Source organism: Lissotriton vulgaris, chromosome 2_1, assembly GCF_964263255.1.
Source record: "Lissotriton vulgaris chromosome 2_1, aLisVul1.2, whole genome shotgun sequence".
NCBI classification, from domain to species: domain Eukaryota; kingdom Metazoa; phylum Chordata; class Amphibia; order Caudata; family Salamandridae; genus Lissotriton; species Lissotriton vulgaris.
The window spans coordinates 86,104,935-86,249,113 of NC_141687.1; the positions used below are offsets into that span (position 1 = coordinate 86,104,935).

General features: G+C 45.8%; 1 long non-coding RNA gene across 1 annotated transcript; it reads right to left on the reverse strand.

Moving 5' to 3' along the window:
* Window positions 1–38,259: 38,259 nt before the first annotated feature.
* LOC147729615 (uncharacterized) lies at window positions 38,260–103,502 on the reverse strand. Its single transcript, XR_015308337.1, has 4 exons — window positions 103,369–103,502; window positions 97,624–97,746; window positions 40,251–43,346; window positions 38,260–39,242 (listed from the first exon to the last, which is right to left on the reverse strand). It is a non-coding gene; the product is annotated as an uncharacterized LOC147729615 (long non-coding RNA).
* Window positions 103,503–144,179: the final 40,677 nt, after the last annotated feature.

Sequence of the window (144,179 nt, forward strand, 5' to 3'; positions counted from 1 at the left end):
GCTTCGGGTGCTAGGGAGAGCTCCTGCCACCGATTCCAATCCAACTCTGACCTTGCCAAAGCCAGGGCTGCCTTATACTCCCGCCTAAGTTCAGCAACCTGACCCCTGTTTGCGCCTGCTTTAATTGAGGCAATTAGCTCTATCTTGGCTTTTTTGCATGAGGAATTATACCAGGTTGAGGTTCTGATCTTTTTACGTCGTGGAACTACCACAGGGTAAAAAACCTCACCTAGTGCTCCCACTAGGTTAGCATGAATTTGACCTAGTTGCTCATTAAAATCCGTTAGTCTGGGCAGATTGATTAGATCACCCATGTCTGTGAACTTGGGAAGTGCTACTTCATAGATTTTACTTATATTTACTTCTGCACTGATTATTTTCCCCCATTTTACCCTTCGTCTGTTGGAGGTAAGAACCAAATTCCCAGGATCATCACAAGGGTTGGTAGATGGTAACTCACCAACAGGAGCAGGGTGTTTCATTTCTAATAAAAGTGCATTATGGTCGCTATCTGTTCTGACCACTATCCTAAAATCCTGGACCTTGGACCACAGGGAAATGTCAACAAAAATGTAGTCCAGCCTCGATTCATGGTCCTTCCTATTAAAGGTACACAATGAAGGGCTTTCTGAAGGAGTACGACCGTTACAGGCCCTCATCGCATAGTTTAAAGTAAAGGACATGATTTGGACTGCAAGTGGGGACCAGGATTTGGGGTGAGGGGATAGACATGGTGGGACGCCCCATTAATCATCTTCAGTAGTAAGGGCGCCCTCCTTTAGGCCTTCCAGAGGTTCAAAATGACAATTAAAATCACCGCCCATCACTATTTTACAATCACTCGGCAGTTGGCCCAGAAAGGAGGAAAGGTCTTCAAGAGTAGGTGATTCCATGGCCACGCTGACAGGGCGGGTATATATACATTAATAATTGCCAAGTTTATAGCATTTGGCCATTTGAGAAGCACACACTGGATGTCCTGGGAGAATGTAGGTACACTCTCCGCAGAACACCCAATGTGACTAGCTACCCAAACCGCCAGGCCCCCTGAGGGCCTCCCCCTGCCACTCCACCTAGCCTGAATTTCAAAGACTGCATAGCCCGTTCTACTCAGGTGTTCCCTCGCCCACGTCTCCTGGAAGAGACAGATATCACTCCTTCCTACTAGGAGATCCCAGTCCACTGTGTGAATTTTATTTTCAATACCCGCCACATTCCAGGACAGGAACTTCAAAACTTCAATGGAAGTTTTTGGTGCCTGCCCTCCAGTTGTTTCCAATGTAATTTCCGCCACAGCGTCCGCCGATGGAAATGCGGGGCGATGTACAGGAATTTCCAAGATGGGCTGCGAAATAGATGTGATATTAGGAACACACAGGGCTGGAAATGTTAGAGTACTGCCGGTTTGGCTCTGGGGTGAAGTGACTACAACCCCCCTAGCAGTAGGGGAACTTTGGTATACTCCCATGGAGAGGATCCAAGTCTCTAGTGGGAATCTCCATCACACCATTTCCTGTCCCCTGTCCTACAGATTCACTTTCGATGTTTCCGTTAGATTGTGAGGGAACCCCCCTACAAAGTCAATCCACTTCATCAAGGCAAGTGAATCTGTTGGGATGTGCATAATTAACTTGGGCAGGGGAAATGTTGTGCCTAGGCCTGTATCTTGACCCATCCACAGCGAAGCCCACTGTGTCCAGCCGTCATCCTTCCTCATAGTTTGGTTTCGAACATTAGGATAGAAGTATGAAACTATGAAAGAGGGACCAGCTCAATGGATGTGTTACCTGTATTACCAAGCCAGTTACAGATATATGTGACAACCTGGGGCTGCTAAAGCTGACAATTACACAGTCCCCCACACTTTTCTTAGCAGTATACCCAATCCATGGGACCCTTCTAACCATAAGAACCTCTCCTCTTAGGTGCGTTGGTAGGGGCCTATGAATATTTAACCAACGAATTACCTTGTTGCGTAAGGACTCATAAGACTCCATTACGCCGCTTGTGAGCTCAGGTGCCCCCATCAAAATCACAGTGTAGCCCACCGCCTCAGGGGGTAAATTAACTGCCTTGCGCTTGGTTTTAGAGCCATCCAGCCGGTTAGGGCCATTATCTATCTCGTTGGATGGTCTCTCCTGGCTAGGTAGACTGGCCGGAGCTGATTGCTTCGACCTCCTGGGAATTCGTATCGGGGGCACTAACCTGGGGGGTGGTACAGGTGCAGTTTGAGGCACCGGTACTGCACTGATATTAGTATTTCCCCCAGGAGGAACTATAGGTATAGTTGGAGCCATGACTCCTGCGCTACAGCCCTGTACTACACGTGTGCTAACTCCCTTCCCAGACTGAACACCATTACCCGCACTTGATCTCTCAAGAGCTATCAGTCTAGATTCAATTGAGTCCAGTTTGAGGGCAAGGGGATTTAGAAGGCTCTTGAAGATATCAGTAAGCGAGGGGATAAGGAGTTCTGTATTGTTGGAAGTAACCCCACCGAAGATGAATGGCTTGGGGGGCACAGGTATAGAGGGGATAGGTGGAGTACTCAACAATTCCGTTTCATAACCTATAGCTAATGACACAGAGGCACTCACATTATCGTCCCGCGTGGGCAGTATGGGATCGGTTTTGGCCCTTTTAGCACTTTTGGGCTTTCTAGATCTTTTCCTTTTCAATTTCAATACAGGATCCACTCTACACCCCGTATGCTCTAATGGATTAGGACCCTTCCCCTGAGCCCCGGACTGTACCAGCTCCACGACAGGGGAGAGCTCCACGTCACTGATGATCCGTGATGTGTCCCTATCCCTCTGCGTGGATGATGGTGTCCTGAGCTGTTGAAGAACGGACTCTATGGTTTGGTCAATACTATCCATTAGAGACAGGTGGGTAGCATCAAGCAGTAGCGGTGTGCTAGTGTTAGTTGCTAAACTAGAAGAAGAACACAAACCATTGTTCTCTACACCCTCCTCTGTAGTTTTTTCAAGCACCAGAGGACCAATGTTGGCCTCAAAGTTAACTTTAGAGAGGAATTTGTCCAAAGTACCTGAGACTGCAGAGGCAGCCTTGCTTCTTGGTTCCCTACTGGCCATGATGTATCGTCCTGCTTTAGGGCAACCAACTAGTGAACGAATGGGAACGGAGAGACGGGGCGTTAGGGGGGTGGCCCGGTCCGGTCTCTTCCGTCCTCTAATGGCCTAAAACGGCCCGCCCTTTGCCCGGGCTTAGCCCGGCGCCCGCCCGCGCGCGTCCCGCGTGGCGCGTAACCCTCTGTGTTCTTATAGCCAGTGGTTTCGCAGGATACCCGGGAGGAGGAGGCGGGGTCAGGGGAGAAGAGTCAAACAGGTGCAGCAGACAACGCTGGCGTTCCTGGGACTCGCAGTCCCGCTCTTCCTTCCGCCGTCCAAACAAATTACTTGGGCTCCCAGGGACAAAGGGTAATCAGCACTCCAACCAGCAAAGTCCGACCGCGCAGCTACGAGCGGCTCCCGCGAAGCGGGGGCCGCGAGGCGTGGGTTTAAGCACCCGGGAGGAGGAGGCGGGGTCAGGGGGGAAGAGTCACACTGGTGCGGCAGACAACCAAGCCGCTGGCGTTCCTGGGACTCACAGTCCCGCTCTTCCTTCCGCCGTCCACACAAATTACTTGGGCTCCCAAGGACAAAGGGTAATCAGCACTCCAACCAGCAAAGTCAGCCCACGCAGCTACGAGCGGCTCCCGCGAAGCGGGGGCCGCGAGGCGTGGGTTTAAGCACCCGGGAGGAGGAGGCAGGGTCCGGGGGGAAGAGTCACACAGGTGCGGCAGACAACCAAGCCACTGGCGTTCCTGGGACTCGCAGTCCCGCTCTTCCTTCCGCCGTCCACACAAATTACTTGGGCTCCCAGGGACAAAGGGTAATCAGCACTCCAACCAGCACAGTCCACCCACGCAGCTACGAGCGGCTCCCGCGAAGCGGGGGCCGTGAGGTGTGGGTTTAGGCACCCGGGAGGAGGAGGCGGGGTCAGGGGGGAAGAGTCACACAGGTGCGGCAGACAACCAAGCCGCTGGCGTTCCTGGGACTCGCAGTCCCGCTCTTCCTTCCGCCGTCCACACAAATTACTTGGGCTCCCAGGGACAAAGGGTAATCAGCACTCCAACCAGCAAAGTCCGCCCACGCAGCTACGAGCGGCCCCCGCAAAGCGGGGGCCGCGAGGCGTGGGTTTAAGTACCCGGGAGGAGGAGGCGGGGTCAGGGGGGAAGAGTCACACAGGTGCGGCAGACAACCTAGCCGCTGGCGTTCCTGGGACTCGCAGTCCCGCTCTTCCTTCCGCCATCCACACAAATTACTTGGGCTTCCAGGGACAAAGGGTAATCAGCACTCCAACCAGCAAAGTCCGCCCACGCAGCTACGAGCGGCACCCTACATAATTGTCATGTAAAAGATAATTACATTTATAAAAAATCCTTCTTAGATTTATTATGAGAATACATAAGTGCCACTCTATTAGGCTGCAAAGAGATAAGACTATGTGATCACAGTTATACAAAACATGTTATCAAAGAATTCACAATTGGACCCCAGACCCACCTCTCTGACACCCATCCAGCCCATCCAGTTTATGGCTACATCAGCTGCAAAAAATATTAACCCATAAGGTTAAAAAACCAGTACAGCAGTGAAAGCAAGTGGGCAAAGTCAGTAGACATGCTGTAATGTGAAAGCGAATTAATGTTAGGGAGAGAGAGAAGTGAGAAGTGTACACAAAGGAAAGGAAGGATACAACCCATCTACCCAGACACTTAGTGAAGCAAAAATGCTGCAGGAGGTGGGGCAAACAAAAGAACCGCTAATCAGCTATCCGTGGCATAGCGAGGGGGGTGGGGTGTAGTCCGCCCATGGTGACATGAATTTTGGGGGTGGTGGCCTCCCCCTACCCCGCTCTTACCTGCGGATGCTGCTGGGCGACAAATGTTCTAGCTACACCACTGAAAGCTATTTAGTAATCAGCAAAGAACTGAGAGAGACAAGAAGAGCATCCAATCATGATCAAGGAGCAAAGAGGGCAGGGGAAGGGGTGGAGAATATTAAAATCAAAATATTAAAATCAAAATCAGAACTGAATTGTTAGGGGTGGGGCCAAACAATGGATGTGTGGGGGATGGGTGGAGAAGATGAGAATCAACAGGAACAGTGGGGATCAGGATGTGAAGGAAGACACTACACAAGGGAGAAAGAAAGAAAACACACGCAGTACCATGGACTTTTGAGTAGTTCTCTGAATTTAGGTAACATCTTTGGAAGGATATAAGCCAACTACTCATAAAAATTGTAAACCGGAAATGCTCCTGGGCCTGATCAAACACAATAGTAGCAAGGAAAACCTTTCAAGAAAGAGCTGGAAACTGCAAAAGACAAAAAAGACATTCAACCTTGAACAAGAGTATGACATCAAGCCAACTCTACATATTATATTGTAGACTACCTTCCCCCTACCCCTCCTCGCACCACTCCTCTCCACTTTCCTGCTATTGACCTCTGCCTTCACCTGTCCTGGCCCTAGTCCCCACCCTGTTTATCTCCTCGCTGTACTCCTCTCCTCTTTCCTGCTGCTGACCTCTGCCTTCACCTGTCCTGGCCCTTAGTCCCCACCCTATGTATCTGCAAATTTTGCCACGTCATTTGAGATCTAGCTATTTTGTCTGATGCCCGATGGAGCTACCTGGCTTAGCTATAGGGGAGATGGGCCGTGGACTCCCTCCTTGGTCGTCACCTACCCAGTCGGCCTTTAGACAGACTTCATTTCGTCTCTCCCTGTTGTCTCTTCCCCTATCCCCCTTTTCTCTCCTACCATGCCCCCCTCCCTTTACGCTCCATCTATTTTGCCCTCCATGTTTCTCTAATTGTTTTTCCCATTGAGACCGAGCTATTTGGTCAATGCCCGGTGGAGCTACCTGATAGCTATAGAGGAGATGGGTTTTGGGACTTCCCCTCAACCGTCACCTACCCAGCCGGACTTTGGACAGATTTTCCTTTCTTCTCTCTGCCGTATCTCCCTCCTATCCCTCTACCCTTGCCCCCTTCCCCTCTACACTTCAATGATCTCGCCTTCTCTACTCTTGCAATTGTCTGTCTAGCAACTGATGTAAATTGGAGCTGATGTAATCTTGTAATGTAATTTTTGTGGAACCTCATGTAAAGCGCTCTGATACCTCCGGGTCTAGCCAGCGCTATATAAAACTCTTGAATAATAAATAAATAAATAAAGTGCAGTGCGATATAAGTTAAAAAAATATATAGCATCCTGAGGTCCATCAATAATTCTTTTTGCATTTCTCCCCCCTCATTCCTCATTCCTCATTCCTCTAGATGTGGATCCCATGCTCGCCATGCTACTGGATTCAAGTTATCCTGGCTGCTGAGGGGTGAGTCCCCCTAGCCAATCCCAGAATGTGATTTTCTGGTCCAGGGAGGACCTGACCTGGCAGTTTGGACTGGACTGTTCCTATTGGGGAGCTAGGTCAAGACTGTTTTGCTTGTGACTGGGTCCAAACTGGTTTGGCAGGGCGAGCAAAATAAAGATGGATTTAGGCCCAGATCTCTGACTGGGGGTGAGTGTTTGACATAGCACAGCATCTGTCCATCAGTTGTTCTTTTTGCATTTTGCATAGAGGTTAGCGAGCCAGTACATTAAAAGGGAGAGTTGAGCCGAGCCAGGGCTTTTTTTTTTAACGTTTTTTTTAAAACGAAAACTCATTGTATGACATAACTCTTTTCCCTTCTATAATAACTAAAAATGTATACAGATATGAGTGTTTGCCTTTTAGTACTTCTTGTCTTGGATTGATAATATTACTAACACATAGGTAAGAGAACAGTTTAGTGAAATTAGAAATTTAGGATTCTGGGATAAAATCAACCTCTGAAAGGTTATATAATCTAGGCAAAACCCAATAAAATGCCTTTTCCCAATTTTATACTATTTTGTCTAATGTTAACTAATGTCTTACTAATGCTATCCTGATAGATTTACTGCTGTTATAAATAATGCTGACAATTCCCATAAGGTTTAGATATTGGGATTATGTTATACCATTATTTGGTATATGCATTTGCTTCCACATTGGTTGTGTCTGAGGTTCCTCACATAATAACCTTGGGTCTTCAACAGGATTAAAATGCCCTGTTCAAATATATATGTTTTTAGGTTGCATTATGACAAGAAACATCTGGGATGTTACTTTTCTCATCACTAGAGTGATTGTGGTAAGTCATTATGATTGGCATTCACTTGTATGCGATAGATAACATAGCTGTGGTGTACCTTTTCCTCTATTGAGTTATTTGTTGTGAAAGGTCACAACACTCTATAATTTTCTGTACACGTTTTCAGATGCCACCATTTCTACAGCACCAAAGTGAACATCTGCTGCTACCTTCCTCAAATGATCTCTGTGATTCTAACGTAGCTCCTCTTCCTCGCTCATTTAGATATCACGCTTATTGTAAAAAATATTTACATCTCAGAGTTTCATACTAGACAGTCATCTACATCTTGACAAACACATGAAAAGTTTGTGATATGTAATATTTAGAAAATGTAAAGATTTCTTCACAATGTCTGATCTAAAACCAGTCATTCAAACTCTGTTCCTCAACAGATTGACTATGGTGAGGCACTTTTAAAGGGTGTACTCAAATTTAGGTTGGAGCCAGTCAAGTAAGTCCTTCATGCATCTGCTAGGTTGGTAACCAGAGTAGGCCTACAAGCAGATATCTCATACATCTAAAATGGCTCCTTCTAGACTGTAGAGGTCTAATGAAACTTACATGTATAACCTACAAACTAGTTTACCTAATCACTCCCCATTACATTTAAAACCTCTCATGGCACCCTAGACTCATGGAACAAGAGCTTTCGGTGCCTAGAGACCCTAATACCCTAAAGAAAAGGACCCTCAAACAAACCTTCTCAGGAGCAGCCCTCAAACTGATGGAGCAAGGATTCGCACGTTAAGTGACTTGCTTGTATTCATGAACATCGAATAACCCTAACTACGTAACCAACCTGTTTTGTCTTACTAATCTGCCCCTTGTACAACTTTGGGTGTCAGAGAGACGCTTGCATATGTGTTTATTAACCTTAATACACTTGCATATTAAAATTGCTGCTGCTACGCGGGAATTTAGACGGCGCATGCGTTAGTCATAACCATGTGACGTGACGTCTTCAATGTCTTGGTGGGAAAACAGTTGCACATGCGCAATGAAACTAAGATGGCTGCTCTGTGTTCTCACATGCTTAAAGCTTCCATTGCCGCTTTCGCAAAGCTGTCCGTTCTGCATAATCAATAATGCTATAGTTATTATGAAGTAATGGGTGAAGTATAGAAATTCATGGTATACAGTGTAATCATTTATTACTGTGTTCTAAATGGTTTTCTCTTGCTTTTCATGTATCGTATCCTTTGGGCCTGGGAGGTGCTTACTACTCCATTTTGAAAGTCCTTACTGCACAAGTCACGTTGTGGAGGGAAAAGAACTCTGCAGCAGTGGAACCCAGCCAGCTGGCAGCCGCAGCCAAGATGCTCCTGGGAACCTGACCTGCGACCTAGCTGAACGAAGTTGAACTGTACTAAAGTTGCAACAAATGTATACGAATATTGTATTCACCATTGTTAGCTGAACGTCATGAGAACCTGGAATTTAAGGGGTGGGTACAGAAATTGAATATTTAGCCTGAGAAAGTATAAAATGTAGGTGGTGTGATGACCTAACCTCCTCCTTTGTCCAATCAAAATTGGGGATCCTTACACTTGCAACATTGGGGGGGTGGTACACTGACCCGAAAAACAGTATAACTAGCGTAGGTTTAGCTAGAGAAATTGTCCGACTTGTCCGAATAGCTGACCTGTCACTGACCCAAAGCACTCAATAGGTGACTGAAAGCAGAGAGCTGCAAAGCACTTTGCTGGGAGGTTCGAGAAAAACCCAATCAGGGTTTTTGGAAAGTGAAAGTGCTGAAAAGCACTTTATCTGGGAGGTTCGAGAACCCAATCGGTGTTTTTGACAGATTCCTTGCAGAGAGGGAGTAGCGCAGGCGTTGCAACCGAAGCTGCGGGTGTTGGTCATACCCTTTGGTGAACCCGGTCCTGATTCAAATTCTAGGGTTATCCTGTCCTGATTGTCCATGAGCTGTACCTGCTCGCCTACTGTCACCTAAGTTCTTGAGGGTTCTTCCCGTCTTTTCCAACTGACCCATGGCCAGGGTTGGTCTTCACTCTAGCCTAGGTAAATATAAAGTCTGTGTGGGTGATTGCCTTTCTGAAATTGCATTTCTAAATTTCTCAAATACTGCAAAGCTTAATTGCATATGTTCCTTTTCTTTCCCCGTCCATTTGAATGAGTTTTCAATGTATTATTGACCATAGTATGTTCCATTTTTCTACCCACCTTTAGTAAATGCTAAATCGTTTTCTATATAGTTAGTGTACCTTTTTCACCCTCCCCATTTAGGAGATAACTTGACTTCTATAGTATGTTCCAAATCTTACCTTCCATATAGTTTTGGGCTAAAAACTCAAAATTTCGTATTTTGCAATAAGTTCTTCTTTAAAACTGCCACTTTTAATTGCGAAAGTCTTTGGGTTTAGCATGTTCCCTTTCTTTACCCTCCTTTAATGAAAGTTGAGAAAGATTGTTATCTAAAATAGCATGTTCATTGTTCTTACCTTCCCTTTCAGTTTAAGTTCTTAAATGCTTAGCATACTCTATCTCTTGCATAGTTATACGTTGCTTATGATTTTGATTATAGATAGTTTAATTTGCTTCAACTTGATGCTCATGACATATGATGATGAATATGATTAGATAAAACTTTGAACCTACCCAGAGTCTGTGGTCATTTCATTTTACAAATGTTATAAATGTGCTTGAGTACCTAATTTATAACTCAACTCCCTGATCCTAGGTGTTTTAGGTTCCTAGTATCTACATTGCTAGGTTATAGATATAGGAATCAGAAGTATAGAAATCTCAAGTTATACTGATAGTAGAGCGTGAGTTACCTAAGTAATATTAAGGTGGTTTGTTATGAAATTATGGGCCCAGGTGAGTATTAGTAAAAATGTCCTAGCTGGGTGACCTGCGCGCTCTATCAGTATACTTTTCTGGTAAGCAGAGGTATGGTTAGGGATTAGTGAAAGTTAAGAAGGTAGTTAGTTAATAGGTTAAAATTCATATTTTATTGATGGATCAAGTGTGTTATTATTGAAATGCTTATTTTGATGCTGCTATATTGAAGTTCATGTACTAACTATAATTGTGCGTACCTGTTATATGTTTGTCTGGAATCCCCGGGGGCAGAATAGCGGGTGGTAATAGAAGCCACATTGCAGTGAGGTCACTTACTAGAGGAAAATTAGTGCATGGTTAGGCAAAACTGGAAGCACAAATTAGGGTTTTTCTGTCTGAATGATTGAATTAATGATAGCAACGAGTTCGCTAGCAAAACTTCTATTGTGATATAACCTACTAAGGGTCACACGGAAGGAGTAGTAAGCATGAGCGAATTTTGCGGATCTCGCGTTCGCGAATTTTGCGGATTTGCGGATTCGCAATCCGCAAAATCCGCGAATTCCCGCGAATTTTTTTTTTTTTGTGTTCGCCCGTGTTTCTGCCAGTTCGCGAGGGTTTTGTACACTTTCGCAAATTGCGAACTTACCTGTCGGGTCGCAAGTTTCGCGAACTTGTTGTTTCTACGTGTCCAGCCTGTTTGGGACACTCTTCTTCATCACTGCCACTCTCTGTCACCACTGCCACTCTCTGACTACTCATGCCACCCTCTGGCCCACCCATGCCACCCTCTGTTTCATCACCACACCCTCTGGTTGTCCAGTGTACATTATTTTCGGCAAAGCAAAGCACACCTTCCCTGCCTCAAGTGACCTGAATTAATTTGGGGCTGATTAATGTGTCACAGAATATTTTTTTAGCTGGCACCTGCTTCCTTAGTGCGCCCTGATTAGTGATCTTTTGCACTTGCTAAGTGCTTTCATTGTTGCAAAATTAGTTACAACACCTGCCCTGCCCCAACTGACAATAATGAATTAGGGGCTGATTAATGGATTTTAACTTCCAGCCTGGCTCCTGCTTGTCTCCCTTAGCTGTAATTCAGGACCTTTGTGGCATATGTGTAACTATTCTGAGGTTCAGAGCAGGGTCACATAATAGTTTCAACTGGCAACTGAACTCTGGAGGGGCCCCTCAGGAAGCACTACAGGAAATGGCTACTAATGATGAGCCTGAACTTTTGAACCTGGTAAGTAGTTACTTTCAGTTTTGCTAAGATCGTATTTCTGCAATTTTGCACTTATTCGCGGGGCGCGAACTCACGCGAACAGTGCGAGCAGTGCGAGCAAAATCCGCTGCTCGCGGATTTGCGGATTTTGCGGGAGATTCGCAAATCTCGCGGATTGCGGATTTCCCGAAAATCCGCAAAATCCGCGAGCGGAACGGATTTTCCGCCCATGCCTAAGGAGTAGCAGGTTTGTCGGCGCTTGATTGATAGGAAAAGGGTTCGCTGGTGAAACTTTAGTCTTAGTATATATCCCTGAGTGGATGAGTCGAGCGAGTAGCAGCTTCTCTAATGTTTGAGTGAAGGATAGGCAGAAGGGATCTATCCGAAGTATTTGAAAAGTAGACAGAAGAGGTTTACTTGCAGTGAAACAAATCTTTCCTTTCTAGACACTCAAGTACAGTGGCGAATGTTTTACGTTGTGAACGAGGGAGTCAGTTGCGGAGCTGCGCTGACGTCACTCAGCGCCGCGCTGGTATTGGTCAAAACAGCGGGCGTGTAGCTGAGATAGTATTGCAAAGGAGGGGTGAGCGCAGGAGCATGAGAACTTGACTCGCGCATCCATTGGTTGAGATTATTTGTAACCACAGTGTTGATTGGTTGTTGAGAAAAATAAAACGCGCTAGTATTGGAAGTGATTTTGTAAACAAAGAAAACTTGTAGAATGTATATGTGGTATCCAACTTATCCAGAGATGAGACCTGATCCTAGATACCAGGGGTTTGCTTTTGAACAGTCGATACGAGGTAGACCTCGCAGAATGTACGGAAGCAAGAGAAAAATGACTTTCGTAGACAAAGTTACAAATTATTTTAAAAAAGACAAGCAGATTAAAACTAGAGAAGGAGTTATTATCAAGGCAAGGCAAGGATCCCCTTGCCTGCCGCCGCCAGAGCGCCTCACGCTGAGCGTTCCCTCCCCCTCTGACGGGCAGGTCACGAGGGCGGGGACGGGCGTGGCTACCACCTTGAGCTGCTCTCTGGTTGGCGGGGCAGCTCCTCTGTCCCTCCACCCCCTGCCACGCCCCTGCTACGACCGGTCCCCTACTTATGGCACTTCTATCCCGGCCGCGCAGCGGACGAGCGCAGCGGGCGCGACGAAGGCGCGACGAAGTTGCGCCTAAGTTAAGCCCGTCTGCGCCCGTCCGCGACGGGCCGGGACCAGGGGCCACACCCCCTGCCTCATCATTGGCATACACACCTGCACAACTCCTCGCCTGCACTGTTGATGTGCCTCTTCCCCATTCCCTCATGCAGCACCTTGTTGCATTAGATATCTATGTCCCCCACTCAGACTGTGTCATGTCTCCACGCTCCACACTTCCCTTGCCCTCTCAGGACACCGGACTTCCTCCCATTACATCCTCATCACCACCTCACACTGCTTCTGCCTATCTCCTCAACACTCGCTCGGCAGGCAAGCACCAACTTGAACTGTTCAACCTTCTAACCACAGACTCCCCGGATATTCTGTTCCTAACGGAAACTTGGTTTTCTGAGGCTTCTCTCCCCGACATTCTAGCCATCCTCCCCGACTCTTATTATGCCCTCCGGGCTGACCGCCCCGAAGGCAAGACCGGGGGGGGGTGTTGCCATGATTGCTCGATCCACTCTTCAATTCCAGCTTCTCTCCCAACCATCTATAGCTGGGGTGGACTTTCTGGTCGCCCGCTCCTCTAATCTTTCCGCGCCTCTCACTGTCGTCCTTGTCTATCGCCCTCCCCTGAGTATGCCTCTGTTTGTGGCCTCCCTGCAGGAACTCCTCGCTACGCTTGTAGTTAACAACTCTTCTGTTCTCCTGCTAGGTGACTTCAATTACTGGCCTGGCGACCCCAGGGAGGACTTAGCGTCCAAGGACTTCACGGCCACTCTCTTATGTCTCAACCTTAAGTCCCATGTACTGATCCCTACTCACAATCTTGGACAAATTCTGGACCAAGTCTGGTCATCCCAGGACATAGTTTCCCCCCCCAGTATCCTCCCTTGTACCTGGTCCGACCATTCTCTCATTTCCTTCACTATCAACATTGGTTCCCCTCACAAACCCCCTCGTCCCAAGAATGTTTTTTCTCGTAGCTGGAACCGCGCTGACTTGCTTTCCCTCTCTCATTCCCTTGCTTCTTCTCCTCCCGATCTTAATGGCATTTCCCATGACTCACAGGCCGCTGCAGTTGGCAACTGGCTATCTTCCACTTGCGATTTAGTAGCCCCTCTCAAGTTAGTTAAGTCCATTCGTCCTCATGAGGCTCTCCGTTGGTTTAACTCTGAGCTTAAGCTCCTCAAATTGGAACTTAGACGCTCTGAGCGCCTTTGGCGCCGTAGCTACTGCCCCGACCTCAAGGCCAAACACAAATCTCTTCTTAAAGAGTACAAGAAGGCCATTCTGGCGACAAAGACCAAGTATTTCTCCGAACAAGTAATCCTTTCGGCCAACAAATCTAAAGAGATCTTCTCCTTGGTCAACAATTTGGCCACCTCTGATCGTGCTTGTCCTCACTTTATTCCTTCCCAGGCCCTCTGCTCTTCTTTAAACGACCTCTTTATCGAGAAGATCGTTAAAATTAAATCCAACATTTCTGTCACTCCTTTTACTCCACTTTATTCTGTCCCCTCTGTGTCTAAATCTTTCTTTTCCTCTTTCCCGCCCCTCTCCCTGGATTCCTTCTTAGCTCTGCTCACAAAAATCAAGTCTGGTTCTCCCACTGATTGTGCCCCTGCTCGTATTCTTAAAACTCTCTTCTCTTCCTGCCCTGCTACCCCCCTTTCCCTCCTCAATGCTTCTCTTTCTACCGGACTGGTTCCTTCTTCATTTAAATCTGCTATTGTTTCCCCCCTTCTTAAAAAACCTGGTCTTGATTCTTCTCTCCCTTCTAACTTCAGGCCCATCTCTCTTCTTCCCTATCTTGCCAAAATTCTGGAATCCTACGTCACCTCCCGTCTCTCTACTTATGTCGAACAGAACCAACTCCTTGCTTCTCACCAAGCAGGTTTCATCGGGTCATTCGACCGAAACTGTGGTGCTAGCCGTTCTCGACGAGCTCAAAGCCAAGGCTGACACCAACTCTCCCCAAGCTTTGGTTCTCCTCGACCTGTCCGCTGCGTTTGACACGGTCGACCATAACATTCTTTTGGACTGTGTCAGCACAGCGGGCATACGAGGCCCCGCCCTTTCCTGGATCACGTCCTTTTTGACAGGACGTTCACAAGCTGTCCACCTCCCCGGTTTCTCCGCTCTCCCCCTCCCGGTGCCCTGTGGGGTTCCCCAAGGTTCCTCCCTTTCTCCTCTTCTTTTCAATCTTTACATTCATCCACTTATTTCTTCTCTCCTTGAGCTGGGGGTCTCTGTGTATAACTACGCAGATGACCTCCAGCTCGTCTTTGATCTTTCTTCTTCTTCTCACTCCCTATCTTTCTTTCGCTCCACCATGGTCTTTATTTCTGGGTGGATGAGCGCCAATCACCTCAAGCTCAATCCAGATAAGACTGAGCTTGTCCTGACTGGCGGCTCATCCAGCCCTTGGTCCCCTGCCGTCTGGCCCCCTATTCTTGGCCCCCCTCCCACCCCGGTTCCCTCCGTTAAAACATTGGGCATTAAGGTCAGCCAGGACCTGTCCATGCATGGCCAGGTCAGTGCCGTGGTGTCCTCCTGTTTCCTCTCCCTTCGGATGATCCGGAAAATCTCTCGCTTCTTTTCTCTTGACTCCCTTAAAATCATCATTTCTGCCCTCATCACTTCCCGCCTTGATTATGGTAATTGAGAAGGGACAAGGGGAACCCATTGGATCGCTCGGGACCATGGGTAGCAAGTATTCATCAAAACAACATGTGGTCCTGAGCATACGAAGATAGGGAAAACCGTAGATATATATAGATCACAATGGGGTTCTATATAGTTCAAAATTCCTTGACCAGCCGGCCAAAGAATATTTATTGGTTCAATAAATTTATAATCTCACAGATACAACAAATAACCCGTGAGTTACGGGTTACATTGGGGCACAGTCCTGTGCCATGCAAGGAGGGGAAAAGTGAAAAAGTAGAGGTAAGTGAAGAAAATTTATCAGGCAAACAGTGTGAGCTTGCAGGTCACTGGTATAAGTTATACATTTAACAGTGTATCCTGGATTCATTCATACAACCAATAGTATCAGGGAAGTACATGTATGAACTACTCTAAGGTCGACGTTTCGATCCCCAGCTCGGATATTACGGGATCATCATCAGGACAAGTAAAATAATATTGCCTGAACAAAGTTATATAACACACCTGTTTTAGGAAAAATCAGAGAAGGAGAAAACAAAAAGATATATGTACAGTCAATACTTATGCAGTCAAGGCTCACATTATTGCTACAGACTTTGCATTCGGAACCGCGGTGGTAGGTGTTGCCGTAAGGCGTGACTATTCCGTGCCCGAACTTTGATAGTCATGCAATTTAAACAGATTTTAAAAAATTTTTTAAAAAAAGGTCATCCATTCTGGTGTGGGGGGTACTGATTGGACTTGTGAGTTGAGGTGCTTTTGGAATCTTTCAGTGAGTCGTGCAATTGGTGATACTCGTGACAGTGAGAATTAAGGTGTGTTGGTAGGGGCCGCGGGTTGGGGGGGCTCTTGAGGCTTGTCAGAGTGAACCTACCAAAGTGGTGGCTTGAAAGCGGACCTGTCTTCAGATAGGGGGAGTACTTGATCGGTCAGCCGAGTTGTTCTGTTGGCAAATAAATGGGGTTAGGGGCCGTCACCAACCAGGATCGGAGGAATTATACCATTCAGGTCATTATTTACCTTAAGGGGTATAAATTTCCATAGGTTGTTATGGATTCTGCTTTGGGGCTAGGATTGATGAAGCCCAATCTAAATTACCAACTTCTCCTTGGTGTTGGTCACTCGATCGGTGCTGGGTTTAAGGAACCCGATCTAAAATAAAAGTAGCTATTACTGGTAGTACTCTTTTTAACATGCTATTGATGGTTTCAAGGTGGGGAGCTGCCACCAGTTACCTGGAAGGTATGCGTGGTGGGCACAAACCGCAATAGCTGGTCTTATGAATGAATGATCTGGGACATCTGGTCCTCTGACTTTCTTTTCTTTTTATTATACTGTGGGGTAAAAAAGGGGGCTGAATTCAATATAGTGTCATAGTTAATTCAGGGAGTGTACGGTGTCGTACAATTGGAGTTACCGTGGTATATTGCCGATTGTAACGAGTTTGTAAGAGGTCCGTTTCTGAGGGTAAAACTCCAAGCTGGTGTGCTTGATGGAACCTCGGTAGAGAAAAGGACACGAGTTAGTTAGTTGTCTCGGGGTGGGGTGAAGTAAGATGAAAGGGACTCACTGCCATTTCACGCTTTGGTACCGGTTACCTTTTGTGCCGGATCGGCGTCCTGCAGCGTCTTGGATTAGCGCTGAATCTGGACACGCGGCCAGACGAATAACTGGTCCGCTGTGAATAAAAAAGGAAACGCCTGTAGTTTAGGCATTTCTAGGAGGGAGTGGTATGCAGTAGTGAACCCGGGGGGATTTTACGGAGCTTACCGGTCAGGGAGAAGTTCCCCAAGGCGTCGGTCTCACGAGCTGAACACACTGGAACGCTGCAGTGACTCGGAATTACTTCCTGGTTATTGGAGTTGTCAGAGGTCACGTGAGTCGGGGAAGGAATTCCCGCGCGCTCTGATTGGATTGCAAAGCGGCATGTGACGGGGGAAAAAAGGGAACCCATGATCGCTTCCAAGTTGAAACAGGGCGGACATGTTGGGCTGGGATACGGCTCATGGGGAGCTGAGAGTTAGTTTTAGAGGATGAGTTTCGGCCGATTGGGTGGAGATGGTGACAGTGTGGGGTGTGAAATTAATTACAATAACGTGACATATAAAAGTGCTCAAACAGTGAACATTTTGGGTCAGCATTTTTCACGAAAAATTAGTGACATACAATTTCAGTATTACAGCCAAAAAAGTAGTACTTTGCCCAATATATGCCCAAAGATTGTCTTTTCCGAATAACATTAGTTCGGGGCCAAAGTCAATTGTTTTTCAGAATGAGTGTCAAGTGCTTGAGGGCAGTTCACAGCAAAGTTGTCCAGTCCTCACTTCTATTTAGCCCTGAGTGGATAGTATCAAATTGAATGATTGTTTTGAGCTCCTCGCGGTTGAGGAGTTGGGCCAGGTTTCCGCCCCTTTGTGGGAGTTTCACTGTCTTCAGTACTGTCCATTTGATGTCATCCACTGTGTGTTGCAATTCGGAGTAATGTTCAACTAGCGGTGCGTTTGGAGGTTCTTCAGACAAGTACGTCTGAAAGCCTTTTTCCAATTACACCCTCCACCCGCCACCAATACCAACACCCCATTCCGTCCACCCTCCAGATTTCTCCCATCAGCCAGCATGATCCCGGCGGAGGTTAGGACTTTTGAAAAATTGGTACACAAAGACCTGTGTGCCATTGAAAACAAAAAATTGTATGTACCTTACAACATATCAAGGGCAGAAAAAGACGCAATTAAATCACTTAAAGACAATCCCCTTCTTGTAATCAAAAGTGCCGACAAGGGTGGAGGAATTGTCCTCCAAGATGTCGATACTTATAAACTGGAGATTTTACGGCAGCTTGGTAATGCAGATCATTATCAGAGGCTACCCGGTAACCCTACCAAAAATATACAAGAAGCAATACTAAAGATTACAACGGACGCAATGTCCCAGGGTTTCTTGAGCAAGAAAGAACACCTATTTCTTAATGTCAAAAGCCCCCGCCAGCCAGTTATTTACACTCTCCCCAAAGTTCATAAAAATATCAACAGTCCCCCAGGCAGACCCATAGTATCGGCCTGCGGATCAATTCTGGAGCCCCTGGGCTCATATGTTGACTTTTTTATAAAAGAATTTGTACCGTCCACTGTCTGCTACGTAAGGGACAGTATGCAGATGATCAACCTAGTGGAACATCACCCCTTTGATCCTACCATCCATACCCTTTGCACAATGGACGTGGAATCGCTTTACACAAACATACCACAAACAGCGGCTCTACTGGTCATTCAAAAAATCTTAGACTCACGCCCACGTCCCCACAGGGTACCCTCGATCTTCATCTTACAGCTTCTAGAACTTTGTCTCACTAGAAATTATTTTATGTTTGACAATACTTACTACCAACAAGTAAAGGGGACCTCTATGGGGGCTATTTTTGCCCCCAACCTGGCAATCCTATTCATGGACGCCTTGGACACTGGCAACATCCTGACAGAAAGCAACCCATTTTATACAGGGATTTGCTTATGGCGTCGTTATATAGACGACATCTTCCTCATATGGAACCATGACATACCCTCGTTGCATTCCTTTAATCACTGGCTAAACAACAACTGTGCCGGTTTAAATTTCACTTTGACTCATGATAAAGATCAGATAGCTTTCCTAGATCTCACCATCTTCCACCATGATAATGAACTATTGACACGTCTTTTCCGTAAACCCACGGAACGTAACACACTTTTGAGTTACCAAAGCAATCACCCCAGGGCATTAAAAGACTCCCTACCGTATTCCCAGTTTCTGCGAATCAGAAGAAATTGCTCAGTTAAAGAAGACTATTTCAGGGAAGCCGAAGCGCTGTCGAGCAAACTCAGAGCACACGGCTACCCCAAGAGACTGATCAAAACAGCCATCAACGGGCTTGGTACTGCCCCCGGGAAGTCCTCTTGATACCGAAAGTAAGGGACAAAACTGACAGGATAGCGTGTGTTACTACATTCTCCCCTGTGTCCAATAAAATCCGGCAATCAATCCTCAAGCATTGGCCCACCCTAAATGCGGGCCCAATTCATTTAGAGAGGCCACTATTTGCTTTTAAGAAAAGCAAAAATCTAAGAGATCATTTGATAAGAGCATCATTACCAGCCTCTACCCCGCCCACCACAATTGAAGCCAACTGGGGCCTTCCCCCTATTCTTGGGCACGTTAAGTGTGGCTGTTGCACGATGTGTGAATTCACTATTGAGGCAAGGAACTTCAGCCATAACAATGTGACATGGACAATGAAAAGCTTTACCAATTGCAACAGTCAAAATGTAATTTATGCCATCCTGTGTCCGTGCCCAAAAATGTACGTTGGCCAGACAACTCAGAAAATAAAAACTCGCATTGGCCAGCACAGAAGCCGGATACGCTATGGGACTCCAAACGCACCGCTAGTTGAACATTACTCCGAATTGCAACACACAGTGGATGACATCAAATGGACAGTACTGAAGACAGTGCAACTCCCACAAAGGGGCGGAAACCTGGCCCAACTCCTCAACCGCGAGGAGCTCAAAACAATCATTCAATTTGATACTATCCACTCAGGGCTAAATAGAAGGGAGGACTGGACAACTTTGCTGTGAACTGCCCTCAAGCATTTGACACTCATTCTGAAAAACAATTGACTTTGGCCCCGAACTAATGTTATTCGGAAAAGACAATCTTTGGGCATATATTGGGCAAAGTACTACTTTTTTGGCTGTAATACTGAAATTGTATGTCACTAATTTTTCGTGAAAAATGCTGACCCAAAATGTACACTGTTTGAGCACTTTTATATGTCACATTATTGTAATTAATTTCACACCCCACACTGTCACCATCTCCACCCAATCGGCCGAAACTCATCCTCTAAAACTAACTCTCAGTTCCCCATGAGCCGTATCCCAGCCCAACATGTCCGCCCTGTTTCAACTTGGAAGCGATCATGGGTTCCCTTTTTTCCCCCGTCACATGCCGCTTTGCAATCCAATCAGAGCGCGCGGGAATTCCTTCCCCGACTCACGTGACCTCTGACAACTCCAATAACCAGGAAGTAATTCCGAGTCACTGCAGCGTTCCAGTGTGTTCAGCTCGTGAGACCGACGCCTTGGGGAACTTCTCCCTGACCGGTAAGCTCCGTAAAATCCCCCCGGGTTCACTACTGCATACCACTCCCTCCTAGAAATGCCTAAACTACAGGCGTTTCCTTTTTTATTCACAGCGGACCAGTTATTCGTCTGGCCGCGTGTCCAGATTCAGCGCTAATCCAAGACGCTGCAGGACGCCGATCCGGCACAAAAGGTAACCAGTACCAAAGCGTGAAATGGCAGTAAGTCCCTTTCATCTTACTTCACCCCACCCCGAGACAACTAACTAACTCGTGTCCTTTTCTCTACCGAGGTTCCATCAAGCACACCAGCTTGGAGTTTTACCCCCAGAAACGGACCTCTTACAAACTCGTTACAATCGGCAATATACCACGGTAACTCCAATTGTACGACACCGTACACTCCCTGAATTAACTATGACACTATATTGAATTCAGCCCCCTTTTTTACCCCACAGTATAATAAAAAGAAAAGAAAGTCAGAGGACCAGATGTCCCAGATCATTCATTCATAAGACCAGCTATTGCGGTTTGTGCCCACCACGCATACCTTCCAGGTAACTGGTTGCAGCTCCCCACCTTGAAACCATCAATAGCATGTTAAAAAGAGTACTACCAGTAATAGCTACTTTTATTTTAGATCGGGTTTCTTAAACCCAGCACCGATCGAGTGACCAACACCAAGGAGAAGTTGGTAATTTAGATTGGGCTTCATCAATCCCAGCCCCAACGCAGAATCCATAACAACCTATGGAAATTTATACCCCTTAAGGTAAATAATGACCTGAATGGTATAATTCCTCCGATCCTGGTTGGTGACGGCCCCTAACCCCATTTATTTGCCAACAGAACAACTCGGCTGACCGATCAAGTACTCCCCCTATCTGAAGACAGGTCCGCTTTCAAGCCACCACTTTGGTAGGTTCACTCTGACAAGCCTCAAGAGCCCCCCCAACCCGCGGCCCCTACCAACACACCTTAATTCTCACTGTCACGAGTATCACCAATTGCACGACTCACTGAAAGATTCCAAAAGCACCTTCACTCACAAGTCCAATCAGTACCCCCCACACCAGAATGGATGACCTTTTTTAAAAAAAAAATTAAAAATCTGTTTAAATTGCATGACTATCAAAGTTCGGGCACAGAATAGTCACGCCTTACGGCAACACCTACCACCGCGGTTCCGAATGCAAAGTCTGTAGCAATAATGTGAGCCTTGACTGCATAAGTATTGACTGTACATATATCTTTTTGTTTTCTCCTTCTCTGATTTTTCCTAAAACAGGTGTGTTATATAACTTTGTTCAGGCAATATTATTTTACTTGTCCTGATGATGATCCCGTAATATCCGAGCTGGGGATCGAAACGTCAACCTTAGAGTAGTTCATACATGTACTTCCCTGATACTATTGGTTGTATGAATGAATCCAGGATACACTGTTAAATGTATAACTTATACCAGTGACCTGCAAGCTCACACTGTTTGCCTGATAAATTTTCTTCACTTACCTCTACTTTTTCACTTTTCCCCTCCTTGCATGGCACAGGACTGTGCCCCAATGTAACCCGTAACTCACGGGTTATTTGTTGTTTCTGTGAGATTATAAATTTATTGAACCAATAAATATTCTTTGGCCGGCTGGTCAAGGAATTTTGAACTATATAGAACCCCATTGTGATCTATATATATCTACGGTTTTCCCTATCTTCGTATGCTCAGGACCACATGTTGTTTTGTTGATTATGGTAATAGCTTGTTCGCAGGCATCCCTGCCTACGAAACCCGCCTCCTTCAAGCAATCCAAAATCAAGCTGCCCGCCTCATCTTTCACTTGCCCAAAACCCATCACATCACTCCTGTCCTCAAATCCCTCCACTGGTTACCCATCCTGCAGAGATCCTTGTTCAAACTAGGTTGCCTTGTTTATCGGGCCCTTGATCACTCTGCACCGGCTTTTATCAATTCTCTGATTTCTCTCCACACCCCTGCCCGCACTCTCCGTTCATCTTCCTCTGCCCTCCTCACTGTTCCCCGTTTCCACAAAACTAGCACTGGTGGAACTAGATTCTCTGTTCTTGCACCCCGGTTTTGGAATTCCCTTCCTCTCTCCATGCGCTCTATCCCTATCTTTTCACACTTCCGTAAAGCGCTCAAAACTTTTCTGTTTGCCCTGGCCTACCCCCGCTAAACCTCCTGGCCCTGTCTGTTCTGTTCCTTAGAGCTCTCAGCGCCAGGAAGCCGTTTGGCCATCGTGCGCTCTACAAATAATTTCATTCATTCATTATTCCACCACCAAACACTCCCGCATCCTTTATAATGTTTGACAGAGGTTACCATTCTTGTGTGTGGTTAGAAAATTTGGTTGAATATACCAAATATGACGGAATTTTAGCATTCCCTTTAAACAGTACCTTTAATGGATGAATTTTGTTTAACTCGAGAACCCGAATGAATGATTTACATCCCAGACTTAGATTGACACAATATGAGGCGTTAGAGGAATGGGAAATAGAAGCTTTTGAGCGGGACAGACCAAGAATTGACAAAGGGTTGAGTAAGTGTTACCCAAAGGTTAAAAAAGATACCAAAGAAAAAAGAATGAAAGAATGGAGACAGAATATGCTAGTGGAAGGACTATACCCAGTACTGACAGTAGAGGAGCCTGTGGGAGGTAAAAGACTGAGAAAACTAGACATTTAATGACTAGTGGTGATTCTGATGATGATTACCTGGAGGATTTATTAATGAAAAATCCACCACCGTATAGTGAAGAAACAAGAATAATAAACCCAAAAAATCTGTTCTTTAGGCCTTCCTGTAATGAGTGGTCAAGCACCTCAAATCCGACTGCTCCTTTCTTTAGGCCTCCCTGTAATGAGGGGTCAAGCACCTCAAATCCGACTTCTCCGTTCTTTAATCCACCTTTAATTCCGCAAGTAATTCATGAGACCTCCATCGAGAGGGTATTACAAGAAAGAGAAAAGGAAGCTTTATATAAACAGAGAAGTGAATTAATTCAGAAAATATCCCAGTTAAATACAAGTCCTGAGGCTTTGACAATTCCAGTAACTATTGGCCCAGTTGTTCCATTGTACGGAGATGAACAGGCAAGTCCAAAAACTCCAGTTATAACTACATCAGTAGTACAGCCAAGAAAAGAAACCCTGGTAGTAGATGATCAGGCAAGTGAATGTGAATCAGTAATTTCCTTAATGGATTTACCAATATGAGAGCCTGAAAGTGGTTCCATGAGAAAAACCACTCCTGTACCCGCAAGGGAAGTACAGATAGAGACTTCATCAGGAACGAGAAGTGCCACTGTAGTAACTCCAGAAGAAATAGAGAGATGGACCCAAGAAATAGAGAGACCAAAAATGCAGCCCAAACCATTAGACATATATAAATTAAGAATTGAAGTAGAAGAATTAATGTCAGGAAATGTGGGACTGGAAAGATTAAATACCCTTAGTGAAGACGAATTGCTGTTTGTCTGTAAAAGCATCACTAGAAATACAAAGGTGTTTCATGAAAAATTAATGGATATGGCAGCTAGCATGGGAATTGACATTGGCAAATCTAAAGTGTTGCAGAAACCCTATAGAGTAGAATTTTCTGACAAAGATTTAGAAAACATGAATGTGTCAGGGAAAAAGGTCTAGAACAGAGAGCTGATGAATGTAATGCAAAAATGGGGTGATCTAGAGAAATGGAGAGCAAGGTGGTCAAAGAAAAGGAAGAGGTATGGTCAAGACAATTAGCTTCAGAATTTGTCCTAAAAGAAGCAGACAAGGTAGAAAAATGATGTCCCATGCGAGAAGTACCAGGTGGAGGATATGTACATGTGCCATGGTCCAGACAAGATATTGTATCATTTACCAATGACTTCCCAAAATTGCGAGAAAAACCTGTAGAGTGGTATAGACAGGTTGAGAGATTTGTGAACGTTTCGAAATGCCTCCTGAAAGATCTAGATGGTTTCTTTGACAGTGTAGTTCCTGTAGATTTGTGGACAGAACGTAAAATTGCTGTTGATTGGCCAAATGAGAAATACTCTAGAGACCCAAAGACTGGGGCTCCTACCGAAGACGTTATAAGAAAATACAATCAGGTGATGTTGAACCTAAAAGGAAAGGTGCCTGCAAAGGAAACAGGTTGGACCCGAATAGATAGAACTACTCAGAATCGAGATGAAACTGTATATTCATATTATGAGCGTCTGTTACAAGTGTTCAAAACGTACAGTGGGCTAGATAATATTGAAATGAAGGATATGACCTACTTCATTTATCGATTTGTGTTAGGGTTAAGGCCTGAAATCTCACAGTGGATTAAAGACAATACAATTTGCTGGCAAGCTAAATCAATTGATGAAGTCCTTAAATATGCTAAATACTGTGAAGATGAGCTAGAAAGTAAGAATAAGGAATTAAAAGAAAAAGTCATGTGGGCACAAGTAAAATTAGCAGAGCACCAAGAACAACAGTTAAGCAAAATGACAAATACTCAGAATCAGAGCCCTGGGAGTGGGGGAAAACCAAGGGTAAAAATGAGCAGAGAAGAGGCCAAAAAGAAATTTCCCTGCCATGGGTGCGGAAAGATGGGGCACTGGAGGAACGAGTGTAAGGCTGTGCAGAATAATAATGTACAAATTAATGATTTAAATCCACAGGCGCTGAATGAGGTACCACGGAAGACCCAGCAACAGGTAAAACAGAATCAGTTGCCTCGTGCAGCTAGGCCAAATTATAGGAGCAAAGCACAACAGGGTGAAGACACCGAGGTTTGGGAAGGAAGGGAGGATAGAAATACAGCAACTTCGCAATTCCTGTTAAATGATACATTCCTCTGTGATGAACCTTACTGACGGTGCCTGAGCGGGGAGGATGAGGAGTGCGTGCTTGGCGCCTCCTTGCCGGTGGACCAGTCAGGGCCATACATTGAAGGAAAGGTTGAAGGAAATGATGTCACCTTTCTATTGGACACTGGTGCTACCTGTTCTACTGTGAGAACAGCAGACGTTCCAAACCTACTCCACTCGGGAGAAGCGATACAAGTAGTGGGCGTTTCTAATAAATTAATTAGTACCCCAGTTACAGAACCTATGGAAATTACAATAGGGAATTTCAAAGAGATGCATAGATTCGTTGTTTGTGATTCAAGTCCCGTGAACTTACTAGGACGAGATTTGCTGTGCACAATGAACTGTACCATCTTTTGCACTCCAAATGGCGTCGAAATTCAGACCCCAGATGAAGACAGAATATATAAATTAATGCTGATAAGACCTGACTCAGAAATTAAAAGACTGACAATACAAGACTTACCTGAAGAACTCCAACAGACAGTGAAACCAGAGGTATGGGATTTTACTGGAAAAGATGTAGGATTAATGGCAAATGTTAACCCAATTAAAATTACCATAAAAGAAGATTCAGTTTACCCGAATACCCAACAGTATAAAATGAGTGCAGAAGTAAAAGCAGGGGTTGCTATTGAAATAAAAAGGTTGTTGGAAGCAGATATCATACAAGAGGTGTTTAGCAGTCCTTGTAATTCGCCCATAATTGGAATTAAGAAACCAAGTGGTAAGTACAGGGTAGCACAGGACCTGCGCAAGGTTAATAAAATCGTTGTTCCTTGCTGTCCTATTGTGCCAAACCCTGCAGTGATCTTGTACCAAATACCGTGGAATGCTGGATGGTTTACTGTCATTGATTTATGCCATGCATTCTTTTCAATTTCATTGCATCCAGACAGCATATTTCTTTTCTCATTTTAATTTGACAGTCATATTTACGTCTGGAATCATGTTCCTCAGGGGTACGCGGAGAGTCCTTCGATTTTTAATCAAATTCTGAAAAAATGCCTTGAATCTTTGGTATTGCCTGGAGAATCAGTCCTGGTGCAATATATAGACGACCTCTTGGTGACGTGTAAAAGTAGGAAAGAATGTGTCGTTGACACCATTGCCTTACTGAACCATTTAGGTGAAGGAGGGCATAAAGTATCGCCAGACAAACTACAGTTCTGTACCTCCTCAGTGAAATATCTGGGCCACCCGATCGAGAGAGGTATCAGGAAGGTTATTACAGAAAGGATTAGAATAATTCCAAACAGAAACGATTAGAACAATTCCTGCTCCTTGATGCCCTTGGGCTAAGTCAGCGCATTACAAGACCTCTATTCATTCATTCATTCATTCATTCATTCATTCATTCATTCAAACATGGAACTGCCCAATACCCAGAAAGAAATCAGAATGGTTCTTGGAGTTGTAGGATACTGTAGGGTGACCGTCCTGCCGCCACAGAAGCGGTCGCTCCTTCACGCTGCTCCCTGCCAGACCAGTGGTATCGTAGGGCTTCTGCCAAACTGCTCTGTGCCTCTATATTAATTAGTTGCGCACTGCTTACTGTTCAGTATTGCCTGAACACTCGCTTTGCATTTTTTGTAGCGCTTTTATTGCTAGACAGCTGCGCATTCATTATACAATTGTGCTCTGCCCGCTTTGCCTGAATTATTTAATTTATTTATTGGGCCGGTACCACTGGACATTTGCTAGCGTTTGTAAGGCTGTGCCCTCAATCTCGCCCTGTTTCGCATTTGGCTTGCTGCCATCTTGTTGATTGTTGTTGTGCCTTGATCCCAGCCCGGCTCCCCCCACGCTCCCGCCTCCCAGCTGCCCCTCCCTCGCCCCTCCCCCCCACCATCTTCATATGACAGATGGATTTGCGCGCAGCGGTCACGCGCAGCGGTCACACGCAGCGGTCGCGCCCCATGCGCGCCGAAGGTGCGCCACAGGTAAGCCCGTCTGCGCCCGTCCGCGCCTGGACCGCGCCCAGCGCCAGACCCCCTGGCCCCGCAAACCGCACTCCTCCCGCATTACGAATGACGCCTCCACCCTCCTAGCCCTCAACCCCGGACGCACACCACAATGCTACAAAGCGGCCCCAGGACGTACCCATGGTCCCTTCGCCTGCCACTCCTGCAAGTTTGCCTGCATCAAGACCCACACCAAATCCACTAACTCCAAACACAGCTCCGACTCTAACCACCTGAAGTGCATCCTGCTGAACAACCGCTCGATCCACAGACACGCCACTGAACTCTGGGACCTACTAGACACTGCGTCACCGGACATCGCCTTCCTTACAGAAACCTGGATGAACGCATCATCAGCACCCGACATAGCCATTGCCATCCCGGACGCATACAAAATCATCTGAAAGGACCGCACCAACCAAACAGGAGGAGGCATAGCCATCGTCCATAAGAACACCATCAGAATCACGACCAGCTTCGACGACAACCTTGCAACCGCTGAACACCTCCACTTCCAGATCCACACCGACCCCAGGACCACACTTAGAGGAACCCTCATCTACAGGCCACCAGGACCCAGCACACAATTCAGCGAAGACATCACTGACTTCATCAGCCCACATGCCCTCCCCTCCGAGAACTACATTCTTCTGGGAGACTTCAACTTCCACCTGGAAAAGAAAAACGACAGCAACACCACCACCCTTCTGGACAACCTGGCAAATCTCGGACTCAAACAATTTGTTGACACACCCACTCATATAGCAGGACACACGCTCGACTCTGTTTTCACCTCCTACAAACACATCTCCTTCGACCAAACCTCAGCTCTCCACTGGACGGACCACAAATGTGTTCACTTCAGCTTCAAAACCACCACGACCCACAACCCCCTACAACGTCTTCCTCGAAGAAACTGGAACAAAATCACCACCGACCAACTCCTCACATCGCTCAACCAAACACTCCTGCACTCTCATCGGACCCAAATGAAGCTGCCACCAAACTCAAACAATGGATTACTCACAGCGCTGACGAATTAGCACCCCTGAAAAACCACCAGATCAAACAAGGTAACAAAAAGACCCCTGGTTCAACGATGACCTTAAGAAATCCAAGAAACTATGCCGCACTCTCGAAAAAACATGGAGAAAAAACCCAACCACTGACAACCTGACCACCTTCAAGGCAGCCACTCGCAAACACCACCAATTGATCCGAGCCACCAAGAAATCAGCATTCAAGGATCGACTCGACAACAACGCCCATACCAGCAAAGAACTTTTCAACATCGTCAAAGAATTTACCAACCCAACCGCAGCCTCTAACGACATCAACCCCTCCCAAAACCTTTGCGACTCGCTATCCTCTTTCTTCTACAACAAAATCGCCGACATACATAACAGCTTTAAGAACATCTCCATAGAACAGTCCACTCCACCCACCTCCAAACCGGAACCGCTCGCTAACAACCTTAGCGCCTGGCCCCAATCACCCCTGAAGACACCATCCACCTACTGAACTCCATCCATTCAGGTTCGCCTACCGACCCCTGTCCCCACCCCATCTTTAACAAAGCAGACTCCATCATCGCACCCCATCTCCGTAATATCATCAACTGCTCCTTCAACTCCACTACCTTCCCAGAAAGCTGGAAACACGCCAAACTCAAACACCCTTCTGAAGAAACCTACAGCAGACCCCTCTGAACTTAGGAACTACCGCCCCATCTCCCTCCTCCCATTCCCTGCCAAAGTCATTGAAAAAGCCGTCAATAGCCAGCTCGCCGCCTTCCTAGAATCCAACAACTCCCTCGGCTCTTCACAGTCCGGCTTCCGAGCCAAACACAGCACTGAAACCGCCCTCATTGCAGCGACAGACAACATCCGAACGCTGCTGGACAACGGAGAAACAGTTGCCCTCATACTACTCGACCTCTCCGCCGCCTTCGACACAGTCTGCCATAGCACCCTCATACAACGCCTTAGCAACATCGGAATACAAGGGAAAGCCTTGGACTGGATCATCTCGTTCCTCGCCAGACGAACCCAGAGAGTTCACCTCCCCCCTTTCAAATCAGAGGGCACCGAAGTCATCTGCGGCGTACCACAAGGATCATCACTCAGTCCCACCCTCTTCAGCGTCTACATGAGTCCCCTTGCATCCATCGCGCGACAACACAACCTTAACATCATCTTCTACGCTGACGACACCCAACTGATCCTTTCCCTCACTAAGGACCCTAACATCGCCAAAACCAATCTTCATGAAGGCATGAAAGAAGTAGCCGAATGGATGAAAAACAGCTGCCTAAAACTCAACTCAGACAAAATGGAAGTTCTCATCCTTGGATCTTCCCCCTCTGCCTGGGACGACTCTTGGTGGCCACCGGCACTGGGCACAGCTCCCATACCCACGGACCACGCACGCAACCTAGGCGTCATCCTTGACTACTCCCTCTCGATGACCAAACAAGTTAACGCCGTCTCATCCTCCTGCTTCAACGTACTTCGTATGCTTAAAAAAATCTTCAGTTGGATCCCCACCGAAACAAGAAAGACGGTCACCCACGCACTAGTCACTAGCCGACTGGACTATGGAAACAATCTCTACGCCGGAACCACAGCCAGAAAAAACTCCAACACATTCAAAATGCATCAGCCAGACTCATACTGGACATCCCTCGACAAGCTCACATTACCGGCCACCTGAAAGACCTCCACTGGCTCCCCGTCAACAAGAGAATAACGTTCCGTCTCCTCACCCACGCACACAAGGCCCTCTACAAACTAGGACCCAACTGCCTCAACACACGACTGTCCTTCTACACACCCACCCGCCAACTAAGATCTTCCAACCAAGCGCTCGCCACAGTTCCGCGCATCCACAGATCCACCATGGGAGGAAGATCTTTCTCCTACCTGGCGGCCAAGACCTGGAATTCTCTCCCCACCCACCTCCGCCTCACACAAAACCACTTTTCTTTTAGAAAGGAACTTAAAACCTGGCTATTCGATAAATAACAATCCCCCTCCCAAAAGCGCCTTGAGACCCTCTGGGTGAGTAGTGCGCTATACAAATTCCTGAACTTGAACTTGAACTAGGCAGTGGATTGCGGGATTTTCAGTCCTAGCAAGACCATTGATAAAAATGACAAAGAAAAGAGCAAAGGACCCAGTGGAGTGGGATGACGAAAGCATGTCAGTTTTTACAAAATTACGGGAATGTCTGCGTACAGCTCCCGCATTGGGAATGCCTGACTACTCAAATGAGTTTGCACTGTTTTGTGACACACGAGACAATTGTGCACTTTCAGTCCTGACTCAAATTCATGGTTTAACTAGACATCCAGTGGCATATTTTTCCTCTACTTTGGATCCAGTGGCTTCTGGATTACCTGGATGTCTGAAAGCAGTAGCGGCGACTTGCATGAGTCTTGAACAAAGAGAATCCATTATTATGGGACATCCTGTAACTGTGTATGTTCCACATGCAGTTGTAATTTTGTTGACCAGAACCAAAACTCAGTATCTCACACCTAGTCGGCTGACAAAGTATGAGAGAATTCTTGTAGGTGCAGGAAATGTAACCATTGCCCGATGTAATATCTTGAATCCAGCTACCCTACTACCAAATTCACTCACAGCAGAAGTGACAGGAGAAGTTGAGCATGACTGCCTTGATCTGACTGAGTATAGCACAAAACCACGTCCAGACATAAAAGAAGTGCCCCTAACTGATGAAGATTACGAGCTGTTTGTAGATGGCTCATGCATGAGACATGAGGACGGAGGCTTGAGTGCTGCTTATGCAGTATGCACTTTGGGAGGTCCAGTGGAAGCATCCTATTTACATGGAGTCAGTCTGCACAAATAGCTGAATTGGTTGCATTGGCAAAAGCCTGTAAATTTGGGAGGAACATGAAAATAACCATATACACTGATAGCCAGTATGGTTATGGGGTTGTGTATGACTTTGGCCAATTGTGGCTTTAAAGGGAGTTTCTGACTTCTTCAGGTACTCCTACCAGGAATGGAAAATTTGTGCAAGAGTTACTGGAAGCAATCCAGTTACCAAAATGATTGGCAGTGGTCAAGTGTGCTGCTCACAAATCTGGCAATGACAAAATGACAGCAGGTAATCGATATGCTCACCAATTGGCCCAACATTGTGCGAAATACAAATTGGCTATTAATAAAAAGATAGGAGTAAATGGAAACAGCTGCCAACTTATGGTGCTTGAAGGAATAAAAACATGGGAAGAAGTGAGAGATTTGCAGAATGCAGCAGAACCAAAAGAAAAGGAAAGATGGAGAAAATATGGTTGTCAGAGAAGGAATGAGGATGGTGTCATTGTTTAACTTGATGATATGCCTGTGTTGCCAGACTGTCTGCTTGCTCCTATGGCTAGACTGATACATGGAGACACACATTTAGGAAGAGATGCCATGATACGCATCTCTAGGCAAACATGGTTCAATACGAAATTCAGAAACATAGCAGAGGCACTCTGCCAAAGGTGCCTGGTTTGTCAACAATTCAATCCTGGAAAGAAAACTGTAGTTTTGCCAGGAAAGGTTGGAAAGGCAGAAGGCCCTTTCATACGATTACAACTTGACTTTGTTCAGTTACCCCCTTGTCGAGGAATGAAGTACGTCCTCATCATTGTCTGCCTATTTTCAAAGTGGGTAGAAGCTTACCATGCTCGCTGAAATGATAGCATCACTGTAGCCAAACTGTTACTTAGGGAACTGATACCACAGTACGGATTTCCTGTCACAATTGAATCAGACAGAGGTGGGCATTTCCATAGCGAAATAATAAGACAAATTTGTGAAGCATTCAAAATTACGCAAAAACTGCACTGTGCATATCGCCCAGAGGCTTCTGGAGTGGTAGAACAACTGAATGGCACTATCAAGTCAAGATTGGGAAAAATGTGTGAATCTACTCAAATGGAATGGCCAGATGCTTTGCCACTTGTTTTGATGGGACTCAGAAGTATTCCAGACAAGAACACGGGCTTGAGTCCCCATGAGATACTGATGGGAAGAGCAATGCGGCAAGCATGGGTGCCAGGATGCAAACTGATAAGCATATCTGATGATTTGGTACTAGAATACTGCAAGCAACTGGGTGACCAAGTGCGTTCTGTCTCTCACCAGATTGGGGAAGACTCAGTCGCCAGACCAACAACTCCAGCACATGACTTGAACCCAGGTGATTGGGTCGTAATAAAGAAACACACTCGGAAGAGTTGCCTTGCACCGAAGTGGGGAAAACCAAGACAAGTAATCCTCAGCCGCAGTCGGTAGGGGAGTACCTGCCAGGGCGTTGACGTAGGGGGGGGGAGGGGCATGGTGGGGATTAGTAATGTATGGATAATGGAGGTTTGCAGGTAAGTAAACATTTAAATAAATCAAACAAATTTCGTTGCGTGCATCCCCAAATGCAATGCAGTGCGCGCAATGAAATTCGTTTGATTTATTTAAATGTTTACTTACCTGCAAACCTCCATTATCCATACATTACTAACCCCCACCCTGTCCCTCCCCCTCCCCACATCACCGCCCGGCAGGTACTCCCCTACCGACCGCGGCTGGTAATCCTGGTTGAGATGAAAAAACAAGAAAGGAGTACCATCAGAGATAGCTTAGGTAAAGCAGTCTGAATGGAATGAGATGAGAAAAAAGAAGAGAGTCCTTCCTTTTAAGAATCCTGGTTACCACAACAGCTGTGAAGTGTGCAGGTGTGCCACGGTGGATCCATGCCAGCCATAAGAAGAAAGTGACAGAACCGGAAGAAACTGAGGCTGAAGGTTGTGCAGCTGAGGGGTCTCCAGAAATTGGTCCTGAAGTAGCTGAAGAAGAACAACCGAGCTCCAGTCAAGATGAGTGGGTCCCAATAATCGACCTGACTCTAGATCCAATAGGAACAAGAAGACAAACCTACTTAGATAGAGAGTGGGATAGTGAGGACGAGACAGGAATAGGAGAAGACAATCAGATCATCGAAATCCAAATCAAATCTGATGATGAGGAAGACCAGATAGGGAAAGAACAGATTATTGACACTCCTCCAAGAACTCCAGAACCTGAGAAGGGACAGATAGAAATCAGAGCAGAAGTTCAAGCGGAAGAAAATCAAAAGTACGAAGAGCTTAACAGGATTAGATAGAACTAGACAAATGTGTTCAGGAAGAAGAAATTGAAACAAAACAAAGCCAAATTCAGCATATACCTGAACAAGGCCAGGTTAGCAACCAGGCAGAAGAATTCGAAATAAGACCTGGAACTAGTCAGACAGGAAGAGAAAAAGAAGACAATGAAGTAGATGTGCCACAACTGAACGAGAATAAAAGAGTATTTGAAGAAGACCAAAACACAGTGCCAGTTAAAAAAAGACTGAATAACAAGTATCAGAGTCCTGAATGGACTTATCTGGTGTTGGAAGACTTTGAAAACCTTGAAATAAGTGACAAAAGTGAAGAAGAATTGATTACTGACCAGACTGACGAAAAAGTGAAACCAACCTGAAAGTTGCCCTGAGTAAGCAACCTGTGCAAAGTTACAAAGAGGGGTTGAAGCTTCTTTTGAGACAAAATGTCTGATTCCTCTGTGAATGGAAGACCGAGACGAAATTGTTGTAAAACATGCTGCAAAGTATGTTTATGTAGTATAGCATTAGTACTTATACTATGGATAGGATTAACAATAACTATTCCTTACATGATGAGTAAAGATACTAATTTGTACCCTACTAAATCCGTGACAAAGGACACAGAAGAGCTGCAAACGAAAAATACACCACAAAGAGTAGAGACACAAGAGAAAGCACTTAGCCTTAAACATACTAGAATGGACTTAGATGCACCAGATGAGGAAGGATTGCATTATCATAGAATCAAGAATAGAACTCATTTAAATGCATTTGCAAACCTTTTAGTACATTACGTAGAAGCAATGGAGATAGAAGACTGTTTCGTCTGTATGAAGCTACCTACTTCAGTAGCTGAGGGTGTGACATACCATCACTTGCCACTAACATATGGAATTTCCTGTAGTATTTTAGCTAGCTTATTCTATAAGAGAGGACCTTTACAGTATTATTACTCTAATTCAGATGTGATATTTTCTGAACCTTCTATACGTGGAAATCTAAATCCTGTACATACCAGGAGTGATGTAACACGTTATATGGGTGAATACTTTCTAACTATAGGTACAACAGATTTAGGTGAAGCACATAGAAATAACTTAACATGTTCATTACACGAACAAGAGACAATTTTTCTAAATATGGCAGAGAAAAGAAGAGAAAGTTTCCAAAGAAAAGCAAATGACAAAAGGCAGAAAACTCCTAAATGGGCTGAAAATATAGGGAGCACATCAAATGGTGGAGCTAATGCTGCTATGTTGCTGTATTTCGAAAAGAAGGGGAAACGTTGTCTGCACAGAGAAAAGACTAGTTACTATAATAACATATTCATCCAGTGAATGCGAACACAATTATAAGGTAATTGGAGGTTGGGGTTTCAAAAATGGGTCAGGACCTGTGTTTCCCGGAATTTATTATATATGTGGAAACAAGGCTTATTTCAAATTGCCAGATCATTGGCATGGAAGCTGTTATTTTGGTATTGTCTTCCCAAAAATATACCATGAAAATGAAGTCGCAGGAAGCAATGAAAATACTAAAGGATTAATACGTAGTAAAAGAGAAAGTGTAGGAGAAATAATAGGTGATATATTTAGTGCATTGATACCTACAGTGGGAGTGGCTCTGAATACACACAGAATCTGCAAATTGTCAACAGTAGTAGATCGGTTATCAACTGACACTGCTGGAGGTTTCCTGATGGTCAATACCGAATTGGTTGGGATCAGATCTATGGTTTTACAAAATCGACTTGCTCTTGACACCCTATCGGCGAAAGAGGGCAGAGTCTGTAGAATGTTGAAAGTGCAACATTGTTGCACGTATATTCCAGACGAAAGTGTTGAAATCAAGAAGTACTTGAAAAACATAACTAATTTGGAAAGAGAGCTCAAATCACTGGAGGTTGATAGTGCCTGGAAGAGACTAACTGATGGTCTCTCCTCTGTAGGTAGTTGGTTTTCTAATCTAGGTAAAAGTCTTGTGAGTAAAACACTGATGCCAATAGCGGGAATAGGTTTATTAGTGTTCATTATAATAATTTGCGGGAAATGTCAAACACAAAAAGAAATATACTGTCAATAGGAGAGGAATAAAAAGAAATGTTGAAGAACTCGAACTAGAAGAAATGAATAATCAAATTTATAAAAGAGTGAAAAATTCTCATCCTAATAAAGGTGCTGAGAAAAAGCTAAATAGAAAGTTTGAAGAGATTGAAATGGGGGAAATGTGAAAAGTTGGCATCTGGTTCCATTAATAGTGATGATAGTAAATATCATTAAAGAGGGGATTGATGGAGCAAGGATTCGCACGTTAAGCGATTTGTTTGTATTCATAAACCTCGAATAACCCTAACTACATAATCAACCCGTTTTGTCTTACTAATCTGCCCCTTGTACAATATTTGGGTGTCCTAGAGACGCTTGCTTATGTGTTTATTAACCTTAATACACTTGCATATTAAAATGGCCGCTGCTACGTGGGAATTTAGACGGGGCATGCGTCAGTCATAACCATGTGACGTGACGTAGTCAATGTCTTGGTGGGAAAACAGTTGCACATGCGCATTGAAACTAAGATGGCTGCTCTGTGTTCTCACATGTTTGAAGCTTTCATTGCCGCTTTCGCAAAGCTGTCCGTTCTGCATAATCAATAATGCTATAGTTATTATGAAGTAATGGGTGAAGTATAGACATTCATGGTATACAGTGTAATCATTTCTTACTGTGTTCTAAATTGTTTTCTCTTGCTTTCAATGTATCCTATTCTTTGGGCCTGGGAGGTGCTTAATACTCCATTTTGAAAGTCCTTACTGCGCAAGTCACGTTGTGGAGGGAAAAGAACACTGCAGCAGTGCAACCCTGCCAGCTGGTAACCACAGCCAAGATGCTCCTGGGAACCTGACCTGCGATCTAGCATTTAGGTGGTGTGATGAGCTAACCTCCTTCTTTGTCCAATCAAAATTGGAGATTCTTACACTTGCAACATTGGGGGGGGAGGTACCCTACCCGAAAAACAGTATAACTGGCGTAGGTTTAGCTAGAGAAATTGTCCGACATGTCCGAATAGCTGACCTGTCACTGACCCAACGCACTCAATAGGTGACTGAAAGCAGAGAGCAAAGCACTTTATCTGGGAGGTTCGAGAACCCAATCTGGGTTTTTGGCAGATTCCTTACAGAGAGGGAGTAGCGCAGGCGTTGCAACCGAAGCTGCGGGTGCTGGTCGTACCCTTTGGTGAACCCGGTCCTGATTTAAATTCTGGGGTTATCCTGTCCTGACTGTCCATGAGCTGCACCTGCTCGCCTACTGGCACCTAAGTTCTTGGGGGTTCTTCCCGTCTTTTTCAAGTGACCCGTGGCCAGGGTTGGTCTTCACTCTATCCTAGGTAAATATAAAATCTGTGTGGGTGATTGCCTTTCTGAAATTGCATTTCTAAATTTCGTCCATTTGAATGAGTTTTCAATGTATTATTGACCTTAGTATGTTCCATTTTTCAACCCACCTTTAGTAAATGCTAAATTGTTTTCTAAATAGTTTGTGTTCCTTTTTCACCCTCCCTATTTCGGAGATAAGTTGACTTTTATAGTATGTTCCAAATCTTACCTTCCCTATAGTTTTGAGCTAAAAACTCTAAATTTTGTATTTTGCAATAAGTTCTTCTTTAAAACTTCCACTTTTAATTGCGAAAGTCTGTGGGTTTAGCATGTTCCCTTTCTTTACCCTCCTTTAATCAAAGTTGTGAAAGATTGTTATCTAAAATAGCATGTTCCTTGTTCTTACCTTCCCTTTCAGTTTAAGTTCTTAAATGCTTAGCATACTCTATCTCTTGCATAGTTATACGTTGCTTATGATTTTGATTATAGATAGTTTAATTTGCTTCAACTTGATGCTCATGACATATGATTATGAAGATGATTAGAGAAAACTTTGAACCTACCCAGAGTCTGTAGTTATTTCATTTTACAAATGTTATAAATGTGCTTGAGTACCTAATTTATAACTCAACTCCCTGATCCTAGGTGTTTTAGGTTCCTAGTATCTATATTGCTAGGTTATAGATATAGGAATCAGAAGTATAGAAATCTCAAGTTATACTGATAGTAGAGCGTGAGTTACCTAAGTAATATTAAGGTGGGTTGTTATGAAATTATGGGCCCAGGTGAGTATTAGTAAAAATGTCCTAGCTGGGTAACCTGTGCGCTCTATCAAAACTATAGAACTCCCTGCCACTAGCCTTCAGGAAATCTCCTCCAACTTCAACAAGGAGCTGATCTAGAAAAATAAGGGTTGCTAATTTATCCATGATTAACACATTGAATGGCAAATACATCATAACTGCTTTCTGTACTTCTGCGTTTGTCTATGCTTCAATGCTCTTAAGATCCTTCCTGGCTCTCAGAGAGCTTTCCTCAACATGTGGGGAAGTTTCTGTCCAGTTACTGTGCTCCCATATTGTCACCCTTAGTTGTGACACATGAAAACTCTGTCATCATATCTCTCTTCGTGTTTTTCATATGGTTCTGTTTCTGAAATGAGTCTCAGGTTCTTCCTCTCTGTGTTTTTCTACATGTGAGCATAAGTCACAGTCAAGTGTTATGACACGGTTGATCTCTACTCACACCCAGCCCCTATCATTACTTTGTCAAACCTTTCTATGTAATTTTTTCATGCTATCTCCTACTCTCAGTACAATGCTATGATGACTTAACAGCCTGGTCCATACTGTACAAAACTGTGTACAGTGATCAATAAATACATTTGTGCCCCTTGTAATACCAAAGTCCCATCTGAAACCACACCAAAGGTCACAATTATTCTGTAGTTCAGTCCCTGGAGTTGAATAACGACTGAGCTCCAGATAATGGAAAATCTGTTTCAATGCAATAAAAATTAACATATTGGCATCCACCATTGATCCTTAAAAGTGTTCTGTTGAACACATCCACACGTTTCAAACTCCATTTAAGCTGCTGCAAATGTTAACGGTATCTTCATTTGTTGTTTTCTCCCAATAACTTAGAGAAGTACTTTGTTGTACAGCATAAAAAGACAAATGCATCTTCAGATAGATTTTATTGCAAGCAGTGCAGAAAATAGTACATTATAAGTTGACTTTCTCAGGCAGGGAGGTGTCCACTTATACCAACATTATAGAGCTCCCCAGTTCCGAAGTATCCAGCAACCAGTGGAAGTTTGCAGACCTGCTGATGACTGAGAGAAAGGCACAAATTCCCAAAATTCACTAGGATGCTATGGGAATTGTAGATTGCTTTGGTGCTCAGTCAATTCAGAGTTGGGGACTCAAGTTTGAATATAGTAAGGACACTTTTGCATAAAGAATTGGGACAATTCTAGTGAAAATAATCTGCTAAGCCTTGACTAGTGCTGTGCAGAGTTAGATTTGCCACATGGCCATAATGGACAACCTTGACTTTAGAAGGCCACCACCTCCACAGATGTGTTTATTTTGGCCACGTCTCATGGAGTGTTTAGAATATGGGATAATGAAACGGTTTCCTCAGTGACCTTCTGCACATTGAATCCAGGGCTGGATAAATATTTAATCAAATAAAGATAACACATCCTTCCAGAGATGGATATGTTGTCCAGAAATGGAGAACCCTTTTTTTTAAACAGAAATACCAAACCCAAGAAAATATGTTGTATCCATATCTTGTGGAACCTTGTTCAGCTACAGAAACAGCTGCCCTGAATGGACGCACATTCTGTCTTGAGCTACAGTAATAGTCGTATATAATGGGGCCTATTCACAAAGTAGTACATTTACTACAGACAAAAAGGGCCCAAATCAGTAGTAAATATACCCTAGCTCAGAACTGTAGTAAGTCCAGCACCACACATTGCCTTTTACCATTCATAGAAAATAATAGACGTAGGAACATAAAATAAAATGCACAGGAAATAATGTTAAGTTACATGAAAGTATTGAAAATGGTTCAAAATATAAATGACATTAATTTAGTTTAGGAAACCTATTTATTTTATTTCAACACATTTCTGATTATAAAATGAATGTACCTTTATGTAAGCATGGGCGGAAAATCCGTTTCGCTCGCGGATTTTGCGGATTTTCCGTAAATTCGCAATCCGCGAGATTCGCGAATCTCCCGCAAAATCCGCAAATCCGCGAGCAGCGGATTTTATGGCTTGCTCGCACTGTTCGCGTGAGTTCGCGGCTTCCCAGTACAACTTTGCGCCCCGCGAATAAGCGCTAAATTGCAGAAATACGATCTTAGCAAAACTGAAACTACTTACCAGGTTCAAAAGTTCAGGCTCATCATTAGTAGCCATTTCCTGTAGTGCTTCCTGAGGGGCCCCTCCAGAGTTCAGTTGCCTGCTTGCAACTATTATGTGACCCTGCTCTGAACCTCAGAATAGTTACACATATGGCACAAAGGTCCTGAATTACAGCTAAGGGAGACAAGCAGGAGCCAGGCTGGAAGTTCAAATCCATTAATCAGCCCCTAATTCATTATTGTCAGTTGGGGCAGGGCAGGTGTTGTAACTAATTTTGCAACAATGAAAGCACTTAGCAAGTGCAAAAGATCACTAATTAGGAAGCACTAAGGAAGCAGGTGCCAGCTAAAAAAATATTCTGTGACACATTAATCAGCCCCAAATTAATTCAGGTCACTTGAGGCAGGGAAGGTGTGCTTTGCTTTGCCACAATAATGTACACTGACTGGACAACCAGAGGGTGCTGTGATGAAACAGAGGGTGGCATGGGTGGGCCAGAGGGTGGCATGAGTAGTCAGAGAGTGGCAGTGGTGACAGAGAGTGGCAGTGATGAAGAAGAGTGTCCCAAACAGGCTGGACACGTAGAAACAACAAGTTCGCAAAACTTGCGACCCGACAGGTAAGTTCGCGTTTGCGAAATTGTACAAAACCCTCGCGAACTGGCAGAAACCCGCGCGAACACAAAAAAAAACCGGCAAATTCGCGAGAATTTGCGGATTTTGCGAATTGCGAGTTCGCAAATCTGCAAAATTCGCGAACGCGAGATTCGCAAAATTCGCCCATGCTTACCTTTATGTTAAAATATAATTAGATTACTTTTAATGATTTCCATACAACTTTTATAATACAAAAATGTATCTTAGGTGGGACTTTTTAATGTGAACTTCAAAAAAATAATATTAATATAATATATTAAAATAAATACAATTGTAAGTTCAAATTAAGCTTGTACTGTAATTTCTCTTATTATGCTGTGAATGTAAAATAAATACATAAAAACTGACATTAGTATGTAACATAAAAAAGTATAATTACCTTCTTTGAAGTTTAAAAGAAACTTTTTTTACTATGTCCTATACTTTACTACAGGGAGCTCTCCAGCCTATGGTTAAGTATACCAAAGAACAAAAATGTCTAAAAGTGAAAACAAATTGTAAAAATATTTTTATGTTCATTATTAATCTCAATTATTTTTTATCATAATTTTAAATGTAGAACTAAATAAAGTTACAGCACTATTACCTCCGTTTTTAATTAGCCATGTAATTAATTTAAATATAATAAATCGATATATTTTAAAAAGATGTGTTAACTAAAATATTCCACCTATACAAAAAATATGTTGTATCATGTTTTGAAAACTTCATAAAGTGATGTATAGAAATATTTAAAACTAAAGCTATTTCAATTTATTAACTACATTTATTTTAAAATAAATAAGTTTATTAAGATATGTTAAACAATGACAAATATGTGTCATTTTTAGATAGATATCTATTTTAATATTAAATTAATAATATTTATATGTTTAACTATTTCAAATCATTTAATTCAAATCAGCATTATTTCAGAAGTGGTTTAATTTTAAGTCTCTGCATCTATTATTTCTATGTGAGAGTGTTGCAGTATCAGTGGTTGGCTATGTGTGTTGTGACTTACTGCTGCTCTGTTTTGACAATAGGTATTTGAGACTCGTAAATTTGTCTGTACCTCTTTTCCAGGGAAAGAAGATATGTAAGTTGACACTTTTGAGTAACATTACACTCTACATATTGTGAATAGCCTAAAGTAGTCAAATTACAAAAAAAGTGTAAGAGTAAATTTACTGGCAGTAAATCTACAAATGTAGATTTACCTTTGTGAATAGGCCTCAAATACAGGATAATATTCTAAAGCATGTTGGTTACGTCCAGTTCTGGAGACCCGTGGACAAACTACTGGGGCAAGTTCATACAAATATTTTTGGTTATGGGCATACATATACAGATGAGAATAATGCATTTTAATCTGCCAGGAATTCAGATAGGTGAAAATGTTTTTTTCTACTGGAGATTTCTCCAACAGTAGTACAAAGAAATCTACAATACGAAACCCTGTGCAAATTGTCAGGCATGGGTCTACTGAGGCGTTGTTATCATGTGAATTTAGGGATGGCGAAAGGCTTGTACATTTGTGGGCAATCCCATACACGAATGCAACCCTTTCCCACACTGGACAAGGTTGGAGATGTATTCCATTCTTTGGGGGGCCCAGCATCATGTCACCCCTGCTAGAGCCAGCCCTGGGCAAAGGACTGTTAGCACTTAGATATAAATCACCTGCCTCATTAATAATAATAGGACAGTTACCTTCCTTGTGCCTCCATGCAAACAGTGGCAAAACTAGTGCAGAGATCACCTGCACCCAACATTGTATTCACGATATGCTAGCATTGTGACCTGTCACTCTTGAAGGACCAGGGGTTGTACCGCCACACAAGTGGCCCATTGAAAATTGGTTGCAGTGTCCAGGAAGGAGTTGAGTATGTAATGCCTTACACATGTTATCATTCATTCAATTTTTTCATGTATGCATTTAACTGACTATTGGAGGGAGCAGGCCGGGGTCCATTGGACTGATGTCTGCTCTTTGTGATGTCCACAGCCTGGACATGCCCAGTATAGCTTCCATATATTGACAGCTTACACTTTGCACGTGGTTAGCGCCTGCCCTCAGCATCCTGTCATCGTTGCTGCTAATGAATGTGTAAAGCAAAGCATTAGCGGGTTCCAATGCCCATCTCTGGGAGGAGGAGGCCAGGGTACTACTCCCTAATCCTTATGACGCACAAGGGTTTGAGCGTCTGCCTTGTGATCCCTAAACCTATTTACGAATTGTAATTGGACTGGGACATTTGCAAAGTCTGCTGTTCTGGCTCTGCAAATGCAAAGTCAATGTGAGCATGAGGTGCTAAGGATAGGAATGTGCCCCTCATCCCCCAATGCTGCCCACCCTCGGTTACCAAAGGGAAACTGTCCCAGATGTACAGTTCCCCCTTTGGGAGTCAGAGACCTCCCCAACTCGGGTATCCGATCAATGAGTTATGAGTGCAGGTGCAGCTGCAAAGCATAGATGGACACCGCCAAGACTCACAGATTAGGGGTCGGGGGGGCTTCATTCCATGACCCACCCTATTCGAGATTCACAATGGGTTGCAAACCCCCCTTTGAGAGGCTGGAAGCCTTCTCTGCTTTATAAACATGGTTTTGTACATTACAAAAAGGAAACAAGTATTTTGTGAAACCCTATGATTTGGAGAATCACCGACCTTGTTACCGCATAATTATTTTAGATTTGAAGCGCCTGATTCTCAAAGCTGTTTAGGAAGCTCAGTTCAGCTCAGGTGTACGAATGAACCGACTTCAGCGGCATGGATTTACTCTCACAAGCGGCTGCAATTCAGGATATAAGGTGCACCGGGACACCGCCATCGCACTTAATCGTGATATGTTTGTTGAAGTTAAAGGCCAGGTAGTAGCAGTGTGGTGGCATGTCGTGTGGTGCACTGCGAAAATAATGGCATTCCGTGAAAGCGTACGGGTTATTGCTAGTGATGGTCCGACGTCCAACTATTCCCTGGCACAGGCCCTTGATGGTGCTCGGCGGTGCGTGGATAAAGGTGTTAGCTTGTTTACACTGTCCGGGTGGACCTCTGATTCGTCGATTTCGGATCTGAGAGTTGCAGTAAGCGTCGTCTCCTGCTCTTACTGAGTTGTCAATGTGCTTTCTGCGGAACGAGGACCAAGACTGTGAGGAGGCGGGTCCGAGACCGGCAAGGGCTAGGACAACCAGCAGGAGGAAGACACAGGACGCCATCTTTGCAGCCACTTTCACCTGCGGCAGAACCTGCACAGGAGAGAGGGAGAGAATAAGTGACAGGGGGAAGGTGTACGGCCAGGTAGGTAACTCTCACTTTCAAACCAGCAGTAGTGCCTTTTCATACACAGAAAACTGTAATAAAAACCTACTCCTTATTTTTATCTATCAACAAGAACATTACATCACTATTCTACTTTTAATAAGTTATTACATTTGACATATGCTGTCACAGTGCTTTTGCCAGAAACCGTAGATAGTGCCAGGAAGCAATGTTGTTTTGTTTAGACAATAAAACCTCAATCTGTCCAAATACTTTTTTGTTTCTTTTTAAAAAAATTTTTTTTATTGATATTACAAGAGAAAGTTTGAGCACCAACATTACAGATGTATAACGTAAATGACTATAGATCATTCCACTATCATAATAACAGAGGAAAGCAATACATATTTAAAGAATAGAAGAGTTACAAAACATTTAAAAAGAGAAAAAACAAATTTATATTGTGCTGGTCTCAAGAATTCGGTAAATTCGGTCATATAAACGTTCCCTATATCTTTTCCTTTCTTATCAATGACCTACATCCTCTTAAACTAGCTAATGCAATTTCCATAGTGTGGATTTCCTTGACCAATGCCCACCATTCCATAACGTGTGGAGGATAGGTAGAAATCCAAGACCTAGCTATAACCAACCTAGCACAGGCGTATAGTATGGATATCAGATCTTTGTGTGTACTATTAGTGTCCTGTATATCTAGTAAAATCAAATGAGCGGAAAGCGGTGGTGATGCGATTTGTTTCGTCCTTAAAGCCTTACTTATTCCTTCCCAAAACGGGGTAAGTGCAGGACAAGAGAAAAGCATGTGTTCTATACCAGCCGCTTCCATATTGCATTTAGGGCACTTAGTACGCTCATTAGTTTGATTGCCTAATGACCAGCTAGAGATTCTTTGGGGAGTATAGAATAATTGGCAAATGGTTCTATATAGTTGTAACCTTAAGTTGGAAGATTGGACTACCTTATTAATTTGGTAAAGGGAAGCAGAAATCTGATTTGAACTAATATTAATCCCCAATCTATCGGACCATTTAGTTGCCATTTTCCCACAGTCCTCAATCTTACCTAGAATTAGATGTCGATAGCTCTCACTTATGAGTGACTTTGTACGATCTGAGTACAAGCATTTTAGTGATTCAGAGTGACTAACTTCAGTAATTTTCATTTTCAGAACTAAAAAGTCCCTGATTTGGATATATTTAAAGTACATACCATCATTTAGATTGTAGATAAGCTTCAGTGAGGTAAATCCTAGTAGACCATCAGACCCATAGAGGTCGCCCAGAGTGTTACTGCCATGCCCTGCCCAAAGAATCCCCGCTCCGTCTGAATAAATTCCAGGCAATCCGGGATTACCCCATATTAGTAATTCAGAATTAAAAAAGATATCTTATCCAATATCATAATTTGATTTCAGATTTTTATAATGTGTTTTGCGGTCTTGAACTTTACTCGTTTGAAGTAGTTTGGGTCATGGACACGCAACAAAAGTTGCTTGCAATCTGATCCCAACATAAATTGTTGAAAGAATAACAAGCTTTCACTTTTGATAAGGCTACGTATTCTACGGAAGAAAGTTGCAAATAAATACAATTTGAAATCTGGAAAATTTAAACCTCCTTTTTCAATAGGCAATTTCAAAAGCTTGATTGATCTACGTGTCTTTTTGTAGCCCCATATAAAACTGCTACAGATACCATCTAATTTTGAAAAAAAGAGAATTTTAGGTTGCAATGGAATAGCTCTAAATAAATAGAGAAATTTAGGCACAATTTTCATTTTGATCAGATTGATGCGCATTACCAGGCTAAGTGGTATCTTATGTCAGTTTTTAGATAAAGCGTTACTTCCTTTAACAGTGAGTCGTAATTCAGTGTTAGTATTTCCTCGATATTCGCTGTCATTTTTATTCCTAAATAAACCGCATTTGAGCATAACCAGGGATCGAGCCCACCGGTTTATAATTAGCAATAACTTGAGTTTTATTTGTATTTAATTTATAGCCTGAAATGTCCCCGAGTTTTTTTTGTTTCCTCAATAATCCCAGGAATAGCCTTAGCTACATCAATGGTGTAAATCGCAATATCGTTCGCGAATGCAGTTATTTTTAGACTTTTCCAGCCATGTTGTATAGGAATGATGTCATCTTGAGACACCAGTGCATTTAAAAAGGGCTCCATAGAAAGGGCAAATAGCAAGGCTGGTAAGGGACAGCCCTGCCTAGTTCCCCTTTCTACCGGAAAATTAGAAGAATTAGTACCCGCATAGCTAATCTTAGCCGTTGGTTGATCATAAAGTGAGCAAATCCAGCCTAAATATTGTCCGTGCAAGCCATAATCCCTTAACACTGCCCATAAATATTCCCACTCCACTCGGTCAAATGCTTTTTCAGCATCGAGCATAATCATTCCGAGTGGGGTGGAATTAGTTGAAGCCACATCAAACGCTGTAATAGCCATGTTGATGTGGGCAGTGGTGTCTCTCCCTGTTACAAAGCCATGTTGTTGATTACTAACCAATTCAGGCATAAGAGGAGCTAATCGATTGGCCAAAATTTTTGAGAAGACGTTTGCGCCTGAGTTTATCAGTGAAATTGGTCTGTATGACCCACATTCTTCCGGTGGTTTATTTTTTTTAAGAAAAAAAACAATTTTCGCAGTTTTCCATGACAGAGGGGCCTTACTAGTTTCTCCAATAGAATCTATTACTAGCTCAAGAAGAGGCAACAATTTCTGAATAAATATCTTATATAGTTCTATGGGTAGTCGATCGTCCCCAGCCGCCTTACCCGGGGGCAAAGAGAGAATAGCTGTCCTTATTTCTGTAGGTGTTATCTTTAAGCTCAGTTGTCTAATTGCTTCATTGTTCCATTGGTTATGCGTATGTAAGTTAAGATATTGAGAGATATTCTCTTTGGTAGCGTTGTTTTCCGAAGTATATAAAGTGCAATAATATTTGGCAAATTGGTCTAAAATTTGATCAGCCTGGTTATACATAAGGGAATCAGAGCCTTTAATTGTTTTTATGTTGGTTCTAGCTTTTTTATCTGCCACTTTGTAAGCTAGCACTTTGCCTATTCTGTCTCCACCTTCATATTGTGACAGTTGGTATTTATGAATTTTTGCACTACATCTCTCCCTTAACGTCTTCTTAACTTCCGATTGCAGCTTCACTAACTCAAATCTTAGTTCCTCAATTTGATTTCCTTGGGTAACAGCCTCTGCTAACTGTATCTCCACCAATAAAATATTAGAGGTTATTAATTTAGTTTCTTTCCTACTCTCAGAGTTCTTTTTTAGGACATATTGTTGGGCAAAACCTCTTATGCTGCATTTACAGGCATCCCAAACAGAAATAATTGTGGCGGAATTCAGATTGATTTCAATAAATTCCTTAATATGTTCTTTTAATTGCAAAATGAACAATGGATCTGTGAGCAAGTATCTAGGAAATGTAAATTGCCTGGCTATTTGTTTCTTGTCAGAGATGTTAAATTCTAACAAGATAGGGTTGTGGTCCAAAGTTTATCTTGGGCAAAGTTCTATTTTATAGTTGCCCAGAATTCAATTTGATGCTCAGATCATATCTATCCTGGAACATACTTTGTGAGGCGCTGAATAGTACGGAAAACCTGCTATATTAGGATGTTTGGAACACCAGACATCCTTCAAACTTAGTTCTAATATTGCAGCTCTGACTTTACGCATCCTTAAAGATGTACCTTGCCTAGTTGAATCCAACTTGTAATTCATAACAAAGTTGAAGTCCCCCATAATGAACAATTCACCCTCCCATTCCAATAATTCTGTATTTAACTGGTCATACATCATGGGTTCACCGATATTAGGCCCATACAATAGGCAAAATACATAATTACTATATTCAAGTTGAACTTGAGTAATCACCCATCTCCCCCTGGGGTCCGCCGCAGTTCTAATGATTGCCATGGCTAAATATTTCTGTTTCAGTATTGCCACCCCCTGGATAGAAGCATTAAGAGTCAAACAAAGAATAAGCTCGTAGCCTAATTGCCTCAGGACTTTTCTGTCCTGAAACCCTATGTGTGTTTCTGAAATTAAAGCTAAATGGGGTTTATACATGTTTAATTCTTCCTGCACAAGTCTCCTTTTAAGTTTGCTGTTGAGACCAGCTACATTCCAAGCTAAACATCGAAGCATAGACATATCTTATGGTTCGTATACTTAGCTTTCCTCTGTAGGTGAATACTAAAAAAAAACACTTCATTTCGTTTATATTGATAATCTCTTCCTCTTGCAATATATTTTTCCCCCTTGGAATCCCACCCAGCTCCAACATCCCCCCCCCCCCTTAAGTCCCTGTAGGGAGAACACCCCTCTAGACCCTGCTGCCGCTGAAGTGGCAGCGTCGCGAAGTAACAAACAAGGAGGCTTCCACCGACTACCTCCAAAAAGAAAGTCGTTATTCAACCCACATAAGGAGAAGGTATACAGACAGCAGTATCAAATCGTACGTCAAGCATTTCTTTTGATGTTCATTATTTACTGAAAAATAAGCATATTCCCCCAAAGAAAAAGACGTAAAAAAAAAGAGATGGCAGGTTATAAGTCTCATTATCTCCAGCACCTATTTAGGAACTAAATTTAACTAGTGCCTGTTCAGCTTCTTTTATATCCATAAAGAAATGAACTTGGCCATTTTTGATCACCTGAAGTCGGGGTGGCTCCTGCAAATATACAATATATCCTACAGCTTTAAGGGAATCAATTATCTGGCGTAGCTGCCAACGCCTATCCATAGTTTCTTTACTCAAATCTGAACGCAAAAAGAAAGTTACATTATCAACTGTGACAGGCTTATTAGGTCTAGCTTTTAAAGACACAGCCTGCCTCAGCAAATAGTTCCCAAAGTTTATCAGTAAAGGCTGTGGAAATTTGCGTTCCTTGTTTCTCTGGAATAGAGGCAGTCTATGTACTCGTTGTAATTGTGAGTCCCAGTCCCAGTCTGACAAATCGACAAATGCTTTCTGGAACAGTTTCACTACATAGGACCGGGGATCCGCACCTTCGGACCCCTCAGGTATTCCAAAAAGACGGAGATTGCATCTTCTCGCCCGATTTTCCATGTCCCCTACTTTAGCTTCTAGCTTGGCTATTTGTTCTGTGTGTAAGTGGGTTAGAGATTCGGTTCGAGTAGCCCCTTCTTCCACTTCTCTTTGCTTGAGTTCTTCAATTTCCTGGGTTATCCCCCCAATTTGCTAGATACTTCCAACATGAAAGATTGCAATTTAGAATTGTCTTCCCGAAGCTGTAGGAAGTGTTGTTGCCCCTCTTGCCGTTGAGCCATTAGAGTCTGCATAATTAAGTCAGTAGAGGAGGCGTGTGAATAATCTTTACCCCTAGCTTGTTCCTCATGTATCGACTCGTTGGTGCCAAGAACAGAAGAGATAGTGGCGGCATTGATAGTGTTGGCACTAACTGTGGCCGCAGTACCTGCTGCAAGAGTGTCCAATGGCCTGGTATTTAAGGCTGTATCTGTAACCTCAGCTCTTTCCTCCGCAGCCATTAATGTTAGAGATGGGCTAATCTGAGCGATGTTAGCAACATCTGTAGTGGTAACTATAACTGTTGCTAAGGGTATATCTGGTAGATGGGGAACAGCAAGAGCAGAAGTATTAGTTTCATCTGAATTAATAGTAATCCCAGCAGTGGAACCTAAAGATATATCGGGGTGGGTCCCATCGGGCACCAGCGCTTAGGAACATGAAGATGTTAAAGATGGATTTGTTTGGCCCTTTAGATTAGTATTTTCTTCCGGACTGGTACCTGATAGTCTCAGAGCCATATTCTTGACCCCTCCTTTCGCCTTTATCCATTTCCTTAAGGGGCTCTCATCTCTGTTTATTTTTTTACCCAAAATAGATACATCCTTAGCCACAGAAATACTGATGGCTTTCTTCAGTTTAGCTTTGGCTTTCATTTTACCTTTCTTTAAACCAGGCGACTTAGTAGTATTTGCCTGGTTGTTTATAGTTCCTATATCCTCTTCATCAGAAATCTCTTCATATTCGATGTTTAGGCTCTCTTCTACAGCCTCTGTTTCTTCAGAGAAAGCTCCATTAATGTCTGAAGCCTCAGTTGTTATACTATCCCTAAGAGTGTCTGAATTTAATGGCGTCATGTTGTCTTTCACTTGATCTAAACAGAGTACTGTCCTATCTGCATTGGGTGGAGGCACTTGCTCTGTCAGGGCCGAGCCCTCATTGCCTCTTCCCTCCTTATCCCCACTTTCATGGCTTTTGTCGTATTTCAAGTCTCTGAGCAGTTCTTGGGCGTTAAATGTATCTTTATCTCCTTCAATGCTAAGAAGGCTCTCAGGCAGCATCGAAGTTTCTTTGCCTTGCAGAGTCGAGCTAGTATTCGCAACATCTTCTATACAATAGACCTCTGAAACATTGTTGCTATCATTTCTATTGCTATTCCTAGGGTCTGAAACGAACGTGGGAGGTCGTATCAGCAGCTTTGCGACAACCTTAGTTACTCCCTCGGCTGTGGGCTGGGCTGTTTCCACATTAAGCGCTATACCCCCCGCAGCTGAGCCAGAAGTCTCCCTGCTCGTTACCTTTGCTGATGCTGCAGCCGCTGGGGAGTCTGCCTTGGCGGTCTTCCCGGCCCGAGCTGAACGGGTGTTCAGTTTTGGAGCCATTATCCCGCTCCCGCGCTGCACTTCCAGCCTCCCGTTATGCGCTGGCTTCTCCTGTTCACGAACGCCAGACTGTGCCGGAAGCAAAGCGAGGACCGCCCACCGAGCCCAGTGACCTAGGAGCGGTCGCGTTAGTGAAAGCCTCCACACCGGCAGCGTCTGCAGCCCCCACAGAATGGCAAATCGAAGCATCAACGTGGATGTCAGCGCCGGAGTCCAGGCGCGCAGTCTCGGCCACCTCCACAGCAAAAAAAACGACACCCGTGATTGTAGATATTTCTAGTTTCTTAATTTCACTGTTTTCTTCCGTTCAGTGTTCCTCTCTCCTCATTGACCGCATTGGAGAAGTCAAGAGCCTCCTTGCATTGCTTCCTTTGCTTGGCGGCGTCAGTCCGCCATCTTGATTCTCCCCCCCTGAGACTCTTTTGTTTCTAAAATATTTTTTATTTTCTCATGAAGTAATACAGATACAATATCAGCAAGTGTGTATAGATAGCAGCATATGGATCTAAAAAGCTAACTAATATAAATAGTTTACAAAAATACAAAAGCAGGACTAATTCATCATACAGTCCTGTTTATAATCAGACTCTGGGGTTACCAGTAAGTACTTATTGGAAGGTATCCAACCATGTTGTTAAGGCTCCCAATATCTTCCTCCCCTTCCTTTTAGCCTGTGTGCCCTTGCCAATTCAAAATGATATACATGTAAGAAGCGCCCTTTCCATTGCTGAAAGGTCGATGGTAAGTTATCTAGCCATGATGAGGATATATACACAGAGTAAAAGCTATCATTTCAATAAAAAGCATTTCTCACCCAAGACCCGAGATTGTCTTGTCCACTCCTAATAACATAAGTTGAGTAGATGGGGTGATTTTACTTTTCAATACCTCCCCAAAAAGCCCACCCTTTCTAATTCTAACAATTTTAAACTGGGGCAGGAGTAAAATACATGAGCCAGATCCGCCTCCATCGCCTGGCATCACCCTATTTCACAATCTTTGCTGGGGTTATATAAAGATCCAACAGTGTCTTCTAGTGTTGTGACTGCAAATTTGAGCTAAACACCATTGTGCCTCCTAGCTCCAATGATCTCAAAAAAACAGAGTCAGCCAGCTCAAGTCTTTCCTGCCATTTCCCACACTGTTTCTCCAGATCATCAGGGACCAATTCCAACAAGCATCCATATAACTGAGAGATAGATGGAAGGGGCAATTTTCTTTACCATCACTACCATTAAAGGTATTTGAACAGAGCCTGCTATTCCCCCAATTTTTTTCTAAAAAAGTCTCTGATCTATAAGTACTTAAAAAAATCTTGTGGCCCAACATTAAATTTACTGCAGATTACATTGAAGGGTGCAAACAGATTCCCAACAAGGAGATCTCCACGTCTGCCTACCCCGTGGCTGCCCCATCTATCAAAGCAACTGTCGTGAAATATACAGGGCAGTTGTTAATTCTGGATCAGAGGAGTATATCTGCTGTACCTACCTACCCAAATTTGTTCTGAACCATTGCCCAGTTCCTATATGCAGCATACAGAGTCTTAAAATGGGCTTGCTTAAAGGAGCTTGGCTGAAAAAACGTCATTAAACATCCATGGGCAGCATTACCGATCAATAACTCGTAGGTGGAGGGTACATGATTGCCAACGCCATGCTCCATTGCCTGAGTGCTAAACAATAGCTTATGACACTGCATAGCAGCAGCAAGATATTATAATCTGAAATTCGGAAGTGACCACCCACCCACCCCTCTTTCTGGGTAAACACATAAAGACATTGGCTCCTCTGGTGTTCCCATATGCCCAGATAAAGCTTGCTACTATTCTATCCATTTTCTTAAACCACTCGTTGTTGAATTCCAATGGGACAGATCGAAGCACATTTAGCAGTTCAGGGAGAAAAAAACATCTTTATAAGTTGCATCTTCCCATTATGGACAATCTCAGATGGTCCCACCGTTCAAAATCCTGTTTGGCTTTCTCAAGAATAGGGATGAAATTTAAATCAATTATACCGCCCACATTAGGGATAATGATATACCTACGTAAGTAGCTTCACTTGTAATCCTGCTATCAGATGCAAATGTATGACTGTTAATCAAAACGTGGGTTTTAGCTTTGTTTAACAGAAACCCCAACCTGTTCCCGAACTCTTCTGCTATCTCCTCCACCGCCCCCAGAGCCCTATCTGGTTCGCTGTTAACTATGGTGATGTCGACGGCGTAAGCCAATGTTTTCATATCCCAGCCCTGTAAACTAACTGGTACAACATCCGGTGAAGACTCTAGCCTCCTGAGAAAAGGGTCGATAAACAAGGCAAACAACAAAGGAGACATAGGACAACCCTGTCTTGTACCCCTCTCTATTGAGAAGGGTTCAGATTCTTGTCCCATTATTTGCATATAGGTTATAGGTTTGTTGTACATTGCCCGAATTACACCAATAAAGTTATTTCCCAAGCCGTTGTCTTCCAGCACTTTCTACAAAAAGACCCATGACACACGATCGAAGGCCTTTTCGGCATCCAGTAAGGCCACCCTGTAAAAATCAGTCCACGAAATGTATGCATTAAATCCAGAAGATTTATTTAAGTATCTTCATAACACCTCAGCCTGCATACACTGCTCCTGTTCATCCAACAGCTTTACTTGAGTAATAACATTCTGTACCTGTTTCTTAATTCTAGCATGATGTCATAAGGAACCAAGAGGTTACATTCTAATTCTTATAATGACTAGTGAGTTAAGCACAGCATACTACACATCTCCGTCCCAATAACAAAAATAACAAAATAAGTTAAAGAACAAAGAAAGTAATGAATTGAGCAAAATGGTCAAAAATGATAAGCATTAACACAAAACATAATCTTGTAGATACTTAGGTTTAGCACGTTGTCTAGTACTCACATATTTCTTCTGAAACGTTATCTTAGAAGGATCATTATCACTATTCTCAATAAGAGAATCAGATGATGGACAATAGAGTTTTGCAACCCTATTTAAATTCCATACCTTGTGATCTTCGGTTCTGATTGCATTTTTAAAAACTTTAATCACCTTCATAGGTAACAAGTATTTAGAACCATTAACATTAGTCCCCTTGCGGGTATTTTTTATTTTGACTATGTCACCTACACTGATATTCGTTTCTTTTACACCTTTCCTAACATCAAATCTCCTTTTGTTTTCACACATTCTCTTAATTCCTTTCTCAAATGTATCTTGGTCATCACCAACTGTTTCCAAACCTTGAGATTTGTCAAGAATCCAGGAGTGACAGATTATGGTACAAGCCTTTCTCTTGCGTACCAACTCAAAAGGAGCTCTGCCTGTCATGGAATGAGGAGATAACCTGTAGTTTCTTACTTTGTTATTAATTTCAGTGTGCTAACATTTGTGAAGAGACAAAGCACACCGAATGTTTTCTTTGAGTATCCTGTTGAATCTTTCTATAATTCCATTCGTTTCTGGATGATACAATGCAGACTTCTTATGATTAATACCTTCATCAGACAGATACTGGTTAATTTCATTTGATGTAAATTGAACCCCATTATCGGACAATAATGTGGATGGGAAACCCTCTCTTGCAAAAATGTCATCTAAAATGTTTATTATATCGCTTGTCTCCACAGAATTTGTGACCTTAATTTCAGGCCACCTAAAATACACATCTATAAGGACTAAAACATACTTGTCAATGCTTGAGTGTTTGATGGGACCCAAAATGTCTATTCCAACCTCTTCTCAAGGAAGTTTGGGTAGAGTCCTTAAAGTCATGGGTTGAACTTTAGGTTTAAGAATGTTGTCACACGAATTGTGTTCAACACACTCCCTCACACATCTCTCATTTGAAATGTCCATTCCAGGCCACCAGTATATTTGTCTCAGTATTTCTTGTGTCTTAGAGATTCCTGGATGACTCTCATGTGCAAATTCAATCAATTGCATCCTTACACTGGCTGGAGTAATCAACCTGGTACCTCTCAACAAAATTCCACTCTGACAGGATAATTCATCTTTCACACGTATAAAGCACTTAAGGGAATATTTCACATTGAAATGTTCTTTCCAATTGCTTTTGATTCCACTCATCAAATCTTGCAAATTTTCATAATTTTCTAGCTCTCTGACCCAAGTGTCTTCCTTAATTATGCTGTCATTGACAAGACATACTACGTAATCTTCAAACTCAGATAAACTATCTTCAGGCTCATTGTCATCTGTAGCAACTTTGCAGGTCAGACGAGAGCAACAGTCAGCTATGTTGTTCCTGGCTCCCGGAAAAATTCTATGCAGAAGTTAAATTCTTGAAGGGCTACTACCCACTTTCGTATTCTAGAAGAAATGGTATCTAAGCCTTTCTTTTAAAAAAATTCCCTTAGGGGTTTATGATCAGTCTTAATCGAAAATTTGTTACCTCATAAAAATTTCCTGAATTGAATTGAAAAATAGTGCAATTAATGCCATCATGTACTTGCATCATGACTGCACCTAGCCCAGTAGCACTGACGTCAGTCAAAACAAATATGCCTTGGCTAGGCTCAAAGCTTTTCAAAGAGGTAGCAGTAGACAAAAGTTGTTTAACACTTCTAAACTGCGTTCCATTCAAAAGTAACACCCTTTCTGAGCAAAAATCTCATGTTCTGTGTCCGATCAGCAAAGTTAGGGATACATTTGGCATAGTATTCAGACATTCCTAAAAATGTTACAACCTCATCGTTGCTAGTAGGACTGGACATGATGTTAATAGTGTCTACAAGTTCTTTTTTAGGTTCAATGCCAGAGGCCATGATCTGGCGACCTAATTAATCAATGTTAGTGATCTTGAATGTGCATTTCTTAGCTTTCAAAGTCAGACCATGTTCTCTAAGCTTACTAAGAACAAACCTGACACTGTTTTCGTGTTCTAGTTCAGTGACGCCAAAAATAAGTATGTCATCTTGATATATTTTTATACCATCACAGTTTTTGAATATGTGCTCCATCATTTTCTGAAAGACTGCAGCAGCTGAAATGAGTCCAAAAGGCATTCTTAAGAATTTCAATGCCCCAAATGGAGTTATAAAAGCGGTCAAGTCTTGGGAAGTTTCATTTAGCTTCACTTGATGGTAATCTGATGCTAGATCTATAGAGGAGAAAAACCTGGCACATTCCAATAATAACAAAATTTCAGAGATATTTGGTAATGGGTAGTAATCCACAAGAATACACTTATTAAGTTCTCTGAGATTTATTATGTTATGTTATGTTATGTTATTGAGCTTTTGTATAGCGTGCAGCTACTCACAGGGAGTGTCCCGACGCTTTCCACCCTCAACTCATAATGAAATAACACAACACAGCTAAAAACAGGCAACAAAACGGAACAAAAGAAAGACAATGGGCAGTAAAAACAGACTAGGAGTTAAAAAGCCAGGTCTTCCGGCCCCTCCTAAACTGGAGCAAATTAACAGTACTCCGCAGAGAAAATGGAAGCAGATTCCAAAGCTGAGGGGCTCTGTAGCCAAAAGACCGCCCTCCCGCACGGGCCTTCCTCACCCGTGGAACCACCGCTCTGCAAAGAGCTTCCGAACGGAGGGAACGAGCTGGACGATAAAAAGTCAGTCTCCTCTGCAGATATCCCGCTCCTGAACCATGCAGAGCTTTGTGCATCAGGGTCAAGGATTTAAACTGGATCCTCTTCCTAATGGGGAGCCAATGGAGCGACTGGAGCAACCCAGACGCTCGAGCTCGTCTCCCTAGACCAAAGATCGCCCGGGCAGCAGAGTTCTGCACCACCTGAAGGCGCTGGACCAGATAATCAGGGAGGCCAAGAAAAAGAGCATTGGCATAATCTAGCCTCGAACCGACTAGAGCCTGCACTGTAATCCTCCTATGCTCCTCAGATAACAAAGGCAAAAATTTGCGGAGCATTTTCAATAATCCGCAGCAGGTGCCGGCCAGGCCAAGGATGTGAGTGCGGAGCGACAGCTGATTGTCTAGCTTGACGCCCATTATTTATTTTAAAAGTTTTATATAGCGCTGGCTAGACCCGGAGGTATCAGAGCACTTTACATGAGTATCAGATCATAGTTGCAGGTTATATCGTTACAAAGGTTACACAGTTATAAGAGCATGGCAACATAGTTACATGTAAGGTCGAGATAAACAATAAGCACATATACGTAAGGGAAAAAGCAGGCAAGGGGAGAGAATCAGGGGAGGGGGCTGGAGCAGGGGAAGTAGACAGAGAATAATGGAGGGAAAGAGGAGGGGAGGGTGAGAGACACAGAATGGTAAGAGGAGGGGAGGGGGATGGGTACACAAACCGGTAGACGGGTCAAAGCTGCGACCAAAGTCCAGTAAGCTGTGTTCTCTGTTGCAATAGGTTCCCTTTACGCAGTGGACTCTCTCAGAGGGGTCTCTGAGACTCCAATGCCTACATACTGGATCCTTCCCCAAAAAAGGGAGAGGGAGTGCTTTGGCAAGGGGTGCCATACCATTCCTCAGCTGTAAGTGGCTCCCTTGCTTCTGTGGACTCTCCCATCAGGTTCACTGAGACTCCAGGGTATAAATATTGGATATTTCCCCAACAAGGGGAGAAGGAGTGCTTAGTCAAAGGGCACAAAGGATAGGGGGCTAGGCAGTGTAGCAGGCAAGGGGAGATATTCAGGGGAGAGGGGATAGGAACAAGGGAAGTAGACAAAGAGACAAAGGGTGCTAAATGGGAACAGATAGCATCAGTTTAGGGAACAGACTGTTTTCTCTCTGTGGCCATGAGTTTGCCCCATCTGAAGGTAAAAACCTAGTACAGGCCATTCCAGAAGCTTTGCCATCCAGGACAAGAAGCACACAGTTTGTAATTCTTCTATTTCTAGTGGTGATAGAAGAAGCCCAAAATGAGTGTTAGACACCAGGAAATTCAAAATGGGTACCAGTCCAAAGTCAATATTTAAAAGTTCAGAAAAATGGAGACCCCGCAAAGGCAATTAGGAGCGTACCACAGTGTCAAGATCAGCCATAAGAGACTTCTGACTATCATCTCCTACATCCAAAATTCTTTGTTGTCCTGCCCCTCGCTGCTATCTTGGTCGTGTGAGAGCGGGCTTTGGTCGGATTCACACTTACTCGCACAGACTGTGCACGGACGTGACTCTGGATATGGCATTGGTAAGGCCACTGGAAAGGGACGGCGGATAAGCGCAGAACCCCTTCCCCACAATCGGCCCGATCCCTGACTACGGCACACATTCTATCTGCTGAACCCAGGGATGGAGCCCTTCATGTTGGTCTGAGGTGAGCTGACTGCTGAGCAGCATGCATTGTCCCCTATGTCCTGGGTGTGCATAGACGGCGTGCACTGCAAAGTAGCACTAATGAGCTATAGGCTTTAAATGACACATTGCTCCAGCTTCTATTTGATAATCGGCTCCCCTAGACCAGAACAAAGTATGACTGGTGAAAACTGATCTAGAGCACAAGCCCTAATCTGATGTTTAACAAAGCTCATGCGGCATTCTCAGTGATCGAGTTGCATCGCCGTAACGGCTGCCATTACAGAGTCAGGCATCAGTCATCCATAAAACGCCAGCAAGTTGGTATTGGGCCGCTTCACTTCACTTTATTCCTCAGTCTGCATAGAAATGAAGGCAGGTTGTATGTTTTCTTGCTAGTTTCATGACCTGCCAATTAATATCCACAGTGCGCCGATCACAGCCAAACCATCAACGCTGTTTTCTTTATAAAGAGCATCTCTTAAATAGTGAACTAGGCCACTACCAGTGCAGTTCTTGATCCGAAGTAGAAATCACCCTACTCGGAGCTCCGGCGATTCCATAAGGTTCTAGAATATCTTTATTTCATCTCCAGTAGCGGCGCAGCTTCCTGCCTGCGCAGGATGGGCCGCCATCTTAACTCCAGTTACTGTAGAGCATCGAGCCGCCACCGGTTTCACTACCACCGCACAAATCCCAACAGTGCCCGCCATGCACAACCAGGACCCAGCAGGAGCCGCACCCGCCATCCGCCAACAGGTAACTTCCCCTGGGATCTTTTTCTAGGTCCCGCAGCCAGTAATCGTCAAAGTGGGGGAGATGGGCACCGGGGTTTTGGCGAGCTTCAGTGGACAGTCAATGTTGGGCTGAACGGGCGCGTCCACACCTCAACATCGGGGGCATCGTTGGGTATCATGAAGGTCAATGCCGGAGCTGCCACCACAGAGCTGGCTCAGGGGGCAAGTGTCTGTCCCGAAGCCTGGCGATCGCCATTTTGTATTCAAGAGCCTTTGGCATTGTGCGCTGATTATCTCTGTGCCCCCCGCCCCCCAGTCATCAGTAGTCATGGGACACGGTGTCAGGCCGCTGCTGTGTTCCGATATCTGTGGATCCGATTTTTAGAGCCCCAGGTACGCCGTAACAGGCAGGATGCTGGAGAGGCTCCATCCGTGCGCGTCAGGGTAATCCCTAAACAACTGGGACGGCGTCAGGCACCTCTCCAGATCAATACAAAGTCTAGACTCTCCATTCGCCTTAAGTACCATAACGACTGGAGCTAGCTATTCTGTTGCTTCTACTTCAGTAATGATGCCACCCTTTAAGAGTTTGTCAAGTTCTATCTTCATTTTATCTCTAACTTTAATTGGAACATTTCTAACCTTACTGATGACAGGAACAGAATTTTTCTTTAAAATAAATTTGGGAGAATAGTTTTTCAAACAACCCAATTCCTCTTTGAACTACTCCGGAAAATCATTTTCATACTAATTGGAATCAGATTGTGGAAATTTGTTTTGTTCAACTGCCAGGATTACCTTATGACAAGTTTGTAAATCATCTTGTTTTAACCTTATGGAGGGAGTTTCATTGGGGTCAAGAATAACTCCGAGATCTTTTTGTAGAGACCAACTTACTAATGAATCCCCTCTTTCTGAAACATAAATCTTTCCTGTGGCTGTATTGGTATTGTAAGAAATATTTCCATTGAACAATCCTGACAAGATAATGGGTTCACCACCATACCCTCTAGCTCTAATATCAGGTTTATGTAAAATTACTTTGTCTAACAAGTATTTATCATACACATCTTTTGGAATTACATTGACTTTAGCTCCTGAATCAAACAACATGTTCACTGGAATTTCTTGAATGTACTCAACATCAAAAGGCCCACTTTTTTAACCTTCACTGATTCTCATTATAATCTCTTCTACTTCGCATTCATCACCACAAGACATTTCTTGAATTTTCTTCTTCATGAAATCCCTACGACAACATTTTGAGACATGACCCTTTTTTTAAACATTTTTTACATGTTGCTTTCCACCCAATACAACCTTTGTTATTTGCAGCATGACCATATTCTCCACACCTATAACCGGTTCCCTGAAACTTTTTTGGGAAAGATTCATTTTTGTAATTAGAGGCCGTAGTGTGTTCATTTTTGAAACTAGAAGGCTCTTTGTGTTCTAATTTATTGGGATTATTGTACCCTGGCTGGGAGTGGGGCTCACAAATTACGACAGTTATTTAGTAGTTGTATATTCATTATAGGTGCCTAGGGTGGAGGTAATCATCCAACACCTCCTGATAAAGATCCACGGATCTATAATACTTTTGTACCATGCCCTGGCACACCAAAAACACAGATTGTGACAAGTCAATAACTTGAAGTGCAAGACAGATACAATAACAGAGTATGTGATTTAATGATAATTTTCTTGTTCTGACTCCAGCCAACACGTGTTTCGTCGCTCGGGACAAGACATCCGCGAGTTCCTCAGGGCTGGAAAACATATATAAAACAAAGTATAAACCCAGAGCTCTTCTGGCATAGATGTTACAATTGTTATCATGTGACTGATAGGTATGGCACATTTGGGAAAATACCTATTACATCATAGGCTTATTATTATTCATACAGTCAGAATGGGAAAGGAGGGCAAGTTGCCGTGTTTCCAGAACGAAATGAATCTAAATACATGTGTATAAGTTAGTAGATGGTGTCTAAAAAGGGCAAGCCAATCAGTACTGACTAACACCCGATAATCAGGGAGGTGGAGGGCAATGTTAAGTTTTGGGGAAAAAGGAAATGCGAATTTCCTATATCTCAGATCGTGGCTGGAGTCAAAACAACAAAATGATCATTAAATCACATACTCTGTTATTGTATCTGTCTTGCACTTCAAGTTATTGACTTGTCACAATCTGTGTTTTTGGTGTGCCAGGGCATGGCTCTTTGTTTTGTTGATAGTAATTTTTATCTTCTCTGTTGTGAAAATGTTGAATTCTCTTGTTTGTCTTTAACTCTGTTAATTGAAGTACACTCTTTTCTTTACCGACTTCCTCATCTTTTTTCTTTAACTCCTCTACACATGCCTTAGTGTGTTCACACGATTTAGCTATGGAGATGACATCTGAGAGAGAAGGATTGTCTTTCTCCCAACAAGCTTCTTTAACTTTGTCTAAAGTACAACCCAGCATGAACTGGTCTCTTAACCTTTCCTCGTAGTTAGCTCCAAAATTACATGAAGAAGCTAATTTCCTTAATTCTGTTATATATTCATCAGCACTCTCCACTGATCTTTGCATGTGATTACCAAAGTGATGTCTTTCGAATACAGTGGAGCCTCTTGGTAAAAAATGTAAATCACGTTTTTTAAGACAAACTTCATAATAATTTAGATTGTCTGCATCTTGCATAATGTTGAAACACTTCCTGTACCTCGGAACCCAAACAGTGCAAAAGAAGTGACATTTTCCTTTCTACACTAAGGGATACACCGCACACACGTGCATAATGAGAAAATACATTTTTCCATTTCATCCAAGCAATGGGAGGCTCACAGGGAGAGGACAAGAAAAATGGTGGTGGTGGAACATTTTGCATGCTGTAATTGCTTTGTTAAATACCTGCGATGAAAAAGGTTAGTGCAAGGTGAGTATATAATCACTACCTGTAAAGCAAGAGGTTAGTGTAATAGCAAGAATATACTATTTGAATCGCTTAAAGTCGCATTGTAAACACACAGTTCTACCAAGAAAGAATGTTTTGCCAAGGAAGTTCCCACGATAATAATAAAAGAGATCTGACTTGAATAACGAAGATGCTTTGTCTTTGGAATACACAGGCAAGTAAATTCTGATGATAATCTTCCATAATAAAGAAGATCTGACCTGGGTAACAAAGATGCTTAGTCTTTGGAATACACAGGCAAGTAAATTCAGATGATAATCTTCCTTGCTTTGGGTGTAGAATCTTGCTTTGTCAAAAAGAGTCCAAGTATTATCAGGAAGTGAGTATAGAAGGTTTGTTTTGAGAGAGAAAGGTTAGCCGTCTAGTATTCAATCCCTTGACATGTGATGTAAGACTTCATGGAAGGATAGACATCTGGTTTTAGAACAAAGAAGAGAAGTCTTTCAAAAAGCAGTCAGCAGTCTAGGGGGTCATTATGATGATGGGCAGACTTAGTCCACCCGCCATCATCCCGGGACCGCCCACCATAAGGGCGGGGGTTCCGATCAGGGCATTAGGATGCGCCCGTCACACAGGCGGGCACATCCTGTATATGTACCATTGCGGCGGGCTGAGCAGAATCTCCGCCCGCCGCAATGGTAAAAAAGCAAGTTGTGCTTTTCTAAGCGCGACATGACAGGCACTGCGCGGTGCCTGCCATGTTGCACTTAGAAATGCGGGGGGGGTACCATAGGTACCCCCTATGTGCACCCCCCAAGCCACGGACTCCCAGGGTGCCCGCAAGAGGCCCCCGCAGGGAGTCTCCGCATGCCTTTCCGTGGCGGCATTGCCGCCACGGAAAAGCATCAGCAAAAGCCCATTGTAATATGGCGGGCGGTGTCTAAAATACACCGCCTCCATAATAATCATTTTCCGCACCGGCAAGGCGACCGGGGCGGAAAACAGGTGGGCGGTGTTTCACACCGCCACGGTCCCCTCCGCCATCCTAATATGGCGGGGGGAATTGGGCACTAGATGTCGGGCGGATTTCCTCCGCCAGGCTGGCGGTGGCCACCGCCAGCCTGGCAGAGGAAATCCGCCCGACATCGTAATGGACCCCAAATTTTTTATACAAAGTGCGCATGTCACGCGATGAGTGTGGCGATGTGAGGTGTTAAATGCAGACAAGGATTCACGTGGAGGCAACAGGTAAGAGAATTGTTTTCAATGGTAAACAATTCTAATTAAGGCAGTTGTAGATTCAATTAAATAAATGGCTCTCAACCGAAGATCCCAAAAGAAGAGTCAAGGCGATTAGTCAAACGGACAGCTCAAACTCTCTCGAATGGCAAACCAAACGCTGGGAAATCCAGTGAGGAAGCATAAACGCGAGTGCACTAAGCCAAAGTCAGAAGGCAATTTTAAAGCGCCAATAAACTGAGACTCCTTCTCTGCTTAAAGTTCAATCACAGTGTTCAAACCAAACAGCATACATTTCCTCCACAAAAGAGTAATCCTCTACGCACACAGGAGGGAATCCCACATTTTAGACAAATATAAAGTCATACGATACAAAGATGGAGAAATCTTCAAATTCGAATGCTAGTAGCGTAGAGGTGTAGATGAGATAATGGTCCTTTAAGCTCGTAGCCAATGTAAAGATCAGCCCACAAAGTTTATGTATTAAATCCAGAAGATTTACTTAAATATCTTCACAACACCTCAGCCTGCATACACAGCTTGTGTTCATACACCAGCTTTACTTGAGTAATAACATTCTGAAGATGTTTCTTAACTCTAGCATGATCTCATAAGGAACCAAGAGGTTACATTCTAATTCTTATAATGACTAGTGAGTTAAGTACAACATACTACACACCCCCATTGGTCTTGCCGAACTTCAGTTGGATCAAATAGCGATATGACCATCTGGATGTGCCTGGGATAAACCCATGTTGCTGCTTAGATACCAGCTGATGTATAACCGCAGCTAATCCAGTGGCAAAGATTTTAGAGTATATCTTCACATCGCTATTAAGCAATGAGATTGGTCTGCACAAGCCCATGGTAGCTAGGTCTTTACCTTTCTTTAAAAATATAATTATATTAGCAATACCCCATGGCCTGGGAGGCAAGTTCCCGGTTTTAACTCCGTTTATGAGACTCAGGAGTTCCTGCTGAATTTCTGAGAAGAATACTTTGTAGAATTCTAGTGGAATATGATCTGCCCCAACAGCCTTCCCAGATGGTAAGCCAAAAAGGGCCACCTGTAGCTCCTCTGATAAAATTACTCCCCCGACGCATCAGCCTCTCCTCATCTGTGACTATGCCAGGCTGGTCTACCAAGCAATTATCTGAAAGCATGGGGCCAAGATTAGAGTAGTCTTTATACAAATTGGCATAGAAACCCCTAAAAACCTCTCTAAATTCCCTGGGATCTGTGACTATATTTCCAAGCAGATTCTTAACCTTGCTAATACGACCAGACGTCCTCTGTTGTTATGCCCTAACTGCCAGAAACCGCACAATGCGCTCACTGTATTCGTAGCGGTCTTGCTCTTTAGACAGGAGTTTCCCAGCTGTTTTCTCTGCATAGTGTTCATTTTGGTGAGCCTTGGTTAATAGCTATCTCGTTTAAAACAGGGGATGAATCTGTCTCACTTTTAACAGTGCTAATTAATTCAGTTTCCAGACTGCTTTGCATTTGATAAAGTTCTCTGCTGTGTCTATGTGCCTTCTTCTGTTTAGAGATGCTAAAACTCTGGGTTTCGCCACTTACCTCCTGCCTTAAATGAGTCCCAGATTATTCCCACACCAGCACTTCCATTATTTAGTGAATAAAAAAACAATTCAAAGCCCAGGACTGACTGTGGTTCTTACCGACTCATACCCCTGTTGAATGCGGAGCCCAAGATCCTGGCTAAGCTCCTTGCTACTCACCTCTTGACAGTGATCGGGACCTTGGTCCACCCAGACCAATCCGGTTTCATACCGCACCGTAACACAGCATTGAACCTGCGCAAGTTCCACGGGGTCTTGGGCAGGGCAGATTCTCTATTGGAACTGGCGGTTATAGTTTCTCTGGACGCAGCCATGGCCTTTGACACCATAGAATGGCCCTAACTATGGGCGATTTTGGAGAAGCAGGGGTTTGGTCCCAAGTTCAATCAATGGGTGCAGTTACTATATTCCCAGACTATGGCCCAAGTGGAGGTCAATTACAAGAAGCCAGCCGCTTTCGGGTTGGGCAGAGGGACCCGCCAAGGCTGCCCCTTGTCCCCATTGCTGCTTGCACTACCGTTGGAGCTGCTGGCAGCTTGGAAACGTCAAGATCAAATGATTAGGGGTATGCTTTTGTATTCAGACTGGAAAGACCGGATTTCCCTTTAAGCGGGCGATATCCTTCTATATTTGTCCTCTCCTAGGAGATCCTTGATAGTAGTTTCTTCACGATCTTTGGACGGTACTCCGGTTATTCCATAAACTGGAGCAAATCCCTACTGTTTGTGGTGGCGGGCGAGCCTCCGATCCCGCCTCACGGGTGCCATCTACAAACTTGTGTCGAAGGGTTTACATATTTGGGAATTTTCCTCTCATTGGATCCATCTCTCCGCTATTCCTGTAATCTCCAGCCTCCGCTAATCCAGCTGCGCAAGGATATCGCCAGATGGAAGCCGCTTCCCCTTTCCATGTTAGGTAATGCCGCTCTTTTTAGGTCTCGGCTAAGCGCGCGGAAGCGCGTTCTCGCCGAGAACCTATTGTCGGCGGGTGTGCTTCCCAGGAGACAGACACTCCTGGCCGCGCGCATCGACTTGGAGGCGATTTGAAACTGGCACGCGCCACGCTCGCCGTGGCTGTCTCCTGGGAAGCGCAAACATACACAGGCACACCTCCCCCTGCACGCATGCGCACACACACACAAGCGCACATACACGCACGCACACAGAGACACTCCCCCCCCACCTCCCCCGCCGTCGCACACAGAGACACACACAGGAGCGCACATACACGCACACATACAGAGACACCACCGCCATCGCACACATACACGCGCACACACACACAGACACACACGAGCGCCCCCTGGGCCCACTTACCCCCAATCCGGTGTTCTGTCGCCTCCGCGGGGCTCTCCCTCAGGCATGGGAGCCCCGCGTCACCACTGCTCCTCGGACCAGGAACTCCGTGGCGCAGGCTTCGCACACAAGACGTAAGTCCCGCCCCCACGCTAGGTTTCGTTTTAGAGTGCGCGCGCACTTAACTTTTAATTTTTTTTTACCATGGCCAGCAGAGAAGAAAAGCACACGTCACACTATACAGTTTCGTGGTGAATACCAGGTGCGTAAGAAATTCAATTTCAATAAAGTTATGTTCGCAGTACGGTTACACCTTCACAAACAAACAGCAAATGGCGAGTCACACCTGCAGGCAACATGCGTCAGACATAGTGCACTAGATACATAACACACATGCTTTGGACACACGATCTTTCCCACTAGACACACAGCTTAGTTATCTGGCTTCACAACAGAGAGCCTTCAAGTCCAATGGCAACGCTCTTACGGACATGATTTAGACTGCACAGCTACCTCTCAGGTTAGCCAGGTTTTACCTACACAACTCCAGCTCATACGAGGCACCGTGTTCCAGTTGTGGGCTGTTACTTGAACATCAATTACATCCTCAGTTCTGTAGCCTCGTTTGCTTCAATAGCATTAATTTAATTATAAAAGGTTAAATACCCTGATTAGTAGAGGGAAAATCTCAGCTGTTATATTGTGTCCTGGGTTACATGGAACTATATAGACATATAGCCGTTAGGTTTTAGAGAGGTGAGTTATAGCTCATGTTTCACGAAGGCCCATAGGGCAGGCTACAGCGTCCCACATAAGACACATAACTTGGCTTTAGACAGCAGCGCTGTCTCACAAGTTACACAAATTGTACACGGGTTTGCTTTAGACAGAGCTATCCCTCAGGTGAAACTGAACATAAAAGCTTTTGCAAAAGATAGCATATCTAACACGGACCAGGTACACTTACTGGGCCAGGTCTCAGCCGCACTACTCTCAGTTGACGGCAAACTTAAAAGCTCATTCTTCAGACAGCAGAATTAGCTTAAAGGCTTTGCTATCAGATAACAGTTATCTCTTTTGTTAAGGACGTCTAACAGCATAAAGCCTGAATCTCAGGCTAGAGCTTTTCAAATGTGAAATTGGAAAATTCTAAGCACTTTGCACGATTGATTAAACCTAATATAAATAGGTTAAGTAATTTGCTCAGGATCACACTGACTGTCAGCAAGAAGCTGGGAACTCCACACTTGAAACCCAGCAGCTCAGTTGCCTGTTCACTCTTTCCTCCACCTTGGCCATCCAAAAATGTATAGAGCATACAGAGAGTTAAGTTTGGTTACTTGGATTACTTAGTTTTAAGTCATGCAGAAAAACTGGATTTTGCATAGCACATTAAAGCTAAGCTTTCATACGATCTCATCTTTCATCCTGAATCTCATTTTTTGTTCGCCCTTCCTTTATCTCTCCTCTTTCACTCTAAACGTTATTGTCTTTCTTGCAAATTCCAACTCTGTGCTATAATAGAGAAACTGAGGTAATACGTCATACAGTCATGTACATTTGGACTAACATTACAAAATCAATGTTACGGCACTGATTTCCACATGTAACCCATAATGCAAGCCTTGCTTTTAGCAGTCATGTGCTGAGAATTCCATGCATTATTACAGGATCCAGGAATACTGCTGTGCTGTAACACTACACCACTATTATAACCTTTTGAGTCAAAAGTGGATGACTGGGCAACTTCTAATAGGGGCCGAAGTCTGCCACATTCCCCTAAAAGAGGCACATTCCTTACCCTACTGACGTCCCATTTCCAGAAACCTATTGAGCCTCCTATGGATATCTCTGGCCCATTTGGAAGTTATCTCGGACCACAAAAAGCGTTGTGGTGCCATGTTAATGGGCGATTGTACACTACATGCATGGTGAATAACAATGACAACAGCTCAGGTATTTTTGCATGGTCCTTAAGGATGCATTTATCATCATATCATATAGCAGTCTTTTTAGGTCAAGCCTGGGCAGTGCATGCACTGCTTTGCGGGCATGCTGTATTCACGTATGGACTTCAAGCTCCTCCCGTTTTCAGCCCATCTTTTCAATTGGCTCCTGTTACTGTCCTTTCTAAATGGTTGTTTTTTTAATCATGCCTAGGTTTAGTAGTTAGTCCCACTCTAGTACCACCTTGTCTATGTTTGGAACCTCCCCTGAGGACTGGAACTTTTATTTGTGTTATTGCTCGGTATCTTTTATTTAGTCTGTGAACACTATTTTCTTGAATGATTTCTCCTATTCCACCTACGACAGGTTTTCCTGTAATACAGCATGGCGCCAGCTTTTATATTTTCTTAGTATTGGAGGATGTATCATATTTACAGCCTGCACCTTTTAATTGATATTGACATTTTTTGGCAGCGCTGTCCGTTTTAACTATAGTGGCTGCACTCCTTTCTTTCTTTACTTTGCCAGCACGTTCTACTTTAACTACAGCGGCTGCGCTCCTTCCTTAACTTACGTTGTCAGCGTGGGCCGCTTTGACAATAGCGGTCCCACTCCTTTTTAGGTCGAGGCTACCGTTGCACTGCGAAGCAGTCCCCAACACTGTACAGCGAGGAACTTTCCTATTAAAGGGACAGTGCTCGCGCGCACGCATCTGTGTCGGAACATTTGGGGTAATCTGCAGAGCCGCTGTTGTTGACAGTGTCGCACAGCTTTCGGCCGGCTTTCATTGCCTTCGTTTGTTGTACCATAGAAATGACGGGCGCAGGCGAGATATCGTCAGGCCGCCACAGCCACCCCTGCTGCGATATGCACAGAAGGCTCTGTGTGTGTGTGTGTGGCTCTGTCTGTCTATGTGCGCATGGGTGGCTCTGTCTGTGTGCGCGTGGGTGGCTCTGTCTGTGTGCGCGTGGGTGGCTCTGTCTGTGTGCGCGTGGGTGGCTCTGTCTGTGTGCGCGTGGGTGGCTCTGTCTGTGTGCGCATGGGTTGCTCTGTCTGTCTGTCTGTGTGTGCGTGGGTGGCTCTGTCTGTCTATGTGTGCGTGGCTCTGTCTGTGTCTGTGTGTGCGTGGGTGGCTCTGTTTGTCTGTGTGTGCGTGGGTGGCACTGTCTGTCTGTGTGTGCGTGGGTGGCTCTGTCTGTGTGTAGGTGGCTCTGTGTGGGTGGCTCTATGTGAATGACACTGTGTGGGCGGCTCTGTATGTGTGTGTGGGTGGCTTTGTCTGGGCGGCTCTGTATGTGTGTGTGGGTGGCTTTGTGTGGGCGGCTCTGTGTGGGTGCAAATGCAAAAGGTCTTGCATTTGCGAGCGATTAAGCTATTGGCATTGTAAATGACAATGTCATTTATTTATGTTTTCAAAACAAAAACATAAATAAAAATAATTTCATGAGCAATGCCAATGGCTCTAACATTAACAATGCCGAGACCATTGCATTGTAAATGCTTGTTAAAATGATGTCCCTGCCCCGGTTCCTGTACGCCCTTCAGAATTCTATGGATCCGATACCCGCGTCATATTTCCGAGAGGTCAAAAGTCTCCAACGGAACCTACTGTAGAACGGTAAGCCTCGCATCGCCCTTGGCAAACTTTCCTTGAATTGGTATGACGGAGGCATCAGTCTCCCGGACATCAAATTGTATTATTGGGCGTCTCACCTGTCCTCCATTAACCACTGCACCTACGCTCAGCCCTCAGACCCGGGCTACAACATGGATAGGTGGCTCCTCCATGGAGGAACCTTCAGTAGAGCCATTTACTCTAGGCCCTGGCCCTATCTTCTTATGGGCCCCACTAAACATGCAGTACATTTCTGGCATGCCGCTACTGCTCGCCTAGGCTGGAGACGAAAACTAACGCTCGCAACGCCACTATGGGATTCCGAGCAACTGGGTGACCTGTGGAAAAGTAAGGGGTTCGATAAATGGGATCTCATATGTATTACATGTATAGGGGATCTGTGGGACAAATCTGACATTACGTCTTTTGCAGCACTGCAGCAAAAGTATAACATGGCAGAATCGGAGCGTTTCCGCTACACACAGGTTCGACACGCACTTCGTGCACACTTACATCCCAGGACCATACTGCTGGAATCATCCCCTGTGGAGGATAGAGAGCTGGATGGTAATCTCCCTGACAGCACTATTTCCCTGATATATATAAAGTTGGTCAACAATCTCTCTGATCCTCTCCTGGCCCTCTGAGAGAAGTGGACTAGAGACGGCATAGAAATGGATGATGAGGAATGGTAGGAGGCGGTCTCGTCTCCCAGAGTCATAGCAATTCCTGCCTGCCTTCGCCTGGTCCAACTAAAACTACTCCACAGTATTTATGTAACTGGCCCCAACTGGTGCGAATGGGAAGGGTTGAGGAGGGTGCCTGCAGGCTGGGATGTGGCCAGATGGGGACTTTCTTTCATATAGTTTGGGAATATGTACGGATTCAGCCCTACTGGCGCAACATCCATGACATCATCAATACTGTCCTGTCAGTGCGGCTCCGTGTGGAGGCCCGTCGATGTCTCATCAACATCTGGGAACTGACTGATTTGAATGTTTGCTTGACACAGTGGGTAACACTGAGGCTAGTGGTGGTCAAGAGGAACATTGCCCAGGGGCTCAGGTCCTGTACAGGATTGGGAAAAAGACCTGGATTGGGCAATATTTAGAGAAAAGACTGTATATGTAGCATGTGGATGTCCCAAAAAATGGTCTCGTGTGTGGGGCCCGTGGAACTCCAATCGTGGGAAAATATGTCAGCCTCCCTTGGCCCCTACGCTGGATGACCCCCCGTCGCCCTAGGCCTTCCATCATGTATGATTGTATTTTGTGATATTACCTACCATACCATCGATGCATATCATAATGCTTTCTCTGTATTGCCATGCTAATGCTGATGCTTTGTTTTTTCTAAATTAAAAATGTTTTACAAAAAAAAACCACAATCCAAGATTTTATATGTTTAACATAGTCAGGGTCCAGTAGCAGCCCCCTATCAAATGTCCACTTTCTGGGTGCTCGTACCAGCCCTGCAATTACAAACTCAAAGATAATCGGATTATGATCAGACGCTGCTCTAGGAAATAATTCAACCCATGCCCCCGTGACCAATATGGGTGAGGCGTAAAAATAATCCAGCCTGGCAAATCTGCCATTGGGGAGCTGAATAATAGATATATCCTGGATCCGGTGCCTTCAGTGATGCCCAGACATCAACCAACCCTAGTTCTTTAAATAGGAGCCCCAAGAATTTAAACAATTGTGGCTTACGCCCCTCATAGCCTTCTTCATTATTGCAAAGCCTCCCTCTTGAACCATTTAAATTAAAATCCCCACAGACGACAAGTGGCCCAGGCCATGATGGAAGTTCAGCAGCCCAGAAGTTAAACACACTGGGGTCATCTAAAACTGGGGCATATATTGTGCATATTGTGAAAGAGCCACTGCCTGCCTTGCATACCAATAATGCCCATCTACCCAGCTTATCTGCTGTATTGCAACTAGGGGTAATAGAATCCCCTTTTACTAAGATTGCGACCCCTCTAGTCCTAGTTTCTTGTGTCCTGTGGCAAATAGCTTTTAATCCAAGAGTATTCAGCAGGGCCCCATCTTCTCTGGCAACCTGAGTTTCTTGTGGACAATACACATCTGCTCTTAAAAAACATAGCTCTTCTTGTGCCCACCTTCTTTTGGCCTTATCGTTAAATCCGCAAATGTTAATAGATGTGATGCGCACACTAGCCATAGTGCTTAAAAGCTATTGCTGCCACCAACGAAAACCACCCAGTTAGAGAGAGAGCCTTACTACCCCATTCTATCCTTAGCACAAAACCTGATACAGTGCTAACTACTACCCACCCACTTCCCCAGGTACATCTATGTACACAGTGCCTTTGTTCTTTTGAAGCCAAAAGATACATCATCACAAATATAAATTCATCCACTTGCTGTATATTGAATATCATCAATATCATCACACCACCAACCTCCACCCACTTCCCAGCCCTCACCCCATCTCTGGCTCACCCGACCCCCCCCTTGCCTCCCCTCACCCTCCCACCTCCATCCCCCTCTAGTGAAAGCAGCCAGACCAAACTGGTCTGTGTGATGAAGACCAGAGGTCAGTAATGCGGGGCTCCCCCCTTCCCTTTCAGATATTAGCCCTCCTTACTCCTGCCAATAAAATAACCTCCCAGAAGAAAATACACAGAAAAAGAAAACCATGAGAGCCATGGAGAAGCCACCACTAATATATCCTAGGCTGTAGCCATATCTCAGTTCGGACTGGACTGTTCCCATGAGGCACAGGGTCAAGGCTGATTTTGCATATGGCCATGTCTGAACTGGGGTGGTGTGGTGAGCAGAAAAACGATGGATTTAGGCCCAGATGTCTGTACTGGTGTGAATGTATGACATTGTTCTGCATTCTGTCCATCAACTGTTCTTTTTGCATTTGTCACCCAGAGTGGGACTGGTATGCTCAGACGTGAATCCTGTGCTCTCCATGCCACTGGAGTCAAGCTATCCTGGCTGAAGATGGCTGATAGCCAGAAACCGGTCCTAGGATGCTTGATTCCGGTCCAGGGAAGACATGGCTTGGCAGTTCGGGCTGGACTGTTCCCATGAGGCACAGGGTCAAGGCTGATTTGCATATGACCATGTCTGAACTGGGGAGGTGTGGTGAGCAAAAAAACGATGGATTTAGGCCCAGGTCTCTTTACTGGGGTGAATGTATGACATTGTTCTGCATTCTGTCCATCAACTGTTGTTTTTGCATTTGTCACCCCAAGTGGGACGGGTATGCTCAGACATGAGTCCCGTGCTCTCCATGTCACTGGAGTCAAGCTATCCTGGCTGAAGATGGCTGATAGCCAGAAACCGGTCCTAGGATGCTTGATTCCCGTCCAGGGAAGACATGGCTTGGCAGTTCGGGCTGGACTGTTCCCATGAGGCAGAGGGTCAAGGCTGATTTGCATATGGCCATGTCTGAACTGGGGTGGTGTGGTGAGCAAAAAAACAATGGATTTAGGCCCAGATCTCTGTACTGGGGTGAATGTATGACATTGTTCTGCATTCTGTCCATCAACTGTTGTTTTTGCATTTGCCAGATCTCAGTAGCAAATTCTTAGATACTACCCCCATATTTATGCATTGCCATTGACCATCGTAAATTGGCACAGACATTTTTTTACCTTAATTTCTTCTGTAAAAAGCCATGGACAATAGTTTCCAGTCTGGCTGGAGCCAATAGATATGCTTCATAGCCAGCGTCTTGAAAAGGCTTAATGACCAGTCGAAGACGCCACCACCATTCGACCGTAACATGACAAAAGTCAGGGCGAACAAAGAATGATGACCCTTGATATGTCCGTCTCTCGTCCAGGCGGGCCTTTTCAAATATATCCTAGCAGAGAGTTCCCTAAAAAAAGCAGGATAGCTCACAACTGCCTTTGGTTTCTACCATCCAGTGCTGACTTATTATGGGTCATCAGGAACATGTATACTCTTTGAACTTCCGTAGCCCAATCCCATCCTGTCAATTCGGGGAATGATGTTTTCAGAAGATCCAGCATGTAAGAGCGTATATCCTACCACTCCATGCCTTCATCTATACCAAAAAACCGAAGATTATTTCTGCACTGTCGGTTTTCTATGTCTTCCAGCTGCCAATGTACAGCAATTAGTTGGGACTTATGCATCTTGTTTGTTCCTTCTCTTCGGTGACTTCTAACTCCAAGGTCACAGTCCTGTCCTCAATGTCGTTCAGACGCTCCCCGATATCAGAGCATACCTTATCAACCTTCCGCACAGCCCCTTCCTGTTTTTTCGTGGCATGCCTTGCCCTTTTACTATCTGCCCATGTCTCTGCCCTGTGTTCTTTAATGGACTTTAGCTGTGGGGTATCTGTATTCATTTACAGCTAGTGATTCTGGTGAGGTTCCAACCATCTTTGTATGGGAGTAATCCCATTTCAGGCTACTGCCTGTTGATTTCTTTGTTCTTCGGTTCCGAGGTTCAGTACTGCATTTATGGATCCTTTGATGCTTCAGGCGTTGAAGCACAGTTTCAGGTGCTTCCAGCCTTCTGGACTCTGAGGTTACAGAGTTAGTCCAACTCGATTCACTATTGTATGAGTCAGCGGTCTCAGACTCTGAGCGATAGTCAGGGAGAAGAATTTATCGACCCCATCCAGGGTGATGTCAGTCATTGCTACTGTTGTAGCTCCATGCTGCTCTGTACCGATCTCCTTGTGGCATTCCTCCTTGCTTCCTCCTACCCCTGCTGCTGTCACAACCTGTTAAAGTGGCAGAGATACGCCTGGGCCAGCTAAGTCTCTATCTCCTGCCAAAGCTTCCCCTGCCAATACTCCAGGAGCCGCATCCAGCTCCTTAAAGTCTCTTGGTTTCTCAATAATGTCAGGCTGACATGGCGGGTTACCAGAATACTTGTTGACAAAGAAATCAGTTATTGAGGGTTGCAGTGTAGATGGAGCATCACAACCAAGTCCCCCGATCCCATCCTCAGTGCCAGCCCCTGTCCTGATGCCGTTGGAAGCAACTGGATTCCTCCTTTTCCCAACACCCGTGCTGTCTGATGTGCTTCCCCGACTGGGCATCTGCTGTCTTACCTGTCCCTGCGGTAGGCTGCTCGAGAGATTAATCCTGTCTGGCAGCCAGGACGTGTGCAGCAGGTCTATTGAATGTTATCAGTCCTTCTCCTCTATCCTTCTGTATCTTTGCCAGCTTTGGTGGCATTTTAGTGCAAGCAGCCACCCAGGCAGTACCGAAGCTTAGGCCAGCCACCAATTGAGGAAACTCCTTGATGTGTCCCGCCCACCAGCCAAGAATGCTGAGACACCAATATACAGCAGCACAAGTTCCTGAGCCTCCCTTCTCTCTGCAGCAGCAGTCTGGTAATCATGCCACGATCACACACTTGTAGAGAGATCAGTGCCAGCCATCCATCTGATAGCACAAGTGGAATCGGCAGGTAAGTGAGAGCCACATCAGCAGGAGCAAGGGGGGTGTCGGAGACCTCGGGAGAGCTTGTCTGCAATGCGTCTATGCGGCCACCATCTTGCTTTCCCGCATTGGACTACCGGTTGTTCCCCAAATCCATTTTCTGAAGTTCTATTCTTTGAAAATGTATTCTTTATCTTCCTAGAACACATTTTTGTTAGCATATGTATTTTCCACGCATTGTGAACTGTCCTTACAAGAAAGCAGAAATCTGTATGTATTTTACCACTATATTAGCTTTTCAAATTAGCATGTTTGCTTAAAACGCATTATACAAAATACAAACTATGGGCACGATTCACAAAGTAATCTGAGACAAAATCCTAACTTTACGACTTTCGGACTTGTCTCAAATGACATCACTGATGACATCATCCACTCAATGAGTGTTTGTGTAAAGTTTAAATATTTTTCATATATATGTATGCCAAGGTGTATTGAAGAATGAGTGGATGTACACGTGCCTGAATGGATTATTTAGTAGGTGTGGACTTACTGTATAAGTGAGTGATTGAATGTATCTTACTGAATGCATGGGTTAGTGACTAAACTGTGTCAATGTCTGTATTAATCCGTCAGTTGGTGAGTAGCTACATGAGTGTCTATATGGGTTATTGATTGGTTCTCTGAGTATCTGTATGGGTGCCTGAGTGTCTGTGTGGCTGAGTGGGGGGGTATGACTCTGCATAGAAGTCTGAGTGGGTGATTCACTGGTTGTATGGATTCAAAAGTGCATCTGGGAAGGTCTGTATGGGTGGGTGAGTGTGTGTATGGGTGTGTTGGTTAGTGAATCGATGTCTCAGTTGTTATATGTGTGAGTAACTATATATGTTTTAAACAGTGTTTAGGTGTATAATTGACTAAACATGAGTGAGTGAGTGCAAGCGTGTCTACATAGATGAGTGTGTGCTTGTATTAGTGATTGTATAAGAGAGTAAGTATGTGTTAGTATCTCTGTAAATAAGAGAGGTAGTGTGTATAAATAAGTGAGGTGGTGTGTGTATATCTTTATAGGTGAGTACATAGGTGCGTGATTTTTTGCATGATTGAGTAGATGTATGAGTAACACTATGGATCAGTGGCAGTGTGTGCATGTATGTATAGGTGTATGAGTGAATATTATAGTGATGTATTGATGAGTGTCAGCATGTATGAGTGACTGTATGAGTCTATGTCTGGATGTCAATATAGAGATAGGAATCAGTGGGTGGGTGTGTAGTATCTGGTATTGGTGTGTCTATGGTTCTAAAATAATAGTCTGTATTTCAGAGTGGGTGTATCAAAGGTTATATTAGAGTGTGAGGAGGTGTGTCAGACTATCACGTGGATGATGTCATCAGTGATGTCATTAGAGATGTCATCAGTGATGTCATCAGTGATGTCACTGACCATGTCATGAGTGATGTAATATGTGACGTCATCAGCAGTGCATTGCGGGGCCGCGAGTTATAGTTAGCTCAACTAATTATAACGGCTGAATTTCACTGGTTTTGTACGATTGAAACGTCCAATTAACTATAACGTCCCTGAAACCTATGTTTTTTTCAGTGAATTTCTAAGGTTTTTTTCAAATGCTAATTTCTAACTATAATGTCCCTGAAACCTATGGTTTATTCACTGAATTTCTAAGTTTTTTTAAATGCTAATTTCAAACGATAACATGTGTAAACGCGCCCCCTAGCATGTTGTAAATTGGGGTATTAAGTCCCTTTGAATCCTGAGGGTCCCTGCGGGCCAACTAGCCCACCAGGTACCTCCAGTAGGTGCCACAGAGCTGTGTTGCAGAGAGGTGTTCCGAGGCCACGAACCTTTTTACACCTCTCCGCAATGCAGCTTGTGGCGCACTGGAGGTACCTGGTGGGTTAGTTGGCCCCCAGGGACCCTCAGGAGTCAAGGGACTTAATCCCCCAATTTAAAACGAGCCAAGGGGGGTGCGTTTGCACACTTGTTTTATCAGGCCCCGCCCCCTCCCTGCACCACTGTGCAACCGCGCCACCTGGTGTATTGTACATTTGGGGATTAAGTCCCCTTGAATCCTGAGGGTCCCTGACGGCCAACTAGCCCACCAGGTACCTCCAGTAAGCGCCACAGAGCTGCGTTGCAGAGGGGTGTTCCGAGGCCCGCCCCTTTTTACACCTGCCTTACTATTTAAGTGGCGAGCGATCTATCAGAGTTCAACTGTGCTACTGCTTAGCATGTTCTGAATAATGTCTACATTTGCACAAACTGCCTGCAGAAATATCCGTGACAAACCTTTGAAAAAGATCTGAGGTACTTTCATAGATCTGAATGGAGGGCTCCATTATGTGACATTGCTCTAGTGAAATACCTTTCCTCAGCCTAGAGGCACGGAAACAAACCATGCTAAAAGCGAAACCATGAAATGCAAACAGACATCTTTGTAAAGGAGGATACGAAGCGAGGCACTGCATACATTCCTCATCATGTAGGGGGTCGTGCTGGGGTAGTGTTTTAGGGTTTAGGGTAGTGCAGTGGTATTTGTGTAGTGTAGGGGGTCGTGCTGGAGGTAGTTTTTCAGGGTTTAGGGTAGCGCAGTGGTGTTTGGGCACTGTAGGGGGTCGTGCTGGGGGTAGTGTTTTAGGGTTTAGGGTAGCGCAGTAGTGTTTGTGTAGTGTAGGGGGTAGTGTTTTAGGGTTTAGGGTAGGGCAGAGGTGTTTGGGAAGTGTGGGGAGTCTTGCTGGGGGTAGATTTAAGGTTTAGGGTAGTGCAATGGTGTTTGTGTAGGGTAGGGGGTCATGCTGGGGGTAGAGGTTTAGGGTTTACGCTAGTGCTGTGGTGTTTGTGTTGTATAGGGGTCGTGCTGAGGGTAGGGTTTTCGGGTTCAGGGTAGTGCAGTGGTGTTTGTGTAGTGTAGGGGTTAGTGTTTAAGGGTTTAGGGTAGTGCAGTGGTGTTTATGTAGTGTAGGGGTTGTGCTGGGGTAGTGTTTTAGGGTTTAGTGTAGTGCAGCGGTGTTTGGGTAGTGTAGGGGGTCATGCTGGGGGTAGTGTTTTAGGGTTTAGGGAAGTGCAGTGGTGTAAAAAATACAAACCACCCAATCTAGGTACAATGTAACAGTTATCATTAACATTCACCTATTTAAAGCATATAGAGAATCCCAGTATAAAGAGATGAAAACGTAAAATCATTTTCACTGCCCATACTGGCCTGCACAAATGAGCCAAAATGTATTTGAAGTAAAAAAAGGTCCAATAAGGTCTAATAAGTCCTTAACCTTGTCCCGTAAAATACGTACTTGTATGCAATGAAGTCAAAGGCTATAGTAGCCCTCTCTAGAAACAGCGTTTCCATTATGGGACAGGGTTAAGGACTTATTAGACCTTTGTATGGGACCACAGCTGGTAGCCGGCAGAACTCAGACTAACACCCGCTTCGACAGACCATGCACACAACCTATGCATTAACCTTGACAGCCAACTGACCATGAAACGACAAGTTAACTCAGTCGCGTCTTCCTGCTTCCACACCCTCCGTTTGCTTCTCAAAATATTCTGATGGATCCCAACCAACACCAGAAAGACCATCACGCATGCCCTTATCACCAGACGCCTTGACTTTGGCAATGCTCTCTATGCTGGAATTTCCACCCAGGTACTCAAAAGAATCCAGACCATACAGAACACCGCAGCCAGACTCATCCTGAACCTTCCCAAATGAACCTGCATCACCCTTTACCTCAGGAACCTCCGCTGGCTACCCATCCAGCAGAGATGCCAGTACAAGATCCTCATGTTACCATATAAAATGTATTCTAACAAATTAACTGTTCCTAATGTGGGTGCAATAGTCATCCACATGAGAAACCTGGTAAGGGAACCTATGGTTTAAGCTTAATTCTCCCTGGTAACCCTTAGCTAGTTTTATCATTCACTCGCTCACTCATTCTTCTTTCAGAACCCTATATCTCACACCCTCACTCGTCATACGGAAGTACCAAAATCTCTCAGCTAAAGTTACTCATCGGGGGACCCGTAGGTCATTGCAGCTTCGGCCCGACAAAGAACAACGCCCGATGATGAAGCATGGCATCCCTTCGAATGTGTAAGGGCATCAAGAGACAAGACGTGTGCTTGCCTCTAGTCTGTGGGCTTTAGACCTAGGTTTCTCTTGTTCCCACTTCTTTTCTCTTTCACTTTGATGTGGATGACCATCTCTCCCACTTGGAACAGTTACCTTTTGTTAGAAATGAGATTAACACAGGGAGCATGGGTACTGGACTACAACTAGCTCCTAGTCCCCCCCTCTTTCTTGTTACGCATACAAAGCTCAACACAACCAAGGTCCTTCCTACATCAATCATCGACTAAGCATCTACCTCCCCGCAGGCCACCTGCACCTTACCTCGCTCACCCTCGCACACATCCCCTGCATCCATCCCAGCCACAGCAGGTGCAGCTCTTTCTCCTACATTGCCGCCAAGACCTGTAACAAGCTGACACTCCACCATTGATTTATTAACCTGGGGGGTGGGTAGGAGCAGAGTGGCAATGTCCAAACTGCGGTCCCCAACAACAGAGGGGGACTGGAGGTGCTGGAGCTCAAGGCCTACAAACCTGGTGGCGCAGCTGCAAGGGTTCAACTAGTGAATTTAATAATGTTTGAAGCCTGGCAGAGACACCAACTGCCAGGTTCTGAGTCCCTGAAGCTTGTTTCAGGTCCTCCTAAATCCCGGATGACCTCTCAGAGAGGGCCCCATGGACTTACAGATCTTCCACTGCAAGGGTTGGAGTCCATAACTAGTGTTTGGGCATAGGGGGGGATCTGGTGGAGTGGCCTGTATATGGGGTGACCCACGTAGGAGACCTATACAGGGTTCAGGTGCTTCTAGCATTTGATGGCTTCTCGGTGACCTTTGAAGTACCATGGGGACAATTCCTGTTGTACCGGAGAAGTGTGGCTCAATGGTTAGAGGCGGCAGACCCGGAAGCTGAGATTGGCCCGGGACCAGGGTTCGATTCCCAATGCAGCAGGTTCTTGGGTCAAAATGTCCGCGGGCCTGATAATTCTCGCCTCGGCGCCTATTCTAACCTTGGGTTCCACTCTGCAACTCTGGGCAATAGCTTGCTTAATCTTCACAATGGCCCCTTCAATGCCGGGGATGCCTGGTCTCACCTTGGGGGTGCCCAGAAGGGACCATCTCACAGGGAAAGCCAGGACGGGTTCCCCAGCGGTATACAGCGCCAGGACGCCCGCGGTGTGGGCAGCTGTGCGCTTTACAAGTATACAACATTTACATTTTACCGGCCAGTGGTGGTAACACTCCCGGGCTACTGGAGGACTGATGCTGCTGTGCCTCTGGTTTTCTGCACTGCGACTTGCCAAGTCAAAGCAGTTACATGTTTGTATCAAGCGCTATGGGATAATATTATTACTCCGTTATTAGAGCTGCTCCAGAAATGGAAGGGGGACCTTACAATGCAAATCACTGAGGCCTACTGGGCCACAATACTCTCCAATACGTATACATTTTCTCAAATGAATTAACTTTTTATTTTTAGAGCGTACCTCACCCCTGGTAAAATCATTAGGATCTGAGGAGCGGCTGGAGTGTCTTGCATCGGAGGGGGAGATATCGGTGATGAAATTGTCTGTGGTCCTGGAATTCGGTGTGGCCCTGGCCACCTTCAGTTGAATTTTGGAGAGAGGTATAAACTGTATGAATGAGACTACCCAACGGATGATCTCCTCCTCTCCTATGGCTTGCTTGCTGGAGAGATCCTGACGTCCAAACAAACACAAAATCACTACTAAATTTGTGGACCTGGCTCTGATCCTCGTGAAGAGAGAATGACGATTCTCAGATTAACATGAAAAGAGAATCAGGATTTCATTCAAGACACGCAGGCTAACATTATGCATACATTCTTTTATTGCAACTCCTGAGCAGCTCCTTTAAAGAACTTAGATTACAACAATCCAGAATTAGAACATCTCAAAATCCAATAAATGTCTCACATCTTCTTTTAAATGCAATCCTTTGAAAATAAATCTTCTTCTTCTTAATTCCAATAAATCCAATCATCGAAAATAAATTGCCCAAATGAACGTTATTCTGCAATAAAACAAATACTCATGCAAAAGTAAATATTATAATGATACGTCTCAAAACACTGATCTTAAAAATATTAAATATAGTCTGAAAACTTTTTTTTTTATTTTGTTTAAACATTAAACTAACATAACTCTTCTCATATTTGGGTGAGGAGGGTGGCATAATGTTAGCCTCAGTGCCTTTAATGAAATCCTGATTCTCTTTTCATATTTCTGAGATTCATCATTTCATTACAAGACCGGAGGTTAACATTATGCATGTTGAAAGCCTCTTAATACAACATTAGACATATGCTCTACTGGCCTAAAGTAATGTCTTGCAAAGGTATCTGCATTCGACCAATCAGCAGCTTTCATAATACTCTCCAGACTTCCACCTATCAAACAGGACGTACTCGCCGTAGCACCTCTAATAGAATGTGCTTTGAATTTTTTAATATCTACACCAGCCTCACTCATAACACATCTCACCCATCTTGAAATAGTAGCAGTCCTAACTGCTCTAAAAGGTTTCACAATAGAAATCAACAATTGATGTACACCATCCCTTCTTTTCTCAGCAACTCCACACTCATATTCTCTCAAACAATCCACCACACATAATTTACTGCACTCCTCATAGTTAGGATAGAACACAGATGTCGACATAGTCTTTGTTATTTTAAAATGTTCACATCAGATACTCTTTCGCAAGAAACCAAACATAACAGAGTTGGTAATTTAATAGAAATATTCTTATTACTCAAATATTTATTTGAAGGTCATTCACAGAACAACTTTAAAACCAAATTCACATCCCACAAAACATCATAATATGCCCTGGGTGGTCTCTTCAATCTCATGCACTTCAATACTCAGCAAACCAAAATATTACTCCCAATAGACTTTCCTCCGACCATAGCATGAACTGCAGAAATTGCTGACCTATATAATTTATGGTCCGATAACTCAACCTTTATTAAAATGCTCCACAAGAAAACTTACAAGCTCGACAATAGGGGCTTCCACAGGATCCAAACAACATGACATACAAGTATCATCATTACATTACATTACATTACATTATTACAAACATCTCCCCAAGCACCAACACATCCAAATTCTCCATACTCCTTTATACCTTCTCCTAGTCCCTGGAGCCCAAGATTCCTCGAGCAACACTGCAGCTTCATTGAAAAGTCCCTCGACGCAACCGGATCCCCTGACACTTTCCAGACAAGAAGGTCCAACCCCCCATCCAAAATCAGGGGATAAACTTCTTCCTGCTTGTTTATCAACAAATCCTCTTCTGTTTTCATTAAAAAAGAAACATCGCACACCAACTCCAGCACCGCCGGAAACCATGCCTGAGTATTTCAAAAGGGGTTAACCAGAACTATTTGACATCCTTCTCTCCTCACTTTAAATAATACCCTCTGAATCATTGCAAATGGAGTAAAAGCATAACCCTTCAGATTCAACCATGTCTGCTGAAAAACATCCGTGGCCAGAGCTTCCGGATCCGGCATCCAACTGCAAAACTTCTCCAACTGGCGAGTCAATCTTGTCGCAAACAGATCCACCTCCAATGGACCCCAAACCTTCTGAATTTTCTTGAAATATTCCTTTCCCAGCATCCAATCGCTGTAATCTCTCACATGTCTTGAATTCCAATCCGCCACCACATTTTTTACACCGGGAAGATACTCCGCTCTGAGCGCTATCTTGTTCTTCAGACAAAATATCCACAACACCTTTGCCACATCCGAAAGTTTCTTTGACCTGCAACCTCCCAAATAGTTTACATACGCTACAGCCGAAATGTTGTCCATCTTCAGTAGCACAGTCCGACCCTGCAAACTCACCAAAAACTGTTCAATGCGTACCAAGCTGCAGTCAATTCTAAACAATTGATTTGCATTGTTCTCTCCTCCTCTGACCAAGCAGTACCTGTTTCTAGATGACCCAAACGAGCCCCCCATCCTAACAAGCTTGCATCTGTTTCCAGAGTAACATCCGGAAGACAACCAAAAATTGCTCTTCCATTCCAAACTTCCATATTGTGCGTCCACCACTCCAGCTCTTCCTTTTCCTCCATGTCTAACACTATTTTGTCCCCATACCACAATCCCTTTCTCAAGGCATTCGCTTTCACTCTCTGTAATGCTCGATAATGTTGGGGACCTGGAAAATCGCCTGAATTGACGAAGAAAGCAAACCTAGAATCTTCGCCAAATCCCTCCAAGTCATGCTCTCTTTCTTCTGAGCCCTCAGCACTTCATTTTTTATCATCTTTACTTTCTTCCTAGGCAACCTTAAAACCTCCTCCTGTGTATCTATTGTGAAACCAAGAAAATCCAAATTCTGTGCTGGCACAAAAACTGATTTCTTCTGGTTTATCAAGAAACCTAAATCCTCCAACCTCTTCACCAACAATATGCCGTCTAGATAAACAATTAACCTGAAATATCTTTCCCTGAAAAAAGCCACAACTACTGTCAATAACTTGGTAAAAGGGGCTGAAGACAGACCAAAAGGAAGACAAAGGAACTGGTACAATTGTCCTCTCCATCTGAACTGAAGAAATGTTTGGCTGCACTCCTTCATTGGAACGGTGAAATAAGCGTCCTTTGCATCCAATTTCACCAACCAATCCCCTGATTGCAACATGACTCTCAGAAGGGGAATCCCTTCCATTTTGAAATGTCTGTAAACTAAGGAATGGTTCAGACTCCTTAAATTTATCACAGGTCTCCAACCTTTCTTTTTCTTTTCCACCAAGAAAAAAGTTACTCACGTAAACTCTTAAGTCGTCTTCTATCATACATATTGCTTCCTTTTCCAACATCTCTTTTACTTCTAAATCTACAGTGTCCATCTTTTCTTAGCAAAACACCAACTGTTTTGGTTCTATTCTTTGAAAGGGTTCTTCCACAAAATCTATTTCGAACCCCTGAAACACATTTAAAATCCAAGGATTCTGTGTAATCCTTTACCATGCCTCTACAAAATACCTCAAACGACCTCCTACTTTTCTGAGGGAAGAACCAGAAATTGTCAGCATACTCACCCGTTGTTCCTTGATTTGACTGACTTCTTCCTCTTCCCCCTCTATATCTTTGGTATCTTCCTCTTTGTGGGAAAAAATTTGAGGATACTTGGAAACCCCTTCCTGATCCTCTATGTGAATAGTTGTATTGTGAATAGAACTGGGACCATGTATTCCTCGGCCGGCATACAGTCCCCGTCTACCGGCCCTTCCAAAAACACCAAACACCTTCTTCATGTTAGTCTGTGCTCTATCAAGCGTGGCAAAAGAGCTACATGTTTTCCTAAACTTTTAACAAAGCCATCTCCGAACAATAATCCTTTATCATCCTTACAATGCTCCTTGTTTGCCAAATCACCTAATGTTGGACTTATATTAAAAAGAACTGATTTCCGTCTCTCTGCCAACAATCCTGAGTTTGCATTTCTGAACAACACCATTGCTCTCTGACTCCAACCACGTAATACTCGGCATCCACATTTTCTCCGTTTAAATAAGCCTCTTCAGTTATGTCTAAAATCTTCCCTAAAGAACCCTAAACGTCTAGTAATCGATCCTGACATATCTTTAAAGAGCGTTCCAATCTCTTCCTAGGATCCTTTCCCATTTTAAAAAAGATACAATATTAAATCAGGATCTAGATTTGGTGTTTGGCATACCTTGTAGTCTATCTGCTGTCTCAAGCATTCTGCCCTGAAAACACTCCTGACCTCTCTATCCAGAGGTTTTCTTATCCAATGTTTCATGAACTTGGCAACATATTCATGCAGCCACCATTCCACACTTCTTGGATGCCTTATTAATAGGGATTAAACATATCTCACCCCAATGGATCCTTTAAAATAACCTTTGAAGTTGATGGATGGTCATTTTTAATATCATCATTGAGATCATCATCATCTTGTTCCACATCTAAAACATATTCATCAATAAACTTATTGTCCCTTTCTTCCACATCCATTGTATACTCATCATCAGAGTCATCTTTTGTGCCGCTACGGACAACTTTCACTTGCGTACCGCCAAGGGTACCATTCTTTCTTATGGAGTTTAATCCATCTTTACCACCCTTATTCAGATGTTTACTCTTTTTTACTTTCTTATATTCTTTCTTCTCTTTAACATATCTTCCTCATCTGAGCAAGACCAATAATCTTCATCTAACCTATTATCCTTCCTTTTCCTATCCATTACAATCTGAATCCCTTCCCGCATTGAACTTTTCACCTCAGTCTGAATTAATTTCCTGAGGTTCTCTTCACTGACTCTCCCTTCAACCACATTCACATTCTGTTAAACACTAGACTCCTCTGTACTAATTTTAAAACTCTTCAAAAACCTCTACTCCAACACCTATTCCAACTCACTAAAGATCCAACTGCTGACTCCAAACGCTCCTCCGATAATCCTTTCCTCTTTGTTTATTTAACTACTCGCGAACAAAACAACGCATCCTTCCATCTAAAACATTGAAAACTTCCTAATCCAAAATGGCCATCGAACTCTTGCTGGATTTCGGCGGCCAATAGATTGTCAATCCTCCTCTGAGGCTCATACACGCTCTAGCATGATTACTTTTATTCCATTATAGCAACAACGGCAATCCAAGACTGCGCGCGCTACTAACAACACTGGCGCCAACCTCCAAATGCCAAAGGTAACACGTGCAGATCATGTGAGTTAGTTACCTAATGCCGAAACTAATATGCTCTCGATAACACGTTTTAACCTCCAAATGCCAATAAAAACAAGCGCGCGATAACGCAACTGCCTCACTCGCCTTTGAAGTTTAAAAAGAGAGCTTAATCCAACTACATTCTTTCCATTCTGCTTCTAAAAATGAGAAGCTAATCAACATTCTCTGTTCATCTCAACAAATCACGCATTCAAGTTTAAATATTATTCAGATATTTAAAGAGTACTTATCTGTTCAGAAGCAGCATTTAAAAGAGGATGAGCATTGTGTGCAGGAGACATTTATTGGATTTTGAGAGGTTCTAATTCTGGATTGTTGTAATCTAAGTTCTTCAAAAGAGCTGCTCGGGAGTGGCAATAAAAGAATGTATGCATAATGTTAGCCTCCGAAGAATTATCATTTTGTGAGCGGGGTATGAAAGTGCAGTATTATTCCAAGAGGTGAGGAGGTGTCCCAGTTCGATTGATAAGTCCCGGACGTGGGACCACCTAGTAGATTGTCTGACGGAACCAGATGCAGAATTCCCTAAAAGTTCCCTACTATCTGTAAATGCATTAGAGGAGGACCAAGTCTAGAAGCATTTGATTGATATACATCTTGGGTTGCAAAGGCCTTTGATTCTGGGGGTGACAAACTTGACCAGTGGGTACATGTGACACACTAATGCTTGCTAAATAATCATGTCATAGGCAGGAGTTGGAAGAGGGTGGATGGGTGGGGTAGACATGTTGTTATGGGCTGATTTCCTTATTCCATTTCGTACATTCTATTTTTCTCTCTTGCTGTGTCCACTGCAACTGTATGGAGATTGATGTACAGCCTATATCGATACACATGTTCATCAGATCTTATGCCCAAAGCTGTGTTGTTTTTAATAATGACATTTACAATAAAACTCTGATAAAAAAGTACATAGCTAAAAATGTTAAGGAGAATGACTAAAGTGCCTGTTTTTGGTCGACCAAATATAATGGGATTTACGGACTGAATATCCATCACCGTTGTGACGGAGTAACTTGTATGCCAAGATCTACAGCTTAGCTGTTCATCGATTTTGGCAGGAGCTACAGGTTACTGAGCAACCTGGGCCTTAACTTCCTGTTCAACACGAACATCATTGTCAGATGTCAGAAAGCGTACACAGCCTCGTTTTTATATCCATAGCCAGAAGCGATATAGCTGTTTTTACTGGTGCCCACTCCCCTACCTTCACCTTGGTCCTGATGAAGTCCTCGTTCACAATGCGCAAAATTAGTTGTTCCGTTTAGAGGTCGAAACGTCAACATTTCTCCTTTGTTTGTATTGTCAGACATATATGACAGAGAATTTATATCTGTAATTGTGGTATGATTTGTCATTTAGTGCATTTGGCAGGAAACTGTTTCGATAGTTGTGTATCAATTTATTGATGTGTATATATGCGCACTACTGTCTTTCATCACAATCCATCCCATGCACTTATCACCTCACTTTTCTGTGCACCATTTAGCTCGAAAAGTACCCACTTATGAATTGTATTCTACTGTATATAAACTGATTAACTTTAATGTTGTGATGAAATAAAATCACACTCATTTGGTTGATATATTGTATAGTGGCGCTTGACTTTGTTTCAGAAACAACAGATTAACTCTTATACACATCTATCTTTCTAAAATTTCTTTCCACTGGGACATTATCTTATTGTGCCAAGATCTACATCAGGCTTAAAGTGTTTATTGGAATTTCAGGTATGCATTACAATTTGATCCTAATAGTGTATCCATTAACGACTGAGCTCCTGGGACCAAGCTTAGCTGATCATACTTACAGTTTTTATCTGTTTTTGGTGTTGTACTGATATTTACGAGGTATTCTAGTTTCTATCTTTGTGATGTATTTTGTTTGAGTGCTGTTATTGCATTGGGGAGTGAGGAGGTCAGGGGTTAGTTGGCCTCACCGCATCTATTATCCAGACCTTATTTGAATTTAATGAGACATTTTATAAAGTGACAATTCATGAGCATTTAAACAGTCAATAATGGCCTGCCTGCAGTTTCCCATACCTCTAGAATGTAAGCCATTTTTTAGTAAGTCTTGTCTCGCTTTCTTTAAATACGGGCAAAAACAGAACAGGTGAAGTAGGTCTTCTTTTGGTTCGACTCACAAAATGACACAAGCCCAGGTGTCTTCTACCAGTCATGGAAATTAGCCATGCCGAAGACTTAGACATGTGTTTCATATGTGCTGGGTATGTAGAACCAAAAGTATGGTTTCAGTGTCAGTAACTTGTAATTATTGCCCAGCATCCATGCGTGTGATCTTTTTCCAATGCTAATCTGACTTCTATGAAATATGTTGTTTTTGAAATCAAAATTGCTAGTTTCTAGAAAGTTTTAGAATGTCTTTGTCCACTGTCATGAAGTAGCTTTGCCCAGAAAGCTTCTAATCGAATTCTCTTTTCCTCTCATCACTCTGTCTTACAAAACTTTTTTGCACACCTTAAGTTGTTGAGGTTGCAAGTAGAGGTTGTTGACTTCCTTAAAATCCATAGTGCTTGATTTAAATTCAGTTTTAATAGTCTGCATGCCGGCATTACTTTCTTCCAGCCTTGAGCTTGATCTGGATAGTTTTTTACTGGTACCAGAGTTGCCATTGTTATATGATGCGATCAATGTTAAACAAAAAGCTTCCCAAGATTGTATTGGGTTGTTGTGTTCGTACTCACAATTGCTTATTATTTCCATTATTTTATGTTCACAGTCTGGGCTATTAAGCGGTCTGTCCATTGTATTTGTTTGTAGTCAACGGTGTACAGACTGCCAACATTATTGGGTACAGGGGTGTCTTGGTAAGGCTAGACTAAATTCCATAACTTGGGGTGGTGATCACTTTCATTGGTTGTTTCATTTTTAAATTATTTTAGCAGAGGAACTAGTTTACGTAACGCCAAAGGGTCATCAATAATTGATTAATGTGAGTTCTGCTAGACCTGGTAAATCACTTGTAATTGAGAAGGTGACAGTTTGGCGGTCCTTAAGAAATGTGAACATGTTCAAATTTTCTGTTTTTGACAAACATCTGTGCCATTGGAGAAATCAGAGTGCCGGTATCATGTCTTTTTTTCAACTTGGCATTCCTAGAAGAAAGCTCCAACTGTTGCTTTCTCTTCCTGTGAGCAATTGTCTGAGGGGACATAGTCCTAGATTTGCCAGATCTCATTGTCTATGCGTTACTACTGAACTTGTGTAGCTTGAAAGGGTTGACTATCTCTGGTGCCAGATACACGGTCTGGCTGATAGCCTCTTTCCCTCTGTAGGAAACCTGCTTTTTTCAAGTTGGCAGATAGAATTTTACCAAGTTAACTTAAAACTTCTTAGTACAAAAAGATCCATAAAGGTGATATAGTGGGTGGAACACTCCTTTTGTCTTTTAGTGGAGGGATTAACTATATAAATCCTGAAGGGAGGAACCTCTAGATGTTGTGCACAAGGTTGTGGGGTGCTGCCTAGGGCAGAGACAGCCTTGGTGGTTGTGGGAAACATGTATGTTCAGCATAAAAATTCTTCACAACTGAAAGAACACAAACATCAGTGATAATGTGGGTCCACTAATGATGTTGGAGAGAAAGCCATCTGTTTGAAGCGATGTGGCTCTCCAGAGATAGCAACCAAAAAGGGTGGTGCGTTCCCCCTTATTAAGTCTGGTAGACAGGTTTGTTCTTCCTAGCGAAGCTTCCCTAAGACTGATGAGCAGAGCCTGATGATCAGGAGGTGACCATTGCAAGGATGCTCCACCCTTAAACACTGAATTGACTTGCCTTCAAGAATGAGGTATGTGGTTTTGGTATTACTGCTTAGTTTACACTCAACTCTATGACAGACAGTATGCCTACTAGAGGATCTAATCTGTGGATGGAGGAACAGATTCTTTCCATCCAAATGGATATTGACACCTATCTCCTGGTCATCTGCCCTCACATCTCTAGTATTTAGGTAGACATGGTTGCACTGTGGAGGTGCCAACGTTTGTGATTCTTTGTTGGAGTAATTGTCTAGTTCTGTGACATCAGCAGTTTCTGTTCAGCAGCTCTATTTCAAGGCTAAAACTTCTAAACTGCTTCTTGGGCATTGCCTAAGAGCAGAAATGATAAATGATAACAAATTGGGTCATGGGTATATCATGTAGCTGACCAGAAACATGTTGTCTGGGACCTGCCTAAGAGATAGACTGACAGGCTGGTGCATTGCCCTCCATGTTTGAAGATAGTTAGCTTCCTTGTTCATGAGGAAAGACAAAGCTTTGTCTTCAATGACCTTCACCCCCAACAGGCTGAGCTTTGGGTTTCCTGGGGACAATGATTGGGTTGTCTTTTAGAGCAGGTTTTGTCCCCAGGAACCATAAAGCATGGCTTCCTCCACATCTCCATGATCTGTTTGGTCGTCATGAACACCATACTAGACCTGTAATTGCTGAGGGTGCTGAGATAGCCACCAGAGCATAGATATCTATATTCACCAAAGGTGGTGCCATGGCCTCAATATAAAATGATACCTTAGTCTTGGTCAAGTAGCAGTACCTATTTGGCTACAGGACCTTGTGGTCTTTGGTATGGGCTCCTACATCAGTGTCTGAGTTGGCACTTCTGTGCTCTATGTGAGACATCTTTTATCAAAGGCAGAAATATATGAAAGACTCACTGGCCCCAAATGGCCACAGTAGCATATCCTAAAGCTGATCTGGTATCAGAAACTGATGAAGTACTAGAGGTCAAGGAAGAGCAAGGATAGTATTCATAGGCCAGGCTCTATACTGAGAGTGGACATGTGGAACCGGAAATTGGTGGAAGGACAGGCTCAGCTCCCTGGTATTCAGCCTCACACTCAGAGTGTCCAGGAATGCATCCTGAGCTTAGACTGTGCCAGTGAGGAGGCAACGCCTACACCTGCATACAAGGGTACCTGGGAAGGCAAAGCTAACTCCAAATAAAGCTGGTCTGTGGTTCAGAAACTCTGACTTGTTAATGGGCTTTAGAGTAAGTTATACCTTATTTATATCAACAAAACTTAAATCTGGAGGCAAAACTCCAAATGAAACTTAATTTCCACTACTAGGAATTACCTTTCAGTTTAGCATAGAGGTTAAAATCACCCTCTTAATATGATGACATTTGTACTGGTGGGTGGCCAATGTGTCACTGGTGCTAATGCAGCACTGCAGCTAAACAACTGACCAGTTGTATTTTGAAATATTAACAGCAAATATATTGTGGTACCAGGATATTGTGTCAAAAATATAGACAAAATATTTGAGAAGGTTAGTGCATATAGGTAACTATAGGTTTACTATTCTTAACTCCACATTTAGATCCCTAGAATATATGTCTAGTGTGAGTTTTCACACCAATGTTGTTTATGTTACCATGAGTAATGGAATTCACCTATGGATATCGGATGATGGTTGTGTGACAAGTGGGTGTCACCTACGAACGGATGGACTACCTGTCGTTTTCCTGGATAGCAGCAGGCCACTTTCCCCTGCCCTCACTGATGGAAGAACCCCTTTGAGATTAACTTTTCCCTTGCTGGTAGAAATTTCCTTGGACTCCTTGGCTAAACCTTAAGTCTGCAGATGCCCTGCAGAGCTCCCTCTTGAGCTCTTTCCAGATCCTTTCCTTAATTTTTCTACCCCTTACATGAACTTTGAAAACGTTATGCCCCATGCTTCTTGGACTCTGTTCTGAGTGCAGCTGTATGCTATATTTGTGCCCGACCTATGAAGACTCTTGAACAAGCTTCTGTTATGCTGATTTTTGCTTTGCTTAGCTCGCTGTACCTTGCCTTTGAATACAAAATGGAACTCTTTGATTATTGAGACCTTTTTAACTTACCGAACCATCCTCTCACTGTGGAATATGCTTAAGGTACTAAGATTACTAATGTATAGCCGAAATAGTCATAGGATATTTTCTGAGAATCAGGTTTTGGTGCCACTGTTGTGTATTGAAGCTGTTGAACTGTTAGTTTGTCTAATTCCTGTCCATCTAAACGTCTTCAGGGTACTTGGTCTCCCTGTTGTTATCCTGTATCTTTGCAGTATGGTCTTCAGAGTGATTTACCTAAATGTAATAACTAATTTGTAATAAACAACCTTGAATCTGGCTATCGATTCCTGGTACTCATTGTGTAGCCAAATGGCTGCACTGTCTAATGAAAGTATACCACTAACTCTCTTTGCTCTCAGTGCGCACAAGCACGACCCATCGGAGGACCAAGAGTAAGTATAAAAGTGTGGGCTCAAGAAACGCTGGATCACACACTATTCGAGAATTGTGCTTAAATTGTATGTAACAACATGTAACATATCATCGGTGACACACACACTATGTTAGATTGATGTGCAATTGCATCACACGCTTCTGGAATAAGTTACATACAATTTTCACATTTGACTACCAGCTATCTCTCTATCATGCATACATGGTCCTTAGAGCGCTACCTAACGTAGTTTTGCGAGAGGCATGTTGCACTTTATTTCTAACTTCCGACTGGGGTTTTTACCTTCTATTGTGTTCATATCCAAGTTTTCAACTAACCAATCTATTAGCAAATATTGTGATTTTGAGATGGGGGGGGGCACAGTACTCTATTTTAAAATAGTTGGTAAAATTCAAAATCTGCGCCGTTAATTGTTAGTGCCTCTTTTTCAATTGATTCAATTACGACATATTATAACACACTTGCACTTTGCCATAGAACAAATACACACCGATTTATATGTCGGTAGCAATCTTCCTATAAGCAGGTTTGATCATAACAAGCAGACAAATTTAGGATAGAGACTGGGGTTGGTCATGTTACATTTCTTTGTTCAATAGATTTGCACTTTGATTCATAAACTTGACCTTTGAAATAGTTGATGTGCATGGCTTATAACTGTCCATTTTTGTAGTATATTTTTACCTTTATTGATGGTTTTTATTGTTTTATGATTATGTGTTATGGTTTACTCTGAAAACAATAATATGATGACAATGAATTAAGTTACATGCATAAATGTTCATGACTTTTGTTCAAACAAAGGAGTGGGAAAAGAAAAAATACTAACAATAACGAACAGTGTGAATAAAAAACAAGATTTTGCATTGCATAAAGATGCAACAAAACGTGATTCCACTGCCGGCTTTCTTAGGTTGTGAGGCTCATCTAGATACCACTGAAGGGGACATGTTTACACAAAAGAAAAGCTTTACTTAAAGCATTTACCATGTCGACTATGTTAGTAGAAGGGTATGCTGCGGATGAATATTCCTCTGCTTTTAAAACCCTAGATATAAATTTTTATACAGATATAAATATCGTTATGGAGAGACATACATTTTATATGAGACACCAATTACCAGGTGACCCTACAGAATGTTATATTGGTGCTTTGAGAATTCTTGTTTCTTCTTGTGAACATAACATCTTTGAAGAGGAAATGATAAGAGACCAGATTCTGGAGAAGACCAACAACAAGAGGATGCAAGAAACCTTTGTGACATCAGAGGTTAAACTTTAGACAACGCTAGGCTGCGGCGATTGCCAATAGTATAGAGTTCAGAGTATATGGAACAAATGTCTTTGAATTCTAACAATCATGCTATTTATAGTGTACAAAAGGAGGAAGTGAATACTAACAGAAGTTATAACAAAGAATGTAGAATGTTTTAGATATGGGGGTAAAATCATTTGAGAAGGGCTCAAATTTGACCTGCCATTGATAAGGCATGCATGAGATGGAGGAGCAAAAGGACATTTTGTGAAAGTGTGTAAGTCTCAGGGTGAGAACAAAAGTAAGAGTGTGAATTCTGTGGAAATAGCTACAAAAACAAATTTACATTCTGATGTGTAGATATGGTTTTGTATGATGATAGAGAAAGGTATAGCAGCAGTAGTGTGATGCAGGTGAATGTAATAACAGCGAAAACTAAATTGTGCCATATCGAGGTGTCAAACGTTCCTGTGACTATGATGGCAGATTCAAGATCCCTTTTCACTGTATAGGCACCAATCAATGGGAGAAATTCACCAATGGTGATCTAAGGGACTCAAGTGTTCATACGGTCCCCTATGATGAGTAGCCAATAGATACGTAAGTAGAGTCTGATGCAGTGGACGCAGTTTATATAGTAAATGATGGGCTTGAAAAAAGAAGTTTTGGCAGATGTTGGATCCCAACAGTCTGGAAGAAATTGTATTTAAGAAATGGTGCTTGTGTGCTGCAGCTGTTCAAGTACAATATTGAGGGAATGCATTTCCGGAAGTCTTTTCTTATAAATTAAGCAAGCTTAAAGTTTTCACTCATAAAATATGATTAAAATGTGACGCCCAACATGTAGTACATAAAATGTAAAGGGTACCAATTTCCATGAGCAGCGAATTAAAAAAGAAGTTGGATGGATTGTGTGAATTTGTAGATTGTTCTTAGCGGTTATTACCTGTGGAATTGGCTAGGAAGTCAAATGAGAATTTGGATTGTTTGAGAGATTTGAATGCCAACATTTGGGTGCACAGACATCCCCTTCTTAAAATAACTAAGATGATGTCTGCCCTGATGAATGCAAAGGTCTTTACCACTCTGGATATAATCTCTGCATAGCATTAGAATGTTTATCATCATGATTTAAGACAGAAAACATCATTTAATACACCCAGTGGGGCAAATCTGGATCTCCATTGGAGGCCTGTGCTATGTCAGTGCTTCATAAAATTGTGGAGATTTCAAATCCAGTTATGAATAACATTATTAATTCTTCGCTAACCACAGCAAATGGTCGGGGATCATACCACACTTTCTAATATCCGTCCTATTTCACTTCTGCCTACCCGTGGCAAGATTACAGAAACATTTGTCAATAGGCAGTTATCTACTTTTTTAGAAAAGGCCAGCATTCTTCATCCCCACCAGCCAGGATTCAGACCTAGGTATTCAACAGCATCTGCCCTACTAGGGTGGTAGATACATTGAAGATTTTCCTAGACAGTAGAAAGAATGCAGTACTGATCCTATTGGATCTGTCTGTGGCATTCAATACAATTTGCCATGATATTCTCCTATCTCGAATGAAAAATTGCGCTTTAGCACATATGGTCCTGGCTTGGAGCCAGTCTTTTTTACATAAACGTAGGCAAATGGTTGTCTTAGGTTCTTTCCTTTCTAAAGAACGCCTTTTCCGACTGGCACCAGAGGGCTCTTACCTTAGCACTCTTTTGTTCAACATCTATATGGCCCCACTAATAACATTAATCTCATCATTCCAAATCAAACTACATCCTATGCAGATGATTCACAGCTTATTTTAGTCTTGGATAAGAATTCAAATGAATCTGAAATAAGTTTTAACAAATGCTTATCAGAGGTCATTCGGTTGATGTCTTTCATCTACTTTAAATGCAATACTGACAAGACTGAGATAATGCTATAAGGGAAAGATAACCCGTTTGACCTAGTCAAATGGTGGCCTGAAGATCTTCTAGCTCCACCTGATACAGTGAACATAGTTAAGAATCTTGGAGTTAATTTTGACGCCACTCTTTCTTTCTTTCTGGCCACAAGCCTTGGCAGTGGCAGGAATGTGTTTTAATCTAATCAAAACCTTAAAAAGAAATTTCAATCTCATCCCCATTGCTACATGGAAAACTGTGACTGTAGCCCTGATCTTATCTAGACCGGATTATTGCAACAGACTATATGCAGGTGGTAAAAAAGTTACAGATGGTCCAAAATGTAGCTGTTTGACTAGTCTTGAAATTGCTGGCACGCTCTTTGCCTGGGAAAGCCCTAAAAACCATGCCTTGGTTGCCGATCCACAAGATAATTTTATTTAAACTTCTTTTAATCACCTTCATAGCTTTTAGGAAAATAGAACTCTTATACTTGACCTTTAGATTTACAACCTCTGTTAATGTTATAACACATCCTCAGCTTATTTGTTTAAAGCTCCCCCATTTAAACTTAAATCTAGAGGTGGCAAGTTCATGGCTAGTCTAGGCACAAGAGCATGAAACATCCTGCCTACACAACTAGGACTCTTGGAGTCAGAGACGCTCGTCAGGAAAGCGCTTAAGACTTGGGTCTTTAGAGCTCCAGAATCCAGCTGTTGTTCTTTGGTGTACTATATAACGGTCTGAATTTTCTGCTCACACTCGCATAGCGCCAAGATGCTCCTGCCGGAGTGATCATACGTTTTTATAATACACAAATCAAATCAATTTTGGTGTGACTTCTGCGTCATTAGTCTTTCTGCGCACTGTAGAGTCTTTCTTCAAAAATGTTCACAATGTGAGATGTTAAGACGATGGTTTGGTGTATGTAAATTATTTGGAGTCTCAGGCTAAGAGCTTAGCCAAGGTTTTATACATTGTGAGGAACCAGGGTTTCACGTTGAAAGCTGCAAAGTTAAATATTTCCCATTCATTGTGTCGATTATTTGGTATATTGTTATCTGCTCATGTAATTGAGCCCAAAGAGATTCAGGTCAAGACTATTGCTGAATTTCTGGCTCCAGAGAATAAAGACCAATTATGGTCTTTTGTGGAATGTTGAAATTGCATGCCAGTTTACTTCCTGAGTGTGCAGAAAAAACACACAATTTATTAATGCTCCTTAAGAAAAATGAAAAGTACGCGTAGAGTTAATGAAGTAGAGAAAGAGTTCAGAATTTTGTAAGGTTAGAAGTTGCCAATTCGAATTCATTAACACCATTTGATACCCGTGATCTGTGTATACTTGCAATTAATGTTAGCTAAAGGGGCTTGGGTGTGGTGTCACTTCAGTCCCGCCATGGAAAGGATGAAGTTGTTGTGGTTGGGTCACACACTTTAGGAGGAACTTAGTCCAGTGATTCCATCATTGAGCATGAGACGTTGGTCTGTTGGTGGGGTGTTGACAATTTGAGGAGCTATTTGTGGGAAATGGAATGTATCATTTTTGTGATCGCAAACATCTGGTGGTCGTATTTACTACCATAAGGGCAGGAAGACCCGCGCCTAGAATAGTCATACGACCGTATCAGCAAAAGAAGTTTCAGTATTATGTGGAATATATATACCTGTGGAGAAAAATACATTTGATGATTGTTTGCATCGTCTGCCGTTAGATGTTCTCAAGGATGTGAGTGATTGCTTAGTGGAGGAATTTACCATGATCGGGTTACTTTCTGTGTTGACAAATGACTCAACCTCAGTAGGGGGGTGTAAAGCAGTTACAATGAAAGGTAAGATGCTAATGGAGGTATTGGGATTTATAAATAAAGGATGCACGAAATTGAAGAAAGTTGAGGGTGATTCAAATAAAGTTCCTACAAGCACATAGCATGGAAGTGTGTGTCATTGACAAAATTCTTAGGCATGCCAATCAGCTGGTTATTCCAGTTGGCAACCATGACAAAATTATGATTTTGCCCATGAAGAATATGTATAATGAGGGCAATGAAAAGGAAGATTATGAAACATTTCTGGTGATTGGTATATTGTGGACAATTATATGAGGGAATGCATCTTGTGTGCACTCAGTGACAAATCTCACTGTTCCAAATCCAGAGGAGGCGGTGTCTGTTGCTAATACACCTTGGGCCACGTTGGGTTTGAATATCATTGGCCCAATGAATGTCTTACTGGAGGGTAACACATATGAAATTGTGGTTATGGACATGGTTTCCTAAAGTGAAATTTGTAGGCTAGGTTTTCAGCTGCAAGGTAATTGAATTTTTGGAAAGTTTGTTTACAAGAGTAGGAATATCGTGCAATGTGGTCATTGATAATCGTGTATAGTTCACATTTGGACATCAAGCATGTCACCGCATTACTGTACCCTCCTAGGATTAATGCCTAGTCAAGAGGTGCAGTAGAGTGACAAACTTCATGTACAGTTGTCTGTGGACAACCGGCTCGGTTGGGGTCAGATTTAAAGAACTTGCTCTGGGCAATTCGCACCTGATGCACAGCGGATATGGAAGGGTTTCCATTTGTTCTTCTGAGAGTTCAAGTACCTATATTCAAGATGACACATCGTTGGATAGGGAAACTAGTATCACCCAAATTAAGTTGGCGTGTGTGGGGAGTAAGAGAAACGAAGCACAGGTGAAACATGCCTGTTTTGGGAAAAAGTGTCGGCAGCATGTTTACAAGGGTTTTACGGTAAAAGTGAGGTCACCTGGTGTCATGCCGAAGAGGTTTTTGGAAGTTCTCGAATCCAAGAAGAGTTGAAAGAGGGAAGGGTGTGTGATCTGACTTGATGATGGCAAGAAATGAACTAAGTAAAGGTTGGCAATACAATCAGTGGAGATTAGCTTGAAAACTAAGTCCCCTGAAGACTTTTCCATTCCCACAGAGAGATACTTGAGGTCCTCAAAGGAGAGAAGGATTCTAGTAAATTTCTAGATTTGGTGTTAATGGTAAGGACAGTTTGCTTTTGATGTGGCGTACTCTATGCCGGTACTCTTTGATTGTTGTAATGCATTTGTTGTTTGGGCACATTAGCTTTGTTAATCTGGGAGCTCAGTAGATAATTGTTACATTATTTTTGTGATTTGTAAATTCTTGTCTATATGTGATTAATGTTTTAGTTGAAATTGCATGGGGGACTAAGTGTTGGGTTACCAATGAATCTGAGAGAATATGTTGCTTCTGGCTCCCTGTTCTGTCAGTGATACTTGTACTGTCTTAATTGTCAAGTTCTTTCGAACATACATGTGTGATTTTTCAAATACTTACACGTGTTTTGCGCAGTTGTTCAAGCAGGTATGATGTCTCTTTTTTATGACTGCTGCAGCTGAATCTCTGAGGTGAAGCACAGGCGTAGAAGAGGACTTGACTTTCTTCAGTGTCTCACAGGCTCTAGAAACACATTCATAAAATTATTTTGTTAGACTAGTGACTAACAATCGATAACACAGAAGGGAAGTATGAAGGGCTGACACCAAAAGAGATCATAAAGAAATAACAGACAAAATGGAGACCACCTGGACCCTATTTGCTGCAGAGGTCTGTGCACAGACACCAACTTGGGAACATTGCCCTGTGCCATCCTATTTGAGGAAACCAGAAGAACTTTAAACAGATAAAGTGATTCTGCGCAGGTGACAAAATCAAATCTTTACCAATCACAGGACAGCCAGTCATATATACACGAGAATACACAAAAGATAATATTTGCATGTGTTGTAGATTCCATAAGGCATTTCTCATAGTCTCACTTACAGATCTCTTCGTAAAACTCCTTGAAAATGGTATGGGGAAAGATATAGGACAAGAGTGTAGTACCCTAAGATCCACCCAGTCTGTGCATCATTTCCTGAGTGCTTTGTGGCAATTCCCCTGCCCCAGAATAGAGCGCTGTTGTATCTTGAGTCTTCCTGCTGCTCAGCTAGAATGCATGTGATGTAGAATGGTGGATGAGTGGAATGCTAGTGCTTCGTGAATGTCAGTTGGGTGAGGGCTGAGCAGAAGGACAGCTGCTCCTGATGGGGTTATCTTTATATCTTAACAACTTATCTTAATAAAGTAACTTAAGTAATCTATCTGAAGTATCCATCTTCTTTCTGAATACATCAAGCGCGCTCACAGGGGTTGCTGTGGAAGTAACAAAATATGCATGCCCATGCATAAAGCAGCAGTGCCAGTCAGACTCTTTGTCCTGCCACACACGAGCAGGGCCTGCTACCGATAAAGATAATGTATATACCATGATCCTATTACCCAGAATGTGACTAATTCACTTGAACAAGTAAACACCACAAAGGTGCATTGACAGACTCTACAATTGCGATGAGGTGGTGGCTGACTCATTCTTGCAGCAACATTGTTCTCTTCTGAACTCATGCTTTCTGTTCCTGCTCGATGCAGGGGTGTTCAATTTCATCCTCTGACAAAGACGAGCCAATCATTCCAACCTAGGCAATTGAGACGGTATCGTCTCCAGGTCTGCATTCTCCAATTCAACAAGAACAAGCATTAATCATGTGCTAAACTCAAAAGGCGTCTAATGACTGAGAAGACTGTTGGTTATAAAAGGTAGAGGTAAATCTCACAGATTTGACTTTCTTTGCAGGGCCTGGAACCTCGTTCATGGAATGCTTCCAAGCAGATTCAATCAGATTCCCTTTATTGTTGTCTAATATATGAGAATCTCTGATTTACTGGCATTCAGCTTCAGAAAGTGTGGTGCCCTCTAATGTTGTACGCCTATGAAACAGGTTTAAAGATGGGAGGCATAGCGAATGATCCAGTCAGTTAGTGGGCTGACGTAGAGATGGATCTACATGGGAGGCGATGATCCTTGCAGGATCCCACAGCTGCTTGAGATGGAGAATGAAAGAGAGGTAATACCACAGTGTGGAGGTGTACTGCAAGGTGAAATGTTGCTATGGCATTGATGATGTAGATGGAATGAGGCGTCTAGGAGTGTGCTAGGGGTCCAGGAGTCTAGGAGTGTGCTAGGGGTCCAGGAGTCTAGGAGTGTGCTAGGAGTCCAGGGGTCTAGGAGTGTGCTAGGGGTCCAGGAGTGCTATAGGAGGTTACTGTTGTGTTAAGATGTTCTTGGAATTAAAGAAGATAAAGAAGCAACCCTAGTTTAAGAGTGGTTACTACAGATGTTCGTGACTTGTGACTCTGCATGAGGGGCAGAGACTGATGAGGTAACCTCCACCCCTGGAAAAGCACTATTAAGGGGCTCCTTAGGATGTTTTTATTTTATTTGTTTACATTTGTAATGCGCACAGCTACCCAACAAAGGGTTTCCCGGCGCGGCAGATCCCAATAGCAATGCGGTTACAGAAAACTAGATGTTAAAGAGCCATGTTTTTAAAGCTTTTCTGAATTTGATGTAATTCGACTCAGACCGCAATGTATGTGGCATTGAATTCCAGAGAGAAGGTCCTAGGAATGAGAAGGACTTGCCACCCATGCGTGACAGCCTGGTCCTTGGAATTTCAAAATGATTTGCCGTGGAAGACCGAAGAGATCTGGAAGGACGGTAGGGGCGCACCAGGTTTTGCAGATATTTAGGAGCGGTGTTGGTGGAAATCCTGTGCATAAAACATAGAGATTTGAATTTAACTCGGTTTTCAATTTTTAGCCAGTGTAACTTCCTGATGTATTTAGTGGTTGGAGTAGAGATGAGAATTTTACAGAGTAGTCTGGCTGCTGCATTTTGCACTGATTGCAACCTGCGGACAGTAGCTTTGTTCGCCCCCAGGTACAAAACGTTGCCATAATCTAGCCTAGATGTTATTAGGGCATTGACAACTGTTTTCTTGGTGTTTTCAGGCAGCATCCAACAGATCTTTTTTAGCCATTTTAATATGGCAAAGCAGGTGGCTGAAGTCTTTACCGCTTGCTGATGTAAACTGAGTGAATCGTCAATAATGACGCCCAGGTTGCGAGCATGAGTAACCGGGGTAGGGGGGGGGGTGCCCATTTCAGTTGGCCAATGTTGGGGTCCCCAAAGTTCTTTATTTTTGCCCAACACGATTAACTCGTTTTTTTCGCCGTTAAGTTAGGAAGTTTTTTTGCATCCAGTCGGCGATTTTACAGAGTCCGAGTTGTAGGGTGGAGGAATTATCAGAATCTGCAGCTGATAAAGAAAAAAGCAGCTGGGAATCATCAGCGTAGGAAAACATTAAAAGCCCTGTTTCCTCCACTATTTTGGCCAGGGGGCTCATATACACTTGAAAAGCAACGGGCTAAGAATAGAGCCCTGTGGAACTCCGTGTTTGAATGTCATGGTATCGGAGCAGGCAGTTTGTGAGAAGACCTGGAACGTGCGGTTTTCCAATAATGATCTAATCCAGTTGAGAGCTGCCCCAGGGATGCCCAGGGAGTGGAGTGTTTGGGCGAGGACCGCATGCGACACAGTGTCGAATGCCGCGCTGAGGTCGAGCAGCACAAGTGCCACTGTTTCGCCCTTGTCCACCATGCGGCGGATATTTTCGGTTACCCCCAGCAAGGTAGTTTCTGTGGAAAAGCCTGCACGAAATCCCGACTGGTGGGATGGTAATAGGTCATGAGTGGTAATGAAATCAGTGAGGCAACGATGTACATGTTTCTCCAATATTTTTGCAAAGGTGGGCAGCAAGGATATTGGGCGGAAGTTAGCTGGCAAATTAGGGTCTGCGCCAGCTTTCTTCAGGAGCGGATGAATCATTGCATGCTTCCATTCACTGGGTACAAATTGTTCCAGTAACGAAGCATTGTGAAGATCAGTGATGGTAACCAAGACGTTGCTGTTAAGTTGCTTTAAGACTGAGCATGGCAATGGGTCTTTAGGTGAGCCAGATTTAATAGTTTTTAGCAGCCTTTGAACCATATCAGGGTTCAGCAAGGGCCAACTATCAAGTGTGACAGAAGATGCTTTAACCGGAGTAGAGCAATCCGGAATGCCTGGGGCATTACCCGAGGTAGGTGATGCACAGTTTGGGGTAGCTTCAGTGGTTAACTTATATTTATTAGAAGCTTGATTAATGTCTTGATGAATTTGGTTGAATTTATTGATGAAGAAGGCAGCTAGTAGGTCACATTGAGTTTTATTAAGTTCAGGTGGGAGTTGAGACGTATTAGAGCCAGCCAGCTCTTTTACTAGCTTAAAAAGTGTTTTGAAGTGGTCTAAGGCATTTGTGATTTTTGTGCAGATGAATTCTGCTTTAGCCTTGCTACACTGCTTTTTATACGCTATTAACTGAATTTTGTATTTTTCCTTGATTACAGGTGAGTAACTCCTCCTCCATTGACGTTCAAGATTTTTACATCTAGTTTTTTCATTTTGTAAAATATCGTTATTGGTCAGAAAGCCTCCGAACATCGGTCGAAGGCTTTCGGACCGACACCCTTGCTTTAAAGTCCGACAGCCTAGTTACAACGGAGTCGGAGTGGACCAACTGATTTCTCACAGCTTCAAAGTAGCTGTTGACCAGTCAGAGGCCTCACATAATCCCCTACGGATGGCGTTTCTGCCGCCGGGATGATGATGATGATGTTGGTTTCTGAAAGGCTTTTCATGTCGGGACTTCTGACATGAAAAGTCTGTTAGAAAGTGACTTTGGGGTCTCTAGCAGCCTCCGGCTTGGGGCCACCTATGGTTCCCCCCGGAAATCCCTGCACCGCGTGGCAGCCACCAGAAGGTGCAGGGATTTAAAGGAACTCCCATTTCTCTGTGGGAGCTTGTGTTGCAGCCTATTTCCAAACACTGCACAAGCTCCCATGAGGAAATGGGAGATTGCAGCCACACCATGTGCACCCAACATCATAATTAAGGTCTAAATTTAACACAGCAATGTAGTGTTAAGGCTGATATTAATGGATGAATAGTATTGCTGGTCGAAATTATCAACCTCTATATTGCTAAATTCAACAAACAGAATACATGTCAGTCTGAGATACCTAAAACACATGTACAATTAATGCAATTCTTATGAATATAGGGAGCTTTGGTAACACTTGCAACCCCAAAAGTCCATCTAGTAAGCATCTCTAAATTGCAGCGAATTAGGATACAGAACAAAAAAGTTAGGGAAGTATTGATGAAGAAGAGCTGAAAGAGGGTAAAAGAAAGAGACAGGGAGAGAGGAGGAGAGAGGGAGCCATAGAAAGAAAGGAGATGAGAGGGGGTAAACGAAAGAAGGTTCCTGCAAATGTCCTAGTTTGTGGGGGTTTACAAACTTGTAAGACTAACCACACTGTGGAAGTCTCAACAATGCCCTAAAGCCCACCCTTTGAATTACACACCCGAAAAAGGACCTCTGCCTGCCAGGGAATCAAGGGGTAACTGAGGTGATTTCTGTTGTAAACTTACGTTTATGGCTGAGTTTACTTTTGTGAATTGGCTCCATGTTTGTTTGTGGGTGTTGATAAAAATGTAAGGCTAACCTTGCCGTGGAACGCCGCATCCCTTGAGGTCGATTTAGGGGCTGACATCTCTGCATCCGTAAATGGGGTTCAGCTGCCAGGAGTCCCTTTGTGAATTCCTATAGTTGGCCTACACCTGCGTTTACAAATGAATTTACCTTTGTGAGTAGCAATAGTGCAGCCAGTGTGTCCTGGGCTCTAGGGCAAGGAAGGAAAATGTGCCTCCTGGCTACTTTTTTAAAGTTAAAATACAGGACTAATCAGAGTTCAGAGGGCTCCTCTGCCCTCTGGGTCCAGGTGTCACTGCACCTGCTGCACAAAAGGAAGGTACACCTTGGTAATGCAAGAGAAAAAGGTCAGACCTTGGACAGAGAGAGAGGACAGAAAGGGGGTCAGGGAGAGGGAGTGAAAGAGAGACAGTGGGAGCAGCAGGTGTGAGGGAGAGACTGACTTAGAGAGCAAGGCGAGCAGAGAGGAAGACCCAGTGCCAGACTGAGAGTGCAAATAGATGGAAGAGAGAGAGAAAGAGAGAAAGAGAGAGAGAGAGAGGGAAGCAGAGACCACAGACAGAGGGAGCATAACGATGATTGTCCCTGGTTCATAGGGCCTGGCACTTACCTGCCTCTTCCTTGGAGGAGTTCGGGTTCTGTGGATCTGTGTTCTTCTAAGCTACTGTATATACCTCCTTTGCGTGAGATCACTTGACACATGACGGAAGGAGAGGAGTGGCTCATATCAATCTCCTACCGACCAAGATGCTGCCTGTATTTTGACATTTAATCAGCACAAGATCTGAATGGTCCAATCATGACACATGTGACCTTTTATGGCTGTCAGGGCAGCATCCCATCTTTGGCTGAGCTGGATCTCTTTGGATGTGAAATCGACTCTGCAGCTGCCCATCTGATATCAGAAGGATAGACCACATGAAGTGCCACAGTGCGGGCCTTATCTGCCTTCTTAATCCAGTGAAGGTCTGCTGAAGTTCAAGCAGCTGTGCCTCAATACCGGTAGATTAAGTTGTGTGTGCATGCCCTAGGGAGGCTGCGGAGAGCAGATGAGAAGACGCTTCACGCTCTGTGAATCTGCTCAGGATAGCAGGTTCGGTCCATATCCTAGGGGTGGGGGGCTTGGTGTGGGAGTGTTTGCTGCTGTGTTCGTGGTAGGTGATTGCTGGGATGGGGGTGCAGTGGCTGGGGCGGTGGATGGTGTGGACACGGTGCTGGTCATACTGCTTCAATAGCAAGGCACAGTGAATTGGGGAGGAGGTGGTAAAACTCAGGGGGTGCAGTATTGTCGTTGGGTGGTGGAGCATGGTTTGGGAGTGGCAGCGTGGGGCTGCTGGGCAATAAGGGAGTGTATCAGGGTGGTGGGGCATGGTTTGGGAGTGGCAGTGTGGGGCTGTAGCAGTGAGGGAGTGTATCAGGGTTGTGGAGCATGGTTTTGGGAGTGGCAGTGTGGGGCTGTAGCAGTGAGGGAGTGTAGCAGGGGGTGGAGCATGGTTTGGGAGTGGCAGTGTGGGGCTGTAGCAATGAGGGAGTGTAGCAGGGGGTGGAGCATGGTTTGGGAGTGGCAGTGTGGGGCTGTAGCAATGAGGGAGTGTAGCAGGGTTGTGGAGCATGGTTTGGGAGTGGCAGTGTGGGGCTGTAGCAGTGAGGGAGTGTAGCAGGGTGGTGGAGCATGGTTTGGGAGTGGCAGTGTGGGGCTGTAGCAATGAGGGAATGTAGCAGGGGGTGGAGCATGGTTTGGGAGTGGCAGTGTGGGGCTGTGGGCAATGAGGGAGTGTATCAGGGTGGTGGAGCATGGTTTGGGAGTGGCAGTGTGGGGCTGTAGCAGTGAGGGAGTGTAGCAGGGTTGTGGAGCATGGTTTGGGAGTGGCAGTGTGGGGCTGTAGCAGTGAGGGAGTGTAGCAGGGGGTGGAGCATGGTTTGGGAGTGGCAGTGTGGGGCTGTAGCAATGAGGGAGTGTAGCAGGGTGGTGGAGCATGGTTTGGGAGTGGCAGTGTGGGGCTGTAGCAATGAGGGAGTGTAGCAGGGGGTGGAGCATGGTTTGGGAGTGGCAGTGTGGGGCTGTGGGCAATGAGGGAGTGTATCAGGGTGGTGGGGCATGGTTTGGGAGTGGCAGTGTGGGGCTGTAGCAGTGAGGGAGTGTAGCAGGGTTGTGGAGCATGGTTTGGGAGTGGCAGTGTGGGGCTGTAGCAGTGAGGGAGTGTAGCAGGGGGTGGAGCATGGTTTGGGAGTGGCAGTGTGGGGCTGTAGCAATGAGGGAGTGTAGCAGGGTGGTGGAGCATGGTTTGGGAGTGGCAGTGTGGGGCTGTAGCAATGAGGGAGTGTAGCAGGGGGTGGAGCATGGTTTGGGAGTGGCAGTGTGGGGCTGTGGGCAATGAGGGAGTGTATCAGGGTGGTGGAGCATGGTTTGGGAGTGGCAGTGTGGGGCTGTGGGCAATGAGGGAGTGTAGCAGGGTGGTGGAGCACTGTTTGGGAGTGGCAGTGTGGAAGTGTAGCAATGATGGAGTGTAGCAGGGTGGTGGAGCATGGTTTGGGAGTGGCAGTGTGGGAGTGTAGCAATTAGGGAGTGTAGCAGGGTGGTGGAGCACTGTTTGGGAGTGGGAGTGTAGCAATGAGGGAGTGTAGCAGGGTGGTGGAGCATGGTTTGGGAGTGTAGCAATTAGGGAGTGTGGAAGAGTGGTGAAGCACTGTTTGGGAGTGGCAGTGTGGGAGTGTAGCAATTAGGGGTTGCAGTATTGTCCTTGGGTAGTGGAGCATGGTTTGGGAGTGGCAGTGTGGGGCTGTAGCAGTGAGGGAGTGTAGCAGGGGGTGGAGCATGGTTTGGGATTGGCAGTGTGGGGCTGTGGGCAATGAGGGAGTGTAGCAGAGTGGTGGAGCATGGTTTGGGAGTGGCAGTGTGGGGCTGTGGGCAATGAGGGAGTGTAGCAGGGTGGTGGAGCATGGTTTGGGAGTGGCAGTGTGGGCCTGTAGCAGTGAGGGCGTGTAGCAGGGTGGTGGAGCATGGTTTGGGAGTGGCAGTGTGGGTGTGTAGCAATTAGGGAGTGTAACAGGGTGGTGGAGCACTGTTTGGGAGTGGCAGTGTGGGAGTGTAGCAATGAGGGAGTGTAGCAGGGTGGTGGAGCATGGTTTGGGAGTGGCAGTGTGGGAGTGTAGCAATTAGGGGTTGCAGTATTGTCGTTGGGCAGTGGAGCATGGTTTGGGAGTGGGAGTGTGGGGCTGTAGCATTGAGGGAGTGTAGCAGGGGGTGGAGCATGGTTTGGGAGTGGCAGTGTGGTGCTGTGGGCAATGAGGGAGTGTAGCAGGGTGGTGGAGCATGGTTTGGGAGTGGCAGTGTGGGGCTGTGGGCAATGGGGGGTGTAGCAGGGTGGTGGAGCATGGTTTGGGAGTGGCAGTGTGGGCCTGTAGCAGTAAGAAGTGTAGCACAGTGGTGGAGCACTGTTTGGGAGTGGCAGTCTGGGAGTGTAGCAATGAGGGAGTGTAGCAGGGTGGTGGAGCAAGGTTTGGTAGTGGAAGTGTGGGAGTGTAGCAATTAGGGAGTGTAGCAGGGTGGTGGAGCATGGTTTGGGAGTGGCAGTGTGGGAGTGTAGCAATTAGGGAGTGTTGCAGGGTGGTGGAGCATGGTTTGGGAGTGGCAGTGTGGGGCTGTAGCAGTGAGGGATTGTAGCAGGGGTGGAGCATGGTTTGGGAGTGGCAGTGTGGGGCTGTGGGCAATGAGGGAGTGTAGCAGGGTGGTGTAGCATGGTTTGGGAGTGGCAGTGTGGGGCTGTGGGCAATGAGGGAGTGTAGCAGGGTGGTGGAGCATGGTTTGGGAGTGGCAGTGTGGGCCTGTAGCAGTGAGGGAGTATAGCAGGGTGGTGGAGCACTGTTTGGGAGTGGCAGTGTGGGAGTGTAGCAAAGAGGGAGTGTAGCAGGGTGGTGGAGCATGGTTTGGGAGTGGCAGTGTGGGAGTGTAGCAGTTAAGGAGTATAGCAGGGTGGTGGAGCATGGTTTGGGAGTGGCAGTGTGGGAGTGAAGCAATTAGGGAGTGTAGCAGGGTGGTGGAGCATGGTTTGGTAGTGGCAGTGTGGGAGTGTAGCAATTAGGGAGTGTAGCAGGGTGGTGGAGCATGGTTTGGGAGTGGCAGTGTGGGAGTGTAGCAATGAGGGGGTGTAGCAGGGTGGTGTAGCATGGTTTGGGAGTGGCAGTGTGGAGCTGTTGCAATGAGGGAGTGTAGCAGGGTGGTGGAGCATGATCTGGGAGTGGCAGTGTGGGGATGTGGGCAATGAGGGAGTGTAGCAGGGTGGTGGAGCATGGTTTGGGAGTGGCAGTGTGGGAGTGTAGCCATTAGGGAGTGTAGCAGGGTGGTGGAGCATGGTTTGGGAGTGGCAGTGTGGGACTGTGGGCATTGAGGGAGTGTAGCAGGGTGGTGGAGCATGGTTTGGGAGTGGCAGTGTGGGAGTGTAGCAGGGTGGTGGAGCAAGGTTTGTGGAGTGGCAGTGTGGGAGTGTAGCAATTAGGGAGTGTAGCAGGGTGGTAGAGCATGGTTTGGGAGTGGCAGGGTGGTGGAGCATGGTTTGGGGGTGGCAGGGTGGTAGTGTAGTAATGAGGGAGTGTAGCAGGGTGGTGGAGCATGGTTTGGGAGTGGCAGTGTGGGGCTGTGGGCAATGAGGGAGTGTAGCAGGGTGGTGGAGCATGGTTTGTGGAGTGGCAGTTTGGGAGTGTAGCAATTAGGGAGTGTAGCAGGGTGGTGGAGCATGGTTTGGGAGTGGCAGTGTGGGCCTGTAGCAGTGAGGGCGTGTAGCAGGGTGGTGGAGCATGGTTTGGGAGTGGCAGTGTGGGTGTGTAGCAATTAGGGAGTGTAACAGGGTGGTGGAGCACTGTTTGGGAGTGGCAGTGTGGGAGTGTAGCAATGAGGGAGTGTAGCAGGGTGGTGGAGCATGGTTTGGGAGTGGCAGTGTGGGAGTGTAGCAATTAGGGGTTGCAGTATTGTCGTTGGGCAGTGGAGCATGGTTTGGGAGTGGGAGTGTGGGGCTGTAGCATTGAGGGAGTGTAGCAGGGGGTGGAGCATGGTTTGGGAGTGGCAGTGTGGTGCTGTGGGCAATGAGGGAGTGTAGCAGGGTGGTGGAGCATGGTTTGGGAGTGGCAGTGTGGGGCTGTGGGCAATGGGGGGTGTAGCAGGGTGGTGGAGCATGGTTTGGGAGTGGCAGTGTGGGCCTGTAGCAGTAAGAAGTGTAGCACAGTGGTGGAGCACTGTTTGGGAGTGGCAGTCTGGGAGTGTAGCAATGAGGGAGTGTAGCAGGGTGGTGGAGCAAGGTTTGGTAGTGGAAGTGTGGGAGTGTAGCAATTAGGGAGTGTAGCAGGGTGGTGGAGCATGGTTTGGGAGTGGCAGTGTGGGAGTGTAGCAATGAGGGAGTGTAGCAGGGTGGTGGAGCAAGGTTTGGTAGTGGAAGTGTGGGAGTGTAGCAATTAGGGAGTGTAGCAGGGTGGTGGAGCATGGTTTGGGAGTGGCAGTGTGGGAGTGTAGCAATTAGGGAGTGTTGCAGGGTGGTGGAGCATGGTTTGGGAGTGGCAGTGTGGGGCTGTAGCAGTGAGGGATTGTAGCAGGGGTGGAGCATGGTTTGGGAGTGGCAGTGTGGGGCTGTGGGCAATGAGGGAGTGTAGCAGGGTGGTGTAGCATGGTTTGGGAGTGGCAGTGTGGGGCTGTGGGCAATGAGGGAGTGTAGCAGGGTGGTGGAGCATGGTTTGGGAGTGGCAGTGTGGGCCTGTAGCAGTGAGGGAGTATAGCAGGGTGGTGGAGCACTGTTTGGGAGTGGCAGTGTGGGAGTGTAGCAAAGAGGGAGTGTAGCAGGGTGGTGGAGCATGGTTTGGGAGTGGCAGTGTGGGAGTGTAGCAGTTAAGGAGTATAGCAGGGTGGTGGAGCATGGTTTGGGAGTGGCAGTGTGGGAGTGAAGCAATTAGGGAGTGTAGCAGGGTGGTGGAGCATGGTTTGGTAGTGGCAGTGTGGGAGTGTAGCAATTAGGGAGTGTAGCAGGGTGGTGGAGCATGGTTTGGGAGTGGCAGTGTGGGAGTGTAGCAATGAGGGGGTGTAGCAGGGTGGTGTAGCATGGTTTGGGAGTGGCAGTGTGGAGCTGTTGCAATGAGGGAGTGTAGCAGGGTGGTGGAGCATGATCTGGGAGTGGCAGTGTGGGGATGTGGGCAATGAGGGAGTGTAGCAGGGTGGTGGAGCATGGTTTGGGAGTGGCAGTGTGGGAGTGTAGCCATTAGGGAGTGTAGCAGGGTGGTGGAGCATGGTTTGGGAGTGGCAGTGTGGGACTGTGGGCATTGAGGGAGTGTAGCAGGGTGGTGGAGCATGGTTTGGGAGTGGCAGTGTGGGAGTGTAGCAGGGTGGTGGAGCAAGGTTTGTGGAGTGGCAGTGTGGGAGTGTAGCAATTAGGGAGTGTAGCAGGGTGGTAGAGCATGGTTTGGGAGTGGCAGGGTGGTGGAGCATGGTTTGGGGGTGGCAGGGTGGTAGTGTAGTAATGAGGGAGTGTAGCAGGGTGGTGGAGCATGGTTTGGGAGTGGCAGTGTGGGGCTGTGGGCAATGAGGGAGTGTAGCAGGGTGGTGGAGCATGGTTTGTGGAGTGGCAGTTTGGGAGTGTAGCAATTAGGGAGTGTAGCAGGGTGGTGGAGCATGGTTTGGGAGTGGCAGTGTGGGCCTGTAGCAGTGAGGGCGTGTAGCAGGGTGGTGGAGCATGGTTTGGGAGTGGCAGTGTGGGTGTGTAGCAATTAGGGAGTGTAACAGGGTGGTGGAGCACTGTTTGGGAGTGGCAGTGTGGGAGTGTAGCAATGAGGGAGTGTAGCAGGGTGGTGGAGCATGGTTTGGGAGTGGCAGTGTGGGAGTGTAGCAATTAGGGGTTGCAGTATTGTCGTTGGGCAGTGGAGCATGGTTTGGGAGTGGGAGTGTGGGGCTGTAGCATTGAGGGAGTGTAGCAGGGGGTGGAGCATGGTTTGGGAGTGGCAGTGTGGTGCTGTGGGCAATGAGGGAGTGTAGCAGGGTGGTGGAGCATGGTTTGGGAGTGGCAGTGTGGGGCTGTGGGCAATGGGGGGTGTAGCAGGGTGGTGGAGCATGGTTTGGGAGTGGCAGTGTGGGCCTGTAGCAGTAAGAAGTGTAGCACAGTGGTGGAGCACTGTTTGGGAGTGGCAGTCTGGGAGTGTAGCAATGAGGGAGTGTAGCAGGGTGGTGGAGCAAGGTTTGGTAGTGGAAGTGTGGGAGTGTAGCAATTAGGGAGTGTAGCAGGGTGGTGGAGCATGGTTTGGGAGTGGCAGTGTGGGAGTGTAGCAATTAGGGAGTGTTGCAGGGTGGTGGAGCATGGTTTGGGAGTGGCAGTGTGGGGCTGTAGCAGTGAGGGATTGTAGCAGGGGTGGAGCATGGTTTGGGAGTGGCAGTGTGGGGCTGTGGGCAATGAGGGAGTGTAGCAGGGTGGTGTAGCATGGTTTGGGAGTGGCAGTGTGGGGCTGTGGGCAATGAGGGAGTGTAGCAGGGTGGTGGAGCATGGTTTGGGAGTGGCAGTGTGGGCCTGTAGCAGTGAGGGAGTATAGCAGGGTGGTGGAGCACTGTTTGGGAGTGGCAGTGTGGGAGTGTAGCAAAGAGGGAGTGTAGCAGGGTGGTGGAGCATGGTTTGGGAGTGGCAGTGTGGGAGTGTAGCAGTTAGGGAGTATAGCAGGGTGGTGGAGCATGGTTTGGGAGTGGCAGTGTGGGAGTGAAGCAATTAGGGAGTGTAGCAGGGTGGTGGAGCATGGTTTGGGAGTGGCAGTGTGGGAGTGTAGCAATTAGGGAGTGTAGCAGGGTGGTGGAGCATGGTTTGGGAGTGGCAGTGTGGGAGTGTAGCAATGAGGGGGTGTAGCAGGGTGGTGTAGCATGGTTTGGGAGTGGCAGTGTGGAGCTGTTGCAATGAGGGAGTGTAGCAGGGTGGTGGAGCATGATCTGGGAGTGGCAGTGTGGGGATGTGGGCAATGAGGGAGTGTAGCAGGGTGGTGGAGCATGGTTTGGGAGTGGCAGTGTGGGAGTGTAGCCATTAGGGAGTGTAGCAGGGTGGTGGAGCATGGTTTGGGAGTGGCAGTGTGGGACTGTGGGCATTGAGGGAGTGTAGCAGGGTGGTGGAGCATGGTTTGGGAGTGGCAGTGTGGGAGTGTAGCAGGGTGGTGGAGCAAGGTTTGTGGAGTGGCAGTGTGGGAGTGTAGCAATTAGGGAGTGTAGCAGGGTGGTAGAGCATGGTTTGGGAGTGGCAGGGTGGTGGAGCATGGTTTGGGGGTGGCAGGGTGGTAGTGTAGTAATGAGGGAGTGTAGCAGGGTGGTGGAGCATGGTTTGGGAGTGGCAGTGTGGGGCTGTGGGCAATGAGGGAGTGTAGCAGGGTGGTGGAGCATGGTTTGTGGAGTGGCAGTTTGGGAGTGTAGCAATTAGGGAGTGTAGCAGGGTGGTGGAGCATGGTTTGGGAGTGGCTGTTTGAGAGTAGAGCAGGGTGGTGGAGCATGGTTTGGGGGTGGCAGGGTGGTAGTGTAGTAATGAGGGAGTGTAGCAGGGTGGTGGAGCATGGTTTGGGAGTGGCAGTGTGGGAGTGTAGCAATTAGGGAGTGTAGCAGGGTGGTGGAGCATGGTTTGGGAGTGGCAGTGTGGGCCTGTAGCAGTGAGGGAGTGTAGCAGGGTGGTGGAGCACTGTTGGGAGTGGCAGTGTGCGAGTGTAGCAATTAGAGAGTGTAGCAGGGGGGTGGAGCATGGTTTGGGAGTGGCAGTGTGGGGCTGTGGGCAATGAGGGAGTATAGCAGGGTGGTGGATCATGGTTTGGGAGTGGCAGTTTGGCAGTGTAGCAATTAGGGAGTGTAGCAGGGTGGTGGAGCATGGTTTTGGAAACCACATGGCTACATTATATTGAAAGCCTGTATAACACACACAGGTACCAACCCCCCAAAGAAAAAAATAAAGACATAATAAAAGGATTAGATCTGGGATACGCAGTAACCGGACACGGAAACGACGATCAGTACGAAGATTCCTTTAGTGGAGACTTAGAAAATCTAACCTTGCTGACAACAGTAAAACAAACAACCACCATGATAAAAAGACTGAAAGCCGAAGGAGCTGCAGGCCCTAATGGGCTTCCAAATGCATTATTCAAATATGACTCCGACTTCTGGGCAAAGTATCTCACACCATTATTTAATCAACTGTTCACGGAAAATGAGATACCCCGGTCCTGGCAGGCCAATATCTTCCACCCAATATACAAAAACGGGTGCAGAATGGAACCTGGGAATTATAGGTTGATAGCCCTTATTGATGTTGAGGCAAAGCTTTTCGCATCTTGCATACTGATTCATCTTTGGGAATGGATAAATAAAAATAAAATAGTACACAAATTCCAAACGGGTTTCAGGGAAGGCACGGGTTGCACTACTAATCTTTCAGCACTGGCGCTGCTAATCGAAGGAGCAGGAAAAAAGAAGGCAGATCTACTGGCGTGTTATATTGATTTGAAATCCTCCTTCGACCGAGTTCCAAGAGACCGTCTTTGGAAAAAACTTGAAACATGGGGTCTCCCTCAGAAATTAATCGACATCATAATAGCTTTATACAGCGGAACGTGGGCAAAAGTAAAGCTTGGTGATGGGAGACGTATATCCGCAGAAATAAAAACAAGAAATGGCCTAAAACAGGGCTGTGTGCTCTCTCCAAGCCTATTCAATGTATACCTCGCAGATCTACAAAGTCACCTGCGGAATGTGATCGGACACCCACCAAAACTGGCCAACGAACCCATCCAGTTCTTACAATATGATGATGATATCGTGGTTTAAAGTCAAACCCCGATAGGCCTCCAAAGAGTCATAACTAAATTAACGGAGTACTTTGATTTCGAAGGCCTGGAATTAAACATAAAAAAACGAAAGTGGTGAGATTGGCGGGTCCAAGTAGACGATCATTTAAATGGCATACAAAGAACAGGCACATCGAGGAGATAACATCATATATATACTTAGGGGTTACACTAAGCAAAAATATGTCCATACTGCATCATAAAAGAACCATCACTGCTAAAGCTCAATCACTTACTTTCGCCTATAGAAAACTCCAAAAGAAACTTCAATGCCCGTCATACGATCATCTTCTAAAAGTAATGGCAGCCCAAGTATTACCATCTCTGTCCTATGGGCTAGAAATTTGGCATGGAAAAGAATCCGATATCTTAAATAAACTCCAGACAAAAATATATAAATCAATATATGTGTGGGAGTGTAGCAATTAGGGACTGTAGCAGGGTGGTGGAGCATGGTTTGGGAGTGGCAGTGTGGAGCTGTTGCAATTAGGGAGTGTAGCAGCGTGGTGGAGCATGGTTTGGGAGTGGCAGTGTGGGGCTGTGGGCAATGAGAGAGTGTAGCAGGGTGGTAGAGCATGGTTTGGGAGTGGCACTGTGGGAGTGTAGCAATTAGGGAGTGTAGCGGGGTGGTGGAGCATAGTTTGGGAGTGGCAGTGTGGGGCTGTGGGCAATGAGGGAGTGTAGCAGGGTGGTGGAGCATGATTTGGGAGTGGCAATGTGGGAGTGTAGCAATTAGGGAGTGTAGCAGGATGGTGGAGCATGGTTTGGGAGTGGCAGTGTGGGAGTGTAGCAATTAGGGAGTGTAGCAGGGTGGTGGAGCATGGTTTGGGAGTGGCAGTGTGGGAGTGTAGCAGGGTGGTGGAGCATGGTTTGGGAGTGGCAGTGTGGAGCTGTTGCAATGAGGGAGTGTATCAGGGTGGTGGAGCATGGTTTGGGAGAGGCAGTGTGGAGCTGTTGCAATGAGGGAGTGTAGCAGGGTGGTGGAGCATGGTTTGGGAGTGGCAGTGTGGGGCTGTAGGCAATGAGGGAGTGTAGCAGGGTTGGTGGAGCATGGTTTGGGAGTGGCAGTATGGGAGTGTATCAACTAGGGAGTGTAGCAGGGTGGTGGAGCATGGTTTGGGAGTGGCAGTGTAGATGTGTGACAATGAGGGAGTGTAGCAGGGTGGTGGAGCATGGTTTGGGAGTGGCAGTGTGGGACTGAAGCAGTGAAGGAGTGGAGCAGGGTGGTGGAGCATGGTTTGGGAGCGGCAGTGTGGGACCGTAGCAATGAGGGAGTGTAGCAGGGTGCTGGAGCATGGTTTGGGAGTGGCAGTGTGGGGCTGTAGCAATGAGGGAGTGTAGCAGGGTGGTGTAATGTAATGTAATGTAATGGCACATTTTTATAGCTTGGCTATCACTCCACGGAGCATCTTCGCGCTGGTACCGTTGCCAGTTGGAGTGAGGCCGGCTGACTGTTGGGATTATGGTTTGGGAGTGGCAGTGTGGGGCTGTAGAAATGAGGGAGTGTAGCAGGGTGCTGGAGCATGGGTTGGGAGTAGCAGCACAGTGTGGGGCTGTAGCAATTAGGCAGTGTAGCAGGGTGTTGGTGCATGGTTTGGGAGTGGCAGTGTGGGTGTGTAGCAGGGTGGTGGAGCATGGTTTGGGAGTGGCAGTGTGGAGCTGTTGCAATGAGGGAGTGTAGCAGGGTGGTGGAGCATGGTTTGGGAGTGCCAGTGTGGAGCTGTTGTAATGAGGGAGTGTAGCAGAGTGGTGGAGCATGGTTTGGGAGTGGCAGTGTGGGGCTGTAGGCAATGAGGGAGTGTAGCAGGGTGGTGGAGCATGGTTTGGGAGTGGCAGTGTGGGAGTGTAGCAATTAGGGAGTGTAGCAGGGTGGTGGTGCATGGTTTGGGAGTGGCAGTGTATATGTGTGACAATGAGGCAGTGTAGCAGGGTGATGGAGCATGGTTTGGGAGTGGCAATGTGGGGCTGTAGCAATGAGGGAGTGTAGCAGGGTGGTGTAATGTAATGTAATAGCACATTTGTATAGCGCGGTGGAGCATGGTTTGGGAGTGGCAGTGTGGGGCTGTAGGCAATGAGGGAGTGTAGCAGGGTTGTGGAGCATGGTTTGGGAGTGGCAGTGTGGGGCTGTAGCAGTGAGGGAGTGTAGCAGGGTGGTGGAGCATGGTTTGGGAGTGGCAGTGTGGGGCTGTAGCAATGAGGGAGTGTAGCAGGGGGTGGAGCATGGTTTGGGAGTGGCAGTGTGGGGCTGTGGGCAATGAGGGAGTGTATCAGGGTGGTGGAGCATGGTTTGGGAGTGGCAGTGTGGGGCTGTAGCAGTGAGGGAGTGTAGCAGGGTTGTGGAGCATGGTTTGGGAGTGGCAGTGTGGGGCTGTAGCAGTGAGGGAGTGTAGCAGGGGGTGGAGCATGGTTTGGGAGTGGCAGTGTGGGGCTGTAGCAATGAGGGAGTGTAGCAGGGTGGTGGAGCATGGTTTGGGAGTGGCAGTGTGGGGCTGTAGCAATGAGGGAGTGTAGCAGGGGGTGGAGCATGGTTTGGGAGTGGCAGTGTGGGGCTGTGGGCAATGAGGGAGTGTATCAGGGTGGTGGGGCATGGTTTGGGAGTGGCAGTGTGGGGCTGTAGCAGTGAGGGAGTGTAGCAGGGTTGTGGAGCATGGTTTGGGAGTGGCAGTGTGGGGCTGTAGCAGTGAGGGAGTGTAGCAGGGGGTGGAGCATGGTTTGGGAGTGGCAGTGTGGGGCTGTAGCAATGAGGGAGTGTAGCAGGGTGGTGGAGCATGGTTTGGGAGTGGCAGTGTGGGGCTGTAGCAATGAGGGAGTGTAGCAGGGGGTGGAGCATGGTTTGGGAGTGGCAGTGTGGGGCTGTGGGCAATGAGGGAGTGTATCAGGGTGGTGGAGCATGGTTTGGGAGTGGCAGTGTGGGGCTGTGGGCAATGAGGGAGTGTAGCAGGGTGGTGGAGCACTGTTTGGGAGTGGCAGTGTGGAAGTGTAGCAATGATGGAGTGTAGCAGGGTGGTGGAGCATGGTTTGGGAGTGGCAGTGTGGGAGTGTAGCAATTAGGGAGTGTAGCAGGGTGGTGGAGCACTGTTTGGGAGTGGGAGTGTAGCAATGAGGGAGTGTAGCAGGGTGGTGGAGCATGGTTTGGGAGTGTAGCAATTAGGGAGTGTGGAAGAGTGGTGAAGCACTGTTTGGGAGTGGCAGTGTGGGAGTGTAGCAATTAGGGGTTGCAGTATTGTCCTTGGGTAGTGGAGCATGGTTTGGGAGTGGCAGTGTGGGGCTGTAGCAGTGAGGGAGTGTAGCAGGGGGTGGAGCATGGTTTGGGATTGGCAGTGTGGGGCTGTGGGCAATGAGGGAGTGTAGCAGAGTGGTGGAGCATGGTTTGGGAGTGGCAGTGTGGGGCTGTGGGCAATGAGGGAGTGTAGCAGGGTGGTGGAGCATGGTTTGGGAGTGGCAGTGTGGGCCTGTAGCAGTGAGGGCGTGTAGCAGGGTGGTGGAGCATGGTTTGGGAGTGGCAGTGTGGGTGTGTAGCAATTAGGGAGTGTAACAGGGTGGTGGAGCACTGTTTGGGAGTGGCAGTGTGGGAGTGTAGCAATGAGGGAGTGTAGCAGGGTGGTGGAGCATGGTTTGGGAGTGGCAGTGTGGGAGTGTAGCAATTAGGGGTTGCAGTATTGTCGTTGGGCAGTGGAGCATGGTTTGGGAGTGGGAGTGTGGGGCTGTAGCATTGAGGGAGTGTAGCAGGGGGTGGAGCATGGTTTGGGAGTGGCAGTGTGGTGCTGTGGGCAATGAGGGAGTGTAGCAGGGTGGTGGAGCATGGTTTGGGAGTGGCAGTGTGGGGCTGTGGGCAATGGGGGGTGTAGCAGGGTGGTGGAGCATGGTTTGGGAGTGGCAGTGTGGGCCTGTAGCAGTAAGAAGTGTAGCACAGTGGTGGAGCACTGTTTGGGAGTGGCAGTCTGAGAGTGTAGCAATGAGGGAGAGTAGCAGGGTGGTGGAGCAAGGTTTGGTAGTGGAAGTGTGGGAGTGTAGCAATTAGGGAGTGTAGCAGGGTGGTGGAGCATGGTTTGGGAGTGGCAGTGTGGGAGTGTAGCAATTAGGGAGTGTTGCAGGGTGGTGGAGCATGGTTTGGGAGTGGCAGTGTGGGGCTGTAGCAGTGAGGGATTGTAGCAGGGGTGGAGCATGGTTTGGGAGTGGCAGTGTGGGGCTGTGGGCAATGAGGGAGTGTAGCAGGGTGGTGTAGCATGGTTTGGGAGTGGCAGTGTGGGGCTGTGGGCAATGAGGGAGTGTAGCAGGGTGGTGGAGCATGGTTTGGGAGTGGCAGTGTGGGCCTGTAGCAGTGAGGGAGTATAGCAGGGTGGTGGAGCACTGTTTGGGAGTGGCAGTGTGGGAGTGTAGCAAAGAGGGAGTGTAGCAGGGTGGTGGAGCATGGTTTGGGAGTGGCAGTATGGGAGTGTAGCAGTTAAGGAGTATAGCAGGGTGGTGGAGCATGGTTTGGGAGTGGCAGTGTGGGAGTGAAGCAATTAGGGAGTGTAGCAGGGTGGTGGAGCATGGTTTAGGAGTGGCAGTGTGGGAGTGTAGCAATTAGGGAGTGTAGCAGGGTGGTGGAGCATGGTTTGGGAGTGGCAGTGTGGGAGTGTAGCAATGAGGGGGTGTAGCAGGGTGGTGTAGCATGGTTTGGGAGTGGCAGTGTGGAGCTGTTGCAATGAGGGAGTGTGGCAGGGTGGTGGAGCATGATCTGGGAGTGGCAGTGTGGGGATGTGGGCAATGAGGGAGTGTAGCAGGGTGGTGGAGCATGGTTTGGGAGTGGCAGTGTGGGAGTGTAGCCATTAGGGAGTGTAGCAGGGTGGTGGAGCATGGTTTGGGAGTGGCAGTGTGGGACTGTGGGCATTGAGGGAGTGTAGCAGGGTGGTGGAGCATGGTTTGGGAGTGGCAGTGTGGGAGTGTAGCAGGGTGGTGGAGCAAGGTTTGTGGAGTGGCAGTGTGGGAGTGTAGCAATTAGGGAGTGTAGCAGGGTGGTAGAGCATGGTTTGGGAGTGGCAGGGTGGTGGAGCATGGTTTGGGGGTGGCAGGGTGGTAGTGTAGTAATGAGGGAGTGTAGCAGGGTGGTGGAGCATGGTTTGGGAGTGGCAGTGTGGGGCTGTGGGCAATGAGGGAGTGTAGCAGGGTGGTGGAGCATGGTTTGTGGAGTGGCAGTTTGGGAGTGTAGCAATTAGGGAGTGTAGCAGGGTGGTGGAGCATGGTTTGGGAGTGGCAGTGTGGGCCTGTAGCAGTGAGGGCATGTAGCAGGGTGGTGGAGCATGGTTTGGGAGTGGCAGTGTGGGTGTGTAGCAATTAGGGAGTGTAACAGGGTGGTGGAGCACTGTTTGGGAGTGGCAGTGTGGGAGTGTAGCAATGAGGGAGTGTAGCAGGGTGGTGGAGCATGGTTTGGGAGTGGCAGTGTGGGAGTGTAGCAATTAGGGGTTGCAGTATTGTCGTTGGGCAGTGGAGCATGGTTTGGGAGTGGGAGTGTGGGGCTGTAGCATTGAGGGAGTGTAGCAGGGGGTGGAGCATGGTTTGGGAGTGGCAGTGTGGTGCTGTGGGCAATGAGGGAGTGTAGCAGGGTGGTGGAGCATGGTTTGGGAGTGGCAGTGTGGGGCTGTTTGCAATGGGGGGTGTAGCAGGGTGGTGGAGCATGGTTTGGGAGTGGCAGTGTGGGCCTGTAGCAGTAAGAAGTGTAGCACAGTGGTGGAGCACTGTTTGGGAGTGGCAGTCTGGGAGTGTAGCAATGAGGGAGTGTAGCAGGGTGGTGGAGCAAGGTTTAGTAGTGGAAGTGTGGGAGTGTAGCAATTAGGGAGTGTAGCAGGGTGGTGGAGCATGGTTTGGGAGTGGCAGTGTGGGAGTGTAGCAATTAGGGAGTGTTGCAGGGTGGTGGAGCATGGTTTGGGAGTGGCAGTGTGGGACTGTAGCAGTGAGGGATTGTAGCAGGGGTGGAGCATGGTTTGGGAGTGGCAGTGTGGGGCTGTGGGCAATGAGGGAGTGTAGCAGGGTGGTGTAGCATGGTTTGGGAGTGGCAGTGTGGGGCTGTGGGCAATGAGGGAGTGTAGCAGGGTGGTGGAGCATGGTTTGGGAGTGGCAGTGTGGGCCTGTAGCAGTGAGGGAGTATAGCAGGGTGGTGGAGCACTGTTTGGGAGTGGCAGTGTGGGAGTGTAGCAAAGAGGGAGTGTAGCAGGGTGGTGGAGCATGGTTTGGGAGTGGCAGTGTGGGAGTGTAGCAGTTAGGGAGTATAGCAGGGTGGTGGAGCATGGTTTGGGAGTGGCAGTGTGGGAGTGAAGCAATTAGGGAGTGTAGCAGGGTGGTGGAGCATGGTTTGGGAGTGGCAGTGTGGGAGTGTAGCAATTAGGGAGTGTAGCAGGGTGGTGGAGCATGGTTTGGGAGTGGCAGTGTGGGAGTGTAGCAATGAGGGGGTGTAGCAGGGTGGTGTAGCATGGTTTGGGAGTGGCAGTGTGGAGCTGTTGCAATGAGGGAGTGTAGCAGGGTGGTGGAGCATGATCTGGGAGTGGCAGTGTGGGGATGTGGGCAATGAGGGAGTGTAGCAGGGTGGTGGAGCATGGTTTGGGAGTGGCAGTGTGGGAGTGTAGCCATTAGGGAGTGTAGCAGGGTGGTGGAGCATGGTTTGGGAGTGGCAGTGTGGGACTGTGGGCATTGAGGGAGTGTAGCAGGGTGGTGGAGCATGGTTTGGGAGTGGCAGTGTGGGAGTGTAGCAGGGTGGTGGAGCAAGGTTTGTGGAGTGGCAGTGTGGGAGTGTAGCAATTAGGGAGTGTAGCAGGGTGGTAGAGCATGGTTTGGGAGTGGCAGGGTGGTGGAGCATGGTTTGGGGGTGGCAGGGTGGTAGTGTAGTAATGAGGGAGTGTAGCAGGGTGGTGGAGCATGGTTTGGGAGTGGCAGTGTGGGGCTGTGGGCAATGAGGGAGTGTAGCAGGGTGGTGGAGCATGGTTTGTGGAGTGGCAGTTTGGGAGTGTAGCAATTAGGGAGTGTAGCAGGGTGGTGGAGCATGGTTTGGGAGTGGCTGTTTGAGAGTAGAGCAGGGTGGTGGAGCATGGTTTGGGGGTGGCAGGGTGGTAGTGTAGTAATGAGGGAGTGTAGCAGGGTGGTGGAGCATGGTTTGGGAGTGGCAGTGTGGGAGTGTAGCAATTAGGGAGTGTAGCAGGGTGGTGGAGCATGGTTTGGGAGTGGCAGTGTGGGCCTGTAGCAGTGAGGGAGTGTAGCAGGGTGGTGGAGCACTGTTGGGAGTGGCAGTGTGCGAGTGTAGCAATTAGAGAGTGTAGCAGGGGGGTGGAGCATGGTTTGGGAGTGGCAGTGTGGGGCTGTGGGCAATGAGGGAGTATAGCAGCGTGGTGGATCATGGTTTGGGAGTGGCAGTTTGGCAGTGTAGCAATTAGGGAGTGTAGCAGGGTGGTGGAGCATGGTTTTGGAAACCACATGGCTACATTATATTGAAAGCCTGTATAACACACACAGGTACCAACCCCCCAAAGAAAAAAATAAAGACATAATAAAAGGATTAGATCTGGGATACGCAGTAACCGGACACGGAAACGACGATCAGTACGAAGATTCCTTTAGTGGAGACTTAGAAAATCTAACCTTGCTGACAACAGTAAAACAAACAACCACCATGATAAAAAGACTGAAAGCCGAAGGAGCTGCAGGCCCTAATGGGCTTCCAAATGCATTATTCAAATATGACTCCGACTTCTGGGCAAAGTACCTCACACCATTATTTAATCAACTGTTCACGGAAAATGAGATACCCCGGTCCTGGCAGGCCAATATCTTCCACCCAATATACAAAAACGGGTGCAGAATGGAACCTGGGAATTATAGGTTGATAGCCCTTATTGATGTTGAGGCAAAGCTTTTCGCATCTTGCATACTGATTCATCTTTGGGAATGGATAAATAAAAATAAAATAGTACAAAAATTCCAAACGGGTTTCAGGGAAGGCACGGGTTGCACTACTAATCTTTCAGCACTGGCGCTGCTAATCGAAGGAGCAGGAAAAAAGAAGGCAGATCTACTGGCGTGTTATATTGATTTGAAATCCTCCTTCGACCGAGTTCCAAGAGACCGTCTTTGGAAAAAACTTGAAACATGGGGTCTCCCTCAGAAATTAATCGACATCATAATAGCTTTATACAGCGGAACGTGGGCAAAAGTAAAGCTTGGTGATGGGAGACGTATATCCGCAGAAATAAAAACAAGAAATGGCCTAAAACAGGGCTGTGTGCTCTCTCCAAGCCTATTCAATGTATACCTCGCAGATCTACAAAGTCACCTGCGGAATGTGATCGGACACCCACCAAAACTGGCCAACGAACCCATCCAGTTCTTACAATATGATGATGATATCGTGGTTTAAAGTCAAACCCCGATAGGCCTCCAAAGAGTCATAACTAAATTAACGGAGTACTTTGATTTCGAAGGCCTGGAATTAAACATAAAAAACGAAAGTGGTGAGATTGGCGGGTCCAAGTAGACGATCATTTAAATGGCATACAAAGAACAGGCACATCGAGGAGATAACATCATATATATACTTAGGGGTTACACTAAGCAAAAATATGTCCATACTGCATCATAAAAGAACCATCACTGCTAAAGCTCAATCACTTACTTTCGCCTATAGAAAACTCCAAAAGAAACTTCAATGCCCGTCATACGATCATCTTCTAAAAGTAATGGCAGCCCAAGTATTACCATCTCTGTCCTATGGGCTAGAAATTTGGCATGGAAAAGAATCCGATATCTTAAATAAACTCCAGACAAAAATATATAAATCAATATATGTGTGGGAGTGTAGCAATTAGGGACTGTAGCAGGGTGGTGGAGCATGGTTTGGGAGTGGCAGTGTGGAGCTGTTGCAATTAGGGAGTGTAGCAGCGTGGTGGAGCATGGTTTGGGAGTGGCAGTGTGGGGCTGTGGGCAATGAGAGAGTGTAGCAGGGTGGTAGAGCATGGTTTGGGAGTGGCACTGTGGGAGTGTAGCAATTAGGGAGTGTAGCGGGGTGGTGGAGCATAGTTTGGGAGTGGCAGTGTGGGGCTGTGGGCAATGAGGGAGTGTAGCAGGGTGGTGGAGCATGATTTGGGAGTGGCAATGTGGGAGTGTAGCAATTAGGGAGTGTAGCAGGATGGTGGAGCATGGTTTGGGAGTGGCAGTGTGGGAGTGTAGCAATTAGGGAGTGTAGCAGGGTGGTGGAGCATGGTTTGGGAGTGGCAGTGTGGGAGTGTAGCAGGGTGGTGGAGCATGGTTTGGGAGTGGCAGTGTGGAGCTGTTGCAATGAGGGAGTGTATCAGGGTGGTGGAGCATGGTTTGGGAGAGGCAGTGTGGAGCTGTTGCAATGAGGGAGTGTAGCAGGGTGGTGGAGCATGGTTTGGGAGTGGCAGTGTGGGGCTGTAGGCAATGAGGGAGTGTAGCAGGGTTGGTGGAGCATGGTTTGGGAGTGGCAGTATGGGAGTGTATCAACTAGGGAGTGTAGCAGGGTGGTGGAGCATGGTTTGGGAGTGGCAGTGTAGATGTGTGACAATGAGGGAGTGTAGCAGGGTGGTGGAGCATGGTTTGGGAGTGGCAGTGTGGGACTGAAGCAGTGAAGGAGTGGAGCAGGGTGGTGGAGCATGGTTTGGGAGCGGCAGTGTGGGACCGTAGCAATGAGGGAGTGTAGCAGGGTGCTGGAGCATGGTTTGGGAGTGGCAGTGTGGGGCTGTAGCAATGAGGGAGTGTAGCAGGGTGGTGTAATGTAATGTAATGTAATGGCACATTTTTATAGCTTGGCTATCACTCCACGGAGCATCTTCGCGCTGGTACCGTTGCCAGTTGGAGTGAGGCCGGCTGACTGTTGGGATTATGGTTTGGGAGTGGCAGTGTGGGGCTGTAGAAATGAGGGAGTGTAGCAGGGTGCTGGAGCATGGGTTGGGAGTAGCAGCACAGTGTGGGGCTGTAGCAATTAGGCAGTGTAGCAGGGTGTTGGTGCATGGTTTGGGAGTGGCAGTGTGGGTGTGTAGCAGGGTGGTGGAGCATGGTTTGGGAGTGGCAGTGTGGAGCTGTTGCAATGAGGGAGTGTAGCAGGGTGGTGGAGCATGGTTTGGGAGTGGCAGTGTGGAGCTGTTGTAATGAGGGAGTGTAGCAGAGTGGTGGAGCATGGTTTGGGAGTGGCAGTGTGGGGCTGTAGGCAATGAGGGAGTGTAGCAGGGTGGTGGAGCAGGGTTTGGGAGTGGCAGTGTGGGAGTGTAGCAATTAGGGAGTGTAGCAGGGTGGTGGTGCATGGTTTGGGAGTGGCAGTGTATATGTGTGACAATGAGGGAGTGTAGCAGGGTGATGGAGCATGGTTTGGGAGTGGCAATGTGGGGCTGTAGCAATGAGGGAGTGTAGCAGGGTGGTGTAATGTAATGTAATAGCACATTTGTATAGCGCGGTGGAGCATGGTTTGGGAGTGGCAGTGTGGGGCTGTAGGCAATGAGGGAGTGTAGCAGGGTGGTGGAACATGGTTTGGGAGTGGCAGTGGGGGGCTGTAGCAATGAGGGAGTGTAGCAGGGTGGTGGCGCATGGTTTGGGAGTGGCAGTGTGGGTCTCTAACAATGAGGGAGTGTAGCAGGGTGGTGGAGCATGGTTTGGGAGTGGCAGTGTGGGGCTGTAGCAATGAGGGAGTGTAGCAGGGTGGGGGAGCATGGTTTGGGAGTGGCAGTGTGGGTCTGTAACAATGAGGGAGTGTAGCAGGGTGGTGGAGCATGCTTTGGGAGTTGCAGCCTGGGGCTGTAGCAATGAAGGAGTGCAGCAAGGCAGTGGTGCAGTGCTGGAGAGAGGTAGTTGGATGCTGGGAGTTTTGCTCCAGAGCTAGGATTAACGATGGACTGTAGTAGATGGCAGGGCAGTGATCTAGGTAGAGGTATAGCGCGGGCTGGTGGGTCTGCGCTCCTGTGAGTTGGTGCTAAAGGTTGGTTCTAGAGGAGATTGCGCAGTCCTGAACAGTTAAGCACTGGGAGTGCAGTGCTTGAGAAGTGGTGGTTGGTGGTGCAGTGCTAGGATGTGGGGGTGCAGCTCTTTGGAATAATGCTGCTGCTATGTTGGGCCTGGAGATGAGTGGTTGTTGTGATGTGTTATGTTCATAAGGTGTATACAGTGCATTATTTCCAGACAGGGGAGTATGTGCAGATCTGGTAGCTAATGGTACTATCTATGTATGGATGGTTGTTTTAGGGGGTAGTGCTGGTGTTCTGTGAATGTCGTGCACAGCATTGGCTTTTGTTGCAGGTCTTTCACTTGCGGTGCTGAAGTTGGGTGGTGTGAGTCCAGTGGCGCAGCATGATCAAAAGATCTGGAGGGTACTTGGAAAGTTGTAACAGTTCTTTTATTGTGATGTGTTGGTGGTCACTGCTATTTGGTGGTGTTATGCCGAGGGTGGTTGATGATTCCATGTTGAGTATGAGGGTGGCTTCTAGTGGGAGTGGTGGTTTGACAGTATTGTACATGTTGTTTTGGTGCTGGTATTTATAGTATTGTAAATGTTGTTTTGGTGGTGGTTCACGACGTCTGTGGTGTATGATTCTGGAACCCATAGTGTGGTGTTGAAAGGTGATGATGTGGTGTTGTGGCTTAAATGTGATGATGTGTTGTTGTGGCTGAAATGTGGTGAGGTGATGTTGTGGCCCGTGTTTTATTGGTGGGACGGTGGAGGAGGTGTGCTGCTATGGAGCCTTCAATATGGTCATGAGAGGATGGGTGTGAAGTGGATGGAGTAGTGAGATTGTGGTAGTGTGCTGTTGGAAGGATGTGGTGGCTCCATGCTGAAGGTGTTGTAGTCCAGAGGGAAGGATGAGAGAGCAGTGCAGATAGTGCAGTGTTTGGGGTAGAAGTCCAGGGCTAGGATGTTGTTACAAATTTGGGGAGAACTGCGGCTCGGTGGTGGCAAGATGGGGTGCTGTTTGGGAGTATTGTGGTGTGTTGCTGCATGGTCTTAATGTGGTTCTTGTATTTGAAGGCAGTAATGCAAATTGTTGTGCAGGGCTTAGAGGTGTTTATGCAGTGCTGTGCGACTTCTTCTGGTATCTGACAATGGCCTAGGCAAATCTTTACTCTTTTTCAAACCACTTCCTTCGCCACCATTGCTCCTCCATCCTAAACCTGAATTAACTAAATTCCCTTAAACATTAAAATTTCAGTCAGTCAGTCATTAAAGTCTTTATTTCGACTTACAAATCATAAAAGACAAATACATCAGAAATTTTAAAAGACTTGAAGTATGAACTGCAGTCACCTGTGCTTATTTAGGAGCCACAATATATTTGCATTTAAATTAGAAACATTGTTACAAAGAGAACAAGAGTAAAAATGCAAGATAAAAACACATTTTAAAAGGACTTAAAAAATTGGAATGCATAAAAACAGAAGACTGTAACCGGACTGTTTTCCTTTGTCAGTCCATGATATGGGTACCAAGTTTGGACAATGTATAACAGTTAATCAGATCTTAAGTAGCCGAAAAGAGAACAGGCCCATTCCATATTTCCTTAGCCCTCTGGAATAAAATAACATTGTTAAGATGCCCTCATCTTGTTAGAGCGGATAACCCACATCCAACTCAGAAATTTTGCCACGGCGACCACTATAGATTCTGCGTTATTTGTCCTGAGGATCCTTAGAGCCTCCATAGCCACTCTGGTGCCCACATTCATACAGATGGGTTTAAGCCATTTGTCCCTTGGTAATTTATAAGCAGGGCATACAGACAAAATGTGCGTTACTGTCTTAGATTGAGCTGGGCATGAAATAAATTCATCATAGACTGAAACGTGCCAACTACTAGTAAGAGCTCTTATGGGGATTGAGCCCAACCTAAAATGATGATACAGTTTCCTATCTGTAGGCCTGGTGTTGAGCTCCCAATATGTCTCAAAGTTCTACTCATGCTTGAACTCCAAAAATTCTCTTGACAAGGTGGACCTAAAAATAGATGAGAACCGGTAGCTGTGTTGACCATGTTCCAGTACGCTGCCTTAAAAATCTTTTTAGGAGGAAATAAATTAGCAGTTTGGTCCTCCCATAAGTTACTCATCCCCATATTATCAAGCCAGGGGAGATCTTGTATAAGCGGCCCAGACCCCGGACTTCAAGAAGAGCTTTGGCATAAAGAGAAATCCCAGGTGTCGTCCAGAGCCTTCTCCAAAATGCTATGGGTCTGAAGCGTGCCAATTCCTCAATACTATGGCAACCCAGATCAAGATACAGGGGCATTAGTGGGGTGGATTGCGGGAGGCCTGTGAGTCCTCTAACAAATTTAGTTTGGGCTAGCACTAGCGAAGTTAGGTTCTCAAAACCCCAAAGTTCAGCTCCAAATAGAATTGCGGTACTGATTTTGGTGTTGTATATTTTAAGAGCGGGGGTTTGGTCTGGGAAAGCTCATCTCTTTCATCAGCGCTCCAGCTAGTTGTGCATGTTTTAGGGTCAGCATGTCAATCTGGGGCTTTCAGCTTAGTTTCCTGCCTAGCGCTATGCCCAAGTTAGTGAAAACATCAGTCTGTTCCAAGAGGACGTTACTCATGTACACTTCCCGGAGATGGCTTTAGACTAGCGAAGGACCATAAACTTAGTTTTGTCAACATTAACCACTAGTTCATGTTCGTAGCAGAAAACCTCAAAGCGGAACAAAGCAGCCAGAAGGGTCTGGCGCGGCTTAGATATTATCAGGGTGTCATCCGCGAACATGAGCAGTGGTAACTTCATGCCGGCCAACATTGAGGCATCAGTGGGGTGGGTAGAAAAGTACTGGAAAACCCTGTTTATGAACAAAGAAAACAGGGTTGGGGCTAAAACACACCCTTTAGAAACCGAAAACCTCTCAGAAACATTTCCTTGCTTTCCCCAGCGGACTTGTGCATAATTGGAATCGTGCAATTTTATTAAAATATCCAGCTATTCCGGTGGCATCCCCATGTCCACAAAGGCACTCCACATCTTAACATGGGTTACTAAATCAAACGCGGATTTTAAATCTATAAAAGCCGTGTAGATTGTGCCCCCTCCAATAAATGAGCACAAACCTAAAGACTTGATCAAGGGTGCTGGTGTGAGGCCGAAACCCTGCCTGAAGAGGTGTCAGGATGTTGGCCTCACCTATCCAGGCCTGGATCCTGCCAAGAACTAGCCAGGCAACGATCTTCTGGATGGAATCGATAAGGCTGATAGGCCGATAGTTGCCTGGTAGTGAGTGGTCACCCTTTTTATATATGGGTAGGATTTCTGCGTGTCAGGAATAGAGGCGCCACTAACTTTATATAGGATACCCAGTGTTCTTTGTCGAAAACAAAGAAAGCTGCGGGAATACAGTCAGGGCCTGGAGCCCTACCTCTCAGGATTGAGTTAAGCACTGACTCGACCTATAAACTTGTAAAAACACAGGGTGGTAGTTGGATTAGGCCATGTGGGTATGTCTTAACTGCCGTGGGTAGAAGTGAATTGGGCCTCAAAATATCGAGCCCATTGTTCCGGTGCAACATGATTAATAGGTGTCTGGTTTATTTCACCACTGCCCCATTTTACAAGCTTCCAGAATTGCACCGTGCTGGCTGAGGCTAAGTCTTGCTAGCGCTTCTCATCCCATTCCTTCTTTGCTTGTTGCTGAGCTTTCTTGTACCTTACTCTTGCCAATTTGATGTCGCACACTACTTTGGATCTAATAGCTGTAGATAAAGTCTTATAGGCCTGTCTACAGGAACTATTATACCAAGAAGCCGCCTTTACACAAAAATTAGTCCTTGGTTTGCTACTTTTAATTAAAAAAAAATTCAGTTGTTTGAACAGGTCAGTATGGACCTGGGAGACAGTAAAATTGATGTCCTATTGGGAATCACAGTTAACGGAGGTATTTGTCGAGCGAATAACCAGATCCTTCATATGTACGGTAGCACCTTTGTTTCAGATGATCCTAGCCCATTTAATTCTCCTCATGTCGTTAGTGAGCATAGCCTCTGCTGTTACTTATTCGTCTGCCCCAGTGATTGAATTAAAAAAAACCTGGGGCTTTCAATTGTAATACCAAAGGGTTATGGTCACTTTCGGTCCGCTCATGCACCTTCATGTCCAAAAGAGATGACCAGAATTCTACTTTGAGAAAAATGTAGTCTATGCAGCTACTTCTAAAGCCATTATTGTAAGTGTAGGCGCCTTTCTTGTCAGACTGCGACCGTCCATTTACTGCCCTCAGTCCCCTTTCCAGACACAACCCTTTTAACTGTAGAGCAGCCTCCGTCCATTTTTTTATGGGGCATAATTCTAATTGGGGAATATTCCACAGGGCGTCCTCCTCTGCACTAAGATTTCCGTCCTCAGAGTCCAGAGGTTCAAAGTAGCACTTAAAGTCGCCTGCAATTATCAAATTGCAACTGCCACATATGCCCTCAAGGTAACTATCAAGGAGGGCAACCGCGCTTGATGCCCTCTTGCATAAACATTGACAAGCAGAACTTCAGGTCCATGCTCCGAACTGATCCGTATGGCCATGATGTCCGGGCTGTCGATGAGTAATTCCTCCACTGAAATGCCCGCCAGCTGTCTGACCCAACAAGTCAGCCCAACTATAGGTCTCCCTCTCTGCCCTCTTAAGGCTGGCTATGAAAAGTTTAGAAAGCCAGAGTGGTAACTTTTTTTCAAGAACCAGGTCTCGTGGAACATCCAGACATCACAACTGTCAATAAATGTTGACCAGTCAATTGGGAAGGTTTTGGATGGTAGACCTGTGATATTCCAGGAGGCTATAGACAAATACGTTTTACCAGGCCCCCGGGACGTATTTCTAACATTAACTTGGGAGTTAGATACATAGTCATTTTCTGGTGTGTTCAGACTGGGAATACTGGATAAGTTGTGAGAACTTACATGTAGTGTATGAGATGAAATGTTCACACCCATGCCTTTGTTTGGTTCAATCTGAGAATGGCATGCACCCCCTGCGATATCAGGACTAGTGGCATCAATAACCTTACAGACATCCATAGAATCAGATGTTGTAACGGAATTGGCAGTGCGCAATCCTGGGTCAAACCTTGTCTGGTCCATTGTTACTGATGTTCCAGTTAAAGGGGGATTGTCTTTTGACCCCTGTCAATCTATATCTTCTAAAGTAGAGAGGATTTTAAATCGATTGCTAGTATTCACAGGGAAATGATGATGGGTATGTATTCTAGATAACCCTCTCATCTCACTACACCCAGGGGTGTTGGTTGGTTGATAGAAAAAGCCCAGTGGGAAATGTTGATATCATTCTCCTTAATGAAACAATTGCCGGCCCTCTCTAGTATATGCTGGACCATGCTTGGTGACCTGAAACTTAGAACTACACAGTCGCCTGGTAAAGACTTGTGAGATTTCCCAACCCAGGGGACTCTTCGGACCATTTTAAATTCGGGGAACAGCTGTTCTCTTAATCCAACCCTGTTACCCAATGAGTGTAGGACCTTGTTTCTTAACGTTGACCAATGCTCACGTGTGTTGGGTGGGAGCGTTGGAACATTAGCTAGAACAACTGTATAGGGGGTGGCTTCTGGGGGGAGCTGCAGGGGGATCTGATGGTTCTGAGAAACTGCGGCTTGAGGCTCAGATGGCCGCCTCCTAAGGCCGCTCTTCCCTAACTGTAAGGTTGTCATTGGCAGTGTTCCACCCTGTGTACCTTTGTGGGGTTGAGAGGGCTCAGAAGTTGTTGCTGTTGGTGGAATTGATAAGGGGCAGCATGCATTATCAGAAGGGCCCTTTGGTACTGTTACATTTCCCCACACAGATTGGGTCGCGGTTCCAGCACCCTTCTGACCATTACCATTATAGTTGTCGAGGGGATTACTAAAAATGCCCTTTTCGATTTTATTAAGTCTGTCCTCAATAGAGGTCAGCTTCTTCAGTAAGGGATCAATCAGAACCCGCATTTTCAAATCTATCTGAGAACAGAGCTCATCCATATTAAACAGGGGCAGTGGGTTTACAGTGCTATTAGAGTGGCAAGTGGAAGTTAATAATTTCTCTTTGGACTGCTGGGTATCATTATTTCCATTACCACTTAAGACTGACTTTCCCTTGGCTACTCTTAGGGGTGGGGAAGTTGGCTTTGGCGGCCCTCGTCCTTTTCTTTCTTTTTTCCAAGGCGGTTCACCATCTATAACCCCGGTAGACTTTTTACCTCTGGTGGTAACCATAGAGATGGGTGTGGAGCAGACCGAACTAGGTGAGATAGGTGAAGAAGGAGGCACTAATTCAGGTTGTATCATGGAGGGCTGATTGGATTGGAATGCTATATCATTAATACAGTTTGTTGGCGGTTGGGAGGAATGAGCTAAAGAGCAATGTGTGCCAAAGGTCATTTGGGGTTCAATTGATAACCTACGCTCAGTCAATTGGATTTCATGCATGAGCGCAGTTTCAGCCCTAGAGAGAAACGCATCAAGTGTGCCCACGACCCCTGCTCCCACCTTACGTTTACTCATTTTACAAGTCCCCTACCGCCAAACAATGCACTTAAATTAGTTGGTTGTATATATAACAAGGGCTTACTCTTCAAGCATTAGAGGGTAGGCCCAGCCCAGCCTGTTCCAGACACTGATGGGCACAGACGGTCCCGCCCTTGGTCCGGGCTGCATCCCGCGCTGGTCCTGCGCCGAGGGGGTAGAGGCAGCTCTATAAGCGCGATGGATGACACCTCCCCCTCACTCGCGGTGGCTGTGGCGGCACTAAGAATTCTGGGACAAGTAGTCCCTGTGAGGCAGAGTTGCAGAGTTCAAGTGGTAGGTTGGCCCTGGGACTCCCGTCCCACGAGGGTTTAAGGAAACAGAGTTCTGCACAAGCAAAATTCTTCTAGCAGCAGGGGACAACACACCAGCAAGCCCAGAAAAGAACACACCACCCTGCGGGGGGGGAAGGCAGCACTATAAGCGCGATGGATGACACCTCCCCCTCACTTGCGACGGCTGTGGCGGCACTAGGAATGCTGGGACTAGTAGTCCCTGTGATGCAGAGTTGCAGAGTTCAGGTGGTAGGTTCAACCATTCCATCCATCACTTTTTTATAATACTTTTGTGTATCGCCCTAAGTTGGACAGATATGCTCAGACGTGGTTCCAATGCGCACTGAGTCACTGGAAACAAGCTATACCTGTGGATGAGCCTTAACTAGGATGAAACCGGTTCTGGGCTGCTTGCATTCCCGTTCAGGGAGGACCTAGCTTGGCAGTTCATGCTGGACTATTCCCATTGAATCAGGATGAAGAAAGATTTGCATAGACACTGAGATGGTGTTTGATCCAATTCATTGGTCCTACCTTTTTGCGGTCCTGAGAAGTTTTGGCTTATGCACGCAATTCTGCAGTTGGCTTACTCCTGTGCCTAATTTGAGCCGATGGTTTCTAGTGCTCGGCACAGGCACGTAATTTAAGCACCTCCATTCAAGACAAAGATGAGCAGAAAAACAGTTGTTTATTCATTTAATACACATTTAAATGAATTTCTGTAGGAAACACCTTCCCTGCTGTTGCACAAACTGGAGTAGGAATAGTAAATAATTCTATTACTAAGTCCAGCGCATCCCCTACAGCAAGTCGATGTAACAACTTGTGATGTAATGGTTCTCGTTGAAACAACGCGGTCTTTGTAACTACCGCGTTGTAATGGAATGCATGAAAAATAAATGCATTCGTAGTAAAGAGACATATTTGCGGGGAGCACAACATGGTTGACATGGAGGACATAGACTGGGATGCGGCCCTGATGAAACATTGTGAGGTGGCAATCAAGGCGCGATTCTGACTTATATAACTGAAATGTCTCCACAAGGTATAACTAGCTAGGGACAGACTACAGAAAATTCTCAGTGCGGACTGTCTGCGATGGGTGGCCCTCTAAGGGTCCTTTTTCCTTATGATCTGAGAATTCCAGGGCATTCGTGCATACTGGGACTCAAACAAGAGGGGGCTAGGGAACATTTGAAAGAAGAGGATCTCACTAAACCTGCATGTTAATATAGGGAAATTCCACAGGTATGGGGTAAGAACACTTCCCACTAAGGACCACTGGATATCAGGATGGACATGTGCATAGAGGGAGAAAATGAGCTGTATGCAGCCAGAGGACGTCTGCAAAAAATGTACATACATTTGCAGGAAATGGAGATCATACTGTTGATTGGGATTGAGTAATACTCCGGTGAATCAAGCTGGGACACTTTGCTTGGATCAACCACCCGCGGAGCCTGAGAATGGGCGTTGACATTGGGCCTTATCTGCCCCTCCCCCTGTCCTCCTCCCTGCTGGTCCCTTTCCTGAAACCATAGAGTTGTTGTCTTGGGTGTGTTCACAGCGGCAACATGTTTTCTACCAGCTCTGCTTGTTACATGATTGTGTTGTAATGAAAAGCAAATAAAAAATGTAAGTAAAAAATAAGACAGATTTGCATAGAGCTGGTTCCAAACTGAGGTGGTATGGTGTGCAAAATAACGATGGACTGGGATGAGGCTCAAGTAATTTCGAGTGGCTGAGATTAGTTCAAGCATTTCATGAATCGCTATTTGTATTCTTTAGTTTAGCACCCGAAGTGAGACGGGTATGCATTGGTGTGAGTCCCCTGCACACTGTATCACTGAAACCAAGCGATATCTGGCTGATGAGCCCTAACTAGGGTGAAACCGGGCCTGGGTTGCTTGTGTTCTGATTCAAGAACGTCCAGCTGGATTTCTCCTATTGAAGCAGGGTTAAGACTGGTTTGCATACAGCTGGGTCCAAATTGAAGAGGCATGATGTGCAAAATAATAATGGACTGGAATGCGGTCCGAGAAATTATCAGTGGCTGAGATTAATTCAAGCATTCCATAAATCACTTTTTGTATACTTTAGTTTCCCTGAAAGACCTGGCCGATCCATGTGGATACAATGGCGACGGAACCTCAGGATTTAACTGATCACACCTGCCTCCTAGGGAGTCACGCAGAGGATGCTGAGTGCATGTCCCAGGGGAATAACCTCTGTATAGTTGGCCTTCCGTTGTATGCAGACGGTACCCATCAAACTGGATCCATGGAAAATTGTGTCCTAACTGACGTAGCTCAACAGGGCATGTACATGGTGGAGTGTACCCACGTTGTCCCTATGAAGAAACTTCACTCAGGCACCATAGGCCAATTGTTTTAAAATCTCTTAATTATCATTACTGTGACTGCATCCTGCTAAAGGCCAGACAGATGGGTCCTCTCATAGTGGACTCCGCTAGAATGATGATATTCCGTGACTTCACACATGTTGTGTGAAATCAGAGGTCCTCATTCATGGGAGGTATAAAATAATTTTGGAACTCAATATCAAATACACTCTTCTATTTCCTGCCACCCTTCAAGGGGATGGTAGATCAAAACAACATCCATTTCTTCACATTCCTTGAAAATACCTGGGCCTGGACTGAGTGCCTAAATGACTTTCTCTCAACTAACCAGAGATTAGTAGGCCTGTCCTTTCCTCGGAGATGAGGCTGCTCTTCGTGGGGCTCAAGGGGGAACCAATATAGGACTGTAGTAACAATCCCAACAAAGGAACAAATGCAGGAGGTTTGCCAGGCTGTCCTACACCCCGCAGCAGCAATCTGTGATATTCCTGAATATTCTTCCTCAAAAATAGCAGAGGACTACTCCTCAACATTGGACTCAGCAGATTCTGTGCTCTCAGCTCCCCTGGTTACCCCTCAAACTACTGACGACCTGATTTAATGTTCTTTCTTCAGTGACCCACTCTGCCCACCCCTGTCCGCTGCAGCATGCCACTCAAGCCTGATAGTTGTAGCTCGTCTGCAACAGTTCCATGTCCTTGACACCTGTCAACATCTTCTGATTTTTCTGGGGCCTTCTAGGGTATTCATATTACAGTAAATCCCCCACCCACTCCCATGGATAACCAGCTGCCACACTGGTCCCTTTTACCTTTATTTTTGCCAGAGTGCCTTTCTGCCAAGACCTTAAATCCCTCCTCCTTTAGAGGACCCCCTATATTCTTCCGTGTAGACCCTGCTCTGAATGGGCCATCCGCCTAAGAGTGCATACATTTTGATTCCTTTTGTCTGAGCCTTCCATTGCTGATGCAGCAAGTTCATCCACATACCCCTTGAGGTTTTCTTACTACTTGGTTGGTTGATATATTGGCGAGTCTATAATAATCTCGCCAAAGGTGAAGAAAGGAAAAAGTGTTGACAAGTGTCAGATGCCCCCATAAAGGTGACAGGTATTGGCAAGTGCCAGATTACATACACTGTGTCCTTATAAGACGGTCCGTTACGCGTCCATATTTCAATAGAGATTCATAGCGAAAAGTGCCCATGTGAAAAGGAACCAGAAAAAGGGGAGAAGTCCCGTGAAGTGAAGTGACGGTGAAGTGACGGTGCGCTGGGCCCCTTATTGCGGTCCTAAAACAGAAGAAAATACAGTAAAATTAAAATCACAGTTACATTTTGAATAATGTTAACATAGGACTAAAAACATATCTAGGACAATTGGAAGATTACTGAGAACGCATGAAAACAAGTTTTTAAGGTGTACGGCTAACTCTTCATCCTGGTTAAGACCCCCAGGGGCTTTAGTCTGGAAGTCAATAATTAATTTAGACTCTCTCTGACGTAGTTTAAGAACTCTGTTCCCCCCTCTCGGATTTTTCACTATCTGTTCCAGAACAATAAAACTTAAGTCTTTGACATTGGAGAAATATTTTTCTCTAAAATGTCGTGCCACTGGATATTTGGGGTCAAAATTGGTGATGGCTCGGGGGCGTGGCTTGCAGCATGTCGAGCTAGACGTGCAGCTCGGGAGCTCCCGGCCGCCGACTCCTTGATCCGTCCAAAAATCGATGCCACATAATTGAAAATAATTGTCAAAGTGCTGAGGAGTGTACCGAAGCTGCGACGCTGTCGGGAGAGACCCGCTGGAGCGGTAGGAGCCCGAAATCCGCGGCCTGCCTGGCCGGAGACCGAGTGGGCCGTGAGACTAAGATGGCGACACAGGCTTGGCAGTAAAACCGGACTAACGCCGGACAATCGGGAGTGGCCTGAAGCAGCCGGGAGGCCAATTGGTAGTCACCGAGAGGACGCAGAGCAGGAGGACCGAGCCTGGCAGCCCGATCACCCGGTGCGAAGGATCCCGTCACCCGGCCGCACCTCACCAAGATGGCGGCGTGAGGAAGGCGAAGTGACCGGGAGCCTGCACAGGAGGGGAACTGACATGCCGCGAGGCTGACCCCATTCAGAGCCCGAGATCCCCTGAAGCGGCGGCCCCCGGCGGAATCAAGTACGAGGTGAGAGCCCCCCCCGAACCCGAGCACACCTAACCAAGATGGCGGCATGACTTAACGGCGGAGCTCGGGAATCGCTCGGGGGGGCCCGGCCTGATTGGAGATGGTGCGCGCGGTCCGGAGGGGGCCCCGCCCGACCACAAAGGGGACAGGCGAAGCGGGAAGAGGCTCCGAACCCTACACGTACCTGGCTGCCCTTTACAAACATGGCAGCCAGGTGAACTAAGCCCGTGCTTGCAAGCAGTGCGCCCGGGAAGGAACCAGGGCTTGCCTAGAGACTGGGCGGACCGACACAGGGAGAGGCAGATACGGGGGAAAGAGCCGGCGGATACTCGCGGGTAATAAGTGACAGCAAAAAGGAGACAGACTACGCACACCCCGGCGGTCATCAGAGGAGGGGAGCCCAGGACGAGGCGAAAGCGGTGAGGCTCTGCGCTAAATGTGTTGCGGGTTCTGGATAACGGCGAAGCCTCTGCCCGAGACTTTTGGGAGATCGCGAACGGAGACACACGGATCCCCGACTTAAATATTTGCCTGTCCCCGCATCCCTGCATGACCTAACCTCCACGGACAGCCGACCTTCCACGACCATCAACACAGGAGGGTGACCACCTGTAGGGATACTCTCAGAGAGCGCCAAGGAGTGCTTGGGGGCCTATGGGGCAGGAGGGACAGCGAGTTCATCGTGGCGCAGCAGCAATAACCCACAAAAGGTCCCTGGTGCTGGGGATGTACCAGTGAGAAGAAGGTTGGGACGCGTGGAACCGCACCCGGAGCACTGTAGTGGCTCTGGCGGCAGATACAAGCCGTGTATACAGACTTACGGGCGTTATGGAGCAGTGCTCGTAGGTGAGAGAAACACAGCACCCTCAGAGGTATCTAGTCCCACCACGGGTGACCATGGGGAAAAAAAACAACTATCCCCAAATCCTTGAAACAAGGCCCAATGGACAACTTTGCAACTTCCCGCCCGGGCAAGGAGAACCCTAACGCAGCGCAGGACGGGCCAATAGACACTGGTAGACTTCTAGCAGCGATTCAAGCATCGAGATCTGACATACAGGAATCGAGAGCGGCTCTAGAGGTCAAAATAGGCGAGGTGGGATCGGAGGTTACCCTCCTGAGACAAGACTTCAGGAACTTGTCGGCACGAGTCACTGAAACTGAAACACGAATTGGGGAAGCGGAGGACTCACTCACCACGCTCCGAAAAGACATGGTGGAACTCCAAGCATCACACAGACAACTCCTATGGAAGGTGGACGATGCGGAAAATAGGGCACGCCGCAACAACCTGCGCTTTGTGGGCTTTAGAGAAGGGATTGAGGGGAACGATATGGCGGCCTTCCTTCACACGTGGCTGACTACGACCTTCCCGACGGCGCGCTTCTCGGCGTGCTTCGTGATTGAAAGAGCACATAGGGCACTACTGGCGAAGCCCCCGGAAGGTGCGAGGCCTAGACCGGTGATAGCACGCTTTCTGAACTTTGCAGACAGGGACTTGATCCTTCGGGAAGCCAGGAAATTGGGGGAGATTCAGCTGGAAAACACCAACATCATGATGTTCCCGGACTACAGCCAGGAGGTCCAGAAACAGCGACGATCCTTCGACCTGGTGAAGGCAAAACTGAGGGAACTAAAGATCACCTACATGCTGCTCTTCCCTGCAAAACTCAAGGTGATATACAAAGAGAAATCGATATTCTTTACCCACCCTGAGGACGCATGGCAGTGGCTCAAAGAGCGGCCGATCCTCAACAGCAGAGAGGCGGCAGGACGCGAGGAGTTGGACAGGTCGCTGAGGGAGAGGACGCAATGGGGACTCCCAAAACCACAACGGCGGAAGTCCAGAAGACTGCATTCTCGCACACCTGGGACGCCATATCAGGCCCGCACATCCGCGGGTGCAAGGAGAGGGCAATCGGAGTCACCGGGGGAGTCCTCCACTGCGGGCACACGAAGACAGGTCCTTCGTCAATCAACACTCTCGGAAGGAGAAGGCGAAGACCGAGCTGAAGAGGGAGAATCGGACCCTGAGGAGGAAGGGCCGAGGGAGGATCAGGACTCGATGCATCCACTGGTGAAGGAGATCCACCATCTGGAGCGGGACTCCTCCGACAAACATAGCGGAACCGACTCAGCTACACAAGATTCACACTCATGAACAATGACCGAGTGGCATATCAGAGACGGCGGCCGGGGAGGCCAGAGACACGCAAGTTGACAATCCCCTTTGTTATTTTCACTCTGCTCAGTGTGTATGTTTCCTTGAATTGGTTAAGATATCTGGCTAGGAACGGCACTGGGCCTAGTGCCCTCACAGCACTTCACGTTGGGGGGAAAAGTGAGGGATAGTTAAGTGAGGGGGGGTGGGCGACAGACCGTCTCCCGCAGAAAGCTTTGTCCTATACTGGGATGAGTCTGGAAGGGGAGGGTGGTGGGGAGGCGGGGGGTTCGAGGGGGGCCAGAGTTACAATGAGTTGGGGAGGGGGGGAACAAGGTTGGGGGGGAGCACAGTTGGGGGACAGCCACAAACGCACACTTTGACACTCCATCCCAGACACCCACCATATGCACCGCTATCAGATGAGAATCGACCCACACAATGGCAGGTACACTAGCAGCACAGCCTAGGGATGACAGGGGACTCTCCATTCTAACGTGGAACGTGAATGGATTAGGATCAAAAGTTAAATGGGGACTAGTGAACGCATACCTTAAGAGACAGGCGCCGGACGTCATTCTCTTGCAGGAGACACACCTCAAAGGAGACAAATGTGCATTTATAGCGAGAGGCAGGCACAGGGTTCTGGCACATGCGGGTTACACCTCAGACTCCAGGGGAGTAGCGATTTTTGATTAAAAAATCAACACCATTCTGCGTCACACGCACATGGAGTGACCCTCAGGGTACATACGTGGGGGTACAGGGGACGTGGAGGAGACAGCGCTACACTATTGTGTCGGTCTATGCGCCGCCGAAGCTTCAGCCACGTACGCTTCAGGCGATCACGTCAATTCTCATTGACACAGCAGACACCATACAAATCGTGGGAGGTGATTTCAATGACGTGATGTCGGACGAACAAGACCGCACGGGACAACCACGCAGAGGGGGAACGCAGACAGTTCTGGCACAAACAATGACCACTATAGGACTCACTGACGCATGGCGATGGCGTCATCCTACACAAACATCTTACTCCTTCTACTCGGGGGCACACAAAGTCTTCTCCAGGCTAGACTATATCTTCAGGGCGAGGCAACACCTAACGGCAAATGATGTAGTGGAGTACAAAGCGAGGGGTATTTCAGACCACTCACCCCTGTATGCGAAGGTAGGTGGAGCGAGGCAGAGGAGAGGCACTGAATGGCCTGGCGGCCTGGGATATCCAATCCCCGGAAATTGCACGTGGCGTCAGGGCTGACATCAAGGTGTACGTAGCCGAAAATGAGGGGTCAGTTTCCTCAAGGGTAACCTTCTGGGAGGCGATGAAACCGGTACTAAGAGACAGAATCCAGGGAAGGTTGAGGGAGGCGAGACAAAAACAACAGGAGGAGGTGGCGGACTTGGAGGCCTCTATCCTGAACCTGGAGGAGGACTACCAGGCACATAAAGGGGCAGGCACGTTGCGACGACTACTAGATACCCAACAGAAGTACAGGGAGATAGTCTCGAACGAGGCAAAGACACAATCGCTGGCAACCCTACATCGTTTATATGATGTGGGGGACAAATCGGGTAGGCTCCTGGCCTGGCTAAGCAGGAAAGAACGGGATGCAAGGTGGGTGGAACGAATCAAAACCGAAAACGGCGGTATGTGGTGCACCGATGTGGAGATAGCGGAGGCATTCGCGACCCACTATGAAAGATTTTACAGAGCCAAAGACCTGGGGGACATAGATGTGGCACTGCAATATCTGGAACAGATGGAGATACCAACACTATCTCCTGAGTCCAGTGCGGTGCTGGAAATGGACATCACACTAGACGAGGTATCAGAAGCCATAGCGAAATTAAAAACAGGCAAGACGCCGGGCCCCAACGGGTTCCCAGCGGAATTCTTCAAGAAGGCATCGGATCTACTGACACGCCATCTTAAAAACCTCCTCACTGAATCATATCAGCAGAAGTCGCTGCCACCCGACCTCTAGTTGGCCACCATCGTGCCGATCCACAAAGAAGGCAAACCTAAAGAGGAGTGCGCATCCTATCGCCCCATTTCCCTCCTTAATATGGAAGTGAAAGTGATAGCGACCATCTTAGCAACTCGCATGAGAGCGGTGATCCCGGACCTAGTCCATATGGACCAGTCGGGGTTTCTCCCTGATAGAGCGACTAAACTAAACCTTAGGCGCACCCACAACTGGTTGCAAGAGGTCAAGGGGAGGAGCGAACCGCACTGGTTCCTCTCACTCGACGCAGAAAAAGCGTTCGATGCGGTGCATTGGCCCTTCCTCATGGCGGTGCTCCAGCGGTTTGGCTTCGGACCGAAACTCCGTGGCTGGATACAGCTCTTATACAATGCCCCGAGAGCACGAGTGAGAGTGAATGGGAGACTATCCCGCGAATTCAGGGTTGAACGGGGCACGCGACAGGGATGCCCGCTGTCCCCCCTCCTGTTTACACTAACCATCGAAATCTTAGCAATTAATATTAGACGGAACCCGGACATCCACGGTTTTTCACTGGACCCCTCAGTAGCGATGCAGGACAAAATATCACTCTACACAGACGATGTGCTGCTTTACATCACCAGCCCCGACATATCAGTGCCAGAGTTATTTCGGGAACTGGGCAGCTTTGGGGCAAGAGCAGGCCATACCATAAACTGGCACAAGTCGATTCTCTACGACCCACAGGGGATGGAGCAGTGGGGAGATATCCCCGAACGCCTGGTCACTACCTCCACAGGTTTTCAATACCTGGGAGTATATATTACCCTAGACAGGAAACTCTCATTCTCCAAAAATATAGCCAGAATCATGGGGGACGCTGTACAGGACATGGACAGATGGAAACGGTTGCCGCTCACGCTCCTGGGCCGGGCGGCGATGTACAAAATGATTACCCTGCCTAAGTTCCTCTATGCACTCCAAAATGAGTACTACCCACTCCCGAACGATACTATACAAAAGATACATGCAGATCTTCGCACCTTTCTATGGCTGGGAAAGCAACCGCGAATAGCCCTACAGACACTCCAACGACACCAATACAGTGGGGGTATCTCTTTACCTAACTTGGAGGCCTACTACTGGGCGGAACACCTGACCCCGATAAACGACTGGATCCATGCCCCGACATATACACTCGAAAGACATACACTGTCACCCAGAAACATTCTGTATTATCTGTACGGTGGTAAGGTGAAGAAGTCGCTACTACCTGCGACGGTAATCACACTGAAGGGATGGCGGCAGGCGACCAAACGCACGGGATGGGAAGAAAAACCCACCAGACAAACACCGTTGTGGCATTGCCAGTGGCTGACAGAACTTGGTAAACTCAGGGGCTTCCAATGGTGGGACGATATCGGTATATCAAACATAGGTGATGTGATCTCCAGGGGGGAATTGAAGTCATTCCAGACACTCCGGACTGAATTCGGGCTCCACCACTCACAAATGTTTAAATACACGCAGTTGAGACATGCCTGGAGGGCACAAAATGTTCCACTTACGGAAATACCTGAATACGCACCATTGGAGGGCAGACTCCTCCAGGAACATATAGTGGGCAAAGTGGTTTCCCTCACTTACAAAACCCTGACTAATAATATGCTGGGCGACCTGGCGAGACTTAGGGGCGTATGGGAGGCAGAGGTGGGTGAGATGGAAAATCTAGACTGGGAGATTGTCCTCATGCACCCTCAAGAGGTAGCGATCAAGTCTAGGTTACGTCTCATTCAATTAAACGTGCTTCATAGGACGTATTTTGACAGAGTGAGGCTACTTAAAATGGGGAAAATAAACGACTCCACATGCCTTAGGTGCGGCCGACAGCAAGGGGACTTCTACCATACCATATGGGGATGCACAAACATACAAACCTACTGGTCACACATCTTTACTGAACTTGGGGAGGTTTTAGGGGTGGAACTCACTCAGGAGCCTAAGCTGGCCCTACTGGGCATGACCACCGAAGTAGACCTGCCTCGACCCTTGCTCATTTTTCTGGTACTAGCGCTGGTAGTTGCCAAACGAGACATACTAAAATACTGGGGGGCCGCAGAATCGCCGAGCATCGAGGAATGGAGACGGGGGCTGGACCTCTACATGGCAGCGGAGAGGGTGACATATAAGGCAAGAGGGTGCCCCAAAAAATTCCGATGAGTGTGGGCCAAATGGAGGCAGTATCATGGTCTGGAGGGGGGGCAGTGAGGGAGGGCGTCGGAGGGTAGGGGAGGAGTTCAACATAAAATGTTTTTGAACAAGGACCTGTATTCGCAGTGACACCCCGCTGCGAGATACCTCAGGAAGGTGGGAAAAGGCTGTGAACTAGATATGCTAAAGATTGCGGTTACATGGGGGGGGAGGGATGGGATGGGATGGGAAGGGTTGTGCAGGAATATGTCTATGTAAGTGGAGACTGACCCTCGACAGCAACCTAAGGTGTGTTACGTGGCTCGGCAAAAGATTGTCGCACTTGCGGCAGTTCAGTTGAACAGTTGAGGGGGGGGGGAGGAGTTGGGGGTTCAAGGGGGATTAAATTCAAACTAAAAAAGCAGATATTCCATGTGATCTGGATTGCTAATGCCGGCTACGCGGGTATGCCCTCAGTATGCACCTTACAAACGCCGCCCAACCTCCGGGGTGTGGGCTGATTGGCCGTGTGACACTGTGTTTTCTTTTTACGTATTGACTCTCCCGCGTCTGGGACAGCGGAGAATTGCATACCATGCTGGTCTCTTTCTTTATCTGCAATAAAAATAATTAAAAAAAAATAATAATTGGTGATGGCTCTTGTGTGCTCTAATATTCTTTTCTTAGCCATACATGTAGTGCTGCCAATGTACCATTTGTTGCATGTGCAAACAATCACATACACAACAAAAGTCGAACTGCACGTGAGGAAAGGCACAATCTTTTTGCAGACACCATTGTAACTAACCTCCTTAACAGATTTACTGTTGGCACAGGCTTTACAGTGCCCACATGGGAAAAAGCCATCCAATCCCTGTATGGTGGTGGGTGGGTACACTGTAATGTCACTCTGGACCAACATGTCACGGATGCTCCTACCCCGTCTGTATGTTATACTGGGTCTAGCAGGTAATTCCTTGCCTATGACATTGTCGGTTTTAAGAATATCCCAATTTTTAGTGACAATTCTCTTGATGTTTTGGGAATCAGTACTATAAGTAAGGATGAGCCTGGTGACATCATCATCCTCCTTATTCACTTCACTCTTATCTGCGAGGGTATCTGATCTTTAAATTGAGTTGGCTCTATCCTTGACCCTCTTGAGAACCCAATTCGGGTAACTCCTCTCTTTAAATCTGTTTAAGATGATGACTTGCATATATATATATATATTTATATATATTACCTACTGGCGGTCGCCAGTAGGCAGTTATAGTTAGGATTTTTTTCAATGTTAAATCTCAAAATTCTATTTGGAATAACTTTGGCGCCGGTTGACGAATCTGCCTGAAAATTTCCTCAAAATGGCCTCGCGGCGCCCTGGTCCTTCCCTGAAAGTTTGGGGGGGGATTTGTGAAGCGAGGGCTGAGATAAATGGGGGGTCCCAAAACGTGTTTTCCCCATGTTAATTTCCATAGGGCGGTCAACCTCACTTTTAGCCCGAACGGCTGAATGGATTTCCACCAAACTTAGCAAAATTGTAGGGACTGGTAGCCCGATGTGCCTTTGCTATGTTTTAATTTATGTGCTTCAGTGGATTTTGAGTAATTTAGGTTCTAAAAAATATATATATCTATGACAGTGCCCCGGTACGCGCTCCGGGAAGCGCTCCGGGCGCGCCACGCGACTTGCGCGCAGAAAGCTGATTGGTTCTTGGGAGTCTGTAAACATTCGAAACAGTCCGGAGCGGCCGCCATCTTGTGTCTCGGTAGGATCAAGACACAAGAGGTGGTCAAAACAAAGGGGGAAATGACCATAAGGGGGCAGGGTAGACCCCCCCTGACCCCCTAGGTTTGATGTGGGGGCTATAAAAAGGCCTCGCGGGGCAAAAAAAAAAACAATTTTTTTTTTCGATTGTTGGGGAGGGAGCGCCCGGTACGCGCACTGGGGAGCGCACCGGGAAGCGCACAACAAAGAAAAAAGAATGCCAGAGTTTAAAAAATTTTGGCAATATTTTATAAATGGGAGGTAGTTCTGAAAATAACTTTTTTTTAAATTCTTTTTGTTGTTTTATTTTTTTTTATTATTTTTCTCAACATTTTTTTATTTTTTTGTGTTTTTGAACAATTTTATATTTTTTGGGGGTTTTTTAAGGGAACAAACAAAAAACAGGGTATTGGAAATGGCTCAACAGGAGCAAAAAAAAAAAAGAATTACTGTTTTCTTTCCTTGCTGCATTTGTGGTTGTCTATAGCATTATTTATTAAGGTGACGCTAAGTTCACCATAGCATAAAGTTTTGCCACACAAAATGCAAAGAAATTTGACCTTGCCAAATTTTGGCTGAATATTTGGCACCATTTGGCGTTCTTCTGGTCCAGAAAGTGAGGGTACTGAAGAGGAAGTGCTGGCCACAGGGGGTGGGTTGTTCCGAAGTTCCTGGACTTCAGCCTAGGCTAAATTATTTGGATGCCACCTCTCCATGTGGCGGATCATGGTATAGTTACCAAAAGAATATTTCTTTGAGGGATTGCCCCTGGAGAGAACTTTGTCACAAATAAGACAGGTGACTTTGGGGGCGTTCCCATTTTTTTGGTCATCTGGAAAAGAAAAAAATTGCCAAATGAAGTGCACTTTGACGTGCCTTTGTCTTGGTTCTTCTGGGAGGAAGTGCCTTCGATGTTGATCCTCCTCCTCTTCTTCCTCCTCTTCTTCTTGTCCTCCAAGAAACTGTGGTGGTGGACCTTCTTTTCTTGGTGGTGGGGATGGTGGTGGGGGTGCACCAGCTGCAGCAACAAGTGATGCCATTGTTTCCTCCAAAATAGCTCTTGCTCTCTCAATGAAGAAAGTAAGAATGAGGAAAAAAGGAGGGGGCTTTCATTATTTGGAGAAAAAAAATGATGAGAACCAATGAAAAGTGTTATTTTCAAGTCACATGACCCGATGCGCTTACGTTACGCGCTCCGGCGCGCTTAC